The sequence below is a fragment of the Pelobates fuscus genome, chromosome 9 (assembly GCF_036172605.1).
Source record: "Pelobates fuscus isolate aPelFus1 chromosome 9, aPelFus1.pri, whole genome shotgun sequence".
NCBI lineage: Eukaryota > Metazoa > Chordata > Amphibia > Anura > Pelobatidae > Pelobates > Pelobates fuscus.
Window position 1 is genome coordinate 89,251,290 of NC_086325.1, and position 141,120 is coordinate 89,392,409.

Sequence of the window (141,120 nt, forward strand, 5' to 3'; positions counted from 1 at the left end):
TTCTATGTATATATTTATGCAATAATTTTACATAATTAGGTCATTTTATTAATTACAATTTGCAGGTCCTGCCTGACAACTCAGGCCGAAAGTTCAGGGAATTTAATTTGCTAGCACTATATTTAATTCTGTAACTTTTCAAGACACGATAAAACCTGTACATGGGGGGTACTGTTTTACTCGGAAGACTTTGCTGAACAAAAATATTAGTGTTTCAAAACCGTAAAATGTATTACAACGACGATAATTGTTGTGATACGTTTTACTGTTTTGAAACACTAATATTTGTGTTCAGCGAAGTCTCCCGAGTATAACAGTACCCCTCATGTACAGGTTTTATGGTGTTTTCAAAAGTTACAGAGTCAAATATAAGGCTTGCGTTTCAGTTTTTTCACATTAAAATTCGCCAGGTTGGTTATGTTGCCTTTGAGACCGTACGGTAGCCCAGGAATGGAAATTACCCCCATGATGGCATACCATTTGCAATAGTAGACAACCCAGGGTATTGCAAATGGGGTATGTTCAGTCCTTTTTAGCAGCCACTTAGTCACAAACACTGGCCAAAATTGGCGTTCAAATTAGTTTTTTGCATTTTCAAATATTAACACTAACTTTGGCCAGTGTTTGTGACCAAGTGGCTATTAAAAAAGACTGGACATACCCCATTTGCAATACCTTGGGTTGTCTACTTTTGCAAATAGTATGCCATCATGGGGGTAAATTTTTATTCCTGGGCTACCATATGGTCTCAAAGGCAACGTAACCAATCTGGCGAATTTCAATGTGAAAAAAATGAAAAATGTAACATGCTATATTTGACCCTGTAACTTCCCAAAAAAACATAAAAACTGTACATAGGGGGTACTGTTTTACACGTGAGACATTGCTGAATACAAATATGTGTATTCTATTGAAGTAAAAGCAAACAGTATTTTGACATTCACAGTTAAAATGTCACGTAGAACGTAGAAAAAAAATCTTATTTTCTCCCATTTTTTATTTTTTATTCATATTATATTATGTTCCATACCTAAATATTTGATGTTTCCCCTTAATAAAATGATATATAATAAGTGTGGGTGCATTTAATATGAAAGAGGTGAATTACGGTTGGACAGACATATAGCGCAAATGCCAGGTTTTGTTTACGTTTTGTTTTGATCACAACTTGTACATTTGCCTGAGGTCTTAAGGGGTTAATAATATTATCTATGCATAGACTATATTAAATAAAAACATTAAGTATAATTTAATTTAAAAAAATGGAGTACATGGTTATAACTGGATCTAAGAGCATCTTTGTAAATAACAATACAAGTTTAAAAATATACTTCATATAATAACAAATCTAGATGATACAGTCTTTAGCAAATTACATAATGAAAAATAATCAAAGTGTAATTCACATAAAAAAATTATAAAATTAAAAATAAAATAAAATTTACAACACATAAATCATATTAACAATAAGTGTAAAACAGAAGGCAAAATTGAATACAGAGCTATAGGCATTAAAAATTTAAAAATCAATGGAAGAGGAAATGAAATGATGAGGAAAAAAAAAAGTATATTGCTTCAGCAATCTGCCCTGGAAGAAAAAAAAATACCTGTCCTCGTACCAGAGATCCTTGGACGACTTGGACAACTAGGGCAGGAGAAATAACTTAAGGATTAAGGGATTACGAGAACAAGAGAAGGAAGACGTACATAAGGTACTACAAGAACTTTTTCATCTGTTCCTGGGTAGACCTGTCGATTCCCAAATATTTTTAGATAGAGTGCACCGCTCTCTGAAACCAAGAGGGACCCCCTTAGATGACCAAGAGACATAATCTGTTGTTTACTACTCAGACAAGGATGCAATAATACAAGCCACCAGGCAGACATCACCTCCACTTTTGTTTCACAATAACCCTATTCAGATCTACACTAACCTGGTACAGGTAAGAAGAGTGCTAAAACTGGTCACCGACCAACTAAGAGCCAGTAACATCCGGTACAGGTGGGGATTCCCGTTTGAGCTCACTGCCATGTTCCAGGGATCGATACACACAATAGCCTTGATTTAAGATGTTAAGCCATTCCTTCAGGCTCTTAGGCTGCCTGACACACGAGTGGTCAAATAGTATTTCCCCAGAAGCCTTACGCTAATCTGAAACTTCCTTAGAAGCAAAGATAGCAATCTACTGGGGAAAAAAGACTGGAGCTGGCCAATTGATCACCATTCACCATCGGCATCAAGAGATGCCCGCACCTGAAATGTGTATTACAAACTTAGCAGATTAGTTTTTTCTCTGATTTTATTGCTTTTATGTTGGGGCATTAGGGAACAAGTGTTAATAATGGCACGGTCATAAAGGAATATGGCGTTCAATGGCAGGCAACTCGTGGATTTGGACTGTTTAACTATAACTGAACTGACACCACCCTCGTCAGAGATCTCGCACGTCTGTGGTACATAACAACGCTTCACACTATAGACAAGACTCATGTTGATGCCACAAGGATTCGAAAATATACACATAAATAATGGGTTGGCTGTCCAATGTTACTTGTGTACACCATCTAAACTCAGGCCGTATAGTTTAAAATTTATATGTTTTTCCCTGTTGCTCATAATTAGGGTCAGTAGGTCATTTCAATGCTTACTTTATAGAGCTACAAAGAGGTTACTGGTCATTCATGGGTACGATGGATACGCTAGCCAACGTTTACCTACCTAATGGAAAACAAGGAAAGGCATTGCACAAATATCTACAAATGTTAGATAACTTTGTAGAGGGAATACTAATTCTGGCAGGAGACTTCAACATCACTTTATTTACGAAACTGGACACCTCCTCATTGGCACATTCACACCAAGCACCCACTAGGAAGAGGCTCAACCAACTGCTAGATAACTCCCAACTCTATCACAGTCCCCTCACACCGGGGACTACTCGTTCTATTTGCCGGCAGCTAATTCCAATTCTAGAATAGATATGCTATTCATGCCACACAGGTTTCTTCACCTTATCAAAGAATGCTCCTACGGTTCTATAACCTAGTCCGACCATGCTCCCCTGTCTCTTGCCTTTATTATATCATCTCTCCCACCTGGGACTACATTTTGGAAACTAAATGATTTATTGTTTAACAACCGCAAAGTAGTATCTACAGTTAAAGAGGCAATCTCCCACTACTTTTTAGAAAACTCAACAGATACAATCTCACACACCATAATTTGGGAAGCCCATAAATGTGTACTCCGGGGCAATAAAATAACGCTTGCATCTACAAATAAAAACGCTAGGGAAGTCAGAACTCAAGAACTCCTTAAAGAAAAAAGGGAACTGGAAAATGCACATAAAACAAACCTATCACTTAAAAACGGTCAGAACTTCAAACACTGTTAAACACCCAGACTAAACGCAAATTGATATAGGAAAAAATAAAAGGAATCGAGTATGGTATATAATTAAAGTATACCTCAAGTGGAACACTATAAATGTTGAGGAATTGCTTCACAGAATCTTGATTGGATTGTATACGTCGCATAATTTTCAAGAGCCTATATCATTGGCTCTGTAAACTGGACTGGTTTGCTTTTTAGGGCAGCATCCCACCACTATTTCTTGTTGAAATTTCTCACCGGGAAGATAAAAACAATAGAAACAGCCAATGTGTAATATAGTTGATACAAGGATATCTTGGATAAAATGTAAATAGATATTATGCTGACTTCATATCTTCATGTGTTCCCCAAGCAAGGAACTGGAACAAACAAAAGAAAAGCTGGTGCACAAGTGAGTTAAGTGTTCCCCTTAACACTTGTTCCCCTTAACAAACACTTAACTCACTTGTGCACCAGCTTTTCTTTTGTTTGTTCCAGTTACCCGTACTGGTCCACCCGGATCAAGCGGGTTTTATACCAAATAGAGAGGCAAAACATAATACGACAAAACTACTAAGCCTTATGTATTTATCAAAACTCTCCAATAATCAAAACCCCTCACGATAGATGCCGAAAAGGCATTTGACCGGTTGGACTGGTCCGTGCTATTTGGGGTGATGGGCTTCAGACCAAACTGGTTAAAATGGCTCGGAGCAATCTATTCTAGTCCCACCACTAGGCTCAAAATTAACACAACTTTCACAACCTGTTAAAATAATTAACGGCACAACACAGGGGTGCCCCCTCTCGCCCCTACTGTCTGTTCTAATTATGGAACCTTTTCTACAGGGCATCAGAGATAGCACAGCGCACGCCAACCACAAAATTGCAGAGTTTGCTGACAATCTACTCTTTCTAGTCACAGACCCAATTCACATGATGCCGCACTTCCTCCAGGAAATCACCTTAGACAATTCACTATCAAATTTTCTGGTTAATTTCACAAAGAGTGAGAATAAACATAAAAAAAAAGAACTTAATCATTATTTTGTGAAATTGCCTCTTGAAATTGCACTTGAACACTAGAAAATGGTGACAGCAAACTGAATATGCTCCTGCACATATGGCATGTATACATGACAAAACCAGCTACTTTTACCATGTACAGCTCTACATTTTTTTTAAGGAGCACTGTAAGTAGCTAAATTAAGTATAGCCTGAGAGCAAAGAACTAGACACAGAATGGCACATGATTTGTACATTTATTGCAACAAAAATTGCTCTGATTTCGGCAAGAAAAAGAAACATTGAGTCGTTGCACAAATTTACATTCTGAGTTTTGATGCATGGTGTGTTTCTTTAAAGCTCTATAATGACACTTTGAAGTACATTCTGTAGCAGTTTTCTTTATTATTATTTTTTTAAATGCTCTGTTAATTGATTTTGCATAAATAGTGCAAGCAGTGTACAATGCAAATTTTGAATAATGAAAAGCCACATTATTTACATTCAATTATAATGACATAAATTTGTCCAGGTGTGAGTAGATTCCTTCATACAGAGATCACAATACTTTTTCATTTATTAGACAAATGTTAATCATGTAGTTGAGCAGTTTTATTTCTAACTACAAGAAAGATTAAGAAGAATTTAATATGCTATGACTGAGTCTTTGTACTTTCCATATTATCCAGGTAATTATTTCATATACATGAACATGTATAAAATCAGCACAGTCCTCTTATCCTCTTATCTTCTACAATAATTGAGAGTTTGTTTCGTAACAGTAAACAATAAGAGTCCTGGGAAGACATTAGACCAAGTCTGTTTATGTCTCTGTTTTTAAAGACTGCACTGAGTGCAGTGGGCCGGTATTCTTCTCTAAGAAACACAATTTCAAGTTGCATGAATATAATGGACAATAAAATCTTGCATCATTATCATAAACTAATGAACTATTCAGCACGTCAATATATTTTATGAAAGCGTTTGTATTTCCATCAATGCACAATTTACATTCCATGTCTCTTATGTTTCAACAATTAGAAAATGAATACATTCTTTATACAATGTCTGTCAAACCCAAAGCTATATTCCTTTTTATACAATCTGAAAAAAGATGTGTCGAGGAAAAATCTCCATTTCAACACTGTCAGCTGTATTTTGAAGTAACATGGGGAATATCTATGTTAGTAATGTACTCTGGGAAATATAGAAATATGACACAAGTGCCTAATTCACACACTGAGATTGGATAAACAATAGAATCCTCTGCTAACTCTGGCCAGCAATTTTCTGGAGCTCACAAAGGATGCTTATACATGATGGTCTTTGCATTTTCCCATTAATGTTTTTTTCGGGAGACATCTGTACTTTTTTTCTCTTTCCTTTCCTTTTTTTTTTTTTTCAAAATCAATGCAGGAGAAGCAGGTGGATAATGGAAAATTGATGAATACAAGATAGGATGGGTTTATGCAAATGACTGTAAAAGGCTTGGCTGCAAATAGAACAGAATAGAGAGAAAAATATTTTAGTGAATTCTGTGGTCTTTTTCATTCTGAACCAGAACAAACAAAAAATAAATTGTATTTAATGAATAAAAGTGGTAATTTGACATGCTCCAATAATATTATTTATTTGTGAAGTAGCAATTTAGGCTATAACGTTTACTTTTAGTATTATCTACATTAAGGAAGATATAAAAAAAAGTGTTAAGTACATTTTATATATCACCTTTTGAATTAATTTCTCAATTAATTTCTCATACCTTTAGTGTAATCGGTGGATTACCCTATTTTCCTAATATCCAACGAAATGAAATATCCAACCCACATATGTTAGTTGCTCTGCATTAATTAGTGTAACCCGCTACCGTCCCCCGCCCTCTCTCCAACCCAGACAAACTACTACTTTCAATAAAAATATAAAAATTCACAATCCTGCATAGTTACATCACCAATGTCAGCTCATAGTCTGTCTGAGTTTGTTGATGATAACATTAGAGGGCTATCCCTGGTCTGCAGCTCACCCAGTGCTCAATCCAGAGGAGGGGTAGCCAGGTGCAATTTTGACAGGTTAGTCAGTAGTGAGTGACTATCACAGCCACCACATGAGTAATGCTCATGCTATTGGGGTGTCTGGTTCAGTAAATTTTCTGTTTTTATAAAAATTATCAGCTGAATTGAGCCAGCACACCGTCAAACATATGAGGTCCTGAACAAAATTTTACATTTGGAAACTTTTGTTAAGACGAACTGAACAATCTCCATATGAATACACTTATTGCTTGAGTCTGTCAAACACTACTGTATTTAGGTTTTAAAATATAACATGAACATAATGTGCCCTGCATTCTCTGCATAAATCTGCTACAATAATAGAAAATTACCAGATCTAAACTACAAGTGCTCCCATGCTGCTGTTATCCTATTAAACAGACTAGCAGAGTCACCCAGACATCTGGCAATATATTACAACTAGGTGAATTTACGCCCATTTCAACAAACACTTGCGCCTTCTTCACCCAGCTATACATATCCTAATTGTAATTTGAAGTAATAGTCCACTACTTGTGTTCATCGTTTCAAGGAAATTAGACCATATGGGATGTAGTTGAATATCCGCTCCATCATTATAAAACCCATAGCAATAGATTGTAAGCGCGTTTGAGCAGGGTCCTCTTCAACCTACTGTTTTTGTAAGTTTTTGTAATTGTCTAATTTATTGTTAAATCTCCCCCTCCTATAATATTGTAAAGTGCTACAGATTTTCTTTGGTGCTATATAAATACCAATAATAATAATAATAATAATAACATTTTAAAAAAGAAGTCCATCTCATAACTCCATAGCAACAAAAATCACTATAATAGGCAGTTTCTGTAATTGTATCCAATAGATCAACCGTAATGACACTCACTGTAATGTGTAGCATCCATGATTGTACTACAGACCTCTGCAATAACAAAACTATAACCATACAGAACTATACAACTATAAAAGAGCGTACATGAAAAAGTTATATAAAGTGAAAAAGCGTACATGAAAGTGCTCCACACATTTAACACAATATTGTGTATAAATGTCACAACATTCCTCTATAACAGAACTCTCAATCATTTGAGGTGAGTATGTGTGCAACATAGAACTATGTAGAATGGGAGTGGTATTTTGTGTGTTTGAGGAGAGAGGGTAACTGTATCAATACATATCCCAAGAACTGGAAATCCTACTGTCACAAACAACGGTATTTACCTGTCCCAGGGCACAGGTGACGCAAAACTGCTGTTCCTGCCTGAGGACCAAAGAGCAGCGGTGGATGTGGTTGTGAAGCAGAAGGTACAGGGAAGCAACCACGGTGGTGCAGAGTCCCTGGGCTTGATTTATGAACATCACCTGGACCCCCTCATGTGATCCAGAGCCCTCAAGCTCAAATTTAGTATGCAAGGATCTGTTTTCAAGCGACGGTTGTGTATTAAAGCTAAGCCTGAGAGGGAGGGCTTTGGAACACAGAAGAGTGATCCTATTATTTTTTTAATCATTTTTACCTGGATATTCTACACCATATACTCTTTCTTCTGCTCCTATCGATGAAAGCTCCATAACGGATAAGAGTACAGTGGGAGGAAATGAGTCCTCTACACAAGACTCCAAAGCTGAAAAAATTGAGCCATCATTTCTACTCTAGTCTATGTGAGTTGGTATTTTGGAGGCACCTTATATAATGTGTGCTTTTTATTAGATTGTCTGCACTATTATGTGTTTTGCTTTCCTTTGAGGTTTTAAATACCTTTAACCCCTTAAGGACTGAGCCAAATGTACACGTTTTGATCAAAATAAAACATAACAAAACTTGGAATTTGACTTTATGTCTGTTCAACCGTAATTCACCTCTTTCATATTAAGTGCACCCACACTTATATATAATTTTATTCAGGGGAAATATGGCTTTTATTTAACATCAAATATTTATCTATGAAACATAATGTAATATGAATAAAATATAAAAAAATTAAGAAATTAGGACATTATTTTTTATAAAATACTCATATTTGTATTCAGCGATGTCTCACATGTAAAACAGTACCCTCTATGTACAGGTTTTATGGTGTTTTGGGAAGTTACATGGTCAAATATAGCATGTTAAATTCTTCAGTTTTTTCACATTGAAATTCGCCAGATTTGTTACGTTGTATTTGAGACCGTATGGTAGCCCAGGAATGAGAATTACCCTCATGATGGCATACCATTTGCAATAGTAGACAACCCAATGTTTTGCAAATGGGGTATGCCCAGTCTTTTTTAGTAGCCACTTACACCCTGTTCCAAATTATTATGCAAATTATATTTTTCTCATTTACCTAAATAATTGATGTAAATAACAATCAGCATAATTCTCATGTTATCAACTATTAAGAGTACAATTCAAATTTTATTGAACAAACCTCCTAATGATAACAGTATTTTTAAACATAAAAAACTTATAATGCACTGTTCCAAATTATTATGCACAGTAAGTTTCAAAATATGTTATAGGTTGTAAAGAACTGAATATTGTCATTTGTTGTGTTTGCAGCATATTTACTGAAATCAAAAGCTATTTCAATCAAACTTATAACAACATTTTAACATTTTAACAGGTCACGTTACATTTTAACATAGGACCCCTTATTTGATAGCAGCCTCACAAGTCTTGCATCCATTGAACTTGTTTTTGGACAGTTTCTGCATGAATTTGTTTGCAAGATGTCAGAATAGCCTCCCAGAGCTACTGTTTGGATGTAAACTGCCTCCCATCCTCATAGATCTTTTGCTTGACGATGCTCCAAAGGTTCTCAATAGGATTGAGGTCAGGGGAGGATGGAGGCCACACTATGACTTTCTCTCTTTTTATCCCCATAGCAGCCATTGATGCAGAGGTATTCTTTGCAGCATGAGATGGTGCATTGTCATGCATGAAGATGATTTTATTACAGAAAGCATAGTTTTTCCTTCTGTACCAGGGAAGTAAGTCGTCAGTCAGAAACTGCACATACTTTGCAGAGGTTATCTTTACACCTTCGGGGACACTAAAGGGGCCGACAAGCTCTCTTCTCATGATTCCAGCCCAAAACATGACTCCACCACCGCCTTGCTGACGTCGCAGCCTTGATGGAACAGGGTGGCCGTCCACCAACCATCCACTACTCCATCCTTCTGGACCATCCAGGGTTGCACGGCACTCATCAGTGAACAAGACTGTTTGAAAATTAGTCTTCATGTATTTTTCTGCCCAATGCAGCCGTTTCTGCTTGTGAGCATTGGTTAGTGGTGGCCGAATAGAAGGTTTATGCACAGTTGCAAGATTCTGGAGGACTCTACACCTTGATGTTCGTGGGACTCCAGAGGCACCAGAAGCTTTAAATATCTGTTGCTGCTATGTAATGGTATTTTAACAGCTGCTCTCTTGATCCGATGCATGGATCTGGCAGAAATCTTCCTCAATGTGCCTTTATCAGCACGAACCCGTCTGTGCTCTGAATCAGCCACAAATCCCTTAATAGTGCAATGATCACGCTTAAGGTTTCGTGAAATATCTAATGTTTTCATACCACATCAAAGGCATTGAACTATTTCACTCTTTTCGGCAGCAGGGAGATCCTTTTTATTCCCCATATTGCATTAAAATGGTTCTCTGCTTAATAGAGTGGAACATCCTCCTTTAGTAGTTTTTCATAAATTGGGCTCACCTGGCAATCTAATTATCACAGGTGTCCGAGATTGTTTTCAGTGATCAAAAGAGCCCTGAGACACAATGCCATCCATGAGTTAAACTGAAAAACAAAATATTTAATCTTTGTGAAACTTAACCCCTTAAGACCGCAGGACGTACTATGCCGTCCTTAATTGGCCGGCTCTAAACGCCGCAGGACGGCATAGTATGTCCTGTGCGGTCTTACCCCCCACGTGGCCGGCGGCACATGGCCGCTGCAGATCGCGGTCGGGGGGCATGCCTGGCCCCCCAGGCAGCCCCCCTGTGCCTGGGGACCGCGGTCTGCAGCTTCTGATCGCAGTGACAGGCTGTCACTGCGATCGGTATTTACCATGTGTCAGCCCATTTGAAATCGGCTGACACATGGAGCCGGCCGCATTCTCCTGCAGCAGATCGCGGTCGGGGGACATGCCTGGCCCCCCAGGCAGCCTCCCTGGGGTCAGTGACCGCGATCTGCACTGTCCGGCTGCAATCAGATCACACTGACAGGCTGCCATAGCCTGTCAGTGCGATCAGTGTTACTATGTGTCAGCCTATTGGCTGACACATGTAACTGCAGCCATTAGCCCCCTACAGATCGCGGTGGGGGGCATGCCTGTACCTCCCAGGCACTCCCCCTGTGGCCAATTACCGCGATCTGTAGGAGGTGATCACAGTGACAGCCAGTCACTGTGATCACTGTTAGTATGTGTCAGCCAATGATCTCAGATCACTGGCTGACACATTGTCTCTGCCCTTCTCCTCACCTCACTTCGATCTGAGAGAGAGAGGCAGAGAGATCGTGGTTTTTGCAGCTCCTGTGGAAAAAGAAAGTTTAAAAAAAAATTAAGTTTAAAAATTTATATTTTATTTAACCCTTTCAGTGCTGATCACAGCATATTACTGTGATCAACCTGATTAGGGTATTTATTTTATTATTTTTTTGGATCAAAAAAAAAATTATTTCTAATTTTTTTTGATCCTTTGTGTCAGTCGCAGCAACCCAAATCTCCATTACCCTTTCCCCGCTGCCATGATCACTATACTGTACAGTATATCTGCTGTACAGTACTGTATCAGTGATCACTGTGATCAGAGGGCTCTCTGATCAGACTGACCTTTTTAGGGTTATTTTTACAGATCAAAAAATAACCCTTTCAGTTTTAAAAACTTTTTTGGGTCAAAAAAATGATTTCTAATTTTTTTTGACCCTTTGTGTCAGTCGCAGCAACCCAAATCTCCATTACCCTTTCCCCGCTGCCGTGATCACTATACTGTACAGTATATCTGCTGTACAGTACTGTATCAGTGATCACTGTGATCAGAGGGCTCTCTGATCAGACTGACCTTTTTAGGGTTATTTTTACAGATCAAAAAATAACCCTTTCAGTTTTAAAAACTTTTTTGGGTCAAAAAAATTATTTCTAATTTTTTTTGACCCTTTGTGTCAGTCGCAGCAACCCAAATCTCCATTACCCTTTCCCCGCTGCCGTGATCACTATACTGTACAGTATATCTGCTGTACAGTACTGTATCAGTGATCACTGTGATCAGAGGGCTCTCTGATCAGACTGACCTTTTTTAGGGTTATTTTTACAGATCAAAAAATAACCCTTTCAGTTTGAAAAAAATTTTTGGGTCAAAAAAATGATTTCTAATTTTTTTTGACCCTTTGTGTCAGTCGCAGCAACCCAAATCTCCCTTAACCCTTTCCCCGCTGCTGTGATCACTAAACTGTACAGTTTATCTGCTGTACAGTACTGTATCAGTGATCACTGTGATCAGAGGGCTCTCTGATCAGACTGACTTTTTTTTAGGGTTATTTTTATAGATCTGAAAATAACCCTTTCAGTGTACTGATTGCAGCTGCCTATACTGTGATCAGTACATTTATATTATTTTTTGAGGGCGGGTAGTAGGTGTTAGGCAGGTAGATAATTAATTACCCACTTTAGTATATAAATGAATTAATTTGTCCCCCTAGAATGGCACGTCGCTACTCAGCCGAGGAGGCGTATGACATTCTGGCAGGCAGTGATAGTGACACTCTGCAAGACAGTGACACTATCACTGCCTCTGACATTGAGCCTCTGAGTGAGACCTCAAGTGATGGTGCCCCACCACCACTCACAAGAGGACGCTCAGCAAGCCCAATGCCAGGCAGAGACTGGGTGCCTCCAAATATGATGGCCCCAGAAATACCGCCGTTCACTGTTACACCTGGCATCACTGTAACAGTGGACGACTGCGAGCCAATTCGTTTTTTTGAGCTCTTTATGTCAGACGATATATTTGAGCTCATGGCTCAGCAAACGAATTTGTTTGCTATGCAGTATCTCTCTGCACATCCGGGGTCCCATCATGGTCGCAGGAATATGTGGAGACCCACGGATGTCGCAGAGATGAAGCGGTTTTGGGCTTTAACCCTAATGATGGGTATTGTAAAAAAGCCCAGTATCAGGTCCTACTGGAGCAAGCAACGTATCCTGGCTACACCTCTTTTCCCTGAGGTTATGTTGAGGGATCGCTACCTGCAACTGCTGCGATTCCTTCATTTTAATGATAACTCGCTGTGTCCACCTACAAACGACCCACTGTTTGACAGGCTATATAAAATTCGGCCCTTTATTCAACTCCTGTCAGACAAATTTTCTGAAAATTATGTCCCCGATAAAGATATTTCAATTGACTAGTCCCTTATGAAATTTAAAGGTCGACTGCTATTTAAGCAATATATTCCATCGAAGCGGTCCCGATATGGCGTTAAATTTTATAAATTATGTGAATCCTGTACTGGTTACACATGGGCGTTTCGCATTTACCAGGGGAAGGATAGCCATCTTGACCCACCAGGATGCCCTGATTCTGTGGGTACAAGTGGCAAGATTGTTTGGGATCTAATCCTTCCCTTGTTGAATAAGGGATATAGGCTATGGGTTGACAATTATTATACCAGTATAGAATTATTTAAAAATTTATATTGTTTTGAAACCCTAGCCTGTGGCACAGTGAGGAAGAATTGCAGGGGTTTCCCCCAAGCCCTGGCAAGTGGCAGAAGCAGTAGAGGTTCCTCTTCAGCTCTCCGCCAGGATGAGTTGCTTGCTCTTTGTCAGGGTACCTGTTGTCTCTACCTCAGAGGAGGTGAGACACTTAGAATTCCGCCCTCTCAGAGGGGCTGACTCACTCGTTCCTCGCAGTCCTCTCGGCCGTTTACACGCCGGACGCCTCTGATCCGCCTCCTTTTATGACGCGGCTCTAGTAGCCGACGTCATGACGACTATCCGTTCCGACCTGTCAATCAAGTCCTGAGCACGAATCAGGACTCGTCGGGGTTGTGATCATCTATTTAGAACCAGGGTATAAAATAAGGTTTTGTGTATTGGTTCATTGCCCTGTCGTGGTCCTAGCTAGTCTAGTCACTCAGCGCTATTATTTCTATTTGTCTCTTTGGTTCTGACCCGGCTCGTATTATTTCTACCCTGCTTACCTCTATTACCTTTTGACCCGGCTTGTCTCTCGTTTACCTGCTCTCTCGTTCCCTCGACCTCGGCTTGTCTCTAGACCATTCTTTGCTTACTCCTTACGTTAGTCCGGCCATTCTAAGGTCCGGTATACGTAACTTCTACTGTTTGTACTCTGCGTGTTGGATCCCTGTCCCGATCCTGACACTCTTCGCTTCAGAGATAGGAAAGATGTATACATGCTGTCTACGATGCATGACGAAAGTACAGTGCCAGTGTCTGTGAGAGGTAGCACTGAGCATCTGGAAAAGGCGAAGTGCATTGTAGACTACAGCAAGTTTATGGGGGGAGTAGACTTGGCTGACCAATGCATACAGCCCTATCTGGTGAACCGAAAAACTAGGACCTGGTACAAGAAAATTGCAATCTACGTGAGCCAGATTGCAATTTTCAATGCCTATGTCCTCTATACAAAAGAGGTCATAGGTAGGCCCTGCCCTTTCCTCGAATTCACATTAAGCATTTTGTCCCGTATGTTATTTACCCAGCCCCCCAATCCCACTTTGGAATCAGGAGATCTCCAAAGACTTTGTGGCAAACACTTCCCTTCCCGAATCCCATCCACCCCTAGTAAAAAAGCTCCCCAAAGAAAGTGCCGTGTATGCTACAAGAAAGGAGTCCGAAAGGACTCCAGTTTTTATTGTCCAACCTGCCCATCTCTACCCGCCCTCTGCATAACAGACTGTTTCAAAGTCTACCATACAGAGCTGAATTTCTGAATCACTCTGTATGGGACTTTGGCAGTTTGTTTGCTTGATTTACCTGGATTTCTGACCTCGGCTTGTCCTGACTACGCTTTGTTAGCTGCCTGTACCGACCCATTGGCTTGTTTTACCGACTACTCTGAATTCTGGATTCCCCTGACCTTGGCCTGTCCCTGTTTACGCTAGCCATTCTAAAGTGGCTACACCAAACAACTCAAAATACTACATTTGTAGTACTTGAAATGTGACTTCCAAATAAAAAACTGATCACAGGGTTAATGCTGTGATTAGCACTGAAAGGGTTACAAAAAATAGTTTTTTTTTTTTTCTTTTTTTTACTTCTCAAACTTTTCACACAGTGACTCTCTATGTGATATCAAAGATCTATCTGCCTCTCTCTGCCTTCAGATCAAAGTGTATGTGGGGTACTGTTCTATTCATGTGATATAATAAAAACCTGGAAACATGGTACATGTAGGTACTGTTATATTCAAAAGACAGTGTTAAATCAAAATACTAAGTCTCTAGTGCACTAACTAATATCAGGATTATGACATTTCCAGTGAAAATGCTATTTATCTGATTAAAAAGACAAAAATCAAAGTAGAAATCGCTACATGGGCCCAGCATTTCTGTTAAAATGGCTAGACCTAACATCTCAAATTATGCCATTTGTTATACTCTGGGGTGCCTACTTTTGAAAATGGTTTGCCATAACGGTGGGAATGTTATTACCCAGGCTGCCATACTCTCTGAAAAGCTACATAGGCCCAGAAAATAATATTGGCAAACTTACAAGCTGAAAGGGCATCTAATATATTTCGCCCTGTGACTTATCAGTAAAATCTGAAATAATAGTACGTGGGGGTACCGTTATATTCAGAAGACAGTGTTAAATCAAAATACCAAGTCTCTAGTGCACTGACTAATATCTGTATTATGACATTTCCAGTGAAAATGCTATTTATCTGATTAAAAAGACAAAAATCAAAGTAGAAATCGCTACATGGGCCCAGCATTTCTGTTAAAATGGCTAGACCAAACATCTCAAATTATTCCATTTGTTATACTCTGGGTTGCCTTCTTTTGAAAATGGTATGCCATAATAGTGGAAATGTTATTACCCAGGCTGCCATGCTCTCTCAAAGGCGAGATAGACCCAGAAAATCACTTTGTTAAATTGCCAACTTTGAAAAGGACATCTAATATTTTTGTCCCCATGACTTCCCCCCCCAAAACAGAGAATCTAGTACATGGGGGTACTGTTACATTCAGGAGACAATGTTAAATACAAATAGTGAGGCTTTGTTGCAATAACTCATATCAGGAATATGAAATGTCCTGTGAAAATGGAGTTCATGTGTGTGTGAAAAAGCACAAATAAAGCTATAACCGCTATGTGGGCCCTTCATTTCTGATAAAGTGGTTAGACCAAACATCTTGCAATGCACCATTTCTTATACTCTGGGTTGCCTTCTTTTGAAAATGGTATGCCATAATAGTGGAAATGTTATTACCCAGGCTGCCATGCTCTCTCAAAGGCGAGATAGACCCAGAAAATCACTTTGTTAAATTGCCAACTTTGAAAAGGACATCTAATATTTTTGTCCCCATGACTTCCCCCCCAAAACAGAGAATATAGTACATGGGGGTACTGTTACATTCAGGAGACAATGTTAAATACAAATAGTGAGGCTTTGTTGCAATAACTCATATCAGGAATATGAAATGTCCTGTGAAAATGGAGTTCATGTGCGTGAAAAAGCACAAATAAAGCTATAACCCCTATGTGGGCCCTTCATTTCTGATAAAGTGGTTAGACCAAACATCTTGCAATGCACCATTTCTTATACTCTGGGTTGCCTACTTTTGAAAATGGTATGCCATAATAGTGGAAATGTTATTACCCAGGCTGCCATGCTCTCTCAAATGCGATATAGGCCCAGAAAATCACTTTTCCAAATTTCAATGTAATAAAGCTTAATGGATAAGCCGTATATATGACCGTGTAACTTTCCAAAACACCATAAAACCTATACATGGGGGGTACCATGGCGCTCGTGAGACCTCACTGAGCAGAACTAGGAGTGTTTCAGGGCAGTAAACTATATACTAACAATAATATTATCAGTGAAAGTACAGATTTTATGTGAAAAATGCAAAAATAAAAATAAAAACACTAAATTTGGCTAGGGTTTGTGCCCAAGTGGCTACTAGAAAAGACTGGGCATACCCCATTTTGAATACCCTGGGATGTCTACTTTTTCAAATGGTATGCCATGATGGGGGTAATTTTCATTTGTTGGCTGCCATACGGTCTCAAAGGCAGCCTGGACACTGCAAACTAATCTGACAAATTTCAAGGTGAAAAAGCATAAATGGATAAGCCGTATATATGACCCTGAAACTTTCCAAAACCCCATAAAACCTATACATGGGGGGTACCATGGCGCTCGTGAGACCTCACTGAGCAGAACTAGGAGTGTTTCAGGGCCGTAAACTATATACTAACAATAATATTATCAGTGAAAGTACAGATTTTATGTGTAAAATGCAAAAAAAAAAAACAAACACTAAATTTGGCTAGGGTTTGTGCCCAAGTGGCTACTAGAAAAGACTGGGCATACCCCATTTTTTTTTTTGTTTTTTTTTTTTTGTTTTTTTTTTTGAAAGGAAGAAAAGGAGGTATATATTCGTTAACATACGCAAGAATACAACGAGTAACAACTTTGTATATTCCCCCATGAATATCTGCTTCATTTTTTAGGGTAAAGTAAATCGCCTTATCAGAGTAGCTAGGTGAAAACAGTTATTATAGAGGAATATGTATTCTGAATTAGGGAAGCTAAGACTGGAATGTGAATACTACCTAAATTCGAGAGTAAGATGAAGATTAATCAAGCCCACCAGCGCAGTGCACAATACTAGTAGTAATTGTAGGGCATAGATAAGTTTACGGGTATGGAGCGAGACAAACATATATTGAGATTGGGTGTAGGTATAAGCTCCATGCGTCAGTTAGTGAAGCAATTGACATGCTATATTTAGGTATGAGTTGAGTTGCTGGCATTGGGAAACTCTGGTTCTGTAACCATTCAACAATATAATAAGTATGGCAGAGAATTGGTTAACGGTTATGGCCTAAATAGTAAGCTCGAATGAGGCTTTGCAGTGCCTGCTAATCATAGTGCTTGTGCGGTCTATCATTCTCCGTCACCCTCTCTAGTGCTCAGATTTTCAATATTAGCCAACATAGGCTGCGTTAAAGACAATAATTAGAAGCTTAGCATTACATCTATTAAACATTTAGGAATAAAATAAAATGAGGAGAGAGTTAAAGAGTGTAGCATGTCCGCATTCAGCCCCTATTTTCATCCGGGTCGGGAAGGGAAAATATGTTGGAGCAGCAGTTGCGAGGACCCCCTCCAGCCCCAGGCCCATGCAGAGGGAGGCATCGTCAGACCTGCATGGTGGTCGACGCTGCAGGGGCAGTTTCCTCGCAGCCCTTAGCCTGGGCGGGCTGTGTGCTGGTGTGGCTAGCTTGGGGGTGGTTGCATTGCCCGCAGTAGAGCGCCTCTTCCCCCCCCTTTACCAGCTCCGGACTTGCGTTCCGTCTGCCTTTGCGGTGGCGTCTTTCTCCGCTCCTCGTGGGCTCGGTTCAGCTTATTCGTATCCGGTAGGGTTTGCAGGCTAACCTGAGTTGCTTGCAGCCGCTCTGAGCCAGAATCGGGCAAAAGCTGCATCCAGACGCCGCTGAACATCGCTATAGATCTCTGTCTCAGGTATGCATTTTGGCTCGCATGGTGTGCTTGCCGCCCCGCACGAGGATCTTGCCCCGTTGTTGATGTGCAGTATGGAGTGAGTGTCCGGCATAGCGGGCGTAGCAGGCAGAGGGTTCCTCGTTGGAGTCTCCTGGGCTCCCGTTGTGTCGATCCTGCCTCTGAGGGTTGGTGTCAATCGGGGTGTTGAGCTTGATGTTGCCCACATGAGTGTATCCGATGCACTGGGTAGTTGCTCCTGCGGTAGGGCGCACATGTGGCTGGCGTGCGGCGGCCATTTTGGGGAATTCCGCCGGAGATGTTTTCTGTAGCAGGGTAGTGGTTTTCTGCCCCGCGTGTCGTGACTTGACATGAGACTCTGCGTGTGTGTGCAGACCGGGATGACCCCCCCGGTCCAGAGGGGGGGGGGGGCGCCGGACCCCGGCCGGAGACCCGGGAGAGCGGCCGTCTCGTCCCGGCTCAAGCTCCTCACGCCTCGGGCCTTAGTCGGGTTACTGAAGGCAGCTTGAAGGGTATCCCCTCGTACCTCGGGATCTGGGGATCAAGGTGGGTGTTGTTGCGGGTGGTTAGGGAGGTTTTGCTTCCAGTTTGCGCCGTTTTCCCGGCCCCAAAGCGGGAGCTCAGACAGACGCGTCTGATCCCGCCGGCGGTCCGGCTCCGCCCCCCCGGGCATACCCCATTTTGAATACCCTGGGATGTCTACTTTTCAAATGGTATGCCATGATGGGGGTAATTTTCATTTCTTGGCTGCCATGCGGTCTCAAAGGCAGCCTGGACACTGCAAACTAATCTGACAAATTTCAAGGTGAAAAAGCATAAATGGATAAGCCGTATATATGACCCTGAAACTTTCCAAAACCCCATAAAACCTATACATGAGGGGTACCATGGCGCTCGTGAGACCTCACTGAGCAGAACTAGGAGTGTTTCAGGGCAGTAAACTATATACTAACAATAATATTATCAGTGAAAGTACAGATTTTATGTGAAAAATGCAAAAAAAACAAACACACACTAAATTTGGCTAGGGTTTGTGCCCAAGTGGCTACTAGAAAAGACTGTGCATACCCCATTTTGAATACCCTGGGATGTCTACTTTTTCAAATGGTATGCCATGATGGGGGTAATTTTCATTTCTTGGCTGCCATATGGTCTCAAAGGCAGCCTGGACACTGCAAACTAATCTGACAAATTTCAAGGTGAAAAAGCATAAATGGATAAGCCATATATATGACCCTGAAACTTTCCAAAACTCCATAAAACCTATACATGGGGGGTACCATGGCACTCGTGAGACATCACTGAGCAGAACTAGGAGTGTTTCAGGGCAGTAAACTATATACTAACAATAATATTATCAGTGAAAGTACAGATTTTATGTGAAAAATGCAAAAAAAACAAACACACACTAAATTTGGCTAGGGTTTGTGCCCAAGTGGCTACTAGAAAAGACTGTGCATACCCCATTTTGAATACCCTGGGATGTCTACTTTTTCAAATGGTATGCCATGATGGGGGTAATTTTCATTTGTTGGCTGCCATACGGTCTCAAAGGCAGCCTGGACACTGCAAACTAATCTGACAAATTTCAAGGTGAAAAAGCATAAATGAATAAGCCGTATATATGACCCTGAAACTTTCCAAAACCCCATAAAACCTATACACGGGGGGTACCATGGCGCTCGTGAGACCTCACTGAGCAGAACTAGGAATGTTTCAGGGCAGTAGACTATATACTAACAATAATATTATCAGTGTAAGTACAGATTTTATGTGACAAATGCAAAAAAACAAACCAAACACTAAATTTGGCTAGGGTTTGTGCCCAAGTGGCTACTACAAAAGACTGGGCATACCCCATTTTGAATACCCTGGGATGTCTACTTTTTCAAATGGTATGCCATGATGGGGGTAATTTTCATTTCTTGGCTGCCATATGGTCTCAAAGGCAGCCTGGACACTGCAAACTAATCTGACAAATTTCAAGGTGAAAAAGCATAAATGGATAAGCCATATATATGACCCTGAAACTTTCCAAAACTCCATAAAACCTATACATGGGGGGTACCATGGCACTCGTGAGACATCACTGAGCAGAACTAGGAGTGTTTCAGGGCAGTAAACTATATACTAACAATAATATTATCAGTGAAAGTACAGATTTTATGTGAAAAATGCAAAAAAAACAAACACACACTAAATTTGGCTAGGGTTTGTGCCCAAGTGGCTACTAGAAAAGACTGTGCATACCCCATTTTGAATACCCTGGGATGTCTACTTTTTCAAATGGTATGCCATGATGGGGGTAATTTTCATTTGTTGGCTGCCATACGGTCTCAAAGGCAGCCTGGACACTGCAAACTAATCTGACAAATTTCAAGGTGAAAAAGCATAAATGAATAAGCCGTATATATGACCCTGAAACTTTCCAAAACCCCATAAAACCTATACACGGGGGGTACCATGGCGCTCGTGAGACCTCACTGAGCAGAACTAGGAATGTTTCAGGGCAGTAGACTATATACTAACAATAATATTATCAGTGTAAGTACAGATTTTATGTGACAAATGCAAAAAAACAAACCAAACACTAAATTTGGCTAGGGTTTGTGCCCAAGTGGCTACTACAAAAGACTGGGCATACCCCATTTTGAATACCCTGGGATGTCTACTTTTTCAAATGGTATGCCATGATGGGGGTAATTTTCATTTCTTGGCTGCCATATGGTCTCAAAGGCAGCCTGGACACTGCAAACTAATCTGACAAATTTCAAGGTGAAAAAGCATAAATGGATAAGCCATATATATGACCCTGAAACTTTCCAAAACTCCATAAAACCTATACATGGGGGGTACCATGGCACTCGTGAGACATCACTGAGCAGAACTAGGAGTGTTTCAGGGCAGTAAACTATATACTAACAATAATATTATCAGTGAAAGTACAGATTTTATGTAAAAAAAAAAAAAACGCTAACTTTGGCTAGGGTTTGTGCCCAAGTGGCTACTACAAAAGACTGGCCATACCCCATTTTGAATACCCTGGGATGTCTACTTTTTCAAATGGTATGCCATGATGGGGGTAATTTTCATTTCTGGGCTGCCATACGGTCTAAAAGGCAACCTAGGTCACTCAAACCAATCTGTCAAATTTCTATGCAGAAAATAAAATAATGGACAAGTCGTATATTTGACCCTGTAACTTTCCAAAACCCCAGAAAACCTATACATGGGGGGTACTGTTTTACTCGTGAGACATTTCTGAATACAAATATGTATGTTTTATTGCAGGAAAACCGAACAGTATTCTGACATTAACAGTTAAATTGCCATGCTGAAATTGAAAAATAACAAGATTTCATAATTTTTTCAAGTTTTTTAGATTTTATTCATATAAAATGGAGTTCCATATATGTTTGATATTAAATGAAAGCCCTGTTTCCCCTGAACAAAATGATATATAATAAGTGTGGGTGCACTTAGTGTGAAAGAGGTAAATTATTGTTGAACAGACATATAGTAAAATTCTGTGGTTTGTTTACATTTTTTTTGGATCACAACTTGTGCATTTGGCTGCGGTCTTAAGGGGTTAAATAGAATTTGCATAATAATTTGGAACAGGGTGTAGTCACAAACACTGGCCAAAATTTGCGTTAATATTCGTTCGTGTGTGAAAAATGCAAAAAAATAAGTTTTCTTTAGCAACTAGCTCTGTTCCCTTAGTCACTAGCTTTGTTCAGCGACTAGACTAGCTCTGTTCCCTTAGTCACTAGTTGTGTTCAGCGACTAGCTCTGTTCCCTTAGTCACTAATTTTGTTCAGCGACTAGCTGTTCCCTTAGTCACTAATTTTGTTCAGCGACTAGCTGTTCCCTTAGTCACTAATTTTGTTCAGCGACTAGCTCTGTTCCATTAGTCACTAGTTTTGTCCAGCGACTAGCTCTGTTCCCTTAGTCACTAGCTTTGTTCATTGATTAGCTGTTCCCTTAGTCACTAGTTTTGTTCAGCGACTAGCTCTGTTCCCTTAGTCACTAATTTTGTTCAGCGACTAGCTCTGTTCCATTAGTCACTAGTTTTTTCAGCGACTAGTTCCCTTAGTCACTAGTTTTGTCCAGCGACTAGCTCTGTTCCCTTAGTCACTAGCTTTGTTCAGTGATTAGCTGTTCCCTTAGTCACTAGTTTTGTTCAGCGACTAGCTCTGTTCCCTTAGTCACTAATTTTGTTCAGCGACTAGCTCTGTTCCATTAGTCACTAGTTTTTTCAGCGACTAGTTCCCTTGGTCACTAGTTTTGTCCAGCGACTAGCTCTGTTCAGTGATTAGCTGTTCCCTTAGTCACTAGTTTTGTTCAGCGACTAGCTCTGTTCCCTTAGTCACTAGTTTTGTTCAGCGACTAGCTCTGTTCTCTTAGTCACTAGCTTTGTTCAGCGACTAGCTCTGTTCCCTCAGTCACTAGCTTTGTTCAGTAACTAGCTGTTCCCTTAGGCACTAGTTTTGTTCAGTAACTAGCTGTTCCCTTAGTCACTAGTTTTGTTCAGTAACTAGCTGTTCCCTTAGTCATTAGTTTTGTTCAGTGACTAGCTCTATTCCCTTAGTCATTGATTTTGTTCAGTGACTAGCTCTGTTCCCTTAGTCACTAGTTTTGTTCAGTAACTAGCTATTCCCTTAGTCACTAGCTCTGTTCAGTAACTAGCTGTTCCCTTAGTCCCTAGTTTTGTTCAGTAACTCTCCTTAGTGACCAGCTCTGTTTAGTAAACAGTCCTTATTTAGTGAGTATCTCTACTTAGTGACTGGCTCTGTTTGTTGACGTTGTCACAGTATCCCAGCATGGTGTGCTGTCAGCGGAAATAGCAAAGGAAAGGGGGCTGGACGTTTCATTTGGTTAGTGGGTGCAGCCAATCAGCGAGCAGCTCCCCGTTCTCCTGGCGGAAGTGGGTTATTCCGTGTTTTGGTAAGCCATTACTGAGCACTGAGTGGGCGTGCCGCTCGCTGTGATCAGTAGGTCGCCGTGTTACAGAGTGTTTCCCGAATCCCCCGGTCTGGCAATGAAGGAGCCCTCCGCCTCTCCCGCTAACCCCACGGTCCCGGCGTTTCTCGTCAAGCTGTGGACGCTGGTGGAAGACCCAACCAATGCCGACGTCATCGCGTGGAACTGGGTAACGTGCGGCATCTCGCCCAATGTGCACAGCTATCCTGTTACAGAGCTCCATGAGTGTCTTAGTAACTTCGTCACAGGCAGCGGGTAATGGGGTAAACTGGATAACATGCCCTAACCTTGGCAGGACAACATTAATCTCAGTATAATATCAATCAGTATGATCTCACAGAGGGATATAGCTGCTCTCCAGAATAATACTCACTGATTATTATAAGCAGGTCAGGGAAATATCCAGCGGACAGAAATTACATTGTATACAAATATTGTATCTGAAAGAATAGTTACCTTTTTATTGATAAGAGCTTTGCATCCTAAACAGAGTATGGACGTCTGTACATATTTAAAAAATTATTATGTTATATACAATTAGTGCTAAAAAACAAAATAATTGTAATAATCCTTGTTGAAGTTACAGTGCAAATAGCGCAAGGAGTGAATTCTGGTTTTAAAGGACAAAATGCTAAATTCGGTAATATAATAAAATACTCCTCATATATATAGCTTTATCAGATTATTTGTTGATATGACCTTATTTTGCTTTTTGCTCGCTTTCCAGTGGAGCCATGTGTTGACCCTGTTACCATACTGATCAACATCATATTTAATTGTGGGTAAAAAGGATTAAATAACTTAATTTAGTAATTCCATCACTATCTCAAAACAATCACATAATGATATGCCTTATCTATTCTTATGCTGAAGCACTGACAGTGAAGCCAGCATGTCAGTGATGTGGGCCTGCCCTGCCTGGGGAAACATTCACAGGTAAGGCCAATAGCAGAGGTAGGATGTTGCAGTAATGTGAGGAATGTACAAAAAACACACAAGAGAAGACTCAACAAGTGGCTTTTCTGCTGTATAGACTCCCATTTCAGTTTGAATGGTAGTGCCTTGAGAGAGCGAGAGGAATTTACATATTACCTGTGAGGTTGCATCAGAAAGTGTGTCTATTACATGTATTTTGTATCCACACTTCACTTCTGCTTTACTACCCACGTGCAGCTTCTCGGGGCTCTAATAAGAATAGGTGGCTGAAGCAAGTTGCCATGTGGTTCCTTTCGTCCTCTTGCACATCCCAAAATCTGTGCTCATCAGTGCCGTCCAGGAAGGGGCCCACTCAGAGGGTGATCAGCTGAAGAGATAGAATCATGTCCACAGTGTTAACATGTAAAGATCTCACTTTTTTGAACATACCGCTCCCTGATGGTGACCTTGCTAATCTGAAGTGCTTTCTTCTTGAAGGTGAGCCAGTTGACTTTGTGCCATCTTCAGCTCCTGACAGATGGAACTGCTTTGCTGGTGTACGATACGACAGGAGGAGCTATAGTGTAAGGCAGGGGTTCCCAATTAATTCTTCCAGTGGAACCCTTTGATGTAGTGTTTCAAAGTGTGTGCATCTGTGTTTGTAGTGCCGGTATGTGTATATCTGTGTTTGTATGCGCCAGTGTGTGTATCTCTGTGTCAGTATGTCTGTGTGTGTATATCTGACACTCAGATACATGCACATTGACACACACTTGCACCCACAGAAACACACACTTGCACCCACAGAAACACACTTGCACATAAAACACACTGGCACATACGATACACACAGTGACACATATACAAACCTTGACACAAACTGACACAATCAGACACACATACACTCACTGACAAAAACACATACCCTTTTACAGAAACACATACAAACACATATACATTCTCACTGACAAACACACATTCACTCTCACTGACAAACACACACATATACTCTTTGACAGACACACATACAAACTCCCTACCAAACACACATACATTTTTTTTTTTTATTTATTTAAGGACCACTATAGGCACCCAGACCACTTCAGCTTAATGAAGTGGTCTGGGTGCCAGGTCCATCTAGGATTAACCCTTCCTGCTGTAAACATAGCAGTGGTTTATATGAGGGTTAATCCAGCCTCTAGTGGCTGTCTCATTGACAGCTGCTAGAGGCCCTTCTCACTGATTTTCTGTGACTGATTGAGAATGCTTTCCTATGAGACTGGCTGAATGCGCACGTGGCTCTTGCCACACATGCGCATTCAGCGGATGACGGAAAAGGAGGAGGGGATTAACCCCTTCTTCACCCGAGAGCCCGGCAGGAGGGGGGGCCCTGAGGGTGAGGGGGACCCAAGGACCCTATAGAGCCAGGAAAACTAGTATGTTTTCCTGGCACTATAGTGGTCCTTTAACATTTTACTCCACCCAGCCCCTCTACCTTTAGGAGTGCTGGCATGGAGTCCCTGGGGTCCAGTGGGGCTTCTGAGCAGCTGGCATGAGGGTGGTGAGGGAGCAGTGATATTCCTGCTCCGCTCTGCTCGCTCACACGCCTCTTGGTGTTGCCAGAGTGACGTCATATTCTGGCTCCAGCATCATTGCTGTGCACGTGAGGTAGCTCAGCAGGGATGATCACTGCCCACTGCTCCCTTGCCACCATCGGCCATTTTATTTTTTTAAACTTTTGGCGGAACCCCAATTGGGAAACGATGGTGTAAGGAATGTGGATTTGTATTCCTTGCACTATAGAATCCCTTTTAACTCAAGAGTCGGGAAGTTGCCTAGTGCACTTGCCTTGCAAATACATCTCAATGAGCTGCAAGAAAGGGAAGACTTGTAAAGGCTGCAAACAAGATCTCCAGCTTTTCCAAGTTGTTTTTAGATATACCCCCAGTGAAAAGATGCATAATTTAAATGCATTCATGTTTTCATAGTGGTTATATTTACTACATAGTTTTTTTTATTTTATATTTCGGCAGTGCAGTGTCTTTAAAAGCTCTTTGAGTACAACCTTTAGGAGTTAAAATGTCAAGTCCTGATTTTGATTATGCAATGAAAAAAAGTTATGTTTTGCAAATCACATTTGAGTGTATTGTGTCACCAAAATAAAATAAATTGGGCTTTCCATCTGGCAATTAATTGAAAATAATAGGTCAGTTTTGCTAGAGGCATGCACATCTCTGTAAAAATAATTCCATTGGAAATATCTCCCTCATTGAAATGTGCTTGGTCCTAAAACGACTAGGGACAACTGGTTTTAGTTTTTCAAAGACAACAGTTCATATACTGCTGCATGTAATACTTTTGCAGTTTGGGATTTATCATCACTCATATGCTAAGTTATTTGGCAGGTACAGGCATGACAAAATTCTTGTTAAATGTATATTGTCAGAACATTCATGCTCATCGCTACCTCCTCTGGCTAAAACAGAAATAATTATCATAATGGGATTCACAAAACAACAAATTAAAAGTTGAGGATGACACGTAACTGCTGCAATCACCATAAAAAACACACTAGAATATGCACACAACTGTCAGTTATTGCAGAGCTTAAAGTGTTACTCCAACCATTTTTCGTTAATTTTTTTTTTTTAAATTTAGAATACCCCTTTGGCATTAATAGATCTCCCCTATATTTAAAAAAAAAAAAAAAAAAAACTGTTGCAGAAATTACCAGGAATCCAGTGCTGGGCGTAGCAAACTGCGCTGGTTTCCACACCCTTATTGACATCACAGCCTACCTTGCAAGGTCCAATCAAATGCTTCTCGTAGGGAAAGAGTTTGGGGGTGCACAATGGAGGTGGGGGTATATTTAAATAAAAAAAAAAATTTAGATATATTACTCACACATAATAAGTTAATATTGAATGGAGTAATGGGATGACACATTCAAGCTTCCCCTTGCAGGCACTAGCTGCAAGGGTAGAAGGTTGTATCTGTCGCCAGCATGCAGTGTATTCCGACAACAGGCATATGTTTTGCACTGAAATAACATTTGTCAGCACAGAGAAGAGTGCCAGGGATGCAACTAACCCCGTGCATAAAAGTGCAATTATCTCCGTTTGTACAGTATTTCAAGCAGAATATGCAGACTTCTACCACCATGGCCATTTCTAAAAGCAGTTGTCCTGGTGGTTGGAGTAACCCTTTAATAATTTCTCAGTTAAATTTTGTTTCAGTACTCTCTCTCTTTTTCCAATGTGAGACCAGTGAGTTTGTTACAATGTAGAATGGAGCATACAGGGAGCATGGTGTCAAGGTGGACCAGTGCTACTGCTAGTTTGTCCTAAGCTGAAATGTTGCATTGTATCACATTGAGGTGTTGCTCTAATAGGGCTGAACAACCTCTACTAATCATGGTACATCAGTTCTGCACTTTCTGTATATGTCACAATTGATAAAAAAAAAAAAATTCTAATTATTACTTAATGCACGATACACTTGAATATATGTATATTCCTACAGTCCTCCAAATTATATGCTTACCATTTTATTTATTTGTGAACACAGTACATTTGAATGCAAACTGTTCTGGAGAATTTTCAGGGTACCTTTCTTAATAGTTAAAACTTTTAAAAAATGTTATATATATATATATATATATATAATTTTTTTTTTTTCTCAATTTAGTACATCTTTCTCTTTGGCAGAATGTTTATACAGATTAGAACTAGGTTTCTGATTTTATTATTTCTTCTGAAGATGTAATGTTTTTGAATATTTCAAAATGTTTTTTTATTTTTTTTACTTATCAGAATGGGCAGAACTTTTGCATTTTGGATGAACAGCGGTTTTCAAAAGAAATCCTTCCCAAATACTTTAAGCACAACAACTTGTCCAGTTTTATACGGCAGCTTAATATGTGTAAGTACTGATTGTTCTCAGTCGTATACTTTGTCTTTCGATGTACCTGTCATCAGAAATGAGGCAAACTAGTAATATGAATTCACTGTACTTGCTCCTCCAGGTGTTTAGTCTTTTCCACTATGTCTGTTGAGCAGACTTCACACTTCTAAATTACCAATATCCTATAAAATCTGTTTAATGTGACAGCAGCGATAGACTGAGGGCCCTGGGCTAACCCACACTTGTTTTTGTTAAAGACTATAGTCACCAGAACAACTACAACTTATTGTATTTATTCTGGTGAGTAAAATCATTTCCTTCAGGCTTTTTGCTGTAAACACTGTCTTTTCAGAGAAAATACAGTGTTTAAATTAAAGCCTAGGGATACCTCCACTGGCCACTCCAGATGGCTACTAGAGGTGATTCCTGGGCAGTAGATCAACTAATCCACTAACAGTGGAAATACTGTAGCAACAAAGAGACACGCTGTTATACATTTTAAAGGAATTCTATTGTGCCTGGAATACAAATCTTGAATCAATGCTTTCCTATGGGGTTGTCCTAATGAGATCGTAAGGGGGGCACTATAGGGTACTGTAGTGCTTGGAATACAATTGAGTCCCTATCCCATAGTTCCCCTTAAACACAGAAGCCAGACCTGGACATCGGGTAAGCCATCCTCTTGCACCCAAAAGGTATGGGAGCGGGGTAGGCCTATAAATATGAAAATTCTGACTTTGTACATGCTTGCACATGTTCAGGTGAGGACAGGTATGGGAGGCCTACATTACCAATGTAGGAAAAGTCCTCGATGCTTGCAGTAGTGAATTGGGTTTTAAAAGTCCTGCTTATGTGCTTTAAGGATTCCTCCTGCAGTCCAACTTGGGTTAGATTGTTAAACCTCGTAGTCCTCTATTGTCACATCTATCTGGCAATAAAGCTCATGGGAAAGTATGGGATCTAGTGCAATTTTATTAGTCTGCTCCCCTCACACACCACCTTTCCCTGCCTTGGCTCCTTTTCTTATGGATGAATCCATGTTCCTTAGCGTGAGAGTTTTTCCCTCTTTAAATGGACACTGTAAGCATTAATACTACTTCAATGCATTTGATGGGGTTTAACTTTACTAATATGCTGTATTGTTTTGTATGCTTAAATCTTTATAGTTTTTGCACAAAATAAATGTTTTGCAGAATGCTGCACCATAAACCTACCTCTTTAGCCATACCCCATCTCAGTCCATTAAAATACTTCCTTGTGAAAAAGGCATGTACATAGTTCTGCCACTGACAATACTGAGTGATATGAACAAACCAAAGTTTAGGACAGGGCATTCAGGGAGACCTATAGTAAAGATATCACTACCTGTTTGCAGTTTATCTGACTATCTGCTTCCATAATGTGAATTAAAAGCTGCTCACTCAGTGCTGTTGGGGTTGAGACTGCATCTGGCATGAGGGGCATTGGCTAAGGAGGCAGGTTTATGGTGCAACATTCTAATAGCATTTATTTATTTTGTGAAAAAAAAAAAATATTTGAGCATGCAAAAAAAAAAAAAGCAGGGCTTTCGCTAGTGCAGCTTGTGGGAAAGAGGCATCTTATCATGCAAACTGGCCCAATTCGAGTGTTCTGCATTATTTTCTGTAGATCTCAATGTTGTAGTCTCACACATGCTTTCATCATTCAGTTGCATGTGTATATTACACATTAAAGAACCCTCCACACCAAAATTAAACAAATCACTATTTAGTAGATATACCCCAATGAAAACATACATGCCACTTCAGTTAACTCGGTGGAGCTCATGGAACGAGGAAGAGAACCTCCCTAGCTGTTTGACAGCCATAGAGGAGTTTCTGAATTTATAAAACGGTCTATTTCTTAAAGATGGGATGATCTTTACCCATAGGACGTCAGCAGGCTGAACTGCTTTATGGGTGGGGAGTCGTTCTGTAATTTGTATCCACTTAAATTTTCTTATATTAATTTGTCTCAATTAAAGGGAGGGGGGTGAGAGCTGAGTTTGAAAATAACGTGTATATTTAGTACCACTCCTTTAATACATTTTAAGGTGGCTTACTTTCAAGTTTCCCTTCATTTGCAGATGGCTTTAGGAAGGTCATGAATTTGGAAAGCGGACTTGTGAATTCTGATCGTGCAACAGCAATAGAGTTCCAGCATCCTTGTTTTAAGAAAGGAAGGGCGGAGTTGCTTGAATTTATCAAGCGTAAGGTATGTTTATGAATGAGCATTATATTATTACATTAAAAGAACCTATAGTGGTAAGCTGCTGTGATAAAAATTAAACAAACTGGCGGTAATTTATACAGACCAGTATTTTAACTGCAAAAGTTAATAAATACCTTGTACCGCAGACATTAGTGACATGTTTAACTTCAGGAACACTGTTAGAAATACAATCCTGCCTTCCTAAAGTTTAGAGAAATATTAAAATAAACCTTTATTACTTTACTAGCTCCTTGGTATCACTATGCGGCCACTCATTTGCTGTCTGAAATCATCGGTATTGATGGTCTCAGCCAATACAGTGCTTCGATTGGGTGCCTAGTATGCATGTGCCATGCTATGCCTATCAGCATCTCTTCATACAGATGCAGTGACACATTGCATCTTTATGGGGGAGTGTTCCACGTCTGCTTGCGGAGTATTGGACACTGAATGTCTGTAATGCAAAGGTTTACAAGACCACAGCTGGGAGACCCTTTTCTGGAATTTGCTTGTGAAATGTTAGAGGAGAATAACTCCTACCTCTCCCCATTCCATATGTCTGACAGAAATCTAATGGAATGTGGGGTTCTAAGATGTGTTGCATGAAATCTTGCAAAAGCAAGTTGAACAATACATTATGGTACTGATGTCTGACCTAAAATATCAGATTCATTAAATATCACATGCTTTTGGAGCTGCTCTGACAATTGGTACAGGCAGGGGAAACAAGGGCACAATTCTTTAGGTAATACAGACCTGTTTTAACTGTTAAAAAATGTAAGGCTGCAGAATTAGCTTATTGCCATTGCGCAAACAAAAAACACGCTTTAGGTACTGCCACCGCGCACACCACAGGCAAGCCTTATGTGCTGCCAGCGCGCACACTGGCATGATTTTGAATTTAATGAATAGCAATATTAGTGACTAGGTCTAAGCACGATCCCCAAGATTTCTAATTTAAAGGAGCACTATAGTGACGGGAAAACAAACTAGTTTTCCTGGCACTATAGGGTTATTAGGTCCCCCTCCCGCTGGCCTGAAGGGTTAAAACCCCTTCAGCCACTTACTTTAATCCAGCGCTGGGCTCCCTCAGCGCTGGTGACCACCCCTCCCCCTGCCAAAGTCAGCTCCGCATGCGTGGCAAGAGCCGCGCGCGTATTCCAACCACCCACAGGAAAGCATTACTCAATGCTTTCCTATGGATGTCCAGCGTCATCTCTGTGTGATTTTCACACTGAGAATCGCAGAAGCGGTCTCTAGTGGCTATCAGGAAGACTGCCACTAGAGGCTGGATTAATCCTCAATGTAAACATAGCAGTTTTTATGAAACTGCTATGTTTACAGCTGCAGGGTTAAAACTAGGGGGACCTGGCATCCAGACCTCTTCATTGAGCTGAAGTGGTCTGGGTGCCTATAGTGGTCCTTTAACCCCTTGAGGACACATGACGTGTGACATGTCATGATTCCCTTTTATTCCAAGTTTGGTCCTTAAGGGGTTAAGTTACTGTTATTTTAAGTCAGGAGAAGTAGATTGCGCTACCACTAAAAGTCCATTGGGCAAGTAAAGGTGTGTGTGTGTGGTGTGTTTTTTCCCTCCACACTTCTGTGCAGGCTGCCCTGTTGCCATGTTTGCCTCTATTGTTCATCTTATTCAATCACCACTATCAAACATTTGGGCTGGATTTATGTAACTTCTTAGGGCAGATCTTGACAAATTTGCTTGGAATCTAGGAGCTGACAAAAAAAGGTAGGAGCTAGGTTTTCCAATGTCAAAAATAAAATTCTTAAAGGGACGCTTAAGTCACCAGAACCACGACAGCTTAATGTAGTTGTTCTGGTGTCTATAGTCTATCCCTGAACACTTTGCATTGTTGCCTAGTAACACATCTAGTGACAGTCACTCAGGCGGCCTATAGAGGTGCAATCTGGGTCAGTGGTGCAGCAACTATGTTCAGAGTCTCTCTCTCCACACGCTGCATGGAGGCATTGAACGTTCCCCATAGAAATGTACTGATTCAATACATCTCTATGAGGAAATGCTAGTTGGCTTAGCGTGGTGTTTTGCCACACATGCGCAATAGCATGGGATTGGCTGAGATCATCAAAATTGATGATCGCAGTCATGGAGGCTTAGCCAGCTATGGTGAGACCAGCACAGTGTTTCCATGTGATTCGATGGATTCCGGTAACCTAATCAGACACTCGCTGAAACTCACACTCACACACGCGCTCCCTGTCACTGCAACAATAAACAGACACTCGCTGAAACACACTCACATACACACGCTCCCTGTCACTGCTACAATTACACACATTAATGTGTCCACCCAGCCTTCCCTTTGGAAGAGCTGGAGTAGTTTGACTTTCAATGGGGTCCAGTGGGGCTTCTGTCATCTCTCTGCTCTGTTCCCGGTTTACTGATTTCCGAAGGCAGAATGACGTCATATTCCGGCCCCTGCTCTCCTTTTAGCAGGCCGCACGCCCCTGCTCTCCTTTTTGCAGGCCGCCAGCACAAAGCCTACTACCGTCAGGGCTGAATAGGTAGAAAAATCCCAGACGCAAGGGCGCCTGGGATTTGTTACTATTTATTCTATTACTTCAAATCAAAGTGGATAAAAATCAAGATATTTTTTACTTTTACTTAAAAGCAAAAAATCTTCAATATGAAACTCTGCACATACTGAGATGTTTTAAATTGCTGTCAGAGGTTTAACTCCACTTCCAGCTCTGTCAGTTGTACGTCAGCTCACGTGTATTCTAGGCTGGCTAATGTCAGTTCTGTGCATATTTATTGCACAGTGGGTCATTTATTGGCTGAAAGCGCTCAGACATCGAATGATCAGTGGGATATGCATCTGGCTTCTGCAGAAGCAGAATCTGTATCACCCAGCACCAGAGGATGCTAGTCACCCAGGGGTGACCCAGGTTAGAGGGCAAACTATTGCTTGTTCACGTTTTTAAAGATTGTTAAGAACGTCCATTAACAAACATTGATATTTAACCAAACACAATAGTTATAGTTAAATAATAACATTTTAAATTGTCTTTCAAATATGAGTGATTAACCAATTAAACTGGAGATAGTTCACCTTGCAATGATCTCATCATTCTATACCATATGATGTACTTTTATAAGAGACTTATAGACCATGAGTCCTCCTGTGAGAGAGGAGGTAAACGTCTTAATTATTTGACTCCGTAGTTGTTGTGGTGCTTAAAACCATAACCACTACTATATGAGTCTTATACACAGCCCAATATCAAAGTATAAGGTGCGAATGTGTGGTGGGTTTTTATTTACTTTAAATAGTTTGCATTGCATGTCTGGGTGAGGGATATGGGGAGGACCCTGCACGAGCCCACTTCTGTATTAAATCTGTTGTAAACCATTCCACAGTAGAGGCAATGGGGGTGGAAGTAACTAGCAGTATTACTATTGTCTGTTGCTTGTTTTTAACAGTAAATTAGGACAGATCCAAGTTCCCAGATTTTTATTAAAATGTCTAATATTGCATGGAGAAATCCACTTTGTATAGAAGTTATTTTTGTTCAAGTGATTTATTAATTAAACAATTCTCTTAAATTGAAAAATTAATCTGCACATCTAATTAGTTATATTCCCTAATAGTTCGCCAGAGGGAGACATTGCTCTTTTTTTTTTTTCTCTCTTTATACATCAGAGCTAAGAGTCTCTTTATCATTGATGTGTGCCTAGTTGCTTGCTCTGTGTTTATCCTTAAAGGGATTCTATTTGTTAGGAATACAAAGTTGTATTCCTAACACTATTGTATAGAGATGCATGATCAAAAGTTTTCCAAATAAAAGTGTAAACTCCTGTGTGGGGGTTAACCACTTATAATAGAACCAAAATGTAAGTGAACTAAATCAGGAGTTTGTTAGGGAAAGGTAATTTCATCCCTAGTTGTCAGGAGTCCTTATAAAAAAAATATATTGTTAAAACTTTAACCCCTTAAGGACAGCGGGTGTGCTATGCCGTCCTTAGGGACCTGGCTCTAAACGACGGAGGGCGGCATAGCACGTTCCCCACCCCATTTTATGTACTTACCCTGTCGCCGGCAATCACGGTACGGGGACTCACCTGGGAGCTCAGAGAGTTCCCTTCCGTCTGTTTCGGCCCCCCTGGGCCATGTGATCGCGAGGACCTCAGTCCAAGGCAGTGCCAGCAGAGGTAGTTTAAAATTACATTCATATATACTGAGATCATATATATTTAGTGTGTGTGTGTGTGTGTGTGTGTGTGTATATATATATATATATATATATATATATATATATATATATATATATATATATATATAGTAACGCTCCCGCGGGCGGCCGCCTACCTCCATGCGCGCCTGCAATATTCCCTGTGACGGCATATTAGAGAGCTGGCACATCCCAGACGCCAGTGCGAAATCTTTAATCGACGTGGCGCCTGGGATTTGTCGAGCCCTGCTCTACGTGTATTTTGATATTAATATTAAAATACTCTTGGACAGTATATGTGTGTGTGTGTGTGTGTATATATATATACTGTCCAAGAGTATTTTAATATTAATATCAAAATACACGTAGAGCAGGGCTCGACAAATCCCAGGCGCCACGTCGACTAAAGATTTCGCACTGGCGTCTGGGATGTGCCACCTCTCTAATATGCCGTCACAGGGAATATTGCAGGCGCGCATGGAGGTAGGCGGCCGCCCGCGGGAGCATTGTGGACAGCGCGCGAGGGAGCAGTACTCTGTAGCTTCTCTCTGCTCCCTCGCACTGTGTAATGAGCCAGAATATGACGTCATTCCGGCCCCGCTACCCACTGCAGGCAGTACGAGAGCGCAGAGAGGAGCTACAGAGTACTTATCCCTCGCACACAGGATGAGCCTGTCAGTGTGTGTGTGTGAGCCTGTCAGTGTGTGTGTGTGTGTGAGCCTGTCAGTGTGTGTGTGTGTGTGTGAGAGCCTGTCAGTGTGTGTGAGAGCCTGTCAGTGTGTGTGAGAGCCTGTCAGTGTGTGTGAGAGCCTGTCAGTGTGTGTGAGAGCCTGTCAGTGTGTGTGTGTGCCTGTCAGTGTGTGTGTGTGCCTGTCAGTGTGTGTGTGTGCCTGTCAGTGTGTGTGTGTGCGCCTGTCAGTGTGTGTGTGTGCGCGCCTGTCAGTGTGTGTGTGTGCGCGCCTGTCAGTGTGTGTGTGTGCGCGCCTGTCAGTGTGTGTGTGCGCGCCTGTCAGTGTGTGTGTGCGCGCCTGTCAGTGTGTGTGTGCGCGCCTGTCAGTGTGTGTGTGCGCGCCTGTCAGTGTGTGTGTGCGCGCCTGTCAGTGTGTGTGTGCGCGCCTGTCAGTGTGTGTGTGCGCGCCTGTCAGTGTGTGTGTGCGCGCCTGTCAGTGTGTGTGTGCGCGCCTGTCAGTGTGTGTGTGCGCGCCTGTCAGTGTGTGTGTGCGCGCCTGTCAGTGTGTGTGTGCGCGCCTGTCAGTGTGTGTGTGCGCGCCTGTCAGTGTGTGTGTGCGCGCCTGTCAGTGTGTGTGTGCGCGCCTGTCAGTGTGTGTGTGCGCGCCTGTCAGTGTGTGTGTGCGCGCCTGTCAGTGTGTGTGTGCGCGCCTGTCAGTGTGTGTGTGCGCGCCTGTCAGTGTGTGTGTGCGCGCCTGTCAGTGTGTGTGTGCGCGCCTGTCAGTGTGTGTGCGCGCCTGTCAGTGTGTGTGCGCGCGCCTGTCAGTGTGTGTGTGCGCGCCTGTCAGTGTGTGTGTGCGCCTGTCAGTGTGTGTGCGCGCCTGTCAGTGTGTGTGCGCGCCTGTCAGTGTGTGTGCGCGCCTGTCAGTGTGTGTGCGCGCCTGTCAGTGTGTGTGCGCGCCTGTCAGTGTGTGTGCGCGCCTGTCAGTGTGTGTGCGCGCCTGTCAGTGTGTGTGCGCGCCTGTCAGTGTGTGTGCGCGCCTGTCAGTGTGTGTGCGCGCCTGTCAGTGTGTGTGTGCGCGCCTGTCAGTGTGTGTGTGCGCGCCTGTCAGTGTGTGTGTGCGCGCCTGTCAGTGTGTGTGTGCGCGCCTGTCAGTGTGTGTGCGCGCCTGTCAGTGTGTGTGTGCGCGCCTGTCAGTGTGTGTGTGCGCGCCTGTCAGTGTGTGTGTGCGCGCCTGTCAGTGTGTGTGTGCGCGCCTGTCAGTGTGTGTGTGCGCGAGCCTGTCAGTGTGTGTGTGCGCGAGCCTGTCAGTGTGTGTGTGCGCGAGCCTGTCAGTGTGTGTGTGCGCGAGCCTGTCAGTGTGTGTGTGCGCGAGCCTGTCAGTGTGTGTGTGCGCGAGCCTGTCAGTGTGTGTGTGCGCGAGCCTGTCAGTGTGTGTGTGCGCGAGCCTGTCAGTGTGTGTGTGCGCGAGCCTGTCAGTGTGTGTGTGCGCGAGCCTGTCAGTGTGTGTGTGTGCGCGAGCCTGTCAGTGTGTGTGTGTGCGCGAGCCTGTCAGTGTGTGTGTGTGCGCGAGCCTGTCAGTGTGTGTGTGTGTGCGCGAGCCTGTCAGTGTGTGTGTGTGTGCGCGAGCCTGTCAGTGTGTGTGTGTGTGTGTGTGTGAGCCTGTCAGTGTGTGTGTGTGTGTGTGTGAGAGCCTGTCAGTGTGTGTGTGTGTGTGTGTGTGTGTGCGCGAGCCTGTCAGTGTGTGTGTGTGTGTGTGTGTGTGCGCGAGCCTGTCAGTGTGTGTGCGCGAGCCTGTCAGTGTGTGTGCGCGAGCCTGTCAGTGTGTGTGTGTGCGCGAGCCTGTCAGTGTGTGTGTGTGTGCGCGAGCCTGTCAGTGTGTGTGTGTGTGTGCGCGAGCCTGTCAGTGTGTGTGTGTGTGCGCGAGCCTGTCAGTGTGTGTGTGTGCGCGCGAGCCTGTCAGTGTGTGTGTGTGCGCGCGAGCCTGTCAGTGTGTGTGTGTGCGCGCGAGCCTGTCAGTGTGTGTGTGTGCGCGCGAGCCTGTCAGTGTGTGTGTGTGCGCGCGAGCCTGTCAGTGTGTGTGTGTGCGCGCGAGCCTGTCAGTGTGTGTGTGTGCGCGCGAGCCTGTCAGTGTGTGTGTGTGTGCGCGCGAGCCTGTCAGTGTGTGTGTGTGCGCGCGAGCCTGTCAGTGTGTGTGTGTGCGCGCGAGCCTGTCAGTGTGTGTGTGTGCGCGCGAGCCTGTCAGTGTGTGTGTGTGCGCGCGAGCCTGTCAGTGTGTGTGTGCGCGCGCGAGCCTGTCAGTGTGTGTGTGTGCGCGCGCGAGCCTGTCAGTGTGTGTGTGTGTGCGCGCGAGCCTGTCAGTGTGTGTGTGTGCGCGCGAGCCTGTCAGTGTGTGTGTGTGCGCGAGCCTGTCAGTGTGTGTGTGTGCGCGAGCCTGTCAGTGTGTGTGTGTGCGCGCCTGTCAGTGTGTGTGTGCGCGCCTGTCAGTGTGTGTGTGCGCGCCTGTCAGTGTGTGTGTGCGCGCCTGTCAGTGTGTGTGCGCGCCTGTCAGTGTGTGTGCGCGCCTGTCAGTGTGTGTGCGCGCCTGTCAGTGTGTGTGTGCGCGCCTGTCAGTGTGTGTGTGCGCGCCTGTCAGTGTGTGTGCGCGCCTGTCAGTGTGTGTGCGCGCCTGTCAGTGTGTGTGCGCGCCTGTCAGTGTGTGTGCGCGCCTGTCAGTGTGTGTGCGCGCCTGTCAGTGTGTGTGCGCGCCTGTCAGTGTGTGTGCGCGCCTGTCAGTGTGTGTGCGCGCCTGTCAGAGTGTGTGTGCGCGCCTGTCAGTGTGTGTGTGCGCGCCTGTCAGTGTGTGTGTGCGCGCCTGTCGGTGTGTGTGTGCGCGCCTGTCGGTGTGTGTGTGCGCGCCTGTCGGTGTGTGTGTGCGCGCCTGTCAGTGTGTGTGTGCGCGCCTGTCAGTGTGTGTGTGCGCGCCTGTCAGTGTGTGTGTGCGCGCCTGTCAGTGTGTGTGTGCGCGCCTGTCAGTGTGTGTGTGCGCGCCTGTCAGTGTGTGTGCGCGCGAGCCTGTCAGTGTGTGTGCGCGCGAGCCTGTCAGTGTGTGTGTGTGTGCGCGCGAGCCTGTCAGTGTGTGTGTGTGTGTGCGCGAGCCTGTCAGTGTGTGTGTGTGTGTGTGCGCGAGCCTGTCAGTGTGTGTGTGTGTGTGTGCGCGAGCCTGTCAGTGTGTGTGTGTGTGTGTGTGCGCGAGCCTGTCTGTGTGTGTGTGTGTGTGCGCGAGCCTGTCTGTGTGTGTGTGTGTGTGCGCGAGCCTGTCAGTGTGTGTGTGCGCGAGCCTGTCAGTGTGTGTGTGCGCGAGCCTGTCAGTGTGTGTGTGCGCGAGCCTCAGTGTGTGTGTGCGCGAGCCTGTCCGTGTGTGTGTGTGCGAGCCTGTCAGTGTGTGTGCGCGAGCCTGTCAGTGTGTGTGTGCGCGAGCCTGTCAGTGTGTGTGTGCGCGAGCCTGTCAGTGTGTGTGTGTGTGTGCGCGAGCCTGTCAGTGTGTGTGTGTGTGTGTGAGAGCCTGTCAGTGTGTGTGTGTGTGTGTGTGAGAGCCTGTCAGTGTGTGTGTGTGCGCGAGCCTGTCAGTGTGTGTGTGTGTGTGTGTGCGCGAGCCTGTCAGTGTGTGTGCGCGAGCCTGTCAGTGTGTGTGCGCGAGCCTGTCAGTGTGTGTGTGCGCGAGCCTGTCAGTGTGTGTGTGCGCGCCTGTCAGTGTGTGTGTGCGCGCCTGTCAGTGTGTGTGTGCGCGCCTGTCAGTGTGTGTGTGCGCGCCTGTCAGTGTGTGTGTGCGCGCCTGTCAGTGTGTGTGTGCGCGCCTGTCAGTGTGTGTGCGCGCGAGCCTGTCAGTGTGTGTGCGCGCGAGCCTGTCAGTGTGTGTGTGTGTGCGCGCGAGCCTGTCAGTGTGTGTGTGTGTGTGCGCGAGCCTGTCAGTGTGTGTGTGTGTGTGTGCGCGAGCCTGTCAGTGTGTGTGTGTGTGTGTGCGCGAGCCTGTCAGTGTGTGTGTGTGTGTGTGTGCGCGAGCCTGTCTGTGTGTGTGTGTGTGTGCGCGAGCCTGTCTGTGTGTGTGTGTGTGTGCGCGAGCCTGTCAGTGTGTGTGTGCGCGAGCCTGTCAGTGTGTGTGTGCGCGAGCCTGTCAGTGTGTGTGTGCGCGAGCCTCAGTGTGTGTGTGCGCGAGCCTGTCCGTGTGTGTGTGCGCGAGCCTGTCAGTGTGTGTGCGCGAGCCTGTCAGTGTGTGTGTGCGCGAGCCTGTCAGTGTGTGTGTGCGCGAGCCTGTCAGTGTGTGTGTGTGTGTGCGCGAGCCTGTCAGTGTGTGTGTGTGTGTGTGAGAGCCTGTCAGTGTGTGTGTGTGTGTGTGTGAGAGCCTGTCAGTGTGTGTGTGTGTGTGTGTGTGCGCGAGCCTGTCAGTGTGTGTGTGTGTGTGTGTGCGCGAGCCTGTCAGTGTGTGTGCGCGAGCCTGTCAGTGTGTGTGCGCGAGCCTGTCAGTGTGTGTGTGCGCGAGCCTGTCAGTGTGTGTGTGCGCGAGCCTGTCAGTGTGTGTGTGCGCGAGCCTGTCAGTGTGTGTGTGCGCGAGCCTGTCAGTGTGTGTGTGCGCGAGCCTGTCAGTGTGTGTGTGCGCGAGCCTCAGTGTGTGTGTGCGCGAGCCTGTCCGTGTGTGTGTGCGCGAGCCTGTCAGTGTGTGTGCGCGAGCCTGTCAGTGTGTGTGTGCGCGAGCCTGTCAGTGTGTGTGTGCGCGAGCCTGTCAGTGTGTGTGTGTGTGTGCGCGAGCCTGTCAGTGTGTGTGTGTGTGTGTGAGAGCCTGTCAGTGTGTGTGTGTGTGTGTGTGAGAGCCTGTCAGTGTGTGTGTGTGTGTGTGTGCGCGAGCCTGTCAGTGTGTGTGTGTGTGTGTGTGCGCGAGCCTGTCAGTGTGTGTGCGCGAGCCTGTCAGTGTGTGTGCGCGAGCCTGTCAGTGTGTGTGCGCGAGCCTGTCAGTGTGTGTGTGTGCGCGAGCCTGTCAGTGTGTGTGTGTGCGCGAGCCTGTCACTGTGTGTGTGTGTGCGCGAGCCTGTCAGTGTGTGTGTGTGCGCGCGAGCCTGTCAGTGTGTGTGTGTGCGCGCGAGCCTGTCAGTGTGTGTGTGTGCGCGCGAGCCTGTCAGTGTGTGTGTGTGCGCGCGAGCCTGTCAGTGTGTGTGTGTGCGCGCGAGCCTGTCAGTGTGTGTGTGTGCGCGCGAGCCTGTCAGTGTGTGTGTGTGCGCGCGAGCCTGTCAGTGTGTGTGTGTGCGCGCGAGCCTGTCAGTGTGTGTGTGTGCGCGCGAGCCTGTCAGTGTGTGTGTGTGCGCGCGAGCCTGTCAGTGTGTGTGTGTGTGCGCGCGAGCCTGTCAGTGTGTGTGTGTGTGCGCGCGAGCCTGTCAGTGTGTGTGTGTGTGCGCGCGAGCCTGTCAGTGTGTGTGTGTGTGCGCGCGAGCCTGTCAGTGTGTGTGTGTGTGCGCGCGAGCCTGTCAGTGTGTGTGCGCGCGAGCCTGTCAGTGTGTGTGCGCGAGCCTGTCAGTGTGTGTGTGCGCGAGCCTGTCAGTGTGTGTGTGCGCGAGCCTGTCAGTGTGTGTGTGCGCGAGCCTGTCAGTGTGTGTGTGCGCGAGCCTGTCAGTGTGTGTGTGTGTGTGCGCGAGCCTGTCAGTGTGTGTGTGTGTGTGTGAGAGCCTGTCAGTGTGTGTGTGTGTGTGTGTGAGAGCCTGTCAGTGTGTGTGTGTGTGTGTGTGTGCGCGAGCCTGTCAGTGTGTGTGTGTGTGTGTGTGCGCGAGCCTGTCAGTGTGTGTGCGCGAGCCTGTCAGTGTGTGTGCGCGAGCCTGTCAGTGTGTGTGCGCGAGCCTGTCAGTGTGTGTGTGTGCGCGAGCCTGTCAGTGTGTGTGTGTGCGCGAGCCTGTCAGTGTGTGTGTGTGTGCGCGAGCCTGTCAGTGTGTGTGTGTGCGCGCGAGCCTGTCAGTGTGTGTGTGTGCGCGCGAGCCTGTCAGTGTGTGTGTGTGCGCGCGAGCCTGTCAGTGTGTGTGTGTGCGCGCGAGCCTGTCAGTGTGTGTGTGTGCGCGCGAGCCTGTCAGTGTGTGTGTGTGCGCGCGAGCCTGTCAGTGTGTGTGTGTGCGCGCGAGCCTGTCAGTGTGTGTGTGTGCGCGCGAGCCTGTCAGTGTGTGTGTGTGCGCGCGAGCCTGTCAGTGTGTGTGTGTGCGCGCGAGCCTGTCAGTGTGTGTGTGTGTGCGCGCGAGCCTGTCAGTGTGTGTGTGCGCGCGAGCCTGTCAGTGTGTGTGTGTGTGCGCGCGAGCCTGTCAGTGTGTGTGTGTGTGCGCGCGAGCCTGTCAGTGTGTGTGTGTGTGCGCGCGAGCCTGTCAGTGTGTGTGTGTGCGCGAGCCTGTCAGTGTGTGTGTGTGCGCGAGCCTGTCAGTGTGTGTGTGTGCGCGAGCCTGTCAGTGTGTGTGTGTGCGCGAGCCTGTCAGTGTGTGTGTGTGCGCGAGCCTGTCAGTGTGTGTGTGTGCGCGAGCCTGTCAGTGTGTGTGTGTGCGCGAGCCTGTCAGTGTGTGTGTGTGCGCGAGCCTGTCAGTGTGTGTGTGTGCGCGAGCCTGTCAGTGTGTGTGTGTGTATGTGAGAGCCTGTCAGTGTGTGTGTGTGTGCGCGAGCCTGTCAGTGTGTGTGTGTGTGCGCGAGCCTGTCAGTGTGTGTGTGTGTGCGCGAGCCTGTCAGTGTGTGTGTGTGTGCGAGCCTGTCAGTGTGTGTGTGTGCGCGAGCCTGTCAGTGTGTGTGTGTGTGCGAGCCTGTCAGTGTGTGTGTGTGTGCGAGCCTGTCAGTGTGTGTGTGTGTGCGAGCCTGTCAGTGTGTGTGTGTGTGCGAGCCTGTCAGTGTGTGTGTGTGTGCGAGCCTGTCAGTGTGTGTGTGTGTGCGAGCCTGTCAGTGTGTGTGTGTGTGCGAGCCTGTCAGTGTGTGTGTGTGTGCGAGCCTGTCAGTGTGTGTGTGTGTGAGAGCCTGTCAGTGTGTGTGTGTGTGAGAGCCTGTCAGTGTGTGTGTGTGTGTGCGCGAGCCTGTCAGTGTGTGTGTGTGTGTGCGCGAGCCTGTCAGTGTGTGTGTGTGTGTGCGCGAGCCTGTCAGTGTGTGTGTGTGTGCGAGCCTGTCAGTGTGTGTGTGTGTGCGAGCCTGTCAGTGTGTGTGTGTGTGCGAGCCTGTCAGTGTGTGTGTGTGTGCGAGCCTGTCAGTGTGTGTGTGTGTGTGCGAGCCTGTCAGTGTGTGTGTGTGTGTGTGTGCGAGCCTGTCAGTGTGTGTGTGTGTGTGTGCGAGCCTGTCAGTGTGTGTGTGTGTGTGCGAGCCTGTCAGTGTGTGTGTGTGTGCGAGCCTGTCAGTGTGTGTGTGTGTGCGAGCCTGTCAGTGTGTGTGTGTGTGCGAGCCTGTCAGTGTGTGTGTGTGTGCGAGCCTGTCAGTGTGTGTGTGTGTGCGAGCCTGTCAGTGTGTGTGTGTGTGAGAGCCTGTCAGTGTGTGTGTGTGTGTGCGCGAGCCTGTCAGTGTGTGTGTGTGTGTGTGTGTGCGCGAGCCTGTCAGTGTGTGTGTGTGTGCGCGAGCCTGTCAGTGTGTGTGTGTGTGCGAGCCTGTCAGTGTGTGTGTGTGTGCGAGCCTGTCAGTGTGTGTGTGTGTGTGCGAGCCTGTCAGTGTGTGTGTGTGTGCGAGCCTGTCAGTGTGTGTGTGTGTGCGAGCCTGTCAGTGTGTGTGTGTGTGTGTGTGCGAGCCTGTCAGTGTGTGTGTGTGTGTGTGCGAGCCTGTCAGTGTGTGTGTGTGTGTGCGAGCCTGTCAGTGTGTGTGTGTGTGCGAGCCTGTCAGTGTGTGTGTGTGTGCGAGCCTGTCAGTGTGTGTGTGTGTGCGAGCCTGTCAGTGTGTGTGTGTGTGCGAGCCTGTCAGTGTGTGTGTGTGTGCGAGCCTGTCAGTGTGTGTGTGTGTGCGAGCCTGTCAGTGTGTGTGTGTGCGAGCCTGTCAGTGTGTGTGTGTGCGAGCCTGTCAGTGTGTGTGTGTGTGTGTGCGAGCCTGTCAGTGTGTGTGTGTGTGTGTGCGAGCCTGTCAGTGTGTGTGTGTGTGCGAGCCTGTCAGTGTGTGTGTGTGTGCGAGCCTGTCAGTGTGTGTGTGTGTGCGAGCCTGTCAGTGTGTGTGTGTGTGCGAGCCTGTCAGTGTGTGTGTGTGTGCGAGCCTGTCAGTGTGTGTGTGTGTGCGAGCCTGTCAGTGTGTGTGTGTGTGCGAGCCTGTCAGTGTGTGTGTGTGTGCGAGCCTGTCAGTGTGTGTGTGTGTGCGAGCCTGTCAGTGTGTGTGTGTGTGCGAGCCTGTCAGTGTGTGTGTGTGCGAGCCTGTCAGAGTGTGTGTGTGTGTGTGTGTGTGTGTGCGAGCCTGTCAGTGTGTGTGTGTGTGTGTGTGTGTGTGTGCGCGCCTGTCAGTGTGTGTGTGCGCGCCTGTCAGTGTGTGTGTGCGCGCCTGTCAGTGTGTGTGTGTGCGCGCCTGTCAGTGTGTGTGTGTGCGCGCCTGTCAGTGTGTGTGTGCGCGCCTGTCAGTGTGTGTGTGTGTGTGCCTGTCAGTGTGTGTGTGTGTGCGCGCCTGTCAGTGTGTGTGTGTGCGCGCCTGTCAGTGTGTGTGTGTGTGCGCGCCTGTCAGTGTGTGTGTGTGTGTGCGCGCCTGTCAGTGTGTGTGTGCACGCCTGTCAGTGTGTGTGTGCGCGCCTGTCAGTGTGTGTGTGCGCGCCTGTCAGTGTGTGTGTGCGCGCCTGTCAGTGTGTGTGTGCGCGCCTGTCAGTGTGTGTGTGCGCGCCTGTCAGTGTGTGTGTGTGCGCGCCTGTCAGTGTGTGTGTGCGCGCCTGTCAGTGTGTGTGCGCGCCTGTCAGTGTGTGTGCGCGCCTGTCAGTGTGTGTGCGCGCCTGTCAGTGTGTGTGCGCGCCTGTCAGTGTGTGTGCGCGCCTGTCAGTGTGTGTGTGCGCGCCTGTCAGTGTGTGTGTGCGCGCCTGTCAGTGTGTGTGTGCGCGCCTGTCAGTGTGTGTGTGCGCGCCTGTCAGTGTGTGTGTGTGTGTGCGCGCCTGTCAGTGTGTGTGTGCACGCCTGTCAGTGTGTGTGTGCGCGCTGGTCAGTGTGTGTGTGCGCGCCTGTCAGTGTGTGTGCGCGCCTGTCAGTGTGTGTGTGCGCGCCTGTCAGTGTGTGTGTGCGCGCCTGTCAGTGTGTGTGCGCGCCTGTCAGTGTGTGTGCGCGCCTGTCAGTGTGTGTGCGCGCCTGTCAGTGTGTGTGCGCGCCTGTCAGTGTGTGTGCGCGCCTGTCAGTGTGTGTGCGCGCCTGTCAGTGTGTGTGCGCGCCTGTCAGTGTGTGTGCGCGCCTGTCAGTGTGTGTGTGCGCGCCTGTCAGTGTGTGTGTGCGCGCCTGTCAGTGTGTGTGTGCGCGCCTGTCAGTGTGTGTGTGCGCGCCTGTCAGTGTGTGTGTGCGCGCCTGTCAGTGTGTGTGTGCGCGCCTGTCAGTGTGTGTGTGCGCGCCTGTCAGTGTGTGTGTGCGCGCCTGTCAGTGTGTGTGTGCGCGCCTGTCAGTGTGTGTGTGCGCGCCTGTCAGTGTGTGTGTGCGCGCCTGTCAGTGTGTGTGTGCGCGCCTGTCAGTGTGTGTGTGCGCGAGCCTGTCAGTGTGTGTGTGTGCGCGAGCCTGTCAGTGTGTGTGTGTGTGTGCGCGAGCCTGTCAGTGTGTGTGTGCGCGAGCCTGTCAGTGTGTGTGCGCGAGCCTGTCAGTGTGTGTGTGCGCGAGCCTGTCAGTGTGTGTGTGCGCGAGCCTGTCAGTGTGTGTGTGCGCGAGCCTGTCAGTGTGTGTGTGCGCGAGCCTGTCTGTGTGTGTGCGCGAGCCTGTCAGTGTGTGTGTGCGCGAGCCTGTCAGTGTGTGTGTGCGCGAGCCTGTCAGTGTGTGTGTGCGCGAGCCTGTCAGTGTGTGTGTGCGCGAGCCTGTCAGTGTGTGTGTGCGCGAGCCTGTCAGTGTGTGTGTGCGCGAGCCTGTCAGTGTGTGTGTGTGCGCGAGCCTGTCAGTGTGTGTGTGTGCGCGAGCCTGTCAGTGTGTGTGTGTGTGCGCGAGCCTGTCAGTGTGTGTGTGTGTGCGAGAGCCTGTCAGTGTGTGTGTGTGTGTGTGAGAGCCTGTCAGTGTGTGTGTGTGTGTGAGAGCCTGTCAGTGTGTGTGTGTGTGTGTGCGCGAGCCTGTCAGTGTGTGTGTGTGTGTGTGTGTGTGCGCGAGCCTGTCAGTGTGTGTGCGCGAGCCTGTCAGTGTGTGTGTGTGTGCGAGCCTGTCAGTGTGTGTGTGTGTGCGAGCCTGTCAGTGTGTGTGTGTGTGCGAGCCTGTCAGTGTGTGTGTGTGTGCGAGCCTGTCAGTGTGTGTGTGTGTGCGAGCCTGTCAGTGTGTGTGTGTGTGCGAGCCTGTCAGTGTGTGTGTGTGCGAGCCTGTCAGTGTGTGTGTGTGCGAGCCTGTCAGTGTGTGTGTGTGTGCGAGCCTGTCAGTGTGTGTGTGTGTGTGTGTGTGCGCGAGCCTGTCAGTGTGTGTGCGCGAGCCTGTCAGTGTGTGTGTGTGCGCGAGCCTGTCAGTGTGTGTGTGTGTGCGAGCCTGTCAGTGTGTGTGTGTGTGCGAGCCTGTCAGTGTGTGTGTGTGTGCGAGCCTGTCAGTGTGTGTGTGTGCGCGAGCCTGTCAGTGTGTGTGTGTGTGCGCGAGCCTGTCAGTGTGTGTGTGTGTGTGAGAGCCTGTCAGTGTGTGTGTGTGTGTGTGAGAGCCTGTCAGTGTGTGTGTGTGTGCGCGCGAGCCTGTCAGTGTGTGTGTGTGTGCGAGCCTGTCAGTGTGTGTGTGTGTGCGAGCCTGTCAGTGTGTGTGTGTGTGCGAGCCTGTCAGTGTGTGTGTGTGTGTGTGTGCGAGCCTGTCAGTGTGTGTGTGTGTGTGTGCGAGCCTGTCAGTGTGTGTGTGTGTGCGAGCCTGTCAGTGTGTGTGTGTGTGCGAGCCTGTCAGTGTGTGTGTGTGTGCGAGCCTGTCAGTGTGTGTGTGTGTGCGAGCCTGTCAGTGTGTGTGTGTGTGCGAGCCTGTCAGTGTGTGTGTGTGTGCGAGCCTGTCAGTGTGTGTGTGTGTGCGAGCCTGTCAGTGTGTGTGTGTGCGAGCCTGTCAGTGTGTGTGCGAGCCTGTCAGTGTGTGTGTGTGCGAGCCTGCCAGAGTGTGTGTGTGTGTGTGTGTGTGTGTGTGTGCGCGCCTGTCAGTGTGTGTGTGTGTGTGTGTGTGTGTGCGCACCTGTCAGTGTGTGTGTGCGCGCCTGTCAGTGTGTGTGTGCGCGCCTGTCAGTGTGTGTGTGTGCGCGCCTGTCAGTGTGTGTGTGTGCGCGCCTGTCAGTGTGTGTGTGCGCGCCTGTCAGTGTGTGTGTGCGCGCCTGTCAGTGTGTGTGTGTGTGTGCCTGTCAGTGTGTGTGTGTGTGCGCGCCTGTCAGTGTGTGTGTGTGCGCGCCTGTCAGTGTGTGTGTGTGTGCGCGCCTGTCAGTGTGTGTGTGTGTGTGCGCGCCTGTCAGTGTGTGTGTGCACGCCTGTCAGTGTGTGTGTGCGCGCCTGTCAGTGTGTGTGTGTGCGCCTGTCAGTGTGTGTGTGCGCGCCTGTCAGTGTGTGTGTGCGCGCCTGTCAGTGTGTGTGTGTGCGCGCCTGTCAGTGTGTGTGTGCGCGCCTGTCAGTGTGTGTGCGCGCCTGTCAGTGTGTGTGCGCGCCTGTCAGTGTGTGTGCGCGCCTGTCAGTGTGTGTGCGCGCCTGTCAGTGTGTGTGTGCGCGCCTGTCAGTGTGTGTGTGCGCGCCTGTCAGTGTGTGTGTGCGCGCCTGTCAGTGTGTGTGTGCGCGCCTGTCAGTGTGTGTGTGTGTGTGTGTGCGCGAGCCTGTCAGTGTGTGTGCGCGAGCCTGTCAGTGTGTGTGCGCGAGCCTGTCAGTGTGTGTGCGCGAGCCTGTCAGTGTGTGTGTGCGCGAGCCTGTCAGTGTGTGTGTGCGCGAGCCTGTCAGTGTGTGTGTGCGCGAGCCTGTCAGTGTGTGTGTGCGCGAGCCTGTCAGTGTGTGTGTGCGCGAGCCTGTCAGTGTGTGTGTGCGCGAGCCTGTCAGTGTGTGTGTGCGCGAGCCTGTCAGTGTGTGTGTGCGCGAGCCTGTCAGTGTGTGTGTGCGCGAGCCTGTCAGTGTGTGTGTGTGCGCGAGCCTGTCAGTGTGTGTGTGTGCGCGAGCCTGTCAGTGTGTGTGTGTGTGCGCGAGCCTGTCAGTGTGTGTGTGTGTGCGCGAGCCTGTCAGTGTGTGTGTGTGTGCGCGAGCCTGTCAGTGTGTGTGTGTGTGTGTGAGAGCCTGTCAGTGTGTGTGTGTGTGTGTGTGCGCGAGCCTGTCAGTGTGTGTGTGTGTGTGTGTGTGTGCGCGAGCCTGTCAGTGTGTGTGCGCGAGCCTGTCAGTGTGTGTGCGCGAGCCTGTCAGTGTGTGTGTGTGCGCGAGCCTGTCAGTGTGTGTGTGTGTGCGCGAGCCTGTCAGTGTGTGTGTGTGTGTGCGCGAGCCTGTCAGTGTGTGTGTGTGCGCGCGAGCCTGTCAGTGTGTGTGTGTGCGCGCGAGCCTGTCAGTGTGTGTGTGTGCGCGCGAGCCTGTCAGTGTGTGTGTGTGCGCGCGAGCCTGTCAGTGTGTGTGTGTGCGCGCGAGCCTGTCAGTGTGTGTGTGTGCGCGCGAGCCTGTCAGTGTGTGTGTGTGCGCGCGAGCCTGTCAGTGTGTGTGTGTGCGCGCGAGCCTGTCAGTGTGTGTGTGTGTGCGCGCGAGCCTGTCAGTGTGTGTGTGTGCGCGCGAGCCTGTCAGTGTGTGTGTGTGCGCGCGAGCCTGTCAGTGTGTGTGTGTGCGCGCGAGCCTGTCAGTGTGTGTGTGTGCGCGCGAGCCTGTCAGTGTGTGTGTGTGCGCGCGAGCCTGTCAGTGTGTGTGTGTGCGCGCGAGCCTGTCAGTGTGTGTGTGTGCGCGCGCGAGCCTGTCAGTGTGTGTGTGTGTGCGCGCGAGCCTGTCAGTGTGTGTGTGTGCGCGCGAGCCTGTCAGTGTGTGTGTGTGCGCGAGCCTGTCAGTGTGTGTGTGTGCGCGAGCCTGTCAGTGTGTGTGTGTGCGCGCCTGTCAGTGTGTGTGTGCGCGCCTGTCAGTGTGTGTGTGCGCGCCTGTCAGTGTGTGTGCGCGCCTGTCAGTGTGTGTGCGCGCCTGTCAGTGTGTGTGCGCGCCTGTCAGTGTGTGTGTGCGCGCCTGTCAGTGTGTGTGTGCGCGCCTGTCAGTGTGTGTGCGCGCCTGTCAGTGTGTGTGCGCGCCTGTCAGTGTGTGTGCGCGCCTGTCAGTGTGTGTGCGCGCCTGTCAGTGTGTGTGCGCGCCTGTCAGTGTGTGTGCGCGCCTGTCAGTGTGTGTGCGCGCCTGTCAGAGTGTGTGTGCGCGCCTGTCAGTGTGTGTGTGCGCGCCTGTCAGTGTGTGTGTGCGCGCCTGTCAGTGTGTGTGTGCGCGCCTGTCGGTGTGTGTGTGCGCGCCTGTCGGTGTGTGTGTGCGCGCCTGTCGGTGTGTGTGTGCGCGCCTGTCAGTGTGTGTGTGCGCGCCTGTCAGTGTGTGTGTGCGCGCCTGTCAGTGTGTGTGTGCGCGCCTGTCAGTGTGTGTGCGCGCGAGCCTGTCAGTGTGTGTGCGCGCGAGCCTGTCAGTGTGTGTGTGTGTGCGCGCGAGCCTGTCAGTGTGTGTGTGTGTGCGCGCGAGCCTGTCAGTGTGTGTGTGTGTGTGTGCGCGAGCCTGTCAGTGTGTGTGTGTGTGTGTGTGTGCGCGAGCCTGTCAGTGTGTGTGTGTGTGTGTGTGCGCGAGCCTGTCAGTGTGTGTGTGTGTGTGTGCGCGAGCCTGTCTGTGTGTGTGTGTGTGTGCGCGAGCCTGTCTGTGTGTGTGTGTGTGTGCGCGAGCCTGTCAGTGTGTGTGTGCGCGAGCCTGTCAGTGTGTGTGTGCGCGAGCCTGTCAGTGTGTGTGTGCGCGAGCCTGTCAGTGTGTGTGTGCGCGAGCCTGTCAGTGTGTGTGTGCGCGAGCCTGTCAGTGTGTGTGTGCGCGAGCCTGTCAGTGTGTGTGTGCGCGAGCCTGTCAGTGTGTGTGTGCGCGAGCCTGTCAGTGTGTGTGTGCGCGAGCCTCAGTGTGTGTGTGCGCGAGCCTGTCCGTGTGTGTGTGCGCGAGCCTGTCAGTGTGTGTGCGCGAGCCTGTCAGTGTGTGTGTGCGCGAGCCTGTCAGTGTGTGTGTGCGCGAGCCTGTCAGTGTGTGTGTGTGTGTGCGCGAGCCTGTCAGTGTGTGTGTGTGTGTGTGAGAGCCTGTCAGTGTGTGTGTGTGTGTGTGTGAGAGCCTGTCAGTGTGTGTGTGTGTGTGTGTGTGCGCGAGCCTGTCAGTGTGTGTGTGTGTGTGTGTGCGCGAGCCTGTCAGTGTGTGTGCGCGAGCCTGTCAGTGTGTGTGCGCGAGCCTGTCAGTGTGTGTGCGCGAGCCTGTCAGTGTGTGTGTGTGCGCGAGCCTGTCAGTGTGTGTGTGTGCGCGAGCCTGTCAGTGTGTGTGTGTGCGCGCGAGCCTGTCAGTGTGTGTGTGTGCGCGCGAGCCTGTCAGTGTGTGTGTGTGCGCGCGAGCCTGTCAGTGTGTGTGTGTGCGCGCGAGCCTGTCAGTGTGTGTGTGTGCGCGCGAGCCTGTCAGTGTGTGTGTGTGCGCGCGAGCCTGTCAGTGTGTGTGTGTGCGCGCGAGCCTGTCAGTGTGTGTGTGTGCGCGCGAGCCTGTCAGTGTGTGTGTGTGCGCGCGAGCCTGTCAGTGTGTGTGTGTGCGCGCGAGCCTGTCAGTGTGTGTGTGTGTGCGCGCGAGCCTGTCAGTGTGTGTGTGTGTGCGCGCGAGCCTGTCAGTGTGTGTGTGTGTGCGCGCGAGCCTGTCAGTGTGTGTGTGTGTGCGCGCGAGCCTGTCAGTGTGTGTGTGTGTGCGCGCGAGCCTGTCAGTGTGTGTGTGCGCGAGCCTGTCAGTGTGTGTGCGCGAGCCTGTCAGTGTGTGTGTGCGCGAGCCTGTCAGTGTGTGTGTGCGCGAGCCTGTCAGTGTGTGTGTGCGCGAGCCTGTCAGTGTGTGTGTGTGTGTGCGCGAGCCTGTCAGTGTGTGTGTGTGTGTGTGAGAGCCTGTCAGTGTGTGTGTGTGTGTGTGTGAGAGCCTGTCAGTGTGTGTGTGTGTGTGTGTGTGCGCGAGCCTGTCAGTGTGTGTGTGTGTGTGTGTGCGCGAGCCTGTCAGTGTGTGTGCGCGAGCCTGTCAGTGTGTGTGCGCGAGCCTGTCAGTGTGTGTGCGCGAGCCTGTCAGTGTGTGTGTGTGCGCGAGCCTGTCAGTGTGTGTGTGTGCGCGAGCCTGTCAGTGTGTGTGTGTGCGCGCGAGCCTGTCAGTGTGTGTGTGTGCGCGCGAGCCTGTCAGTGTGTGTGTGTGCGCGCGAGCCTGTCAGTGTGTGTGTGTGCGCGCGAGCCTGTCAGTGTGTGTGTGTGCGCGCGAGCCTGTCAGTGTGTGTGTGTGCGCGCGAGCCTGTCAGTGTGTGTGTGTGCGCGCGAGCCTGTCAGTGTGTGTGTGTGCGCGCGAGCCTGTCAGTGTGTGTGTGTGCGCGCGAGCCTGTCAGTGTGTGTGTGTGTGCGCGCGAGCCTGTCAGTGTGTGTGTGTGTGCGCGCGAGCCTGTCAGTGTGTGTGTGTGTGCGCGCGAGCCTGTCAGTGTGTGTGTGTGTGCGCGCGAGCCTGTCAGTGTGTGTGTGTGCGCGAGCCTGTCAGTGTGTGTGTGTGCGCGAGCCTGTCAGTGTGTGTGTGTGCGCGAGCCTGTCAGTGTGTGTGTGTGCGCGAGCCTGTCAGTGTGTGTGTGTGCGCGAGCCTGTCAGTGTGTGTGTGTGCGCGAGCCTGTCAGTGTGTGTGTGTGCGCGAGCCTGTCAGTGTGTGTGTGTGCGCGAGCCTGTCAGTGTGTGTGTGTGCGCGAGCCTGTCAGTGTGTGTGTGTGCGCGCGAGCCTGTCAGTGTGTGTGTGTGTATGTGAGAGCCTGTCAGTGTGTGTGTGTGTGCGCGAGCCTGTCAGTGTGTGTGTGTGTGCGCGCGAGCCTGTCAGTGTGTGTGTGTGCGCGCGAGCCTGTCAGTGTGTGTGTGTGCGCGAGCCTGTCAGTGTGTGTGTGTGCGCGAGCCTGTCAGTGTGTGTGTGTGCGCGCCTGTCAGTGTGTGTGTGCGCGCCTGTCAGTGTGTGTGTGCGCGCCTGTCAGTGTGTGTGCGCGCCTGTCAGTGTGTGTGTGTGTGCGAGCCTGTCAGTGTGTGTGTGTGTGCGAGCCTGTCAGTGTGTGTGTGTGTGCGAGCCTGTCAGTGTGTGTGTGTGTGCGAGCCTGTCAGTGTGTGTGTGTGTGAGAGCCTGTCAGTGTGTGTGTGTGTGTGCGCGAGCCTGTCAGTGTGTGTGTGTGTGTGTGTGTGTGCGCGAGCCTGTCAGTGTGTGTGTGTGTGTGCGCGAGCCTGTCAGTGTGTGTGTGTGTGCGAGCCTGTCAGTGTGTGTGTGTGTGCGAGCCTGTCAGTGTGTGTGTGTGTGCGAGCCTGTCAGTGTGTGTGTGTGCGAGCCTGTCAGTGTGTGTGTGTGTGTGCGAGCCTGTCAGTGTGTGTGTGTGTGTGTGTGCGAGCCTGTCAGTGTGTGTGTGTGTGTGTGCGAGCCTGTCAGTGTGTGTGTGTGTGTGCGAGCCTGTCAGTGTGTGTGTGTGTGCGAGCCTGTCAGTGTGTGTGTGTGTGCGAGCCTGTCAGTGTGTGTGTGTGTGCGAGCCTGTCAGTGTGTGTGTGTGTGCGAGCCTGTCAGTGTGTGTGTGTGTGTGCGAGCCTGTCAGTGTGTGTGTGTGCGAGCCTGTCAGTGTGTGTGTGTGCGAGCCTGTCAGTGTGTGTGTGTGTGCGAGCCTGTCAGTGTGTGTGTGTGTGCGAGCCTGTCAGTGTGTGTGTGTGCGAGCCTGTCAGTGTGTGTGCGAGCCTGTCAGTGTGTGTGTGTGCGAGCCTGCCAGAGTGTGTGTGTGTGTGTGCGAGCCTGTCAGTGTGTGTGTGTGTGTGTGTGTGTGTGTGTGTGCGCGCCTGTCAGTGTGTGTGTGCGCGCCTGTCAGTGTGTGTGTGCGCGCCTGTCAGTGTGTGTGTGTGCGCGCCTGTCAGTGTGTGTGTGTGCGCGCCTGTCAGTGTGTGTGTGCGCGCCTGTCAGTGTGTGTGTGTGTGTGCCTGTCAGTGTGTGTGTGTGTGCGCGCCTGTCAGTGTGTGTGTGTGTGCGCGCCTGTCAGTGTGTGTGTGTGTGCGCGCCTGTCAGTGTGTGTGTGTGTGTGCGCGCCTGTCAGTGTGTGTGTGCACGCCTGTCAGTGTGTGTGTGCGCGCCTGTCAGTGTGTGTGTGCGCGCCTGTCAGTGTGTGTGTGCGCGCCTGTCAGTGTGTGTGTGCGCGCCTGTCAGTGTGTGTGTGCGCGCCTGTCAGTGTGTGTGTGTGCGCGCCTGTCAGTGTGTGTGTGCGCGCCTGTCAGTGTGTGTGCGCGCCTGTCAGTGTGTGTGCGCGCCTGTCAGTGTGTGTGCGCGCCTGTCAGTGTGTGTGCGCGCCTGTCAGTGTGTGTGCGCGCCTGTCAGTGTGTGTGCGCGCCTGTCAGTGTGTGTGCGCGCCTGTCAGTGTGTGTGTGCGCGCCTGTCAGTGTGTGTGTGCGCGCCTGTCAGTGTGTGTGTGCGCGCCTGTCAGTGTGTGTGTGCGCGCCTGTCAGTGTGTGTGTGCGCGCCTGTCAGTGTGTGTGTGTGTGCGCGCCTGTCAGTGTGTGTGTGTGTGTGCGCGCCTGTCAGTGTGTGTGTGCACGCCTGTCAGTGTGTGTGTGCGCGCTGGTCAGTGTGTGTGTGCGCGCCTGTCAGTGTGTGTGTGCGCGCCTGTCAGTGTGTGTGTGCGCGCGCCTGTCAGTGTGTGTGTGCGCGCGCCTGTCAGTGTGTGTGTGCGCGCCTGTCAGTGTGTGTGCGCGCCTGTCAGTGTGTGTGCGCGCCTGTCAGTGTGTGTGCGCGCCTGTCAGTGTGTGTGCGCGCCTGTCAGTGTGTGTGCGCGCCTGTCAGTGTGTGTGCGCGCCTGTCAGTGTGTGTGCGCGCCTGTCAGTGTGTGTGCGCGCCTGTCAGTGTGTGTGTGCGCGCCTGTCAGTGTGTGTGCGCGCCTGTCAGTGTGTGTGTGCGCGCCTGTCAGTGTGTGTGTGCGCGCCTGTCAGTGTGTGTGTGCGCGCCTGTCAGTGTGTGTGTGCGCGCCTGTCAGTGTGTGTGTGCGCGCCTGTCAGTGTGTGTGTGCGCGCCTGTCAGTGTGTGTGTGCGCGCCTGTCAGTGTGTGTGTGCGCGCCTGTCAGTGTGTGTGTGCGCGCCTGTCAGTGTGTGTGTGCGCGCCTGTCAGTGTGTGTGTGCGCGCCTGTCAGTGTGTGTGTGCGCGAGCCTGTCAGTGTGTGTGTGTGCGCGAGCCTGTCAGTGTGTGTGTGCGCGAGCCTGTCAGTGTGTGTGTGCGCGAGCCTGTCAGTGTGTGTGTGCGCGAGCCTGTCAGTGTGTGTGTGCGCGAGCCTGTCAGTGTGTGTGTGCGCGAGCCTGTCAGTGTGTGTGTGCGCGAGCCTGTCAGTGTGTGTGTGCGCGAGCCTGTCTGTGTGTGTGCGCGAGCCTGTCAGTGTGTGTGTGCGCGAGCCTGTCAGTGTGTGTGTGCGCGAGCCTGTCAGTGTGTGTGTGCGCGAGCCTGTCAGTGTGTGTGTGCGCGAGCCTGTCAGTGTGTGTGTGCGCGAGCCTGTCAGTGTGTGTGTGCGCGAGCCTGTCAGTGTGTGTGTGCGCGAGCCTGTCAGTGTGTGTGTGCGCGAGCCTGTCAGTGTGTGTGTGTGCGCGAGCCTGTCAGTGTGTGTGTGTGCGCGAGCCTGTCAGTGTGTGTGTGTGCGCGAGCCTGTCAGTGTGTGTGTGTGCGCGAGCCTGTCAGTGTGTGTGTGTGTGCGAGCCTGTCAGTGTGTGTGTGTGTGTGAGAGCCTGTCAGTGTGTGTGTGTGTGCGAGCCTGTCAGTGTGTGTGTGTGTGTGTGTGTGTGTGCGCGAGCCTGTCAGTGTGTGTGTGTGTGTGCGCGAGCCTGTCAGTGTGTGTGCGCGAGCCTGTCAGTGTGTGTGTGTGTGCGAGCCTGTCAGTGTGTGTGTGTGTGCGAGCCTGTCAGTGTGTGTGTGTGTGCGAGCCTGTCAGTGTGTGTGTGTGTGCGAGCCTGTCAGTGTGTGTGTGTGCGAGCCTGTCAGTGTGTGTGTGTGCGAGCCTGTCAGTGTGTGTGTGTGCGAGCCTGTCAGTGTGTGTGTGTGTGCGAGCCTGTCAGTGTGTGTGTGTGTGTGTGTGTGCGCAGCCTGTGAGTGTGTGTGCGCGAGCCTGTCAGTGTGTGTGTGTGCGCGAGCCTGTCAGTGTGTGTGTGTGTGCGAGCCTGTCAGTGTGTGTGTGTGTGCGAGCCTGTCAGTGTGTGTGTGTGTGCGAGCCTGTCAGTGTGTGTGTGTGTGCGAGCCTGTCAGTGTGTGTGTGTGTGCGAGCCTGTCAGTGTGTGTGTGTGTGTGCGAGCCTGTCAGTGTGTGTGTGTGTGCGAGCCTGTCAGTGTGTGTGTGTGTGCGAGCCTGTCAGTGTGTGTGTGTGTGCGAGCCTGTCAGTGTGTGTGTGTGTGCGAGCCTGTCAGTGTGTGTGTGTGTGCGAGCCTGTCAGTGTGTGTGTGTGTGTGTGTGCGAGCCTGTCAGTGTGTGTGTGTGTGTGTGCGAGCCTGTCAGTGTGTGTGTGTGTGCGAGCCTGTCAGTGTGTGTTGTGTGCGAGCCTGTCAGTGTGTGTGTGTGCGAGCCTGTCAGTGTGTGTGTGTGTGCGAGCCTGTCAGTGTGTGTGTGTGTGCGCGCCTGTCAGTGTGTGTGTGTGCGCGCCTGTCAGTGTGTGTGTGCGAGCCTGTCAGTGTGTGTGTGTGCGCGCCTGTCAGTGTGTGTGTGCGCGCCTGTCAGTGTGTGTGTGTGTGTGCGCGCCTGTCAGTGTGTGTGGTGTGTGTGTGTGCGCGCCTGTCAGTGTGTGTGTGCGCGCCTGTCAGTGTGTGTGTGCGCGCCTGTCAGTGTGTGTGTGTGCGCGCCTGTCAGTGTGTGTGTGTGCGCGCCTGTCAGTGTGTGTGTGCGCGCCTGTCAGTGTGTGTGTGCGCGCCTGTCAGTGTGTGTGTGTGTGTGCCTGTCAGTGTGTGTGTGTGTGCGCGCCTGTCAGTGTGTGTGTGTGCGCGCCTGTCAGTGTGTGTGTGTGTGCGCGCCTGTCAGTGTGTGTGTGTGTGTGCGCGCCTGTCAGTGTGTGTGTGCACGCCTGTCAGTGTGTGTGTGCGCGCCTGTCAGTGTGTGTGTGCGCGCCTGTCAGTGTGTGTGTGCGCGCCTGTCAGTGTGTGTGTGCGCGCCTGTCAGTGTGTGTGTGTGCGCGCCTGTCAGTGTGTGTGTGCGCGCCTGTCAGTGTGTGTGCGCGCCTGTCAGTGTGTGTGCGCGCCTGTCAGTGTGTGTGCGCGCCTGTCAGTGTGTGTGCGCGCCTGTCAGTGTGTGTGTGCGCGCCTGTCAGTGTGTGTGTGCGCGCCTGTCAGTGTGTGTGCGCGCCTGTCAGTGTGTGTGCGCGCCTGTCAGTGTGTGTGTGTGTGCGCGCCTGTCAGTGTGTGTGTGTGTGTGTGCGCGCCTGTCAGTGTGTTGTGTGCGCGCCTGTCAGTGTGTGTGTGCGCGCCTGTCAGTGTGTGTGTGCGCGCCTGTCAGTGTGTGTGTGCGCGCCTGTCAGTGTGTGTGTGCGCGCCTGTCAGTGTGTGTGTGCGCGCGCCTGTCAGTGTGTGTGTGCGCGCCTGTCAGTGTGTGTGTGCGCCTGTCAGTGTGTGTGTGCGCCTGTCAGTGTGTGTGCGCGCCTGTCAGTGTGTGTGCGCGCCTGTCAGTGTGTGTGCGCGCCTGTCAGTGTGTGTGCGCGCCTGTCAGTGTGTGTGTGCGCGCCTGTCAGTGTGTGTGCGCGCCTGTCAGTGTGTGTGCGCGCCTGTCAGTGTGTGTGCGCGCCTGTCAGTGTGTGTGTGCGCGCCTGTCAGTGTGTGTGTGCGCGCCTGTCAGTGTGTGTGTGCGCGCCTGTCAGTGTGTGTGTGCGCGCCTGTCAGTGTGTGTGTGCGCGCCTGTCAGTGTGTGTGTGCGCGCCTGTCAGTGTGTGTGTGCGCGCCTGTCAGTGTGTGTGTGCGCGCCTGTCAGTGTGTGTGTGCGCGCCTGTCAGTGTGTGTGTGCGCGCCTGTCAGTGTGTGTGTGCGCGCCTGTCAGTGTGTGTGTGCGCGCCTGTCAGTGTGTGTGTGCGCGCCTGTCAGTGTGTGTGTGCGCGCCTGTCAGTGTGTGTGTGCGCGCCTGTCAGTGTGTGTGTCGCGAGCCTGTCAGTGTGTGTGTGCGCGAGCCTGTCAGTGTGTGTGTGCGCGAGCCTGTCAGTGTGTGTGTGCGCGAGCCTGTCAGTGTGTGTGTGCGCGAGCCTGTCAGTGTGTGTGTGTGCGCGAGCCTGTCAGTGTGTGTGTGTGTGCGAGCCTGTCAGTGTGTGTGTGCGCGAGCCTGTCAGTGTGTGTGTGCGCGAGCCTGTCAGTGTGTGTGTGCGCGAGCCTGTCAGTGTGTGTGTGCGCGAGCCTGTCAGTGTGTGTGTGCGCGAGCCTGTCAGTGTGTGTGTGCGCGAGCCTGTCAGTGTGTGTGTGCGCGAGCCTGTCAGTGTGTGTGTGCGCGAGCCTGTCAGTGTGTGTGTGCGCGAGCCTGTCAGTGTGTGTGTGCGCGAGCCTGTCAGTGTGTGTGTGCGCGAGCCTGTCAGTGTGTGTGTGCGCGAGCCTGTCAGTGTGTGTGCGCGAGCCTGTCAGTGTGTGTGTGCGCGAGCCTGTCAGTGTGTGTGTGCGCGAGCCTGTCAGTGTGTGTGTGCGCGAGCCTGTCAGTGTGTGTGTGTGCGCGAGCCTGTCAGTGTGTGTGTGTGCGCGAGCCTGTCAGTGTGTGTGTGTGCGCGAGCCTGTCAGTGTGTGTGTGTGTGTGTGCGCGAGCCTGTCAGTGTGTGTGTGTGTGTGAGAGCCTGTCAGTGTGTGTGTGTGTGTGTGAGAGCCTGTCAGTGTGTGTGTGTGTGTGTGTGTGTGTGTGTGCGCGAGCCTGTCAGTGTGTGTGTGTGTGTGTGTGTGCGCGAGCCTGTCAGTGTGTGTGCGCGAGCCTGTCAGTGTGTGTGTGTGCGCGAGCCTGTCAGTGTGTGTGTGCGCGAGCCTGTCAGTGTGTGTGTGTGCGCGAGCCTGTCAGTGTGTGTGTGTGTGCGCGAGCCTGTCAGTGTGTGTGTGTGTGCGCGAGCCTGTCAGTGTGTGTGTGTGCGCGCGAGCCTGTCAGTGTGTGTGTGTGCGCGCGAGCCTGTCAGTGTGTGTGTGTGCGCGCGAGCCTGTCAGTGTGTGTGTGTGCGCGCGAGCCTGTCAGTGTGTGTGTGTGCGCGCGAGCCTGTCAGTGTGTGTGTGTGCGCGCGAGCCTGTCAGTGTGTGTGTGTGCGCGCGAGCCTGTCAGTGTGTGTGTGTGCGCGCGAGCCTGTCAGTGTGTGTGTGTGTGCGCGCGCCTGTCAGTGTGTGTGTGTGCGCGAGCCTGTCAGTGTGTGTGTGTGCGCGAGCCTGTCAGTGTGTGTGTGTGCGCGCCTGTCAGTGTGTGTGTGCGCGCCTGTCAGTGTGTGTGTGCGCGCCTGTCAGTGTGTGTGTGCGCGCCTGTCAGTGTGTGTGCGCGCCTGTCAGTGTGTGTGCGCGCCTGTCAGTGTGTGTGCGCGCCTGTCAGTGTGTGTGCGCGCCTGTCAGTGTGTGTGTGCGCGCCTGTCAGTGTGTGTGTGCGCGCCTGTCAGTGTGTGTGCGCGCCTGTCAGTGTGTGTGCGCGCCTGTCAGTGTGTGTGCGCGCCTGTCAGTGTGTGTGCGCGCCTGTCAGTGTGTGTGCGCGCCTGTCAGTGTGTGTGCGCGCCTGTCAGAGTGTGTGTGCGCGCCTGTCAGTGTGTGTGTGCGCGCCTGTCAGTGTGTGTGTGCGCGCCTGTCAGTGTGTGTGTGCGCGCCTGTCAGTGTGTGTGTGCGCGCCTGTCAGTGTGTGTGTGCGCGCCTGTCAGTGTGTGTGTGCGCGCCTGTCAGTGTGTGTGTGCGCGCCTGTCAGTGTGTGTGTGCGCGCCTGTCAGTGTGTGTGTGCGCGCCTGTCAGTGTGTGTGTGCGCGCCTGTCAGTGTGTGTGTGCGCGCCTGTCAGTGTGTGTGTGCGCGCCTGTCAGTGTGTGTGTGCGAGCCTGTCAGTGTGTGTGTGTGTGTGCGCGAGCCTGTCAGTGTGTGTGTGTGTGTGTGCGCGAGCCTGTCAGTGTGTGTGTGTGTGTGTGTGCGCGAGCCTGTCAGTGTGTGTGTGTGTGTGTGTGCGCGAGCCTGTCAGTGTGTGTGTGTGTGTGCGCGAGCCTGTCTGTGTGTGTGTGTGTGTGTGCGCGAGCCTGTCAGTGTGTGTGTGCGCGAGCCTGTCAGTGTGTGTGTGCGCGAGCCTGTCAGTGTGTGTGTGCGCGAGCCTGTCAGTGTGTGTGTGCGCGAGCCTGTCAGTGTGTGTGTGCGCGAGCCTGTCAGTGTGTGTGTGCGCGAGCCTGTCAGTGTGTGTGTGCGCGAGACTGTCAGTGTGTGTGTGCGCGAGCCTGTCAGTGTGTGTGTGCGCGAGCCTGTCAGTGTGTGTGTGTGTGTGCGCGAGCCTGTCAGTGTGTGTGTGTGTGTGTGAGAGCCTGTCAGTGTGTGTGTGTGTGTGTGAGAGCCTGTCAGTGTGTGTGTGTGTGTGTGTGTGTGTGTGTGCGCGCGAGCCTGTCAGTGTGTGTGTGTGTGTGTGTGCGCGAGCCTGTCAGTGTGTGTGCGCGAGCCTGTCAGTGTGTGTGCGCGAGCCTGTCAGTGTGTGTGCGCGAGCCTGTCAGTGTGTGTGCGCGAGCCTGTCAGTGTGTGTGTGTGCGCGAGCCTGTCAGTGTGTGTGTGTGCGCGAGCCTGTCAGTGTGTGTGTGTGTGCGTGAGCCTGTCAGTGTGTGTGTGTGTGCGCGAGCCTGTCAGTGTGTGTGTGTGCGCGCGAGCCTGTCAGTGTGTGTGTGTGCGCGCGAGCCTGTCAGTGTGTGTGTGTGCGCGCGAGCCTGTCAGTGTGTGTGTGTGCGCGCGAGCCTGTCAGTGTGTGTGTGTGCGCGCGAGCCTGTCAGTGTGTGTGTGTGCGCGCGAGCCTGTCAGTGTGTGTGTGCGCGAGCCTGTCAGTGTGTGTGTGCGCGAGCCTGTCAGTGTGTGTGTGCGCGAGCCTGTCAGTGTGTGTGTGCGCGCCTGTCAGTGTGTGTGTGCGCGCCTGTCAGTGTGTGTGTGCGCGCCTGTCAGTGTGTGTGTGCGCGCCTGTCAGTGTGTGTGTGCGCGCCTGTCAGTGTGTGTGTGCGCGCCTGTCAGTGTGTGTGTGCGCGCCTGTCAGTGTGTGTGTGCGCGCCTGTCAGTGTGTGTGTGCGCGCCTGTCAGTGTGTGTGTGCGCGCCTGTCAGTGTGTGTGTGCGCGCCTGTCAGTGTGTGTGTGCGAGCCTGTCAGTGTGTGTGTGTGTGTGCGCGAGCCTGTCAGTGTGTGTGTGTGTGTGTGCGCGAGCCTGTCAGTGTGTGTGTGTGTGTGTGTGCGCGAGCCTGTCAGTGTGTGTGTGTGTGTGTGTGCGCGAGCCTGTCAGTGTGTGTGTGTGTGTGCGCGAGCCTGTCTGTGTGTGTGTGTGTGTGTGCGCGAGCCTGTCAGTGTGTGTGTGCGCGAGCCTGTCAGTGTGTGTGTGCGCGAGCCTGTCAGTGTGTGTGTGCGCGAGCCTGTCAGTGTGTGTGTGCGCGAGCCTGTCAGTGTGTGTGTGCGCGAGCCTGTCAGTGTGTGTGTGCGCGAGCCTGTCAGTGTGTGTGTGCGCGAGCCTGTCAGTGTGTGTGTGCGCGAGACTGTCAGTGTGTGTGTGCGCGAGCCTGTCAGTGTGTGTGTGCGCGAGCCTGTCAGTGTGTGTGTGTGTGTGCGCGAGCCTGTCAGTGTGTGTGTGTGTGTGTGAGAGCCTGTCAGTGTGTGTGTGTGTGTGTGAGAGCCTGTCAGTGTGTGTGTGTGTGTGTGTGTGTGTGCGCGCGAGCCTGTCAGTGTGTGTGTGTGTGTGTGTGCGCGAGCCTGTCAGTGTGTGTGCGCGAGCCTGTCAGTGTGTGTGCGCGAGCCTGTCAGTGTGTGTGCGCGAGCCTGTCAGTGTGTGTGCGCGAGCCTGTCAGTGTGTGTGTGTGCGCGAGCCTGTCAGTGTGTGTGTGTGCGCGAGCCTGTCAGTGTGTGTGTGTGTGCGTGAGCCTGTCAGTGTGTGTGTGTGTGCGCGAGCCTGTCAGTGTGTGTGTGTGCGCGCGAGCCTGTCAGTGTGTGTGTGTGCGCGCGAGCCTGTCAGTGTGTGTGTGTGCGCGCGAGCCTGTCAGTGTGTGTGTGTGCGCGCGAGCCTGTCAGTGTGTGTGTGTGCGCGCGAGCCTGTCAGTGTGTGTGTGTGCGCGCGAGCCTGTCAGTGTGTGTGTGTGCGCGCGAGCCTGTCAGTGTGTGTGTGTGTGCGCGCGAGCCTGTCAGTGTGTGTGTGTGTGCGCGCGAGCCTGTCAGTGTGTGTGTGTGTGCGCGCGAGCCTGTCAGTGTGTGTGTGTGTGCGCGCGAGCCTGTCAGTGTGTGTGTGTGTGCGCGCGAGCCTGTCAGTGTGTGTGTGTGCGCGAGCCTGTCAGTGTGTGTGTGTGCGCGAGCCTGTCAGTGTGTGTGTGTGCGCGAGCCTGTCAGTGTGTGTGTGTGCGCGAGCCTGTCAGTGTGTGTGTGTGCGCGAGCCTGTCAGTGTGTGTGTGCGCGAGCCTGTCAGTGTGTGTGTGTGCGCGAGCCTGTCAGTGTGTGTGTGTGCGCGAGCCTGTCAGTGTGTGTGTGTGCGCGAGCCTGTCAGTGTGTGTGTGTGCGCGAGCCTGTCAGTGTGTGTGTGTGTATGTGAGAGAGCCTGTCAGTGTGTGTGTGTGTGCGCGAGCCTGTCAGTGTGTGTGTGTGTGCGCGAGCCTGTCAGTGTGTGTGTGTGTGCGCGAGCCTGTCAGTGTGTGTGTGTGCGCGAGCCTGTCAGTGTGTGTGTGTGCGCGAGCCTGTCAGTGTGTGTGTGTGCGCGAGCCTGTCAGTGTGTGTGTGTGCGCGAGCCTGTCAGTGTGTGTGTGTGCGCGAGCCTGTCAGAGTGTGTGTGTGCGCGAGCCTGTCAGTGTGTGTGTGTGCGCGAGCCTGTCAGTGTGTGTGTGTGTGTGTGTGTGTGTGAGCCTTTCAGTGTGTGTGTGTGTGTGCGAGCATGTCAGTGTGTGTGTGTGTGTGTGTGTGCGCGAGCCTGTCAGTGTGTGTGTGTGTGTGTGTGCGCGAGCCTGTCAGTGTGTGTGCGCGAGCCTGTCAGTGTGTGTGTGCGCGAGCCTGTCAGTGTGTGTGTGCGCGAGCCTGTCAGTGTGTGTGTGCGCGAGCCTGTCAGTGTGTGTGTGCGCGAGCCTGTCAGTGTGTGTGTGCGCGAGCCTGTCAGTGTGTGTGTGCGCGAGCCTGTCAGTGTGTGTGTGCGCGAGCCTGTCAGTGTGTGTGTGCGCGAGCCTGTCAGTGTGTGTGTGTGCGCGAGCCTGTCAGTGTGTGTGTGTGCGCGAGCCTGTCAGTGTGTGTGTGTGCGCGAGCCTGTCAGTGTGTGTGTGTGTGCGCGAGCCTGTCAGAGTGTGTGTGTGTGCGAGAGCCTGTCAGTGTGTGTGTGTGTGCGAGAGCCTGTCAGTGTGTGTGTGTGTGCGAGAGCCTGTCAGTGTGTGTGTGTGTGCGAGAGCCTGTCAGTGTGTGTGTGTGTGCGAGAGCCTGTCAGTGTGTGTGTGTGTGCGAGAGCCTGTCAGTGTGTGTGTGTGTGTGCGAGAGCCTGTCAGTGTGTGTGTGTGTGTGTGAGAGCCTGTCAGTGTGTGTGTGTGTGCGTGTGCGCGAGCCTGTCAGTGTGTGTGTGTGTGTGTGTGTGCGCGAGCCTGTCAGTGTGTGTGCGCGAGCCTGTCAGTGTGTGTGTGTGTGCGCGAGCCTGTCAGTGTGTGTGTGTGCGCGAGCCTGTCAGTGTGTGTGTGTGCGCGAGCCTGTCAGTGTGTGTGTGTGCGCGAGCCTGTCAGTGTGTGTGTGTGCGCGAGCCTGTCAGTGTGTGTGTGTGCGCGAGCCTGTCAGTGTGTGTGTGTGCGCGAGCCTGTCAGTGTGTGTGTGTGCGCGAGCCTGTCAGTGTGTGTGTGTGCGCGAGCCTGTCAGTGTGTGTGTGTGCGCGAGCCTGTCAGTGTGTGTGTGTGCGCGAGCCTGTCAGTGTGTGTGTGTGCGCGAGCCTGTCAGTGTGTGTGTGTGCGCGCGAGCCTGTCAGTGTGTGTGCGCGCGAGCCTGTCAGTGTGTGTGTGTGCGCGAGCCTGTCAGTGTGTGTGTGTGCGCGAGCCTGTCAGTGTGTGTGTGTGCGCGAGCCTGTCAGTGTGTGTGTGTGTGTGCGCGAGCCTGTCAGTGTGTGTGTGTGCGCGAGCCTGTCAGTGTGTGTGCGCGCGAGCCTGTCAGTGTGTGTGTGTGCGCGCGAGCCTGTCAGTGTGTGTGTGTGTGCGCGAGCCTGTCAGTGTGTGTGTGTGTGTGTGTGTGTGCGCGAGCCTGTCAGTGTGTGTGTGTGTGTGCTCGAGCCTGTCAGTGTGTGTGTGTGCGCGAGCCTGTCAGTGTGTGTGTGTGCGCGAGCCTGTCAGTGTGTGTGTGTGCGCGAGCCTGTCAGTGTGTGTGTGTGCGCGAGCCTGTCAGTGTGTGTGTGCGCGAGCCTGTCAGTGTGTGTGTGTGCGCGAGCCTGTCAGTGTGTGTGTGTGCGCGAGCCTGTCAGTGTGTGTGTGTGTATGTGAGAGAGCCTGTCAGTGTGTGTGTGTGTGCGCGAGCCTGTCAGTGTGTGTGTGTGTGCGCGAGCCTGTCAGTGTGTGTGTGTGCGCGAGCCTGTCAGTGTGTGTGTGTGCGCGAGCCTGTCAGTGTGTGTGTGTGCGCGAGCCTGTCAGTGTGTGTGTGTGCGCGAGCCTGTCAGTGTGTGTGTGTGCGCGAGCCTGTCAGTGTGTGTGTGTGCGCGAGCCTGTCAGTGTGTGTGTGTGCGCGAGCCTGTCAGTGTGTGTGTGTGCGCGAGCCTGTCAGTGTGTGTGTGTGCGCGAGCCTGTCAGTGTGTGTGTGTGCGCGAGCCTGTCAGTGTGTGTGCGCGAGCCTGTCAGTGTGTGTGTGTGTGTGTGTGTGTGTGAGCCTTTCAGTGTGTGTGTGTGTGTGCGAGCATGTCAGTGTGTGTGTGTGCGCGAGCCTGTCAGTGTGTGTGTGTGTGTGTGTGCGCGAGCCTGTCAGTGTGTGTGTGCGCGAGCCTGTCAGTGTGTGTGTGCGCGAGCCTGTCAGTGTGTGTGTGCGCGAGCCTGTCAGTGTGTGAGTGCGCGAGCCTGTCAGTGTGTGTGTGCGCGAGCCTGTCAGTGTGTGTGTGTGCGCGAGCCTGTCAGTGTGTGTGTGTGCGCGAGCCTGTCAGTGTGTGTGTGTGCGCGAGCCTGTCAGTGTGTGTGTGTGTGCGCGAGCCTGTCAGTGTGTGTGTGTGTGCGAGAGCCTGTCAGTGTGTGTGTGTGTGCGAGAGCCTGTCAGTGTGTGTGTGTGTGTGCGAGAGCCTGTCAGTGTGTGTGTGTGTGCGAGAGCCTGTCAGTGTGTGTGTGTGTGCGAGAGCCTGTCAGTGTGTGTGTGTGTGCGAGAGCCTGTCAGTGTGTGTGTGTGTGCGAGAGCCTGTCAGTGTGTGTGTGTGTGCGAGAGCCTGTCAGTGTGTGTGTGTGTGCGAGAGCCTGTCAGTGTGTGTGTGTGTGTGTGAGAGCCTGTCAGTGTGTGTGTGTGTGCGTGTGCGCGAGCCTGTCAGTGTGTGTGTGTGTGTGTGTGTGCGCGAGCCTGTCAGTGTGTGTGCGCGAGCCTGTCAGTGTGTGTGCGCGAGCCTGTCAGTGTGTGTGCGCGAGCCTGTCAGTGTGTGTGTGTGCGCGAGCCTGTCAGTGTGTGTGTGTGCGCGAGCCTGTCAGTGTGTGTGTGTGCGCGAGCCTGTCAGTGTGTGTGTGTGCGCGAGCCTGTCAGTGTGTGTGTGTGCGCGAGCCTGTCAGTGTGTGTGTGTGCGCGAGCCTGTCAGTGTGTGTGTGTGCGCGAGCCTGTCAGTGTGTGTGTGTGCGCGAGCCTGTCTGTGTGTGTGTGTGCGCGCGAGCCTGTCAGTGTGTGTGCGCGCGAGCCTGTCAGTGTGTGTGCGCGCGAGCCTGTCAGTGTGTGTGTGTGCGCGAGCCTGTCAGTGTGTGTGTGTGCGCGAGCCTGTCAGTGTGTGTGTGTGTGTGCGCGAGCCTGTCAGTGTGTGTGTGTGCGCGAGCCTGTCAGTGTGTGTGCGCGCGAGCCTGTCAGTGTGTGTGTGTGCGCGCGAGCCTGTCAGTGTGTGTGTGTGTGCGCGAGCCTGTCAGTGTGTGTGTGTGTGTGTGTGTGCGCGAGCCTGTCAGTGTGTGTGTGTGTGTGCTCGAGCCTGTCAGTGTGTGTGTGTGCGCGAGCCTGTCAGTGTGTGTGTGCGCGAGCCTGTCAGTGTGTGTGTGCGCGAGCCTGTCAGTGTGTGTGTGCGCCTGTCAGTGTGTGTGCGCGCCTGTAAGTGTGTGTGCGCGCCTGTCAGTGTGTGTGCGCGCCTGTCAGTGTGTGTGCGCGCCTGTCAGTGTGTGTGCGCGCCTGTCAGTGTGTGTGTGCGCGCCTGTCAGTGTGTGTGTGCGCGCCTGTCAGTGTGTGTGTGCGCGCCTGTCAGTGTGTGTGTGCGCGCCTGTCAGTGTGTGTGTGCGCGCCTGTCAGTGTGTGTGTGCGCGCCTGTCAGTGTGTGTGTGCGCGCCTGTCAGTGTGTGTGTGCGCGCCTGTCAGTGTGTGTGTGCGCGCCTGTCAGTGTGTGTGTGCGCGCCTGTCAGTGTGTGTGTGCGCGAGCCTGTCAGTGTGTGTGTGTGTGTGCGCGAGCCTGTCAGTGTGTGTGTGTGTGTGTGCGCGAGCCTGTCAGTGTGTGTGTGTGTGTGTGTGCGCGAGCCTGTCAGTGTGTGTGTGTGTGTGCGCGAGCCTGTCTGTGTGTGTGTGTGTGTGCGCGAGCCTGTCTGTGTGTGTGTGTGTGTGCGCGAGCCTGTCAGTGTGTGTGTGCGCGAGCCTGTCAGTGTGTGTGTGCGCGAGCCTGTCAGTGTGTGTGTGCGCGAGCCTGTCAGTGTGTGTGTGCGCGAGCCTGTCAGTGTGTGTGTGCGCGAGCCTGTCAGTGTGTGTGTGCGCGAGCCTGTCAGTGTGTGTGTGCGCGAGCCTGTCAGTGTGTGTGTGCGCGAGCCTGTCAGTGTGTGTGTGCGCGAGCCTGTCAGTGTGTGTGTGCGCGAGCCTGTCAGTGTGTGTGTGTGTGTGTGAGAGCCTGTCAGTGTGTGTGTGTGTGTGTGAGAGCCTGTCAGTGTGTGTGTGTGTGTGTGTGTGTGTGCGCGAGCCTGTCAGTGTGTGTGTGTGTGTGTGTGCGCGAGCCTGTCAGTGTGTGTGCGCGAGCCTGTCAGTGTGTGTGCGCGAGCCTGTCAGTGTGTGTGTGTGCGCGAGCCTGTCAGTGTGTGTGTGTGCGCGCGAGCCTGTCAGTGTGTGTGTGTGCGCGCGAGCCTGTCAGTGTGTGTGTGTGCGCGCGAGCCTGTCAGTGTGTGTGTGTGTGCGCGAGCCTGTCAGTGTGTGTGTGTGCGCGAGCCTGTCAGTGTGTGTGTGTGCGCGAGCCTGTCAGTGTGTGTGTGTGCGCGAGCCTGTCAGTGTGTGTGTGTGCGCGAGCCTGTCAGTGTGTGTGTGTGCGCGAGCCTGTCAGTGTGTGTGTGTGCGCGAGCCTGTCAGTGTGTGTGTGTGTGTATGTGAGAGAGCCTGTCAGTGTGTGTGTGTGTGCGCGAGCCTGTCAGTGTGTGTGTGTGTGCGCGAGCCTGTCAGTGTGTGTGTGTGTGCGCGAGCCTGTCAGTGTGTGTGTGTGCGCGAGCCTGTCAGTGTGTGTGTGTGCGCGAGCCTGTCAGTGTGTGTGTGTGCGCGAGCCTGTCAGTGTGTGTGTGTGCGCGAGCCTGTCAGTGTGTGTGTGTGCGCGAGCCTGTCAGTGTGTGTGTGTGCGCGAGCCTGTCAGTGTGTGTGTGTGCGCGAGCCTGTCAGTGTGTGTGTGTGCGCGAGCCTGTCAGTGTGTGTGTGTGCGCGAGCCTGTCAGTGTGTGTGTGTGCGCGAGCCTGTCAGTGTGTGTGTGTGCGCGAGCCTGTCAGTGTGTGTGCGCGAGCCTGTCAGTGTGTGTGTGTGTGTGTGTGAGCCTTTCAGTGTGTGTGTGTGTGTGCGAGCATGTCAGTGTGTGTGTGTGTGTGTGTGCGCGCGAGCCTGTCAGTGTGTGTGTGTGTGTGCGCGAGCCTGTCAGTGTGTGTGTGCGCGAGCCTGTCAGTGTGTGTGTGCGCGAGCCTGTCAGTGTGTGTGTGCGCGAGCCTGTCAGTGTGTGTGTGCGCGAGCCTGTCAGTGTGTGTGTGCGCGAGCCTGTCAGTGTGTGTGTGCGCGAGCCTGTCAGTGTGTGTGTGCGCGAGCCTGTCAGTGTGTGTGTGCGCGAGCCTGTCAGTGTGTGTGTGTGCGCGAGCCTGTCAGTGTGTGTGTGTGCGCGAGCCTGTCAGTGTGTGTGTGTGTGCGCGAGCCTGTCAGAGTGTGTGTGTGTGCGAGAGCCTGTCAGTGTGTGTGTGTGTGCGAGAGCCTGTCAGTGTGTGTGTGTGTGCGAGAGCCTGTCAGTGTGTGTGTGTGTGCGAGAGCCTGTCAGTGTGTGTGTGTGTGTGCGAGAGCCTGTCAGTGTGTGTGTGTGTGCGCGAGCCTGTCAGTGTGTGTGTGTGTGCGCGAGCCTGTCAGTGTGTGTGTGTGTGTGTGTGTGCGCGAGCCTGTCAGTTTGTGTGTGTGTGTGCGCGAGCCTGTCAGTGTGTGTGTGTGTGCGAGCCTGTCAGTGTGTGTGTGTGTGCGAGCCTGTCAGTGTGTGTGTGTGTGCGAGCCTGTCAGTGTGTGTGTGTGTGCGAGCCTGTCAGTGTGTGTGTGTGTGCGAGCCTGTCAGTGTGTGTGTGTGTGCGAGCCTGTCAGTGTGTGTGTGTGTGCGAGCCTGTCAGTGTGTGTGTGTGTGCGAGCCTGTCAGTGTGTGTGTGTGTGCGAGCCTGTCAGTGTGTGTGTGTGTGTGCGAGCCTGTCAGTGTGTGTGTGCGAGCCTGTCAGTGTGTGTGTGTGTGTGTGTGTGAGAGCCTGTCAGTGTGTGTGTGTGTGTGTGCGCGAGCCTGTCAGTGTGTGTGTGTGTGCGCGAGCCTGTCAGTGTGTGTGTGTGTGTGTGTGTGTGTGCGCGAGCCTGTCAGTTTGTGTGTGTGTGCGCGAGCCTGTCAGTGTGTGTGTGTGTGCGAGCCTGTCAGTGTGTGTGTGTGTGCGAGCCTGTCAGTGTGTGTGTGTGTGTGTGTGCGAGAGCCTGTCAGTGTGTGTGTGTGTGTGTGCGCGAGCCTGTCAGTGTGTGTGTGTGTGCGCGAGCCTGTCAGTGTGTGTGTGTGTGTGTGTGTGCGCGAGCCTGTCAGTGTGTGTGTGTGTGCGCGAGCCTGTCAGTGTGTGTGTGTGTGTGCGAGCCTGTCAGTGTGTGTGTGTGTGCGAGCCTGTCAGTGTGTGTGTGTGTGCGAGCCTGTCAGTGTGTGTGTGTGTGCGAGCCTGTCAGTGTGTGTGTGTGCGAGCCTGTCAGTGTGTGTGTGTGTGTGCGAGCCTGTCAGTGTGTGTGTGTGTGCGAGCCTGTCAGTGTGTGTGTGTGCGAGCCTGTCAGTGTGTGTGTGTGTGTGCGAGCCTGTCAGTGTGTGTGTGTGTGCGAGCCTGTCAGTGTGTGTGTGTGTGCGAGCCTGTCAGTGTGTGTGTGTGTGCGAGCCTGTCAGTGTGTGTGTGTGTGAGAGCCTGTCAGTGTGTGTGTGTGTGTGTGCGCGAGCCTGTCAGTGTGTGTGTGTGTGCGCGAGCCTGTCAGTGTGTGTGTGTGTGTGTGTGTGTGCGCGAGCCTGTCAGTGTGTGTGTGTGTGTGCGCGAGCCTGTCAGTGTGTGTGTGTGTGCGAGCCTGTCAGTGTGTGTGTGTGTGCGAGCCTGTCAGTGTGTGTGTGTGTGCGAGCCTGTCAGTGTGTGTGTGTGTGTGCGAGCCTGTCAGTGTGTGTGTGTGTGTGTGTGCGAGCCTGTCAGTGTGTGTGTGTGTGCGAGCCTGTCAGTGTGTGTGTGTGCGAGCCTGTCAGTGTGTGTGTGTGTGCGAGCCTGTCAGTGTGTGTGTGTGTGCGAGCCTGTCAGTGTGTGTGTGTGTGCGAGCCTGTCAGTGTGTGTGTGTGTGTGCGAGCCTGTCAGTGTGTGTGTGTGCGAGCCTGTCAGTGTGTGTGTGTGTGCGAGCCTGTCAGTGTGTGTGTGTGTGTGCGAGCCTGTCAGTGTGTGTGTGTGTGCGAGCCTGTCAGTGTGTGTGTGTGTGTGTGCGAGCCTGTCAGTGTGTGTGTGTGTGCGAGCCTGTCAGTGTGTGTGTGTGTGCGAGCCTGTCAGTGTGTGTGTGTGCGAGCCTGTCAGTGTGTGTGTGTGTGCGAGCCTGTCAGTGTGTGTGTGTGCGAGCCTGTCAGTGTGTGTGTGTGCGAGCCTGTCAGTGTGTGTGTGTGCGAGCCTGTCAGTGTGTGTGTGTGCGAGCCTGCCAGAGTGTGTGTGTGTGTGTGTGTGTGTGTGAGCCTGCCAGAGTGTGTGTGTGTGTGTGTGTGCGCGCCTGTCAGTGTGTGTGTGTGTGTGCGCGCGCCTGTCAGTGTGTGTGTGCGCGCCTGTCAGTGTGTGTGTGCGCGCCTGTCAGTGTGTGTGTGTGCGCGCCTGTCAGTGTGTGTGTGTGCGCGCCTGTCAGTGTGTGTGTGCGCGCCTGTCAGTGTGTGTGTGTGTGCCTGTCAGTGTGTGTGTGTGTGCGCGCCTGTCAGTGTGTGTGTGTGTGCGCGCCTGTCAGTGTGTGTGTGTGTGCGCGCCTGTCAGTGTGTGTGTGTGTGTGCGCGCCTGTCAGTGTGTGTGTGCACGCCTGTCAGTGTGTGTGTGCGCGCCTGTCAGTGTGTGTGTGCGCGCCTGTCAGTGTGTGTGTGCGCGCCTGTCAGTGTGTGTGTGTGCGCGCCTGTCAGTGTGTGTGTGCGCGCCTGTCAGTGTGTGTGCGCGCCTGTCAGTGTGTGTGCGCGCCTGTCAGTGTGTGTGTGCGCGCCTGTCAGTGTGTGTGTGCGCGCCTGTCAGTGTGTGTGTGCGCGCCTGTCAGTGTGTGTGTGCGCGCCTGTCAGTGTGTGTGCGCGCCTGTCAGTGTGTGTGTGTGTGCGCGCCTGTCAGTGTGTGTGTGTGTGTGCGCGCCTGTCAGTGTGTGTGTGCACGCCTGTCAGTGTGTGTGTGCGCGCCTGTCAGTGTGTGTGTGCGCGCCTGTCAGTGTGTGTGTGCGCGCCTGTCAGTGTGTGTGTGTGTGCGCGCCTGTCAGTGTGTGTGTGTGCGCGCCTGTCAGTGTGTGTGCGCGCCTGTCAGTGTGTGTGCGCGCCTGTCAGTGTGTGTGTGCGCGCCTGTCAGTGTGTGTGTGCGCGCCTGTCAGTGTGTGTGTGCGCGCCTGTCAGTGTGTGTGCGCGCCTGTCAGTGTGTGTGCGCGCCTGTCAGTGTGTGTGCGCGCCTGTCAGTGTGTGTGTGCGCGCCTGTCAGTGTGTGTGTGCGCGCCTGTCAGTGTGTGTGTGCGCGCCTGTCAGTGTGTGTGTGTGTGTGTGCGCGAGCCTGTCAGTGTGTGTGTGTGTGTGCGCGAGCCTGTCAGTGTGTGTGTGTGTGTGTGCGCGAGCCTGTCAGTGTGTGTGTGTGTGTGTGCGCGAGCCTGTCAGTGTGTGTGTGTGTGTGTGTGCGCGAGCCTGTCAGTGTGTGTGTGTGTGCGCGAGCCTGTCAGTGTGTGTGTGCGCGAGCCTGTCAGTGTGTGTGTGCGCGAGCCTGTCAGTGTGTGTGTGCGCGAGCCTGTCAGTGTGTGTGTGCGCGCGAGCCTGTCAGTGTGTGTGTGCGCGCGAGCCTGTCAGTGTGTGTGTGCGCGCGAGCCTGTCAGTGTGTGTGTGCGCGCGAGCCTGTCAGTGTGTGTGTGCGCGCGAGCCTGTCAGTGTGTGTGTGCGCGCGAGCCTGTCAGTGTGTGTGTGCGCGCGAGCCTGTCAGTGTGTGTGTGCGCGCGAGCCTGTCAGTGTGTGTGTGCGCGCGAGCCTGTCAGTGTGTGTGTGCGCGAGCCTGTCAGTGTGTGTGTGCGCGAGCCTGTCAGTGTGTGTGTGCGCGAGCCTGTCAGTGTGTGTGTGTGTGTGTGAGAGCCTGTCAGTGTGTGTGTGTGTGTGTGAGAGCCTGTCAGTGTGTGTGTGTGTGTGCGCGAGCCTGTCAGTGTGTGTGTGTGTGTGTGCGCGAGCCTGTCAGTGTGTGTGTGTGTGCGCGAGCCTGTCAGTGTGTGTGCGCGAGCCTGTCAGTGTGTGTGTGTGTGTGCGAGCATGTCAGTGTGTGTGTGCGCGAGCCTGTCAGTGTGTGTGTGTGTGCGCGAGCCTGTCAGTGTGTGTGTGCGTGTGCGCGAGCCTGTCAGTGTGTGTGTGTGTGTGTGTGTGTGCGCGAGCCTGTCAGTGTGTGTGCGCGAGCCTGTCAGTGTGTGTGTGTGCGCGAGCCTGTCAGTGTGTGTGTGTGCGCGAGCCTGTCAGTGTGTGTGTGTGCGCGAGCCTGTCAGTGTGTGTGTGTGCGCGAGCCTGTCAGTGTGTGTGTGTGCGCGAGCCTGTCAGTGTGTGTGTGTGCGCGAGCCTGTCAGTGTGTGTGTGTGCGCGAGCCTGTCAGTGTGTGTGTGTGCGCGAGCCTGTCAGTGTGTGTGTGTGCGCGAGCCTGTCAGTGTGTGTGTGTGCGCGAGCCTGTCAGTGTGTGTGTGTGCGCGAGCCTGTCAGTGTGTGTGTGTGCGCGAGCCTGTCAGTGTGTGTGTGTGCGCGAGCCTGTCAGTGTGTGTGTGTGCGCGAGCCTGTCAGTGGGTGTGTGTGCGCGAGCCTGTCAGTGGGTGTGTGTGCGCGAGCCTGTCAGTGTGTGTGTGTGCGCGAGCCTGTCAGTGTGTGTGTGTGCGCGCGAGCCTGTCAGTGTGTGTGTGCGCGAGCCTGTCAGTGTGTGTGTGTGCGCGAGCCTGTCAGTGTGTGTGTGTGCGCGAGCCTGTCAGTGTGTGTGTGTGTGTGCGCGAGCCTGTCAGTGTGTGTGTGTGTGCGAGCCTGTCAGTGTGTGTGTGTGTGCGCGAGCCTGTCAGTGTGTGTGTGTGTGTGTGTGTGCGCGAGCCTGTCAGTGTGTGTGTGTGTGTGCTCGAGCCTGTCAGTGTGTGTGTGTGTGCGCGAGCCTGTCAGTGTGTGTGTGTGCGCGAGCCTGTCAGTGTGTGTGTGTGCGCGAGCCTGTCAGTGTGTGTGTGTGCGCGAGCCTGTCAGTGTGTGTGTGCGCGAGCCTGTCAGTGTGTGTGTGTGCGCGAGCCTGTCAGTGTGTGTGTGTGTGTGCGCGAGCCTGTCAGTGTGTGTGCGCGAGCCTGTCAGTGTGTGTGCGCGAGCCTGTCAGTGTGTGTGCGCGAGCCTGTCAGTGTGTGTGCGCGAGCCTGTCAGTGTGTGTGCGCGAGCCTGTCAGTGTGTGTGCGCGAGCCTGTCAGTGTGTGTGCGCGAGCCTGTCAGTGTGTGTGTGTGTGTGCGAGCCTGTCAGTGTGTGTGTGTGTGCAAGCCTGTCAGTGTGTGTGTGTGTGCGAGCCTGTCAGTGTGTGTGTGTGCGAGCCTGTCAGTGTGTGTGTGTGCGAGCCTGTCAGTGTGTGTGTGTGTGCGAGCCTGTCAGTGTGTGTGTGTGTGCGAGCCTGTCAGTGTGTGTGTGTGTGCGAGCCTGTCAGTGTGTGTGTGTGTGCGAGCCTGTCAGTGTGTGTGTGTGCGAGCCTGTCAGTGTGTGTGTGCGAGCCTGTCAGTGTGTCAGTGTGTGTGTGTGCGCGAGCCTGTCAGTGTGTGTGTGTGTGCGAGCCTGTCAGTGTGTGTGTGTGTGCGAGCCTGTCAGTGTGTGTGTGCGAGAGCCTGTCAGTGTGTGTGTGTGTGTGTGTGCGCGAGCCTGTCAGTGTGTGTGTGTGTGCGCGAGCCTGTCAGTGTGTGTGTGTGTGTGCTCGAGCCTGTCAGTGTGTGTGTGTGTGTGCTCGAGCCTGTCAGTGTGTGTGTGTGCGCGAGCCTGTCAGTGTGTGTGTGTGTGTGCGAGCCTGTCAGTGTGTGTGCGCGAGCCTGTCAGTGTGTGTGCGCGAGCCTGTCAGTGTGTGTGCGCGAGCCTGTCAGTGTGTGTGCGCGAGCCTGTCAGTGTGTGTGCGCGAGCCTGTCAGTGTGTGTGCGCGAGCCTGTCAGTGTGTGTGCGCGAGCCTGTCAGTGTGTGTGCGCGAGCCTGTCAGTGTGTGTGCGCGAGCCTGTCAGTGTGTGTGCGCGAGCCTGTCAGTGTGTGTGCGCGAGCCTGTCAGTGTGTGTGTGCGCGAGCCTGTCAGTGTGTGTGTGCGCGAGCCTGTCAGTGTGTGTGTGCGCGAGCCTGTCAGTGTGTGTGTGCGCGAGCCTGTCAGTGTGTGTGTGCGCGAGCCTGTCAGTGTGTGTGTGCGCGAGCCTGTCAGTGTGTGTGTGCGCGAGCCTGTCAGTGTGTGTGTGCGCGAGCCTGTCAGTGTGTGTGTGCGCGAGCCTGTCAGTGTGTGTGTGCGCGAGCCTGTCAGTGTGTGTGTGCGCGAGCCTGTCAGTGTGTGTGTGCGCGAGCCTGTCAGTGTGTGTGTGCGCGAGCCTGTCAGTGTGTGTGTGCGCGAGCCTGTCAGTGTGTGTGTGCGCGAGCCTGTCAGTGTGTGTGTGCGCGAGCCTGTCAGTGTGTGTGTGCGCGAGCCTGTCAGTGTGTGTGCGCGAGCCTGTCAGTGTGTGTGCGCGAGCCTGTCAGTGTGTGTGCGCGAGCCTGTCAGTGTGTGTGCGCGAGCCTGTCAGTGTGTGTGCGCGAGCCTGTCAGTGTGTGTGCGCGAGCCTGTCAGTGTGTGTGCGCGAGCCTGTCAGTGTGTGTGTGTGTGTGTGCGAGCCTGTCAGTGTGTGTGTGTGTGCGAGCCTGTCAGTGTGTGTGTGTGTGCGAGCCTGTCAGTGTGTGTGTGTGTGCGAGCCTGTCAGTGTGTGTGTGTGTGCGAGCCTGTCAGTGTGTGTGTGTGAGCCTGTCAGTGTGTGTGTGTGTGCGAGCCTGTCAGTGTGTGTGTGTGAGCCTGTCAGTGTGTGTGTGTGCGAGCCTGCCAGAGTGTGTGTGTGTGTGTGTGTGTGTGAGCCTGCCAGAGTGTGTGTGTGTGTGTGTGTGTGTGTGCGCGCCTGTCAGTGTGTGTGTGTGTGTGTGTGCGCGCCTGTCAGTGTGTGTGTGTGCGCGCCTGTCAGTGTGTGTGTGTGCGCGCCTGTCAGTGTGTGTGTGTGCGCGCCTGTCAGTGTGTGTGTGCGCGCCTGTCAGTGTGTGTGTGTGCGCGCCTGTCAGTGTGTGTGTGTGTGTGCCTGTCATTGTGTGTGTGTGTGCGCGCCTGTCAGTGTGTGTGTGTGTGCGCGCCTGTCAGTGTGTGTGTGTGTGCGCGCCTGTCAGTGTGTGCGCGCCTGTCAGTGTGTGTGTGCACGCCTGTCAGTGTGTGTGTGCGCGCCTGTCAGTGTGTGTGTGTGCGCGCCTGTCAGTGTGTGTGTGTGCGCGCCTGTCAGTGTGTGCGCGCCTGTCAGTGTGTGTGTGCACGCCTGTCAGTGTGTGTGTGCGCGCCTGTCAGTGTGTGTGTGTGCGCGCCTGTCAGTGTGTGTGTGTGCGCGCCTGTCAGTGTGTGTGCGCGCCTGTCAGTGTGTGTGCGCGCCTGTCAGTGTGTGTGTGCGCGCCTGTCAGTGTGTGTGTGCGCCTGTCAGTGTGTGTGTGCGCCTGTCAGTGTGTGTGTGCGCCTGTCAGTGTGTGTGCGCGCCTGTCAGTGTGTGTGCGCGCCTGTCAGTGTGTGTGCGCGCCTGTCAGTGTGTGTGCGCGCCTGTCAGTGTGTGTGTGCGCGCCTGTCAGTGTGTGTGTGCGCGCCTGTCAGTGTGTGTGTGCGCGCCTGTCAGTGTGTGTGTGCGCGCCTGTCAGTGTGTGTGTGCGCGCCTGTCAGTGTGTGTGTGTGCGCGAGCCTGTCAGTGTGTGTGTGTGTGTGCGCGAGCCTGTCAGTGTGTGTGTGTGTGTGTGTGCGCGAGCCTGTCAGTGTGTGTGTGTGTGTGTGCGCGAGCCTGTCAGTGTGTGTGTGTGTGTGTGTGTGTGCGCGAGCCTGTCAGTGTGTGTGTGTGCGCGAGCCTGTCAGTGTGTGTGTGCGCGAGCCTGTCAGTGTGTGTGTGCGCGAGCCTGTCAGTGTGTGTGTGCGCGAGCCTGTCAGTGTGTGTGTGCGCGAGCCTGTCAGTGTGTGTGTGCGCGAGCCTGTCAGTGTGTGTGTGCGCGAGCCTGTCAGTGTGTGTGTGCGCGAGCCTGTCAGTGTGTGTGCGCGCGAGCCTGTCAGTGTGTGTGCGCGCGAGCCTGTCAGTGTGTGTGTGCGCGAGCCTGTCTGTGTGTGCGCGAGCCTGTCAGTGTGTGTGTGCGCGAGCCTGTCTGTGTGTGCGCGAGCCTGTCTGTGTGTGCGCGAGCCTGTCAGTGTGTGTGTGCGCGAGCCTGTCAGTGTGTGTGTGCGCGAGCCTGTCAGTGTGTGTGTGCGCGAGCCTGTCAGTGTGTGTGTGCGCGAGCCTGTCAGTGTGTGTGTGCGCGAGCCTGTCAGTGTGTGTGTGCGCGAGCCTGTCAGTGTGTGTGTGCGCGAGCCTGTCAGTGTGTGTGTGCGCGAGCCTGTCAGTGTGTGTGTGTGTGTGTGAGAGCCTGTCAGTGTGTGTGTGTGTGTGAGAGCCTGTCAGTGTGTGTGTGTGTGTGAGAGCCTGTCAGTGTGTGTGTGTGTGTGAGAGCCTGTCAGTGTGTGTGTGTGTGTGTGAGAGCCTGTCAGTGTGTGTGTGTGTGTGTGTGTGCGCGCGAGCCTGTCAGTGTGTGTGTGTGTGTGCGCGAGCCTGTCAGTGTGTGTGTGTGTGTGTGTGTGTGCGCGAGCCTGTCAGTGTGTGTGCGCGAGCCTGTCAGTGTGTGTGCGCGAGCCTGTCAGTGTGTGCGCGAGCCTGTCAGTGTGTGTGTGTGCGCGCGAGCCTGTCAGTGTGTGTGTGTGCGCGAGCCTGTCAGTGTGTGTGTGTGCGCGCGAGCCTGTCAGTGTGTGTGTGTGCGCGAGCCTGTCAGTGTGTGTGTGTGCGCGAGCCTGTCAGTGTGTGTGTGTGCGCGCGAGCCTGTCAGTGTGTGTGTGTGTGCGCGAGCCTGTCAGTGTGTGTGTGCGCGCGAGCCTGTCAGTGTGTGTGTGCGCGAGCCTGTCAGTGTGTGTGTGTGCGCGAGCCTGTCAGTGTGTGTGTGTGCGCGAGCCTGTCAGTGTGTGTGTGTGTGCGCGAGCCTGTCAGTGTGTGTGTGTGCGCGAGCCTGTCAGTGTGTGTGTGTGCGCGAGCCTGTCAGTGTGTGTGTGTGCGCGAGCCTGTCAGTGTGTGTGTGTGCGCGAGCCTGTCAGTGTGTGTGTGTGCGCGAGCCTGTCAGTGTGTGTGTGTGCGCGAGCCTGTCAGTGTGTGTGTGTGCGCGAGCCTGTCAGTGTGTGTGTGTGCGCGAGCCTGTCAGTGTGTGTGTGTGTATGTGAGAGAGCCTGTCAGTGTGTGTGTGTGTGTGTGCGCGAGCCTGTCAGTGTGTGTGTGTGTGCGCGAGCCTGTCAGTGTGTGTGTGTGTGCGCGAGCCTGTCAGTGTGTGTGTGTGCGCGAGCCTGTCAGTGTGTGTGTGTGCGCGAGCCTGTCAGTGTGTGTGTGTGCACGAGCCTGTCAGTGTGTGTGCACGAGCCTGTCAGTGTGTGTGCGCGAGCCTGTCAGTGTGTGTGTGTGTGTGTGTGTGTGTGTGAGACTTTCAGTGTGTGTGTGTGTGCGAGCATGTCAGTGTGTGTGTGTGTGTGTGTGTGCGCGAGCCTGTCAGTGTGTGTGTGTGTGTGTGCGCGAGCCTGTCAGTGTGTGTGTGTGTGTGCGCGAGCCTGTCAGTGTGTGTGTGTGTGTGTGCGCGAGCCTGTCAGTGTGTGTGTGCGCGAGCCTGTCAGTGTGTGTGTGCGCGAGCCTGTCAGTGTGTGTGTGCGCGAGCCTGTCAGTGTGTGTGTGCGCGAGCCTGTCAGTGTGTGTGTGCGCGAGCCTGTCAGTGTGTGTGTGCGCGAGCCTGTCAGTGTGTGTGTGCGCGAGCCTGTCAGTGTGTGTGTGCGCGAGCCTGTCAGTGTGTGTGTGCGCGAGCCTGTCAGTGTGTGTGTGCGCGAGCCTGTCAGTGTGTGTGTGCGCGGGCCTGTCAGTGTGTGTGTGCGCGAGCCTGTCAGTGTGTGTGTGCGCGAGCCTGTCAGTGTGTGTGTGCGCGAGCCTGTCAGTGTGTGTGTGCGCGAGCCTGTCAGTGTGTGTGTGTGCGCGAGCCTGTCAGTGTGTGTGTGTGCGAGAGCCTGTCAGTGTGTGTGTGTGTGTGTGCGAGAGCCTGTCAGTGTGTGTGTGTGTGCGAGAGCCTGTCAGTGTGTGTGTGTGTGTGTGTGAGAGCCTGTCAGTGTGTGTGTGTGTGTGCGTGTGTGCGAGCCTGTCAGTGTGTGTGTGTGTGTGTGTGCGCGAGCCTGTCAGTGTGTGTGTGCGCGCGAGCCTGTCAGTGTGTGTGTGTGCGCGAGCCTGTCAGTGTGTGTGTGTGCGCGAGCCTGTCAGTGTGTGTGTGTGCGCGAGCCTGTCAGTGTGTGTGTGTGCGCGAGCCTGTCAGTGTGTGTGTGTGCGCGAGCCTGTCAGTGTGTTTGTGTGCGCGAGCCTGTCAGTGTGTGTGTGTGCGCGAGCCTGTCAGTGTGTGTGTGTGCGCGAGCCTGTCAGTGTGTGTGTGTGCGCGAACCTGTCAGTGTGTGTGTGTGCGCGAGCCTGTCAGTGTGTGTGTGTGCGCGAGCCTGTCAGTGTGTGTGTGTGCGCGAGCCTGTCAGTGTGTGTGTGTGCGCGAGCCTGTCAGTGTGTGTGTGTGCGCGAGCCTGTCAGTGTGTGTGTGTGCGCGAGCCTGTCAGTGTGTGTGTGCGCGAGCCTGTCAGTGTGTGTGTGTGCGCGAGCCTGTCAGTGTGTGTGTGTGCGCGAGCCTGTCAGTGTGTGTGTGTGTGTGCGCGAGCCTGTCAGTGTGTGTGTGTGTGTGCGCGAGCCTGTCAGTGTGTGTGTGTGTGCGAGCCTGTCAGTGTGTGTGTGTGTGTGCGCGAGCCTGTCAGTGTGTGTGTGTGTGTGCGCGAGCCTGTCAGTGTGTGTGTGCGCGCCTGTCAGTGTGTGTGTGCGCGCCTGTCAGTGTGTGTGTGCGCGCCTGTCAGTGTGTGTGTGTGCGCGAGCCTGTCAGTGTGTGTGTGTGTGTGCGCGAGCCTGTCAGTGTGTGTGTGTGTGTGTGTGCGCGAGCCTGTCAGTGTGTGTGTGTGTGTGTGCGCGAGCCTGTCAGTGTGTGTGTGTGTGTGTGTGTGTGCGCGAGCCTGTCAGTGTGTGTGTGTGCGCGAGCCTGTCAGTGTGTGTGTGCGCGAGCCTGTCAGTGTGTGTGTGCGCGAGCCTGTCAGTGTGTGTGTGCGCGAGCCTGTCAGTGTGTGTGTGCGCGAGCCTGTCAGTGTGTGTGTGCGCGAGCCTGTCAGTGTGTGTGTGCGCGAGCCTGTCAGTGTGTGTGTGCGCGAGCCTGTCAGTGTGTGTGCGCGCGAGCCTGTCAGTGTGTGTGCGCGCGAGCCTGTCAGTGTGTGTGTGCGCGAGCCTGTCTGTGTGTGCGCGAGCCTGTCAGTGTGTGTGTGCGCGAGCCTGTCTGTGTGTGCGCGAGCCTGTCTGTGTGTGCGCGAGCCTGTCAGTGTGTGTGTGCGCGAGCCTGTCAGTGTGTGTGTGCGCGAGCCTGTCAGTGTGTGTGTGCGCGAGCCTGTCAGTGTGTGTGTGCGCGAGCCTGTCAGTGTGTGTGTGCGCGAGCCTGTCAGTGTGTGTGTGCGCGAGCCTGTCAGTGTGTGTGTGCGCGAGCCTGTCAGTGTGTGTGTGTGTGTGTGAGAGCCTGTCAGTGTGTGTGTGTGTGTGAGAGCCTGTCAGTGTGTGTGTGTGTGTGAGAGCCTGTCAGTGTGTGTGTGTGTGTGAGAGCCTGTCAGTGTGTGTGTGTGTGTGTGAGAGCCTGTCAGTGTGTGTGTGTGTGTGTGTGTGCGCGCGAGCCTGTCAGTGTGTGTGTGTGTGTGCGCGAGCCTGTCAGTGTGTGTGTGTGTGTGTGTGTGTGCGCGAGCCTGTCAGTGTGTGTGCGCGAGCCTGTCAGTGTGTGTGCGCGAGCCTGTCAGTGTGTGCGCGAGCCTGTCAGTGTGTGTGTGTGCGCGCGAGCCTGTCAGTGTGTGTGTGTGCGCGAGCCTGTCAGTGTGTGTGTGTGCGCGCGAGCCTGTCAGTGTGTGTGTGTGCGCGAGCCTGTCAGTGTGTGTGTGTGCGCGAGCCTGTCAGTGTGTGTGTGTGCGCGCGAGCCTGTCAGTGTGTGTGTGTGTGCGCGAGCCTGTCAGTGTGTGTGTGCGCGCGAGCCTGTCAGTGTGTGTGTGCGCGAGCCTGTCAGTGTGTGTGTGTGCGCGAGCCTGTCAGTGTGTGTGTGTGCGCGAGCCTGTCAGTGTGTGTGTGTGTGCGCGAGCCTGTCAGTGTGTGTGTGTGCGCGAGCCTGTCAGTGTGTGTGTGTGCGCGAGCCTGTCAGTGTGTGTGTGTGCGCGAGCCTGTCAGTGTGTGTGTGTGCGCGAGCCTGTCAGTGTGTGTGTGTGCGCGAGCCTGTCAGTGTGTGTGTGTGCGCGAGCCTGTCAGTGTGTGTGTGTGCGCGAGCCTGTCAGTGTGTGTGTGTGCGCGAGCCTGTCAGTGTGTGTGTGTGTATGTGAGAGAGCCTGTCAGTGTGTGTGTGTGTGTGTGCGCGAGCCTGTCAGTGTGTGTGTGTGTGCGCGAGCCTGTCAGTGTGTGTGTGTGTGCGCGAGCCTGTCAGTGTGTGTGTGTGCGCGAGCCTGTCAGTGTGTGTGTGTGCGCGAGCCTGTCAGTGTGTGTGTGTGCACGAGCCTGTCAGTGTGTGTGCACGAGCCTGTCAGTGTGTGTGCGCGAGCCTGTCAGTGTGTGTGTGTGTGTGTGTGTGTGTGTGAGACTTTCAGTGTGTGTGTGTGTGCGAGCATGTCAGTGTGTGTGTGTGTGTGTGTGTGCGCGAGCCTGTCAGTGTGTGTGTGTGTGTGTGCGCGAGCCTGTCAGTGTGTGTGTGTGTGTGCGCGAGCCTGTCAGTGTGTGTGTGTGTGTGTGCGCGAGCCTGTCAGTGTGTGTGTGCGCGAGCCTGTCAGTGTGTGTGTGCGCGAGCCTGTCAGTGTGTGTGTGCGCGAGCCTGTCAGTGTGTGTGTGCGCGAGCCTGTCAGTGTGTGTGTGCGCGAGCCTGTCAGTGTGTGTGTGCGCGAGCCTGTCAGTGTGTGTGTGCGCGAGCCTGTCAGTGTGTGTGTGCGCGAGCCTGTCAGTGTGTGTGTGCGCGAGCCTGTCAGTGTGTGTGTGCGCGAGCCTGTCAGTGTGTGTGTGCGCGGGCCTGTCAGTGTGTGTGTGCGCGAGCCTGTCAGTGTGTGTGTGCGCGAGCCTGTCAGTGTGTGTGTGCGCGAGCCTGTCAGTGTGTGTGTGCGCGAGCCTGTCAGTGTGTGTGTGTGCGCGAGCCTGTCAGTGTGTGTGTGTGCGAGAGCCTGTCAGTGTGTGTGTGTGTGCGAGAGCCTGTCAGTGTGTGTGTGTGTGCGAGAGCCTGTCAGTGTGTGTGTGTGTGTGTGTGAGAGCCTGTCAGTGTGTGTGTGTGTGTGCGTGTGTGCGAGCCTGTCAGTGTGTGTGTGTGTGTGTGTGCGCGAGCCTGTCAGTGTGTGTGTGCGCGCGAGCCTGTCAGTGTGTGTGTGTGCGCGAGCCTGTCAGTGTGTGTGTGTGCGCGAGCCTGTCAGTGTGTGTGTGTGCGCGAGCCTGTCAGTGTGTGTGTGTGCGCGAGCCTGTCAGTGTGTGTGTGTGCGCGAGCCTGTCAGTGTGTTTGTGTGCGCGAGCCTGTCAGTGTGTGTGTGTGCGCGAGCCTGTCAGTGTGTGTGTGTGCGCGAGCCTGTCAGTGTGTGTGTGTGCGCGAGCCTGTCAGTGTGTGTGTGTGCGCGAGCCTGTCAGTGTGTGTGTGTGCGCGAGCCTGTCAGTGTGTGTGTGTGCGCGAGCCTGTCAGTGTGTGTGTGTGCGCGAGCCTGTCAGTGTGTGTGTGTGCGCGAGCCTGTCAGTGTGTGTGTGTGCGCGAGCCTGTCAGTGTGTGTGTGCGCGAGCCTGTCAGTGTGTGTGTGTGCGCGAGCCTGTCAGTGTGTGTGTGTGCGCGAGCCTGTCAGTGTGTGTGTGTGTGTGCGCGAGCCTGTCAGTGTGTGTGTGTGTGTGCGCGAGCCTGTCAGTGTGTGTGTGTGTGCGAGCCTGTCAGTGTGTGTGTGTGTGTGCGCGAGCCTGTCAGTGTGTGTGTGTGTGTGCGCGAGCCTGTCAGTGTGTGTGTGTGTGTGCGCGAGCCTGTCAGTGTGTGTGTGTGTGTGTGCGCGAGCCTGTCAGTGTGTGTGTGTGTGTGCGCGAGCCTGTCAGTGTGTGTGTGTGTGTGTGCGCGAGCCTGTCAGTGTGTGTGTGCGCGAGCCTGTCAGTGTGTGTGTGCGCGAGCCTGTCAGTGTGTGTGTGCGCGAGCCTGTCAGTGTGTGTGTGCGCGAGCCTGTCAGTGTGTGTGTGCGCGAGCCTGTCAGTGTGTGTGTGCGCGAGCCTGTCAGTGTGTGTGTGCGCGAGCCTGTCAGTGTGTGTGTGCGCGAGCCTGTCAGTGTGTGTGTGCGCGAGCCTGTCAGTGTGTGTGTGCGCGGGCCTGTCAGTGTGTGTGTGCGCGAGCCTGTCAGTGTGTGTGTGCGCGAGCCTGTCAGTGTGTGTGTGCGCGAGCCTGTCAGTGTGTGTGTGCGCGAGCCTGTCAGTGTGTGTGTGTGTGCGCGAGCCTGTCAGTGTGTGTGTGTGCGAGAGCCTGTCAGTGTGTGTGTGTGTGCGAGAGCCTGTCAGTGTGTGTGTGTGTGCGAGAGCCTGTCAGTGTGTGTGTGTGTGTGTGTGAGAGCCTGTCAGTGTGTGTGTGTGTGTGCGTGTGTGCGAGCCTGTCAGTGTGTGTGTGTGTGTGTGTGCGCGAGCCTGTCAGTGTGTGTGTGCGCGCGAGCCTGTCAGTGTGTGTGTGTGCGCGAGCCTGTCAGTGTGTGTGTGTGCGCGAGCCTGTCAGTGTGTGTGTGTGCGCGAGCCTGTCAGTGTGTGTGTGTGCGCGAGCCTGTCAGTGTGTGTGTGTGCGCGAGCCTGTCAGTGTGTTTGTGTGCGCGAGCCTGTCAGTGTGTGTGTGTGCGCGAGCCTGTCAGTGTGTGTGTGTGCGCGAGCCTGTCAGTGTGTGTGTGTGCGCGAGCCTGTCAGTGTGTGTGTGTGCGCGAGCCTGTCAGTGTGTGTGTGTGCGCGAGCCTGTCAGTGTGTGTGTGTGCGCGAGCCTGTCAGTGTGTGTGTGTGCGCGAGCCTGTCAGTGTGTGTGTGTGCGCGAGCCTGTCAGTGTGTGTGTGCGCGAGCCTGTCAGTGTGTGTGTGTGCGCGAGCCTGTCAGTGTGTGTGTGTGCGCGAGCCTGTCAGTGTGTGTGTGTGTGTGCGCGAGCCTGTCAGTGTGTGTGTGTGTGTGCGCGAGCCTGTCAGTGTGTGTGTGTGTGCGAGCCTGTCAGTGTGTGTGTGTGTGTGCGCGAGCCTGTCAGTGTGTGTGTGTGTGTGCGCGAGCCTGTCAGTGTGTGTGTGTGTGTGTGTGTGTGTGCGCGAGCCTGTCAGTGTGTGTGTGCGCGAGCCTGTCAGTGTGTGTGTGCGCGAGCCTGTCAGTGTGTGTGTGTGCGCGAGCCTGTCAGTGTGTGTGTGTGTGCGCGAGCCTGTCAGTGTGTGTGCGCGAGCCTGTCAGTGTGTGTGCGCGAGCCTGTCAGTGTGTGTGCGCGAGCCTGTCAGTGTGTGTGCGCGAGCCTGTCAGTGTGTGTGCGCGAGCCTGTCAGTGTGTGTGCGCGAGCCTGTCAGTGTGTGTGCGCGAGCCTGTCAGTGTGTGTGCGCGAGCCTGTCAGTGTGTGTGCGCGAGCCTGTCAGTGTGTGTGCGCGAGCCTGTCAGTGTGTGTGCGCGAGCCTGTCAGTGTGTGTGTGTGCGAGCCTGTCAGTGTGTGTGTGTGTGTGCGAGCCTGTCAGTGTGTGTGTGTGTGTGCGAGCCTGTCAGTGTGTGTGTGTGTGCGTGCGAGCCTGTCAGTGTGTGTGTGTGTGCGAGCCTGTCAGTGTGTGTGTGTGTGCGAGCCTGTCAGTGTGTGTGTGTGCGAGCCTGTCAGTGTGTGTGTGTGTGCGAGCCTGTCAGTGTGTGTGTGTGTGCGAGCCTGTCAGTGTGTGTGTGTGTGCGAGCCTGTCAGTGTGTGTGTGTGCGAGCCTGTCAGTGTGTGTGTGTGCGAGCCTGTCAGTGTGTGTGTGTGCGCGAGCCTGTCAGTGTGTGTGTGTGTGCGAGCCTGTCAGTGTGTGTGTGTGTGCGAGCCTGTCAGTGTGTGTGTGTGTGCGAGCCTCAGTGTGTGTGTGTGTGTGTGCGAGAGCCTGTCAGTGTGTGTGTGTGTGTGCGCGAGCCTGTCAGTGTGTGTGTGTGTGTGTGCGCGAGCCTGTCAGTGTGTGTGTGTGTGTGCGCGCGAGCCTGTCAGTGTGTGTGTGTGTGTGTGCTCGAGCCTGTCAGTGTGTGTGTGTGCGCGAGCCTGTCAGTGTGTGTGTGTGTGTGTGCGAGCCTGTCAGTGTGTGTGTGCGAGCCTGTCAGTGTGTGTGCGCGAGCCTGTCAGTGTGTGTGCGCGAGCCTGTCAGTGTGTGTGCGCGAGCCTGTCAGTGTGTGTGCGCGAGCCTGTCAGTGTGTGTGCGCGAGCCTGTCAGTGTGTGTGCGCGAGCCTGTCAGTGTGTGTGCGCGAGCCTGTCAGTGTGTGTGCGCGAGCCTGTCAGTGTGTGTGCGCGAGCCTGTCAGTGTGTGTGCGCGAGCCTGTCAGTGTGTGTGCGCGAGCCTGTCAGTGTGTGTGCGCGAGCCTGTCAGTGTGTGTGCGCGAGCCTGTCAGTGTGTGTGCGCGAGCCTGTCAGTGTGTGTGCGCGAGCCTGTCAGTGTGTGTGCGCGAGCCTGTCAGTGTGTGTGCGCGAGCCTGTCAGTGTGTGTGCGCGAGCCTGTCAGTGTGTGTGCGCGAGCCTGTCAGTGTGTGTGCGCGAGCCTGTCAGTGTGTGTGTGCGCGAGCCTGTCAGTGTGTGTGTGCGCGAGCCTGTCAGTGTGTGTGCGCGAGCCTGTCAGTGTGTGTGCGCGAGCCTGTCAGTGTGTGTGCGCGAGCCTGTCAGTGTGTGTGCGCGAGCCTGTCAGTGTGTGTGCGCGAGCCTGTCAGTGTGTGTGCGCGAGCCTGTCAGTGTGTGTGCGCGAGCCTGTCAGTGTGTGTGCGCGAGCCTGTCAGTGTGTGTGTGTGTGTGTGTGTGTGTGTGTGTGTGCGAGCCTGTCAGTGTGTGTGTGTGTGTGTGCGAGCCTGTCAGTGTGTGTGTGTGTGCGAGCCTGTCAGTGTGTGTGTGTGTGCGAGCCTGTCAGTGTGTGTGTGTGTGCGAGCCTGTCAGTGTGTGTGTGTGTGCGAGCCTGTCAGTGTGTGTGTGTGTGCGAGCCTGTCAGTGTGTGTGTGTGTGTGCGAGCCTGTCAGTGTGTGTGTGTGTGCGAGCCTGTCAGTGTGTGTGTGTGTGCGAGCCTGTCAGTGTGTGTGTGTGCGAGCCTGTCAGTGTGTGTGTGTGTGTGCGAGCCTGTCAGTGTGTGTGTGTGTGTGTGTGCGAGCCTGTCAGTGTGTGTGTGTGTGTGTGTGCGAGCCTGTCAGTGTGTGTGTGTGTGTGTGCGAGCCTGTCAGTGTGTGTGTGTGTGTGCGAGCCTGTCAGTGTGTGTGTGTGCGAGCCTGTCAGTGTGTGTGTGTGTGTGCGAGCCTGTCAGTGTGTGTGTGTGTGCGAGCCTGTCAGTGTGTGTGTGTGTGCGAGCCTGTCAGTGTGTGTGTGTGTGCGAGCCTGTCAGTGTGTGTGTGTGCGAGCCTGTCAGTGTGTGTGTGTGCGAGCCTGTCAGTGTGTGTGTGTGTGCGAGCCTGTCAGTGTGTGTGTGTGTGCGAGCCTGTCAGTGTGTGTGTGCGAGCCTGTCAGTGTGTGTGTGTGTGCGAGCCTGTCAGTGTGTGTGTGTGTGCGAGCCTGTCAGTGTGTGTGTGTGTGCGAGCCTGTCAGTGTGTGTGTGTGTGCGAGCCTGTCAGTGTGTGTGTGTGTGCGAGCCTGTCAGTGTGTGTGTGTGTGCGAGCCTGTCAGTGTGTGTGTGTGTGCGAGCCTGTCAGTGTGTGTGTGTGTGCGAGCCTGTCAGTGTGTGTGTGTGTGCGAGCCTGTCAGTGTGTGTGTGTGCGAGCCTGTCAGTGTGTGTGTGTGCGAGCCTGTCAGTGTGTGTGTGTGCGAGCCTGTCAGTGTGTGTGTGTGTGTGAGCCTGCCAGAGTGTGTGTGTGTGTGTGTGTGTGTGTGTGTGTCTGCCAGAGTGTGTGTGTGTGTGTGTGTGTGTGTGTGTGTGTGTGTGTGTGTGCCTGCCAGAGTGTGTGTGTGTGCCTGCCAGAGTGTGTGTGTGTGTGTGTGTGTGTGTGTGTGTGTGTGAGCCTGCCAGAGTGTGTGTGTGTGTGTGTGTGTGTGTGTGTGAAACAAAAAGGAGGAAGAGTCTGCGCTAATTCAATTAAGCAGCAACCCTAAAAGGGAGATCCCTCGGGAAACCCTTTATTGAAAACAAGAAAATGCAAGAATGGGGGTCAAGGGCTGCGCTTGAACAAAATAAGTAAAAAGTGTATAAAAATATATATAGATAAAATAAGCAATAATAATAAAATCAAGTAAAGTTCATCCGGATGTATAGAAAAATAAATATAAATGAAATTGAAACAGTCTCACTGGTGTGTAATGATACGGTAATAATCCTCAAGTGTTGCTCCGTCCGTATGGTAGGTAGTCCATATATGTGAAAATAAAAGAGAAAAGAAAAAGCTGCCAATGGTGAAATATTGTATGTCCAGATGTGGTATATATTCAAAGGAAATGTATTTCACTCACATTTGTTGGAGCTTTAGCCAGCTCTAGGAGAAAAGACACTTAGTGGTTTGATCCCCACTATCGGATGTACTTAGATGGTTGGTCCGTCTATCCGGCTTGGGATTCCTGTAGTGTAGGCTAGGACCTACTCAGATATGCGTTGTTCTTTAATGCTGGGGAGATAGGTCCGCCTTTCCGGTATTGGATGGTAGATGTCCACGGAATATATATAAAACAGCAAATAGTGCTCTCAGTGTGAACAACAAGGTAATATATTTAAAAGAGTTATACTTACAAGAATAGAGCAGACAGGTACTGCTCTATTGCCACAGCGCTGGTGGAATTATCCCCACCTAAGGATTTCTTTTGACGGGATACACTCCGAATAAAAAATAAAAAATAGAAGGATAAAAAGTAATAATAAAACTATAGTATGATAATATAAAAGTATATATAAAAAATATATAAAAAATATATAAAAAATGCCAGGAGTAGAAAAAGTGTATAAAATACAATAAAAATAAGTATACAATTGGTCCTAGTATAAAAGGTAACCAAAAATAACTTTTATTGATTAAAATACACTTATTAAAACCATTTACGCGTTTCTCCTTTGGGGTTTTCTCAAAATGGTAAAAGAACAGTACACCTGGCAAGGAACTGAATATATAAGTTTACAGAGATTGAATATGGCGCCAAAATTTGAGTGCACCAATCACAAACGAGTATTAAAAACGAAACTTTCAATACATTTTAAAATAACATTAAAACCATATAGGTACATTTATATGAGCCTAATTAGGCTTAAGAGATTGAAATATTGCTAAAACTAAGCTTTAAAAAAGGTATTAAAAGGATTTTAAAAGGATCTCATTACTTTTGGACCCGATCATGTGATACATCTCAAAACCACATTAAAACCATATAGGTACATTTGTATAAGCCTAATTAGGCTTAAGGAATTTAAATTTAATTAAAACGAAGCTTTTGAAGGGATTTAATTACATTTAAACCCGATCACATGATCGGGACACAGTGCACATGCTCAGATCGTCTAATGGGCGAAAATACTTCCTGGTATAGGCGGAGTGCTCAGTGGTCGGCCAGGAACACAATGCTCTATGGGAAATGAAGTCCTGCCGGTCACTGGGCGCTCCTATAGTAAAATACATGCTGGGAATCTAGTTTTACATTTTAAAGGAGACATAACTAGAATATAAAACCATATGTTGAAATACAGGCTATTTATACATAAGGGTTTTTATAGAAACAAAGGATGTCAGGATATTTTATGAATAAGAACATTGATATAATTATGTGATTTAAAATACTCTACAGAGAAAATAAAAATAAAAATCAAAAATTGACAAGTGGTATAATTTTACAAAATAAAAAGTTTGTTATGTGATGAGGGTTATTAATTAAGCATATCATAAAAAATTGTGCAGGTCAAAATCTGCATTAAGTCCATTTGGTGTTAGGGTCTGTAATTTATAGACCCATTCCATCTCAGTTTTACCTAATATGTTTTTTATATCTCCTCCTCTCCAAGGTAAGGAGCATTTTTTTATTCCCATATAGTTTAGCATTTTGGGATCTTTATTATGAATTAAAAAATGTTTAGATAAAGAATGATTTAAATAACCGTTTTTTATATTCCTACAATGCTCACCAAGTCTGATTTTTAAACATCTAGTGGTCATCCCAACGTATTGGAAGCCACACGGGCATTCCAATAAGTAGATGACATTCTTGGTATTACATGTAATGAATTCTTTTATTTTGAAAGTGGTTTTGGTTTTGTTTGAGGTAAATTCTATTATTTTTGGTGGCATTGTAGGATCAGCTGTTTTACATACAATACAGTTCTTACATTTGTGAAAGCCTAGAGATTGGGGAAAAAAGATACAAGATTATTTGATTTGGTTTCTTTGGTGAAATTGGTGGTTAAAATAGATTTAACGTTAGGAGCCCCTCTAAAAATTATGCTCGGCTTTTCTGGAATAATTTTAGAGAGTTTTTCATCTTGTTCTAAAATATGCCAGTGTTTTTGGATAATCTTTTTTATTTCTTTACTTTTGTTGGTATAGTTGAGAATAATGGGAAGAGATATTGAGTCATTTTTAATTTTGGGTTTATACTTTAAAAGCTCATCTCTGTTTTTATTTTTTATCTCATTGATATTTTCAAGTAGGTCTTTTTCTGGGTAATTTTTCTCTATAAATCTATTTTTGAGGGCATTGGCTTGTTCTTCAAAGTTTTCTAGTTCTGTGCAATTTCTGCGTAATCTAAGGAATTGGCTTTTCGGAGCGCTGTCGAGCCACGGTTTGTAGTGGCAACTATTTTTATTGATTACTGTATTGACACAGACTTCTTTAAAAAAGGTTTTTGTATTTATTTCACCATTTTTAATAAATATATTGAGGTCTAGGAAATTTATTTGTGTGTGTGTGTGAGCCTGCCAGAGGGTGTGTGTGGGTGAGCCTGCCAGAGGGTGTGTGTGGGTGAGCCTGCCAGAGGGTGTGTGTGGGTGAGCCTGCCAGAGGGTGTGTGTGGGTGAGCCTGCCAGAGGGTGTGTGTGGGTGAGCCTGCCAGTGTGTGTGTGTGGGTGTGTCTGGGTGAGCCTGTCAGGGTGTTCGGGTAACCTTGTGCCTTACATCTTTGTGAACTTTATTTTGCTTCTTTTCTTTGTCCTCTAAGGTATTGGCCATATGGAATTCATGCTCTTAGATGAAAAGGGTGATGTCTCTGCCAGGGTAGTAAGTTGTTGGTGGCAGTAATTTTACGGAAGAGTTCCGTGGTGACTTGGCCATCCATCGTTAGATTTTGAGGTCCAAGAATTCCAATTCACTCTCATCTATCACGGAGGTCAATTGTAACCCTATATCGTTCTTAGTTAGAGTAATTACTAGTTTGTTAAATTTGGCAATTCAGCTGGTCCAAAAGAGAAGCACATCATCAATGTAATATACCACTGGAGTATGTATTTGTGGTATTCATCCTTGATGGTTTCAGATAGAATTGTTTCCTCCCACCAACCCAAGCATAGCTAGGCTCACAAACCGTGCCCATAGCTGTGCCTTTCAACTGCAGATAACAATTACCATTGAATACAAAGTAATTATGAGTTCAAATAAAACACAGTAGGTCAATAAATCCCCTTAATTTGGGGAACTGAATATTTGGATTATTTCTCCAAGAAGTATGATGTTGCTTATAGCCCTTTCTCGTGTGGAATGTTGCACAGTGCAACCACGTCCATGCTTGCTAATGGAGTGTAAGGAGGTACCACTAGGGTCAGCAGGGTTTGTTTGGTATCCTATAAATATGAAGTTAGATTCGTTACGAAGGGATGTAGTATATTTTCTAAGAACTTGCTGGCATTTTCTGTTAGAGAATGTTTGCCTGAAACTATCGGTCTTCCAGATGGGTTGGTTAAGTTTTTGTGTACTTTAGGCAAACAATAGAAGGTGGCGATAGTAGGTATATTTTTCGGCATGATGAATTTTAATTCATTGATTGGCTGCTGAGGTAAGTAGTTGCTTTAGGAGAGCTAGGTAACCAGATGTCGGGTCCCCAGACAATTTGGTATAACAATTATTAATTTGGATGCATTCTTAAAGAAGAGTATAGTCTCAGTGTGGCTTCAGCCTTTATTTAGCTATTCAGATTCTAATTTGCACAGTGTGGAGTAAAATCAAAGTTAAACTTCCTTTTTCATATGATTTTTATTTGATATAGCCCTACCAGTGTGTTTGTCTGTAATATAAATTGGAACATGTACATCGTACAATTATGTTTTAAAAATTATCACTGTTTGTTGTAGATCTCATCTGTAAAATCAGGAGACATGCATTTGTCACAGGAAGAGTTGCAAAAAGTTTTTTATGAGTTGCAAGAACTAAAAGAAGCTCAGGGCGATGTGGACACACAGCTGGATAACATGAGACGGTTGGTGCTGGATCAGTATTCTGTCTATAACCCATTATGATTGTTTCGCTATGTTGCCTATGAGGAATTTAATAATATCTGTTTTTGTTTTCTTTCTTTCTTCTTCTCAGAAGGGCAGAGGTTGCAGCAATTTCTAATTGCTGCCCTTTATTTATTAACACAAAAACAGAATATGAGAACAGACAGAAGCTTAGATTTACTTACTTGCAAAGCTTGCCATTTACTAAATCTCTGCTCAGGTCTCAAAATAGTTTTTGCTCACTTGTGCCATTACAGAGTGACCATTTGCATATAACACTGATCCCGTCCACAAGGGCAGTGCAGATACGAAATGCCTATGTGCCCATTGAGTGAGAGATGCCGTTCTTAGCGTTCACTCCAACCATCATCACTACCCTTCATTTTTATCTAGATTTCTTTAGCTAACAGGACGCCCTCTTTCACCTTGACATAATCTGAAGAATCACACCACCTTCATTCAGCCATTCAAGTACTTGTATGGCATGATTAGGCATTACCAGTCATTCCTGTAAGGGCTATACATTTAGGATTTTGCCCATACAGCTTCCTTTTTGAGAATTTAAAGTCAAAGTAACAGCTTCATAACATAAGTGACTAGTTCATTTGAAGTAGTTATAGAGTGCTTGGACTGCCCATTTAAATTGCAGATTATAAAAGGTTATGTCTCTTCATATGTTTGTTTGCAGAGAAAATGAAGCTTTATGGAAGGAAGTATCTTCCCTGAGAAGAAAGCACAGCCAGCAGCAAAAGCTGCTTGCAAAGGTGAGATGTGTATATCGGGTACTGCTTGGTCTTTTTAGCCTTACTATAATATATGAAAGATATCTTATATTTAGCTGTATAGTTCTCTCCTCTGCCTTCTCAGACTTTTTGTGAGAAAACCCAAGAATTTTTTTTTTCTCCTTAACTTCAGATATGTGTTCTGTCATTTTTTTGTTTTTAATTTTTTTTCAAAATATGTACTTTCAGCAATCGGCAGAAACTAATATCATCTGTTTACAAAATTTATTTTTTTACTGTTTAGTCTCACCTCTTTAGGGGTTATCTTTCTCTCCTAATACTAAAAACCTTAACTGTATTTGTACTTCTAAAATCATTAAGCATTATCTACAAACCTTTGTATTTAAATATTGTGAGACAAACATTTACAGGGTGCGATTTATAGTAAACTGCTTACCGTAGTTCTGAATTGGAACTTTAATAGTATCTCTTAATTGTAATATATACTATAATCAGTTAACCACAACTTTCATACCATACATTCAAATTGGACATACATGTGAAACATATAGACAAGACATAACTTCAGTAAGAGCATATTTTTAATATTCTTAAGAATCCTATTTAGATATGACAGAAGGAGAGAGTTTAAGGAGCCGAGTGTATGATAAAATAAATTCAATGTTCAGGAGCACTGTCTATATCCAATTTGCATTCTGCTTCATTTTTACTAAACTTTAAATATTACATTTCTTTATGTAAGGATATATATCCTGCTAACTTGTTCATGAAATATCAATGCTATTTCAAGGGTAGATTTTATTCCAGTTTGTCCAAATGGCTCTATATGAAGGAATCTTATCTGCTAGAACCCTTTTTCCATTATGCCCTGGTATGCTATCTGACAGAATATATCTGGACACTTGGGCGAGGAGGGTAATTTCCAATTTCTGGCTATTGTGAGCTTAGCTGTGTTAAAGGGACTCTCCAGTGCCAGGAAAACAACCCCCCCGCCCCCACCCCCCGTCCCATGTTGCTGAAGGGGTTAAAACTTCAGTGACGTGCCTGTATCCAGCGACATCATCCGGCGGGGAAGACCCTTTGCATATGCGCGGTCGCCGGCGGGGGAGACCTAATGCGCAACAATGCCGCGCACGTGCATTAGGCCTCCCCATAGGAAAGCATTGAAAAATGATTTCAATGCTTTCCTATGGGGATTTCCGCGACGCTGGAGTTCCTCACATAGCGTGAGGACGTCCAGCAACGCTATAGCACACTTTTTGTGTGCTATAAAAAAGGAAGTGCCCTCTAGTGGCTGTCTAGAAGACAGCCACTAGAGGTGGAGTTAACCCTGCAAGGTAAATATTGCAGTTTATGAAAACTGCAATAATTACACTTGCAGGGTTAAGGGTAGTGGGAGTTGGCACCAAGACCACTCCAATGGGCAGAAGTTGTCTGGGTGCCTGGAGTGTCCCTTTAATAGTGCTCAGTGTTCAAAACTACATCTAGGGAAATCGAAGTGAAATAAATATGTTTGAGGAGATAGTTCTTCCTGTATTCTAAAAGCTTTGAAAATGTATTCAATATTTTTCTTAATCTCAGCTAAACCATTACGTTCCCACCACTCTTAAACATCTCCAGCACGTATCTGAGTGATCATGTATAAATTTCTTAATTCTCTGCGGGGTAATTCCTGTGAGTAATTTTGAAGAATGTTTCGTGTAGACGCAAGCTATGGGTAATTTTCTTAACTTGTGGGAAAACTTTATTTAAGTATTTTTCCAATTTTTTTTAATTTTTTTTATCGATCAGGGTTTATCTGTGTCTACAACAAAATAGAGGTACTTGCCTACTGGTATCAGTTTAATTGAAACATAACGTTTATTATATTGATTAAAAGTATTACTGTTGGTAAATCATCAGGTAACTAGAAAATATTTATTGATTAGAAGACTATCAATAATATCCCAAAAAATATAAAGAAAAATATAACTAAAACTTGTATCAAATTATCCAAAGTTTTATAAGGTGAAAAATACATGTAAGATTAGTTAATAGTCTGTGTATTCTTGGAATTGCAGGGTGAGCCCAAGTATTAAAGAACTTGTAGTGTTTCTTAAAGCGGCACTGTCATGCCGAACTTACCTTTCCTCAATCTCTTCCTCTTCTCCCCCTCTCTCAGGATCTGTTATTCATTTCTTCCATTCTTCTTTAGTGTTCTTTAAAATCATAAGACAAAGTAGGGACTCTTTGCCTTATGGAGGATTCCTCCGCTTGACCAGCTCTGACCAGCGGAGGAGCAAAGTGTGCTTCATTTCCGCTGGTCAGAGCAATTTTCCCATGATCCCTAGCTTTCCTCCCTGTTCCCACAATGCTTCCTGTCAGTATTGCCGAACGTCCTGTCACTTAGACAGAACACCGGCAAAACTGCCGAATTGCATCCTAACAGAATGAGCACTGTTTCTCCATTGGTGTTAGGATGCAATTCGGTACTTTGTTCGGATCGGAATTTCATTCTAATGAATGAAACTCCGATCCTATTCATTGCTGTGGCTGCATCTTGCAGCCGCTTAGTAGATAACTCCCTAATTCCCACGGTATCAGGGAGCTATCTACTAAAAGGCTGAAAGACCTGAATTGGTCTTGAAGCCAAATGTACTAATACTAAGTAAAGATTACTTAGTATTAGTAAATAATATGCCCCTACTCGCTATACCGCGAGTAGGGGCATGTCTAGTAAGCAGTGAGCAGTGTGCACTGTAAAAAAAAACAAAAAAACACCTAATAACACACCCCCCCCCCCGCGCGGGGGTTAAAGATGGGGGGGACCTACTGTCCTCCCCCCTGGCCCCCACCCCTGCGCAGTGGGTGGGGGCCCTAATAAAATAATAAGGGGGGGACCTACTGTCCTCCCCCCCTGGCCCCCACCCCTGCGCTGTGGGTGGGGGCCCTAATAAAATAATAAGGGGGGGGGACCTACTGTCCTCCCCCCCTGGCCCCCACCCCTGCGCTGTGGGTGGGGGCCCTAATAAAATAATAATGGGGGGGGGACCTACTGTCCTCCCCCCCTGGCCCCCACCCCTGCGCTGTGGGTGGGGGCCCTAATAAAATAATAAGGGGGGGGACCTACTGTCCTCCCCCCCTGGCCCCCACCCCTGCGCTGTGGGTGGGGGCCCTAATAAAATAATAAGGGGGGGGGACCTACTGTCCTCCCCCCCTGGCCCCCACCCCTGCGCGGTGGGTGGGGGCCCTAATAAAATAATAAGGGGGGGGACCTACTGTCCTCCCCCCCTGGCCCCCACCCCTGCGCGGTGGGTGGGGGCCCTAGTAAAATAATAAGGGGGGGGACCTACTGTCCTCCCCCCTGGCCCCCACCCCTGCGCTGTGGGTGGGGGCCCTAATAAAATAATAGGGGGGGGGACCTACTGTCCTCCCCCCCTGGCCCCCACCCCTGCGCTGTGGGTGGGGGCCTTAATAAAATAATAAGGGGGGACACCTACTGTCCTCCCCCCCTGGCCCCCACCCCTGAGCGGTGGGTGGGGGCCCTAAATGAACCCCCCCCCATCAAGGTGACTAGGGGTCCCAAGCCCCTAGTCACCCCCCCCACCCAAAACATTCTATCCCCTACCTACCCCCCTCACCCTAAAAATAGTGAGGGGGGAATAAAATAACTAACCTGTAAAAAAAAAAAAAAAAAACTTACCATTTGACGTCTTCTTTTTTCTAAATTCTTCTTTCTTCAGCCCCCAAAAAAGCCAAATAAAAATCCATCATACCCGTCGCACTTTAAAAAATAAACAAAAAAAAACCGAGCGCAAAAAAAAATTAATCCATGTTCACCCATGGAGGGCACGCCGCGTACTGAGCTCCGCAGGGCGGATCAAGGCTTATATAGCCTTGCCCCGCCCTGCAATTAGGCTTAGAACACACTGATTGGTTGGTTTAAGCCAATCAGAGTGCTCTGTGTCATTTTACACAGCGTGGGAAAATTCAAAAGAACTTTCCCACCTGTGTAAAATGACAGATCACTGTGATTGGATGGTTTTCAAGCCATCCAATCACAGTGCTCTGTGTCATTTTACAAGCGTGGGAAAATTCCAAAGAACTTTCCCACGCTTGTAAAATGACACAGAGCACTGTGATAGGATGGATTTCAAGCCATCCAATCACAGTGCTCTGTGTCATTTTACAAGCGTGGGAAAATTCCAAAGAACTTTCCCACGCTTGTAAAATGACACAGAGCACTGTGATAGGATGGATTTCAAGCCATCCAATCACAGTGCTCTGTGTCATTTTACAAGCGTGGGAAAATTCCAAAGAACTTTACCAAGCTTGTAAAATTACACAGAGCACTGTGATTGGATGGCTTGAAATCCATCCTATCACAGTGCTCTGTGTCATTTTACAAGCGTGGGAAAGTTCTTTGGAATTTTCCCACGCTTGTAAAATGACACAGAGCACTCTGATTGGCTTAAACCAACCAATCAGTGTGTTCTAAGCCTAATTGCAGGGCGGGGCAAGGCTATATAAGCCTTGACCCGCCCTGCGGAGCTCAGTACGCGGCGTGCCCTCCATAGGTGAACATGGATTAATTTTTTTTTTGCGCTCGTTTTTTTTTTTTGTTTTTTTTTAAAGTGCGACGGGTATGATGGATTTTTATTTGGCCTTTTTGGGGGCTGAAGAAAGAAGAATTTAGAAAAAAGAAGACGTCAAATGGTAAGTTTATTTTTTTTTTTTTTTACAGGTTAGTTATTTTATTCCCCCCTCACTATTTTTAGGGTAAGGGGGGTAGGTAGGGGATAGAATGTTTTGGGTGGGGGGGGTGACTAGGGGCTTGGGACCCCTAGTCACCTTGATGGGGGGGGGGTTCATTTAGGGCCCCCACCCACCGCTCAGGGGTGGGGGCCAGGGGGGAGGACAGTAGGTCCCCCCCCTTACTGTTTTATTAGGGCCCCCACCCACCGCGCAGGGGTGGGGGCCAGGGGGGAGGACAGTAGGTCCCCCCCCCTATCTTTATTTAGGGCCCCCACCCACCGCTCAGGGGTGGGGGCCAGGGGGGAGGACAGTAGGTCCCCCCCCTTATTTTATTAGGGCCCCCACCCACCGCGCAGGGGTGGGGGCCAGGGGGGAGGACAGTAGGTCCCCCCCCATATCTTTATTTAGGGCCCCCACCCACAGCGCAGGGGTGGGGGCCAGGGGGGGAGGACAGTAGGTCCCCCCCCTTATTGTTTTATTAGGGCCCCCACCCACCGCGCAGGGGTGGGGGCTGGGGGGGAGGACAGTAGGTCCCCCCCCCTTATTATTTTATTAGGGCCCCCACCCACCGCGCAGGAGTGGGGGCCGGGGGGAGGACAGTAGGTCCCCCCCCTTATTATTTTATTAGGGCCCCCACCCACCGCGCAGGGGTGGGGGCCGGGGGGGAGGACAGTAGGTCCCCCCCCTTATTATTTTATTAGTGCCCCCACCCACCGCGCAGGGGTGGGGGCCAGGGGGGAGGACAGTAGGTCCCCCCCCCTTATTACCATTTATGTTTTTACAGTGAGCAGCCACAGGCTGCTCACTGTTTAGTGGACATGCCCCTACTCGCGGTATAGCGAGTAGGGGCATTGGGGAGATTTTAATCTCCCTTGTGCTATTATGGGGGTCATATTGACCCCCATAGAGTGAGGGGGGACCTGGGGGGCTTATGAAGTGGTGGGGAGCACAGCTCCCCACCGCTTCTGTCTTTACATATTACAAGGAGGGAGCTGCACGTCGGTAGCTCCCTCCTTGTAATAAACTGATCGAACAAACGAACACTGATACTCAGTGATACTCAGTGTCAGTTTGTTCGTCTGATTTTTTCTATTCATTCATTCGTCTGTCTGATGAATGAACGAATAGGTGAAATTCCCGTTCGCATGTCCAGGTGTTTCACTGGGCATGTGCGGGAATCTCACAGTCTGTGTAGTGTGGGTAGATGACGTGTCCCATAGGGACTTCACCTACCCACACAAAGATGGCGGCGCCCTGAATAAAGATCGGGGCAGAAGATACAGATTTAAAAATAGGTAATCTGGGGGGCTTAGGGGCATTTGGGGGTGACTAGGGGGGCAATTGGATGTAGTGGAGGCGGGAGGGGGGGGTTAAAAAAAAAACGGGATTCGGCATGACAGTGCCGCTTTAAGAGATGCCAGTAAAGCTGAAACTGGCAATCCCAGAAGACACAAGATATCGAATAGAGTGAATATAACAATTTGATCAAAACTATAGTATACAATTGTTGCAGTTTTCCTTGAAGGGAACTATTAATATCGCTATGCTAAGGTTATAGACCCTAAGAGAAGGAATTCAGCCTGATTGTGACTAAAATGATTGCAAGCTTCTAATCCTCTATGGTGTGGAATGTTGCTATAGAGTGATACCACGTCTAGACTTGCTTAGAAGTGTATAGGGAGGAGTCTGTGTGATTTCTAATGCTATTAGGGTCTCTTTGGTATCTTGAAGATATGGAGGAAGTTTTTACCATGGGATGTTAAATATTTTAAATTAATTTACTCTGTCTTTCTGTAAGGCTATTGTTCCCTGAAACGATGGGTCTTTCTGGGGGATCATTAATGTTTTTGTGAACTTTGGGCAGACAGTAAAATGTCGCTATTGTTGGATTATAATGGGGTAACATATATTGTAATTCTTGATGTGAAATGATTTTCTGATTGCTGGCATTTATGAGATGGTGTTTTCATTCCATCAGAAACTTAGATGTAGGATCTGAGTTGATGAGTTGGTAGCAGTCAAATCTTTTAAGTGCTCCATGCACATTTTTACATAATTTTAATGTTTCATAAGGACTATATTACCACCCTTGTCAGCAGGTTCTATAATTGTGTCTTCAGCTGATGTAAGTTCTCTTAGAGCCATCCTTTCGTGGATTGAAGGGTTGTCGTCTTGTGTAGATGAGTTAATTTGTTCTAATTCCTGAGTTTTAAATTGAACAAATAAATCTATTTGTGGAACTTTGGAAAAGTTGTGAGTATACCAACTCCTATGTTTTAAATTACTCATTGGTCTTGGTGAATCATTTTCATCTAATAAATCTGTGAGGGTTTGTAAATTAGTTTTATATTCCACGTTAGCCCAAGGTCTTTTGTTAGTGTTTTTTTTTTTTTTGGTTTTTTTTTAATGCAAAACCTCTAGAGCCAATTTTCTGCCAAATCTTTAGTCCATTCGAATTTGTCCCAAGAAACACTAAAAGTTCTTTAATACTTGGGCTCACCCTGCAATTCCAGCAATACACAAATAGACTATTAACTAATCTTACTTGTATATTTCACCTTATGTTTTTGGATAATTTTATGTAAGTTTTTTATTCTTTATATTTTTTTTAATTTGTATTATTGATTAGTCTTATCAATAAATATTTTCTAGTTTACCTGTTGATTTACCAACAGTAATACTTTATATACCGTAAATATATTAAATGTTCAATCTGATACCAGTAGGCAAGTACCTCTCTATTCTGTTACTTTCTACTTAGGGTTACCCCTTTATCTTGCCTCAGCATCTTTGACATTCCTAGTTCCTACCAATTTACCCATTACAATATGTGTCTATAGAACATTTTAACACTTGAGAGGTTTTAGAAATACTTTTATTTGTATGTTTATTAATGAGATTCTCAAAGTTAGAATACTCTTTAATCTGTAAATGCTTAATTAGGTGATGAATTCTTATATAATTTTACAATTGGTTTTCTATTAATCCAAATTGTTTTTTTAACTCGGCAAACTATTTAAATTTCGCCAATGGGGCAATTTTAAGAGAGGTTATGAATTCCTCAACTTCTCCACTTTGATAGATCAATATCTTTTATATAGAATTGTATTGCTTCAATAGGTGTAGATAGGAGTGTATTGAAAATCCCATATATCTGCTTGAAATTTTTTAGGGCTAGAATGATATAGTTTACGATTTCATTTGAAAATTTAAAAAAAATATGTAATAATTATGGTCAGTCCATATTAGATTTAACAGATATTTTAAACCTGGATCATCTTCCATTGACTAACAACTTGCATTAACAGAAATCTGATAATCCCACTTTACACAGTGGGTAAACATAGTGATATTGTCTTTCTATTATGTCTAGGAGATTTATTCCACGTTTATCTGCTTTTTTTAGTTCAAGTATAAGCGATTCTAGGTGTTTCTTCCGCCAAATAAGTCATAAATTGTTTTTTAAATTGAGATAGACCATGTCTTGGGACTTTTAGAAGTATTGATCTGAACAGATATATAAGTTTTGGTAAAATATATGCAGTAATTGTGTTCAGTTGACCAAGCCATGAAACGTCAAGGTTTTTCCATTTTTGGAGATCAGTTTTGTATGATAATAAGATATTTATACCATTGATCAGGTCGCTAAGTCTGATCGCTTCTGCCAGTGGTTCAATAGATAAGCTATATAAGAGAGGCGCCAAAGGGCATCCTTGCCTTGTTCCGTTCTTAATGGAAAATCAGTCAGATATCATACCAGGGCCTAGGAATCAAGCTTGAGGAGTAATATATAGAGCCATAGTGCAATCCTTAAAGATGGCCAGGCCAACGTTCTCAATCACCATGTCCACGAAGTTCCAGTTCACCCTGTTGAATGCTCTTTCTGCGTCCAAAGCTATAAAGGCTTGTTGGTACTTTATGTACAGTTGAATGATTTATCATATTTTAAAAAAAATTCGAGTATTGTCAATCATATCTCTTCTAGGTACAAATCCAGTTTGGTCTTTATGTATTAGTTCTTGTATTACTATTTTTTGTCTTTCAGTCAGTATCTTAGAGAATATCTTGATATCCAAGTTAATTAGAGAAATAGGGCGGTAATTCGATGGGGTTTCTGGATCCTTCCCAGGCTTAGGAATCGGTAGAACGTTGGCCTGTAATAATTCCTGTGGAATAATCTTACGAACTGTAAATTCATAAAAGGTTTGCTGTAATATTGGAGTTGTGGAAAAGCCATCTAGACCTGGAGCTTTTCCTGTTTTTAACCATTTGATTGTGTTTTGGATTTCAGTAATAGAAAAAGGTTTATTTAAGGCTAATTTTCAAGGATTCAATTTTGGAAGATTACATTTTTCATGAATTTTTTATCATCATTTTAGTATCTTCATTAGTATTGTTATTTTCGAGATTATAAAGAGATTGATAATATTTCCCGAAAGCTTCTCCAATTTTCTTAGGAGAGAGTCATGTTTTGTCACACACTTTTTCTAATATGTTTGTTCCTCCTTTTAAATTTTAATTTATTGGTGTGGAGATTATCGGTTCTATTATTATTAAGATACCATTTTTGTTTTAACGCCAACAAACTTATCTCCATTTTTTTTTTTTTTTAATAGAATCTTGAATATCTGTAATACCATTAGAAGTTATTCAATTTGGAGTAGCTTTGTTTATTTTATCTAGTTTAGACAGAGAAATATATAGATCTGACAGGGATTTCTCATTCCTTTTTTTCCAAATAGGATCAGAGTTTAATAAAAAGGCTCACATAAAACATTTGAATGAACACCATATTGATGAAATTGCAGTTTCCCCATTTTCATTAATTTCCATAAATTGCTTTGCCTGTTTGATTAGATTGTCAGTATTTAATCCTGGCGAGCAAAGCAGTTTATTCAACCGCCATCCTGTTTACGGTATATACTTTTTGTTGTTTTTGACCTTTTGGCCCATAGTCCGACCATGTTATTGAGCTTATCTTTGAGGAAATGAAGTTGTCTAAAGACTGCACCTTAGTAACAAAAACATAGATCCTAGAATATGAACCTTTGAATAGAAATTTAAAATCTTTACTACTGGGATTATGCATTCTCCATATATCATACAGTGATTTTTTTTTTGGGGGGGGTCAAATAATCCTGGAATACATTGGCAGTATGTTTCACCTGCAGGTCCGCAGACTTGCTAGTTTTAGATCAGGCACGCAGTTAAAATCTCCACCTAGGATTAATATTCCCTGCAATACAGTGGGACCTCGGTTTACGAATTTAATTCGTTCTCCGGGACGTTTCGTATTGCGAAAAATTCGTAAACCGAAACACGGTTTCCCATAGGAATGCATTGAAAACCAATTAATGCGTTCCGGAGGTGAGAAAAAAGTCAAATAAAGTATTTTATCTGTTCAAAACTCTTTATAAAGTGCACTTTAAAGGCATAAATACTGTACAGGGACATGGTTAATCAAGAAATAACATTTCAAACATCCAACTTTGTTTTAAAACATCACACATCAACTTTTAAAACATGGCAAAGTTTTGATAACATGGTACAGTACACTTTAACTGTACATAAATCACACGTCAACAGGGAAAACATGGAAAATAGCAAAACAATTTCAACACTGTTTGGAAGATGAGGAGGACGAGGGCAATTGGGCAGCACTAACACAAGCCGGTTCTTCTTCATGTCTAGGCTGTTTTTGTAGGAACCTTTCCATTGTCTGCTGCCTCTGGCGCCTTTTAAGCATCCCTCGGAAAGGGGACATGATGTCTGTGTCAAAACTGCTCACAAGTCTGTGGGCTAGAGTCTTATCTGGGTGGTGCTGCTGTACAAAAGTCTGTAGGTTTACCCACATTTGGCATGCCTCCTTGAGTTCCGTGGAAGAGAGCTGTTCCTCACTCATTTCCTCCTCCTCCTCAAATGCGATCTGCTCCTCCATCGACTCCTTCTGCAATTCCACCAGCTCCTCGGTGGTTAGGTCACGGTTGTGTTCCTCCACCAGCTCGTAGACATCCTCCTCAGTCACCTCCAGGCCCATGGTCCTCCCCAAGGAAACAATTTCCTCCAAGACTGTTGACTCTGGTGCAGGTGCAGAAGCACTGGAGGCAGGTTTTACAACACAGTCTGGCCAAAGGTTGCGCCAAGCAGAATTTAGGTTTGTCTGGCTGACCCCGGCCCAGGCAATGGTGATAATCTGCAGACAGCTCACAATGTCAAAATGCTCTCTCCAAAATTCATGGAGGGTGAGGCTTGAGCGATCTGTCATCTCAAAGCATCGCCGGAAAAGCTCCCTTGTGTAGAGTTTTTTAAAATTGGAGATGACCTGCTGGTCCATTGGCTGGAGTAGTGGGGTGGTGTTAGGCGGAAGGAACATGACCTTGATGAAATTAAAGTCCTCCAGCAAGTCTTCCTCGAGGCCTGGAGGATGGGCAGGAGCATTGTCCATGAGCAGCATGGCCTTGAGTGGCAGGTTATTGTCCAGAAGGTACTTCTTCACAGCAGGACCAAAAACCGCATTGACCCACTTCACAAACAAGAGGCGTGTGACCCAAGCCTTTGCGTTAGACTGCCACAAAACGCTCAACTGCTCCTTGTTCACCTTGTGTTTCTTGAAGGCCCGTGGGTTCTCTGAATGGTAGACAAGCAGAGGCTTGATCTTAAGGTCCCCACTGGCGTTGGCGCAGAACAGGAGGGTAAGACGGTCCTTCATCGGCTTGTGGCCAGGCAATGAGGTCTCCTCTTCTGTGATGAAGGTACGCTTTGGCATCCTCTTCCAGAAGAGTCCAGTCTCGTCGCAGTTGAAGACCTGCTGAGGAAGGTAGCCCTCTGAAACTATGACCTCCAGGAACTCCGTAGCAAATTCTTCAGCTGCAGCAACATCAGAACTTGCAGCCTCTCCATGCCTGACCACACTGTGGATGCCAGATCTGTTCTTGAACCTTTCGAACCACCCCCTGCTGGCCTTGAAGCCTTCTGCATCTGCTGACGTTCCTGGCTGTTGTTTGAGGAGGTCAGCGTGCAAGGCCTTGGCTTTTTCGCAGATGATCGCCTTGGTCACTGAGTCCCCTGCACGCTGCTTCTGTTCAATCCAGAGCAGGAGCAACTTCTCGACCTCGTCCAGAACAGGTGGGCGTTGCTTGGAGACCCTGGTGACTCCCTTGGCTGCATCTCTCCCAGTAATCTTCTCTTTCATTTTTAGGATTGTACCGATTGTGGATGCACTCCTTCCATACTCTTTGGCAAGGTCGGTCAATCGCATTCCTCCTTCATGCTTCCTGATGATTTCCTTCTTGTCCTCAAGCAGAATCATCACCTTCTTCCTCTTCCCAGCTTCCACTGCTTTCTTGGGTGCCATGACACCACCGTCCCTATGTATGCAAAAAAAAAAATGAAAGATGCTTTACACCCATATGAGCTGGCATGGAAAACAACCCCACAATGCAAAACACACAGTAAAAGGCATGCACAGCACATGAGCTGGCATGGAAACCACAGTAAAAGCCATGCACAGCACATGAGCTGTAACAGGCATGCACAGCACATGAGCTGTAACAGGCATGCACAGCACATGAGCTGTAACAGGCATGCACAGCACATGAGCTGTAACAGGCATGCACAGCACATGAGCTGTAACAGGCATGCACAGCACATGAGCTGTAACAGGCATGCACAGCACATGAGCTGTAACAGGCATGCACAGCACATGAGCTGTAACAGGCATGCACAGCACATGAGCTGTAACAGGCATGCACAGCACATGAGCTGTAACAGGCATGCACAGCACATGAGCTGTAACAGGCATGCACAGCACATGAGCTGTAACAGGCATGCACAGCACATGAGCTGTAACAGGCATGCACAGCACATGAGCTGTAACAGGCATGCACAGCACATGAGCTGTAACAGGCATGCACAGCACATGAGCTGTAACAGGCATGCACAGCACATGAGCTGTAACAGGCATGCACAGCACATGAGCTGTAACAGGCATGCACAGCACATGAGCTGTAACAGGCATGCACAGCACATGAGCTGTAACAGGCATGCACAGCACATGAGCTGTAACAGGCATGCACAGCACATGAGCTGTAACAGGCATGCACAGCACATGAGCTGTAACAGGCATGCACAGCACATGAGCTGTAACAGGCATGCACAGCACATGAGCTGTAACAGGCATGCACAGCACATGAGCTGTAACAGGCATGCACAGCACATGAGCTGTAACAGGCATGCACAGCACATGAGCTGTAACAGGCATGCACAGCACATGAGCTGTAACAGGCATGCACAGCACATGAGCTGTAACAGGCATGCACAGCACATGAGCTGTAACAGGCATGCACAGCACATGAGCTGTAACAGGCATGCACAGCACATGAGCTGTAACAGGCATGCACAGCACATGAGCTGTAACAGGCATGCACAGCACATGAGCTGTAACAGGCATGCACAGCACATGAGCTGTAACAGGCATGCACAGCACATGAGCTGTAACAGGCATGCACAGCACATGAGCTGGCATGGAAAACAACCCCACATTGCAAAACACACAGTACAGTACAGTTGTAACAGGCATGCACAGCACATGAGATGGCATGGAAAACAACCCCACATTGCAAAACACACAGTAACAGGCATGCACAGCACATGAGCTGGCATGGAAATCACCCCCAGAATGCAGAACACACAGTAAAAGGCATGCAAACAACCAAGCTCAGCTCCCTACCTTTCCACTTCTTTAGATGCACCAAAAAGGCTCCAAACCCTGCTGCAAATGGCTCCAAAAGGCTCCACAACTTGCTGCAAATGGCTCCAAAAGGCTCCACAACTTGCTGCAAATGGCTCCAAAAGGCTCAACAACTTGCTGCAAATGGCTCCAAAAGGCTCAACAACTTGCTGCAAATGGCTCCAAAACCTCTCCAACACCTCCACACTACACACTCACGTGCTACCCACACTTCAGTATGCAGGGGGCGGAGCTATAAACCGGGACACTTGTTTCGTATTGCGAAAAAAAATCGTAAACCGAGGCAATTTTTTTTACGAATTTTCATTCGTAAACCGAATTTTCCGTTAACCGAGGCGTTCGTTAACCGAGGTTCCACTGTATTTGGTCTATTCTATTTTATTATTTTTTGAAAAAATAGAATTTGAGATTGGTTAGGACTATAAATGTTTACCAACGTATAAACAAGATCATTTCAAGATCAGAATGATATATCTGCCTTTATCGTCATTCTCCTCAAAGATAGGCTTAAATTTTACCTTATTCGAAATTAATATTGCCACCCCTTTTCTTTTTATTTGTGAAATTTGATTGGTAAATAAGTGGAAAGCGGAATCAGTCCAATGAGTTTCTTGGAGGTAAGCTATATCAATAATCATTTGACAAAGAGAATTATACAGATTGCCTCTTTTCTGGGGAATATTCAGACCCTGGGCATTGATTTAAAAAATTTGCCGTCATACCCGTATAGACAGAGTACAGTAAACACTGGTTGCAGCATTGATGTAATGTGTAGGCACAGTCAGTCCACACTGGCTTATGCATTGATGTTATGTACATTACACACTGATGGTTTTTGCATTGATGGAATGTACAGTACACACAGATGGTTTCTGCGTTTTTATGTAATGTACTGGTCGCTGTGTTGTAGTAGACAGTGCCCACTGGTTCGTGTTTTGATGTACAGTGCATACTGATAGTTACTATATTTCATATTTGCAGGCTGTGCAGGGAGGGTGTAGAGCTGGGATTTGGGAGGAGGAAGCAGTCGGAGCCAGGGAAGTTACTAGTTATGATTTGTAGAGGCAAGGTTAAGATGTATGGGAAAGGGTTCTAATGCAAGGGGCAGATATTGTGGGCATGGTCTGACAGAACACCAGCAGTGCAGATAAAATACTGGCTGGTATAGCAAGAATTTTTGCAAAATGATCAATAGTAATTATTGTGTTGGCGCTCTACTACAGGGTGGTGCAGGTATTAGAGGTAACCCCCATAAGGACTTCAATAATGTATACAAATAAATAACTATTAATACCGCACTCAATGGCATATAATATGCATTAAAAAGAATCAATATGATGAAATGCAAAAATGAATTATACACTTGATTACAAAAAGCTGAAGAAAATAAACAAAAATGAAGACCACTATTGCCAAATATACAGAATGATGCACACTCTGTTAATTAATCTACAGTAGTTAAGACAAACTTCCATAATTTATACATACAAAATATATATACAACTATATACACCCTATAAATATAATTTTGATGAAACTAGTAGATTCAAACGATCTGTGGTGAGATCCACCGATTTTTTTTTTTTTTTTTTTTTCATTCATAAAGCTGCTTATTTTTTCTAGTTTTCATTTTTTACTTTTTCACTCTTAATTTTTTCACTTTCTTCATTTTTTCAAAAATTTGCTGTCTGAGTAAACTATCAATTGCTATTATTGGTGGATCCACCAGACTGTATATGAACTACCAGTTTCATAAAAATTATATTTATAGAGTGTGTGTATAGGTGTATATATTATGGAATTTTGTTTTAACTACTGTAGATGAATTAACAGTGTGCATCATTCTGTATATTTGGCAATAGTGGTCTAAATTTTTTGTTGATGATCTTCCTTTTTTTCAGCTTTGTCATTAAGTGTATAAAAAAGAATTTTTGCATTTCAACATATTGAATCGTTTTGATGCATATTATATGCCATTGAGTGCAGTATTAAGTTTTTTATTTGGCAAGAATTTTTGTCCCAGCCTGGTCGTTATCCTGGTTCCTGGGCCATTACAACATCCATATACTGAACTGGAATAAAGTTACTATACTGTTATGTCTTGCAGTATCCTGTGCCATATACCATGTTCCTTAACTTTTTTTGCATGTCTAAAGGAACACACTTATTCGGGGTCTCTTTTCAAAATTCGTAATTGAAGTATTTGAATAAACTATAACATTGGCTACATCTGTATCTATATAAGTTTCGAAGTGTCCCACATGGCTAATTCCTAAAAACACAAAAAAAGTGAACAAAAGGTGATGAGATTGAATACTATAAATCAAATAAACACTTCTAAATAATAACAAATACAAAAATGGTGCACTGCATCTTAAAAGACGATAAAAGTAAAAGTGCAAAATATATTGTCAAAGTGCAATATTTTATAAAGTCCAATTAAATGCATTTGCAGAATCATTCAGTGATGACATTACATCAAAAGAAAAAGCAATATAGAGTAACACAGTTTTGAATAGAACATTGATCTAAAAAAATTTTTCTTTTATGTCATGTCATCACTGAATGATTCTGGCAATTTACTGTATGTCATTTTCATAAGATGCATTTGTTTCACACACACATTTTGTTATACAGCAGGCATTGTCTGTATTTTTGACTAATATAATGTTTTCTTCTTCATAGATACTTCAGTTCATCATTGGTCTAATGAGAGGAAATATAGTAATGGGAAATAATCGAAAAAGGTATTTACAGTTTACATGTGTTTATTTGTGATGTCTTTGCCTATTTGTGCACCGTATTGACCAAAGCATGTTTTAGGACAGTGGTCAGCAACCCATGGCACGTTTGCCATGCATGGCACGAGATGGCTTTGCACAGCACTCAAAGCTACCAGAGACAAACTGTGGGACTTCAGATATCTGCTAGTGCAAGTTAGAGCCGGACTGCGTAAAAAATTAGGCCCGGGCATTTTTTAATCGGAGCGGCCCCCTAAGAAGGGGGCGGGGCCAGAGAGGGTGTGTTTTGTCATCACTAATGACAAGCACACCCCCTCTCAAAGTGAGCATCTTAGTTCAATGTGCAGAGCCCCGCTGAAGAGCTCTGGCATTAGAAAAAGGCCCTGAATTTGTTCTGCGCAGCGCAAGCAAATTTAATAACATGCTTGCGCTGTGTTTGCTTTTAAATTGTCTCTGGTGTCTCCACAAGTGGGATACCAGAGGACAAAAGGGCCAGGAAAGTGCATGGTGCATATGTTTAGAGCCTGCTTGTGGGATTGCGTGTGTGTAGAGTGTGGTGTGGTATTGTGTAAATAGGTCAATTTAATTTGTGTTTGTGGTTGTGGTGTAATATGTGTGGCTAGGGGCTGTAGAATGTGTGTGTATAGGGGGCCTAGTGTTATAGGGGATGTAGCGAGTGTGTGCATACGGGCTGTAGTGTGTGTATAGATGATGTAGTGTGTAGAGAGGGTGTGTTTAGAGAATGTTGTATGTGTTTGCTGACAAGGAATGTAGTGTGTGTAGGTGGTGCAGTGTGTGTGTGTGTGTGTGTGTATGTATGTGTATGTATGTGTGTAGAGGATTAAGAGTGCATATAGGGTAAGGGGTCTAGCGTGTATCTGGAGCGTAATGTGTGTAGTGGTGCAGTGTGTGTGTGTGTGTGTGTGTGTGTGTGTATGTATATGTGTATATATATATATATATATATATATATATATATATATATATTTGGACGTATTGTATGTGTGAGGGGCGCAGTGTGTGTATGTAAGAGGGGTGCTGTGTGTGAGGGTGTTTTTATCTGCACAATCTAGGTTTCTAATTTTCTGTCTGTTAACTCACTGAGGGTTATTTTTATATAATATATATATATATATATATATATATATATATATATATCTCTGGGGGTGCGCTGTGTGTGAGTGAGGGTGCTGTGTCTGTCTGGGGGTGCGCTGTGTGTGTGTGTGAATGTATTTTTAATTTAAATTTAAATATATATTTTTTATTAATAAAAAAAAAAAAGTTATATCCCATCCCTCCTCTTAGCCGTTCTGCCTAGGGGGGCGCCATGCTTCCTTCCCTGGTGGTCCAGTGGTGAGAGTGAACTCTACCCTGCATGCTAGAGTTCACCCTCGCGAGATCTTAGCGTTGCCGCGGCTAAGAATCCCGCAAGAGGACCCGGCGGAGCTGCTGGCCTGAGCTCCGCCTCTCTCCTGCCTCCTTCCCTCACACTCCAGCCGGCGGCCGCCTGTAACTGTCTCTGGGCCGGTGAGGGAGATCTTTGATCTCCCCACCGGCCCATGGAGGCACACAGCGGGGTCGGCGCTTGGGTAGCGCTGGCCCTGCAGGGGCGATCCTGTGATCTCCCCTGCCGGCCACGGCCATCGCAGCCCACCGGGCATTTGCCCGGTATGCCCGATGGCCAGTACGGGCCTGGTGTCAAGTATATATTTGATTGCAGGTCATGATGGATACATTTCAATCTCCCCACCGGCCCATGGAGGCACACAGCGGGGTCGGCGCTTGGGTAGCGCTGGCCCTGCAGGGGCTGGCAGGGGAGATCCTGTGATCTCCCCTGCCGGCCACGGCCATCGCAGCCCACCGGGCATTTGCCCGGTATGCCCGATGGCCAGTACGGGCCTGGTGCAAGTATATATTTGATTGCAGGTCATGATGGATACATTTCAATGTATGCATTGCAGCCCTTACAGGAAGTGGTCTGAGATCACTTCCTCCTTGCACATATGAATAGGAATCCACACTTGCGTAGTGCAGCCTACAGCAGCTATTGACACTCCTGCTCTTGACCTGTACCTGACCGGCCCAATCTCCACAACCAAGACACCAGGGAAGCCACCCACACTCCCTATTTCACACAGAGCTACAAAAGAAGCATCCCCCTCATACACAGTGTCACTTGCACACTCTCACTAACACACACACTCACTCAGTCACCTACACACTCACTAACACACACACACTCTCACTGACATTCACAGTGTCCTTTACACACTCTCCATAACACACACACACACTCTCTCTGGTTTAACACGGTTATATCATTCTCGAACCTTGCACATATTATGTCAGAGGCGCCGTAGCTCCACCAGCCAAGAGCATCTCATTGTATTCTATTATCTGAACACAAAAACACTTTCAAGCAAGGGTCACATCACATAGTATGAGTGGAACATCTGAATAACATTATTGCAGCCTACTATCTGTTTGTACTTGGCCTTGGACTCTCTAAAAGTAGTAGAGAGATCCTTCCTATTTCTTGTCTTTAAAGGATCACTATAGTGTCAGGAAGACAAACTAGTGCGCTGAAGTGGTCTCCTCATTATTATGCAAGGAACTGCATAGGGTAAAACCCCTTCAATTAGTTACTTTAATCCAGCGCCATGCTCCCTCGGCGCTGGTGACCTCTCCTCCTCCTCCAACGTCAGCTCCATGCGCATTCAAACAGTCCATAGGAAAGCATTTCTCAATGCTGTCCTATGGACGTTCTGCACGCTGAATGCGATTTTCACATACAGGGACGCAGAAGCGCCTTTAGCGGCTGTCAGGAAGACAGCCACTAGAGGCTGGATTAACCCTGCAATGTAAACATAGCGGTTTCTCTGAAACCGCTATGTTTACATCTGAAGGGTAAACCTGGGAGACCTGGCACCCAGACCACTTCATTGAGCTTAAGTGGTCTGGGTGACTATAGTGTCCTTTTAAAGATCTGGGAGAAGGCAAATCTTAACAGTAGTTTAATTTATTTTCGACATAGAAATATTTTGTTGCTGTATTTTTTGAGAATCTTCCAGTTCAGTGATTTATTTTTTTTATTTTTTTTTCAGAACCTTAACAATTGAAGCATCACAACCACCCTCAAAGTACGCACGTCATGTTTTACACCTTCCTGAGGACACTGGGAAGCAGGTTTGTTTGAAGTTAATTATGTTTGTGCTTCAATATAATTACCAATATGGATACCAAACTCTCCTAGATCCCAGGGTGCAAACGGGCCTGAGGTTGGCCAATCCTCACAATGTGATTTGCAAAAAAGTAATGTTGGTCCTGGCACTTAAGTTCAATCCAGTGGGCAGATTTATTGGAGCCGAATCAACTTCTTTTTGCAAATTCTGTTTGTGCTGTCTCTTCAAATTTTGTAAGTTTTTTTATTTTATTATTATTATGTTTGCCCAGCCCTCTTGCAAGAGCATGTATGACTTGTTGAGCAATATTAATTTCCTTGTACAGGGTGTCTTCTCTTTTACCCTATGCAGTTCCTTGCATAATGAGGAAGTGTGTAAGTGCGTTACTTCTGACACAATGGAAAATGGTTTCTGGAATCTCCTTGGTAAATAAAAATAAGCAGTATCTTAACTCCTTAAAGACACAGCTTCAGAAGTATATCTTGCACTTAAGAACACAAGCAATTTTTGCATATTTTGCTGTTAAACTGCTATTTGCATCTTTCTTATCTTATTTATTGTACCATCATATATTATATACAGTTTGTTAAAGGACAAAAAGAGCTTTAAAGAGCTTTAATTTGATGAGCATATAAATCTATAATTACGCAGACATGTTAGTGATGCAGCACACTTCATGTGTCCTCTATTAATTGTTAAGAAGTGTATAGTGGAAGGAAAAATACCCCTTTAGCTAAAAGCAGCAAGGTGAATTGTTAGTTTCAAACTCACCAAAAGATTTTGCATTTACGTGGCAGTGAGCTTACACTTTATTGGCCATATGTGTGCTACTAAAGAAACCTCCAGCAATTTAAATGTGAATGGATTAGGGAAACTGCCAAGTAATGTTTTTTTTGCTTTTTATTGTATGTATTGGGACTAATGTGTTCTACAGTCATGGCTGCCGCCCAGGAATTTTGGCAGTTTCAGCACAGAGCTTAAATTTGTATGTTTGTATTTGCATTAATTTTAATACATGATGGACATTTTCTGTCTAGCGTCCTTAAGGGTAGGACTCACATGGCGGGAAATTTCCATCCTGGGTCGTGAAGTGTTTAAGGTGTCAATTCATGGAAGATATGTATGAAACCTTTTTTAAAAGTTTGTTTGTATGATTTTCTGATGCCATTCTAATCCAACAATTCAAACATACTTCTTCTTCTAAATACCGAACCCGAGATACAATCTGACGTGTGGTTAAGTCCTGCACAGTTATGTAATTTCATGTCACCTATCCTACAGATGAACCGATCTTCACAACATCCTGGAAACTCTGCAGATGATGGTCTTGTTATCCATGAAGTCTTAAGTCCAGGAGAGGGAACATCAAGTGATCAGCCTACCAGTTCAGAACAATTGCTACAGTGTGAAATTCAGCATGCAACACAAGCAAACACAGAAACACATTTGTAAGTTCAAGACGCCCCTTTTCTTATATAAATGCAAAACTCTAACATAGAAAGCCTTAAATCTTGGGTAGCTTTCATAGAAAATGTTATACTTTTTTTTTTTTTTTGGGGGGGGGGGGGGGGGGCGAGAATGTTGGCTTCTTAAAAGTCAAATTGTATAATTGGCTTAATATCACAGGAGATTGTACAAACAGGGAATTATCACATATCAAAACTATGTTGCTGACCAACACTGCTTCAGAGTAGCTCATACTTAAAAATGGCACTTAAAAATTATCTTATACTATTAATTATATAGCCAGAACTTGTGGTTTATGGCAAATGCAGATGAGCACTTTGCAGCAATTCTATTAATAATATTATTGTCTTAGCTATCAATTTGTTAATTGTAAGTGGAGCTGTTGGGTTAAACTGCAGTTTTGGTCTCTTTGCAGTTAGCTGTTAGGGGAGGTGGAGATTTAAAATCCCATATCAGGCCACATCCAAAATTTACATTTAGTAAACAAGAATTTCCTTAACATAAGGTTAGAGCTCAGACAAAATATTCCCAGGAGTGTGCATGCTAATAGTATCTCCACACGTTTGAAAAAGCCGCTTGATATAGCTCTTTGAAAAGTGTAGAGACACACAACATTTTAGGCTGCTATTGCCCGTGTTATTGTGATGCAAATAAACATTGTTTTTTAAACTTTTGCAGTGCTAAGCTCTTACTATCCAGAGGTACTCTTGGCACCCACACTATTGTGAATATTAAGGTGGAAATTTTGTAATCGCTCTACACAAATATAGCTTCTTACTTGGATAATGTGTACAAAAGGGGGAGGCATGTAGCCAGCACTGATTTCCCTCCACCCTCAATTACAGTGGTTATAAGAAACTGTATGCAAGTAGACATGTGTGGGGGGGGCCTTCTCTGACCATTACCTGTAAAAAAAGAAAAGCAACATTGTTTGATTTTGTTTTGTATTTTATTGGCCTATGATCATATTAAAGGGTTACTCCAACCACTGTAATGGTTATAACTGTAGGGGTACCATGGCACCATTCCCAGGTAATTGGGCAAACCATCTTACGATTTACCTTTTCTGGTCGTGCCAGTCACTCAGTCTCTCCTGTAGGCAGGTTTATGACTCCAGATTCTGCAGAAGCCGATTCTGTTCTTGATCCTCATTTCTCTGCCTAAAGCAGTCTTCTGATGCTGTCAGCCAATGCATTGGTGTCTGTGCATTGAAATTTGCAGAGAACTGACATTAGCCTGGGCTGGCTAACGTAGGTGTACTTTCACCTTAAGTAGCAAATGAATTAAACTTGGTATGCTTAGCATTTAACAGCAAAACACTGCACATATATACTCCAGGCACCATGACCTCTCCAAATCATTGGTAATGATGGTAACCCTTTAATTTGATAAACTTACAGAAACATAAGACTAGATATAAATGCACCCAAGAGTGTTTGCCCTACTTCAGAATAAACATTACTGCATACACCAATCAAGCTTAGAACAAATTAATGTTTTATTTATGCCATTTCGGTATGGAGAGAAGAAACTCCTTTTAACTGCATTAAGAGCTTAGGGATGGAGGTTATTTCAGCTGCTCTGTACACTACATTTAAGACCTTATTCAAATCATTGTTTAATATATCTTAAATGGAGATGTTGCTTACAGCTTAGATTGGGTAATGACCTTGGCATATAGCAAGGCATGAGGAATTTTATGAAGTAAAGCACATACAAAAAAAGTATGTGGTAGTCCTTTCTTGCAGTCTGTGATATGCAGAATTTTTGAGTCTTACTCCTCCCTACACCTTCCTTTTCCTCTCCTTCCATTTTCCCCTTTTTAGTGATAAAGCTGAGACAAATCTGTTAGAGGAGCCAGTCCTTAATGCTCAATTGTTAGAAGAAAATCAGGCTGTTGTCCCCAGCATCTATACAAATGAAGATTGGTTGGCGTTGGACGTGTTTCAAGCAAACTCTTCTGAGGATACAGACAGTGTCATTAACTCCATCATCAACGAAAACAATAGTGTGAGCAGTGCAGACATGCTGGATTGGTAAGCGGTTTCTGCACTACTGTTATTGAAGAGTGGGAATTTTAAAGTGGAATTGTCACTTCCCAAGGCTTTTGTTTTTTTTAAATTGTTTACTTCCGGTTTAAAGTGACACTATAGTCACAAAAACAACTTTAGCTTAATGATACAGTTTTGGTATATAGGTCACGCCTCTCGCTGCCATCTCGCTGATCAATTATCTGCCATTTAGGAAGTGTGTGTGTGTGTGTGTCCCTAGTCACCCCTACCTGCATGTAACGTGCATAGCCTTCCTAAACACTTTCTGTAAATTGAGTTGTGGTGTTTATACTTCCTTTATTGCATACTTTAATCTCGAATTTATTATCTCTTGCAACTGTTAATAGCTTGCTAGACCTTGCAGAAGCCTTCTGTGTATGATTAAAGTTCAATTTACAGAGGAGGAGATATAAACTTCTAAAGCAAGTTAACATTTGATTGAAATGGAAAACCTTTTTATTTCCTTCTTGCATGCATGCTGTGTGAGTCACAGCCAATGAAGGTGTAGGTTGGACTGCATGGTCCGAAACAAAAGTGATTTAACTCCCAAATGGCAGAGAATTTAGCAGTGAGACTGAAGGGGCATGATCTATACACCAAATTTGCTTCATTAAACTAAAGTGGTTTTGGTAAACTTTTAAGGTGTGAAAAATAAAATGTCAAATGTTGGAAGCTCCACTTCTTTATCCTGCATTTGCACTCCTCCTGTTTAGTTCCCTGTCACACATTATAATCTCTGCCTTTACACCTGGCAAGCTGTACAGAGAATGCACGCAGTAGAGAACAAACAATGCTTCTATTTATTTTTATTTGAAATATATGGCCTGCTTTGTCATGTCATTTTCTAATTATTCCATATACATTTAAAACAGTCTATGGTCTCATGGGGAAAAAAAAGTTAAAACTAATTTTGAAATGTAGGTTGGAAGTTTAAAAGTGTGAAATAGCTGTTTGCTAATTTGACTGATTTGCCTTGACATGGTAGAGATATGAAAATAACATCAAGGAAACATCATTGTTGACTCCAAATCTCAGAAATAAATAGAACAGTACTACCTTCTTCAATAAAATAAGTAATAACTTTTTTTATTCACATCTTAAGGCATTAAAAATAAACAAATATTCCCCACGGTCCCAACACGGAGTGTCCTCCATATAGCAGCCACAGATCTTTGTGTTTCGTATTAAAGAGGTATACTTTGTGAAGATTAAATAATGCTGCCTAGACACCATGAATAAATAAGGAAAATGGATGTGTTCTTTAAAAAAAAAAAAAAAAAAAAATGGGAATAAAATTAACCTGTAAGGAGAAGACCTTTTTCCAGTAAAAGAGGGGAAAATGAGTTCAGAATTTAAAGAGACCATTCCCTTAAAATTTTAATGTGTAAAACCCATGTATTCACTTAGTAAGAGCAATTTATATAAATATCCTAAAGAATAAGTGCATACATATTGCTAATGAGCTTTAGTCTTTTATTCGATTACTTTTTTTATTACATAATAGTTTAAATGGTCATTCTTCCTTTATATATTTTTTCATGGTATCCTTTCATTTGACAATGCATTATATATTTTATAATCTTGTCCCTAAGATATTCTTGTTTTAAATGTATTTCTCAAAGATAATGTGTCATTTTTTTTTTCTTGCTTTTAATTCAATAGTAAGCGTACGTGTGTGTTGGTTTTTATTTTTCCTCTTGCCTAGGAGGAGATGAAATAGCTTGGCTCTCCTGTTTAATGTCAAGCTCTTATTGATTCTATTCACATTGCTTTTATGGAAATGTCATCTTTATGGTTGATTTTTCATGTATCAAATTTTCCAACTATTGTTTGCACACCATAAAAAAATGGAAAACAAGGAGAAAATGGCAAACACTGTGGGATGCTTATTATATCGCCATGCAAGCCACTCAAATTATAATCCCCCTCAAACAAACTTTGTTTTTGGCAGCATTAAATGATTCTTTCCAAATCTTATTGAACACTGTAGTTGTGAGCATGTTATGACAGCAAATGGTATATCTTTAACAATAGAAACAATCCATAAATAACTGTCCTTTTATCTGCAGCGAGGATATTCAGGACTTCTTGAGTTGTATTGATGCCAGTCTGGAGGACCTGCAAAGCATGCTCTCCAAGAAGATCAATGTGGAAGCAGATATTATTGAAGGGGTATGTAAAAAAGATTCTCATTTGACCTGGAAAAAACAATGAAAATCTGACTTAAGTCCGTATGATTCAGTTATGCAGACATTAAAGAGTTGCTTTAACAAAAAAAAAAGTTTTTGGTCTGAGTAACCATTCCTATACTGATTTCCCCCTCCCCCAAAAAGATGAAAAAGAAAATGGCAAAAACTTATCACCTTTCCAGCACCAAGGTCAAGTTCTCCCTGCACCTAGATTCTCTGCGGCTGTCATCATTGCCCTTTTGCAAGGAAGAGAGGGATGTCAAGAAGGACTGGGTGAGGGGCATCAGATGCCACATTTGTAAAGAATCTACGTAAGCCTGCCCAAAACTGGCTAATGATGCCACAGTAACGCTACAGGAGATGGAATTAAACCCCTGGCAGCAGAAGAGTTAAACACTGTTTCATGGTGAAACTCTGGACATAAATATTTCAGGAACATGACCACCTCAAATCAGTGAAGTGATCATGGTGTTTGGAGTAACCCTTTAAAGTAACAATATGAAAATGTATATTTCTAACAGATATTGGGTAGATTTAGGGCCCTTTATATTGCTTAGAGAAGCACTGGGGGAGCTATGTCACATGTGCAACAATCGCTGTGTAGCACCATGAAATGCTTCCCAAAGACAAATGCTTGTTTCTCTGTGAGAAGCTCTCGCAGCCACTTGAAATGCTCATTCAAAGTTAAGGAGCAGGAAACTTTTTTTGTCTGATGGCTGGGAGGGTAAAACTAATATTTATAAAAGTGCCAATTTCTCTTGAAAAATCAGCATTTTATAAAAGAAGACAAAGGAGACGGACAAATTTAAGGGCTTTAGGGTACTAGAGTGTTCATTTAACACAGGCTTCCCTAAACTCCGGCCCTCCAGATGTTGCTGAACTACAACTCCCATGATTCTCAGCCTATCTATTTCATTCATAGAATCATGAGGTTAGCAACATCTTCAGGGCCGGAGTTTGGGAAGGCCTGATTTAACAACTCTGTGCATAGGGTACTTTAAGAATAAATACTGAACTCCTCTGGAATACAAATTTTGTCAATCAAAATAAGTAGCATGTTCCTGAACAATTGATCGGCTTCATATTACTACTTCATAGTCAATACAATATTACTATCTTTGAGAAAACCTGGTGGATTGAAGTAGAAAGGCAAATAACAGGGTGGGAAAAGGAATAGAACTGATATTTTCATTATTTCCTGAGTTGTTTTATAACTTGGCTCTTAGACAGGTCAACACACAAAAATAAAGATGCCTTCACCTAGGCACCTGCACAGATATGAATAATCATCGCCAAGAGCACTCCTCTTGAATAGGAAATTGTTAATATAAACTACATATAATATATATGCAACATAGAAGGATAACTGTAAACTCCCAGTCATATGTTTTCAAAGCCATCAATTTCATGTATTTCCGCTCATTTGAGCAGTAAAAACACTTCAAAGTCACTCTTTATCTTTTTAACTTACTTTTTGCAGCAATTTAAACCTGACTTGTTATCCTCAGATATTAAAGTAACTGAAACCAACGCCAGTTTATCCAGAGTAAGTATAATTTTACCTTTTTTTGCCAGTGTATGTGGATTTATTTTTGTTTATCTTTTCTTTATATAAAAAATTAGCCATCCACTAAATTTTCAGTATGATTTTTTTCTTATCACAGGATTCAATGGCCAATGACAAGAGGGTTGTAGAGCCTGACCTTGATGACCTACTCAAAAAAGGTATGAAAGTGTTCCTATAATTTTTATTTTGCTAACCTACAGGAACTATACTTTTATCTTTCATTTGAACCTGGAGACGTACATCACTGTTGAGAAAAATATGTTCAAAATTGCCTTTTATATATTTTTATTTTCTTCCTCTCTGTAAATTGGGTTAACTTAGACTGATTGGTCCATGTTGATTTCTTTAGAACTCCTCTTGCTCACCAGTGAACACGGTTAAGGACACATGACATGTGTGACATGTCATGATTCCCTTTTATTCCAGAAGTTTGGTCCTTAAGGGGTTAAAGGAGTCTGGTGTTTTCTTGATAGTTTCTAAAAGTGTTGATTTCGATAGAGATTGACATTTTTATAGTTGGGTGCGGAAACCCCTCCCTGGTTTTCTTTCACTTCCATTAGTTCCACAGTGCTAATGGAAGCGGCAGGTGCGCTGTTCTGGTGTGTGCCTGCCTTTCACTCTTCTCAATGATGTGTGTGTGATTGTGAGCTGTGTTCTGCATCCGTCTCACTGCTGGATTAGAGGCAAGTTAACTGCTTACAGGCTTTTGAGGGAGGAGAAGGGGCCCAGGAGATTTCCTAACATCCTGTATGCACTAATTTAGAATGCTGGGCTGTTCAATTGATTCAAATATATCTTTAATTTAAAGTGAACCTTATTCAAATACAATTAGTAAAAGGTACTTTAAATGCAAAATGTGAAAATTCTCTTGTCATATGTAACATTTCATCTTTGAAGATTAACATTTCTACCTCTGCGCAAATTATTGAAGTGGGTTGGTGGATAATACCGTAGATGTGCTGTGGATACGTTCCCCTGTCTTCTGTTGAGAGAAGAAAATGCATTTTTATGGGGCTTACAATCATGAGCTTGAGGAATTCCCAGTTATGCTTCATTTTCACTGTTAAACAGTATTGCTGTCCTGCATTCAAGCCTACTTGTTGCGCAAAATGTGATTTTTTTTTTTTTTTTTTTTCCCAGACAAGCAGCTGATGCACTACACAGGAAATCCTTTGCTCTCTCTATTTGATGAGTTAGAGTCAAACAGCGGTTTTTCGTCAGCCCCAACTGCTCTGTTGACAGGAAAAGATGATAACCTTCTTACTGGCAGCTCCGAAGAACTAAGGATCAATTCTCTGACTGTGGACACAAGCAAGGAAGCAGACTTGCTAGTAGAGGATACCAGTGGAGCACATGAACTGATGCCTATTTTTGTCCTCAGCCCAGTTAACAAATTATTAGATGAAGTCACAGAATCTGATACAAATGTATGAATGAGGTATTATTTAACATTTGTAAGTCTTGCCAGCAGGTAGTGCAGGAAAAAGAGCTTTCTACCAAGCAGTGCCTATACAACTTCAAATTCTGCTAGATGATTTTGCAATAGTTCCACAGTATTTTACCAACATTTTATTACCATTTATTTTTATTACCACTCTATTTTGTGTTCTTTCACGGCTGGATTATAATACTTCTAAAGTTTTAAGCCAGACGATGGGCACTTTGCTCGCTGGGCTCAAAAGATGCACCTTGTAAATTACTGACCTATCTAAAGTTGAAACAACTTAATGTGTTTGTGGTTTCTCTTGAGCAAAAGACTTGACTATTATTTTATGTTTATAGACTGCCTCCACCGATGTGATCAATGTCATGTGTATTGACCTAATTGAGCTTCAGGTTGAGGTGCTTCCAAGTGGACTCTACCTACAGCTATGCTTTTAAATATTAAATTCTAATGGTGTGATAGGTGCTTTTTTCTTAAAGTGTGTAAAACGAATCCGCTGCATACACAAATGTGGAATACCAAAAAGTGTGGTGCACTCCATATGAAAATGTATATGTTATCAAATATACTATGCAATTCTTACTGTAATAGAAAAAAAACTTTAGGTATTAAAAACACCTGCAACAAAAAAGTGTACACAATAATGCAGAAACACCATTAAATAGCCCCTTGTGTGGAATACACATTTAAGAATAGCTAACTTACATTTGAGAGAAAGTAGGGAGAATCCGATGGTGTAGATTACCAACGCTTCAAGTATACTATTAACAAACTTAGTTTGTATCCTGTTAATGTTTACTTTGTTTATATGAAATGGCTTGTGTTCATTGATTTGCTTGTGGCTCTGTCCTCCATACCATCCACAAATGTATGAGTAACTGGGTCAGCTTCAGGTTAAGTATTAAACTCTGAGTTGGGAAAATTTAGAAGAGACTGCATAGTTTGTCTTTATCCAAGATGACTGCCATAGTTGTTACGATCTTAGAATTCAGCAGGCCCAACTACTGAGTGTGGCATACCACAATCCTTTGTGGATTTTTTTTTTATTTTAGTTCTGTCAGCATCTTAGAGGTACAATTGAAATAATTATCTGCAATTTCCTAAAAACTTGGCAAGTAAAATGTTCAGATGATATTATCGCCATTTATATAGCGCCAACAGATTCCGTAGCGCTTTAAAATATTATGAGAGGGGGAATTTAACTATAAGACAATTATAAGAAAACTTACAGGAATGATAGGTTGAAGAGGGCCCTGCTCAAACAAGCTTACAGTCTATAGGATGTTCTCTATAATGTTCGGCCCATCTAGTCTGCCCAATGTGTTTTTTTTTTGTTTGTTTTTTAAATACTTTCATTAGTCCCTGGCTTTATCGTATAGTTATGATAGCCTTATGCATATCCCCTGCATGCTTAAACTCCTTCACTGTGTTAACCTCTACCACTTCAGCTGGAAGGCTATTCCATGCATCCTGTCTCGTCTTTCCTGGGGTATCCTGAGAGACATGGGGCACAAAGAGACTAGGGGAGACATGAGGATCCTGGGAGACACCGAGACTTGGGTACACAGACATATGGGGACACTGGGAAACATTGAGACACTAAGGGAGAAATTAAGACACTGTGCTGGGAGACAGGGCAGAATCAAACTAAGTAAGTAGTTTTTTTGGTGATGTTAGAGAATGTTCTGTTATGTCACTCCTTGTGATTTACATTGTGTGATGTCATGCATGCATAAGTAATTATGCAAATAAGTGTGGTCTGTATTTTTTTTCCAAGATTTTCTAATTCCTAATGAGACCAATTATATTTGTGGAATTCTTAATCATAAGCTAGGAGTGATCCCAGTAATGCCAAAGGCAAAACCATACTGACATGACCAATGTGGTATGTTTACACATCAGATACATGGATTACAATTGCTTCTATGAACATTGATAACGGCTCCCCTTATGTGAGCAACATACAGAATCCCAAGATGGTTCATGGCAATTGGGGCATCTACTACTTTCTGAATACTTTCCTGTGCTTCTATGTCATGTAAATGTTGTAAACAGCTTGGATGTAAAGGCCCTTTTTTCAGTTTTTGTTTTTTTTTTTTTTATCATGGTTTATGGTACTCGTGACTTTAGGATGCAGAAGAAAGTCTCTTTACTATTCAGTCTGTGAGTCCCTAAAACCTTCGATACTTTCTTGACAAATTCATTCAATTCATCGTGTCTAAATCATTGCTTGTTAACGCAGACTCGACTGAGCTCTAAAGATCATTCTACCAATTATAATTATGAAGGACAAGAGGATCTCCTTTTTTGGTTCTCTTTTATCAAGCGTTCTAAACTAGAAGGCGTCTCTATTATTTAATTGTGGTTTCCTCTAAACCAATTCAGGCATGATGCATAGCTTTCTGTTTAGACTAGGGGTGCCCAAAAGGTAGATCCCCAGATGTTGTAGAACAAAACTCCCATGATGCTTTGCATGCCTTTAGAATGACAAAGTATTAAGGAAGCTGTAGTTTTAAAACATCTGCGTATCTACCTTTTGGGACCCCCGGTTTAGACTATGCTAAAGTCTCCTTTGAAAACAGTATTTCTTTTTGCAACCATAAAGGACACCTTTGTCAGAGATTGACTCTTTCTGTCTTTTCCATTTTTTCTAGCGATGCAGGTCTATACATCTGCAATATATTTAATATTTTTTTATTCATAAAATGTTAATATATGAAGCCTTTTAAGCAAAATTAAAAAAAAAACGATTTTTTTCATCTTAAGATTTCCCACTGTATGGGGGAAATGGAGAGGCAAAGAAACACTCCAGATGTCATCTTTTTTTCCACAGTAGTTAGTAGTTGCACCTCAGATGGACATGTAAAACAAAAGCAGAAAAAAGTCCAATGTTGCAGCATATTTGGATACTTGAATAAAATGAATGTGGAAAGCCACTTACATTTAATAGAGCTACAGGCCAGCTCTAGGGATTCAAGCTTGGGTGGAATAATGCCTGCCTTGGGAGATGTAGGTGCTTTTCATTTACCAGTATATGTACCCAATGAAATATTGGTATGGAATGTTAATCAAGACAGGAGTAGTATATAGTGTAATAAGTACTAGGAAAGTTGATATTTATACATGTACAACTTTGAACAGCTTTCCCTCCCCTCACCCTGATTCCTCTCCTGAAACTGTCATCAAAACAAAACACTAAGCCCTACATGAATGCTATCATAGCAACCTACTTTTCTACCCTACCCTTACCTTTTATGTGACTATACCCCACTACGTTTGTAAGCTCATTGATCAGGCCCCTCAATTCCCTCTGTTACTGTGCGTCAAACTTGTCTAGTTATAAATACTTGTTTGTTAGTCCACCCATTGTACATCGCTACGTAACTTGTTGGCGCTTTATAAATAATTCCACAAATAAATAAACTCCACAAATTCCACATGACAAAGGATGAGAAAAAGTTTAGAAACTGGGCTTTTATCTACAGGAATACCAATACCTTCAGGACTTGGTATCCTTGCTTGAAAATAATGAAAACATCGCACCCAAACCCTATACTGATCTTTGACCCAGGAGTAAATTTATTTCAAATATCCGGGACTTTAGGAATATTGACTTATTTGTTGAGTGAATTTGCAATAGCATTTCAAAAATCTCTATAGGTGCACTAGCCTTAAGACCACAGGGTAATCTTACAAGAAGTGAGTGGAGGGGTCTCCAGGACCTGCTTGACAATGAGGGCGTCATCATAAAACCTGCAGACAAGGGGGGCAATCTTGTTGAATAGGGAACACTACGTTCAGATTGCCAATTTTACAGGATAGACAAACCTACAATATATTTACAGGAGATTCTACAACAAGGTTCCTATGGTCCACAAACAATATGCCAACCTGACGGGAAGACCTATAGTCTCAGGTAGACATGTGCAATTTGTTTCTTTCCGAATGTAAATTCATCCGAATTTTGGCAATTCCGACATTCGGATGCTTCCGAATTACTGAATTTCGGAAGTGCTAAATTGCTTCGGATTTCTGAAAGGTGGCAAAACAAGAGAGGGAGGGAAAATTACCTGAATAATGACAGGAATCTAACCCTAACTATGTCCCTAACCCCAACCCTAACTTTAACACTAACTTTACCCCAAACCCTAACCTTAGATGTGTAAGTGGTTGTGGTGGTTAGGGGTTTGGGTAGGGTTAGGGGTAGAGATGAGGTGGGAGTAGGGTTAGAGGTAGGGTTTGGGGTTGGGGATAGAGTTGAGGGTAGGGCTAGAGGTAGAAGTAGGGAATTGCCAAAGTCTTGAAATTCGGAAGAACCGAACCGAAGAGCAGAAGTTCCAAAGACTTGAATTTTGGAAGTGCCAAACCAAATTGCCGAAATCTTGAAATATCGAATTTCGGAAGAGCTGAACCGAACCAAATTTTTTGCCCATGCACAACCCTAGTCTCAGGCTCGAATAATCTGACCAATAGAGGCAGTATATACGTGGACAAGATATTACGTGTTTTTGTAGAGAACCTACTATCATATCTGAGAGACACAAAAGACACTCTCAAATGCTTGTCAGAACTTAAAGTACCCTACAATGCTATCCTCTACAGCCTGGACGTGGAGGTCCTATATTCTTCTATCCCACACTCTATAGGTATTGAGAATACTAAATTATTTTTAGAGACAAGGGACCCTTAAAATCAGAGACACACGTACTTTGTCCTAGCCCTCCTGCCTTTCATTTTGACACATCATTTCTTTCTCTTTCATAATCAATTCTACCACCAGGTGTGGGGAACTGCGATGGGGACATCTTGTGCACCATCATATGCCAACCTGCACCTGGGATGGTGGGAAAGAAACGTGGTATTTTTTGGAGGCTTCAAAAGCCATATCTGGACCATGTGCTTCTATGAAGAGGTATATTGATGACATCCTCGTTGTCTGGACGGGGACTGGGGAGCTCTTTACTCACCTCGTTGAACATCTGAACACCAATAATCTAAACCTGAAATTCACTATGGGAATAGGGACCCCCTCCCTTAACTTCTTAGACTGCACGTTGACTATTACTGAGACGCATGAGATCAGCCCAACTCTTTTTCAGAATCGTCTTCAACCAATTACTAGACTAGTAATTATGTGGACGCTATTGGAGGGAACTCTGCTGGTTGGCTGGGGGATTTAGGGAGTATCCAAAATCCCCCAGTATCCATATGGGTGTCAGGCAGAATTTAGCCTTCTATTTTGCCTCGATTTTTCTAGAAAAAACGACCATGAAGTCGATCTTCAACTTAGCTTGTTTATAGAAGGCTTTTGCATTTTCATTTTTGCTGCCATTTACAACCCAGGCTTTTTAACATTTATTTAAATAACAGTGTGTGTGGATACACTGTCATACTGGTTACATTTGATGCACACAGTTTACCTATAATAGTAGGATGGACATATAGGGCTTCTTATTGCCCTTGTATCATAGCCACAAGTGGTGTATTGGAGGTGATATACATATATCCCTCTTTTGGTGACAAACTTCCAGTTGACAGTTGGTGTTGCTAAACTGTTATATTGGTTACACTTTAGTTCTATGCAGTTTTTCCACATAATAGTGGTGTGGAATCACAGGGCTTTATATTGCCTTCTGTTATAGCCACAAGTGGTTTACTGCAATGGGCATTTAAACCTTTTTAGGTTTTTCAACTTCCATCCCTATCATCCTCAGCCAGCATCCCATCCAGTCCCACAAAGAGTTTCCCCCTATCTATTTGTATATAGAGCCTTTATTTGATTGTGGCTCTTTTCAATGACTTTATGTAGCATGTCTTTTCTCCTTTGAATTAGAGCAAATTTATTGTTTTAAACATTATATTAGCTTTATATTTCAAGGAACCTTTTGTGCCCATTGGATTTTTATCCTATGAATATGTGTGTACTTTCTTTAATTGTCCAATTTAAGGTTACCCTCTTTTCAGGTTCACTTGTACAAACTTTGGGACACTCTATTTTCTCTAATTTATGTATATATATATGCACTCCACTAACACCTATTATAGGTTACCGGTAGTGGGTTGCCACTCAGGCAAAATGCGTCAGGACATGTTGAAGTGTCTGTACATTATTAAAGTGTTGTTAAAATGCGAAGAGGTCGATTTGGTGGGGTTGGGTATATATCACCTCTGTGAGTCGGATGTGGGTGTATTAAGCTGGTTAGCTATGTAGGGGTCCCACAGACTCCATTTCTCTGAGAAACATTGATACCTATTTGTGGAGAAGCTCCTCCATTTTTCTAATATCGGTCACCCTGTTTATCCATTCTGTTATTGTGGAAATGTGAGGTGATCTCCAATGTAGAGGGATTTGTGATTTTGCTGCTATCAGTAGAAGCGGGAGATAAGATTTCTTGACCTTAGTGGTATATCAGTATGTAAGAGAAGGATTTCAGCTGGATTTGGTGAGATAGGCACTAATCGTGTGTATGATTGGAATCACGTCTGTCCAATATTTCTTTATTGGGGCGCAATGCCACCAAACATGAAGTATGTTACCTTTGTCTTCTCCACATCTCCTGCACAAGTCTGAAATTGCCAGATTCCATTTATGAGGTTTATCCAGGGTATGCTACCACCTAGTGAGCATTTGGATGTAGTGTGCCAGTTGGTGATGTTTAAACCTGTCGGTGAAAGTATGAGGTCTGGAGGTGAGGTATGAGTCCAGTGTGGGAAGAGCAATGGATTTGCAGATATCTTGCAATTGTATATTACATTTCTCAGGAAAGCAAGAGGCCAACCAGGGAGAGAGGTCTTTCGATGTGGTTGGGTTGTGTGACAGAGAGAGGAGAGGGGAGCATGGAGGGGACAAGGCATATATGGTCATAATCTGTTGCCAAACTGATATTGTAGGTTGAATAGTTGGATGATGTTGTGGGCAGAGAACTGAGGGATTAGCTATCTGCCATGAGAGTGTGTCTATAGGTATTTCAAGGATTTCTCATGGTTTGCCATTATCCTTGTTGGCCCAATCCTGAATCCTAACTAAAACATTGGCTAGGTAGTATCTGTATGCATTAGGATAGCCAAATCTGCCCCTAATGCGGTGTCTAGAAGCGGTGGTGCTATTAAATCAAGGTCTCTTCCCCATCCATTTGTAATTTGAGCTTGCAGCATTAAGGTTACAGAAAAACCTTTTAGGTACTTGAATAGGGAGGGCGGTGATGAGATATAGAACTCTGGGCAATATGTTCATCTTTTGAACATTAAGACACCCTGTCCATGATATTGAGAGTTTGTTACATTTACAGAGGTCCTTTTGTATAGTGCTCGGGAAGGGAATATAGTTCGTTCTGTACAAATCTGAGTGCTTTTCTATTCGCACAGAATGGAAAAGAGTTTGCTAGGGTTTGATTCATTCTGTCTGGGAGACATATAGAGAGGTGTTTTGACTTGTTATAATTAATGGAGAAGAGTGAAAGATGGCTATATTGTTTCATTTCTTTTACTAATTCTGTTAAGGTTACTAATGGGTTGGTTAGTGAGAAGAGAAGATCATCTGCGTATGCTGTGATCGTGTAATTTCCGCCTCCTGTAGGGAAACCTGTTATACCCCTATTGGCATTAATAGCATTCAACAAAGGTTCTAAATTGAGTGCAATTAACATCGGTGTTAGGGGACAACCTGGATGAGTGCCATTTCTAATGTGTATCGCTTCAGAGGGAAGACTGTTGATGCAAATGTGTGCAGTAGAATGGGAGTATATAGCGTCCAGTTTCTCCAACAAAGACTGAACCCAAGTTGTTGTTGGACCACCCCCAAGAAGGTCCAGTCCACCCAAAAATTAAATGCCTCTTCTGCATCAGTTGAGAAACTTTTAAGTGTATGGATATTTTGCTGTAATGCAAAATTGGGAAAGACTGTAAGCTTTACTCCTACTAATTGCATTAGTGTCTATTTGGAAAGACTGGCTGCTTTATTTCCACAAAGTCCTCCAGTGTGAACCTCCACACAAATTGTGTTAGTGCAAATCTGAAATGTCTGTGGCTTTGTCTAACAGTTACAGGTTGCCTGTGTTAATTTTGTTCAAGTTTTGTATCTACACAGACTGTGCTTACTCCACTCCCTGGAGTGGCAGCTATCCATTTACCGAGCATTTCCTCTCACCCCATCTACGAGATGAGTGGAACTGGTCTTAGGAACAAACCATTTTCAACTCCATTACATATACCTTATTGTACAGCGCTGCAGAATCTTTTGGCGCTTTATAAATACCAGTAATAAATAAAAAAATACCATAAATTAATGCAGGGCGAGTAGTCCCTTCGCAATAAGGGAAGGATATGACTGCAGCTACCCGCAGACCTAAAACAATGCAAACTCTGAAAAGTAATCCTGCACGCTATCACAAAAAAACATGCATATTTAAATAACAGAGATGCTGGGTAGCTCAGCAATGGCCATTAAAGTGTCAGCCAAGCCGCCAAAACCAAGACAAACCTCCCAGGTGAATTCTACACCAACAATCAACTGAAAGGTTCAAATCATTACATTTAAAATAAACAATATCAAAAGAAAAAAATAGCACACAAAAGGGAAAACAATATTAACTGACCATTTGTCAGGTACCTCAAGATTCCCCTACTCATGTTTGAAGCATTTTCATGAGCAAATCTTGCAAATCTTAGTCCTAAAGAGATCAACATGCACAAAACAAAACCATGCTTGACATTATTAAATCTTCCGCCAGTATGAAGTCTCTGAAAACCTATGCATACAACTCCCATCAATAAAAAAAATATTGATAACTGTATTATACACGTGTAACAATGAATTTGCAATTGTTTAACAAATGTCTTCTATTTCATATGTACCATTGTATTTGTATGTGGTCCCAGGATTTACTTAAAAATCTGAGAAATCTCAATGTATTGTTACTGGCTAAATATTTAATAAACACATAGCAATATAAGATACAGCAATTATATTTAAGACTGGAAAACTAAACTCACAATTGGTCCCAAGTGTCCTTCCAACAACAGGGGCCAGGATCAGTACGGGTAGATTTTTAAGCCAGCTCTGTTTTCAGTTTGGCTATTTTGGCTTGGCATTTTCTTTGACTACTCAACAACACACACTCTAATGATAAACCCAGAGAGACCGTTCTACTGTGAGCTGTAGTGGTTTAAAATACTTGGAGTATTCCTTTAACAAGGAAGCTATATAGAGTCTGGTGACAATACTTAATTAAAGATGAGTCCTGTATTAATAGAACTAGGCTTTATTTTTTAAGATCCAGGGTATGACTCATTCCTTAGTGGCTGAGCATGGCATACTGATGATTCCAATAGAATCTAGAACCATGTATAGGACACGCGCACGCGCACAAACGTAACATTTTATAATACACCAAGACAGCATTGAGGAAATTTATAAACATATTATTAATGAAATGAGCATATGATGTGATTTCCACAGTGATTGTCCACTTTTACAACTCTGTACTATAGTCCTTTCTCATACACTGCTTTTCAGTAGCACTAGATATAGAAAACTCTAAAAAGGTTATTTGGTAAACTGGTATTAGGGCAAGAAGAGTGAAATTGTAATCAAGTTACAAGGATTGATAGAATTGTCACAGTGCTCCATGGACAGTTAACAGTAGCTGGATTGGGAGCCAACAACAATTGCAGTTTACAGAGGGTAAGATGATTTTTTTTTTCTATTTGGATTCAAAGTTATGTAACAAGACAGTATAGTTCTGTAAATTGCTTATAGAGCAAACAAAAGTTTCAACTTTCCCATCTAGAAAAAGGAAGAAGTTAGAGCTGTGGCAATTGAGAATGTATCAAATATGGAAAGCACATGACTATGATTATGTATATTGGTGTTAAATGTTATGAAGGTTAAATGCTACTGTTTGGAGCAATGGTGCAAGAACAATCAGATCCATGCAGAGCTTAGGGGCTCAATGATATTTAACAACCTGCTGTCTCCCAGCGTCATTATAATTTGTGACAGTGGTATATCATGCTCACAAAGGAAGATTGTGTAAGAATAATTGAATGTTGGAAACAATTGTGGCTACTGTACGACTCCTTAATATTTTAATGCTCTTAATGCCAGTATGTTCCATTTAGCTATGGATGTCAAGCATACAGTAAGTAATGTTTTGCCACTCAAAGGGAACATTATTTGAGGAAAGAGGGGAGGTTGAGTTGAGTTGAGGACCTTTGATTGTGTCCTCTGGCCTTCAAATTGCATTTACATGTCAAGCATTAGATAACAAAAGTTACGTAATAAATATCGCAAAGGGACATTTTAGGAAATAGTCATCAACTTTTTTTTTTTTTAAAGTAAATAATTGCCTTAAGATATTTTTAATAAAAATGTAAGGCACATTTTGGTGATTGTGTAATTTAGTAAAGTAGACTCTACATATGTCAATTTATTTGTCTAAATTCATCTTTGTTCGTGATCTTAGTGATCTGATGTAACTGCGATGATTTAATTTTTGGTGCCTCATTGCACCAATTGGCTAAATGCAATTACAATTTAATCTATTGGCTGAATGCACTAAGCTCCCCTAAAATGTTCCATCCCCATCACATGAATGAGGACACATCCAAACAAATTGCACAAATTATTACATTTGTATGGCAAATGTAATACCTACTCTGTTTCCTTGTCTAACCGTAATATGTAGGAAGCAATTATCTTGCACACAATGGTATGTAATCATAGCTGCTTCTTGAAGCCTGGTAAGTTCACGATCACCATAGTTGTCCTAATGTACCTCTTGGAATTTGATTGCTGTACCATTGTTTGGCATGTTGGGTTGTTATTCACTGAGGCTTGGCTGAACCAGCATGAAACTTATATTGTCACTATGTCCCCTAGTTCTAGCTAACAGTACAGAGACTCGCCTTTTATAGAGCCAGTACCTATAATGTTGTGGAGTTAATGCACAAGTCTGTGTTTTGTCATTGTCTGGCAATGATATTTTGTTTGTGTATTTATGACCCTGGTTTTGGAATTTGGAATCAGCTTGTTTTGCCCTTCATTTGTTGTAACTTTTGGTTTCATTTACTGGATTCCATATTATCCCTGTTAGCCCTGACTACTTAGAAAACATACAAAAGTATAACCACTAAAAGCAGATGTTAAGCAAACCTACTAAATTGTGTGCCCTCTAAAACACCAAAAAATGGTGCAACATACAGATCTCTACTCTCCGATAAAGGTTGTATTAGCACTTTTACTTTGTGCCTTGGGAGGTGTTACTCCTATTCTCTGCATTCCTACTTATCTCTATGTTTCAGCCCTGACTATTTGTTTACACTCTGGACTTCTCCTTTAAACTGAAACCCTTGAAATGTAGCAGTGTCTGGGCTTTGACATAGCAGGTCACACCTGTCTCCTGTTTGGTTCCTGGTAGTTCTATCTTATCTTGCATCCTTGTAGAATGTTGTTTTTCTTCATTCTCTGGAAAATTCTGTGACCCCAATACACTGCCCCAGGAGATGTCTGTCACGATTCAGTTTACTCTCAGTCTTGTGCAGTACCTCACAGTGCCACTGTCTGGCTGCTGGCCTGCTATTGTGATATTGAGATCTATCTCTGTACTCTGCTGGCCTTATTTGATAATTATTTTCTCCCTATTCAGTTGAGCCTCACCATTTCTTGTTTTCAAGTTCATTAATGTTAATAAAACTGGTGGTCTGGTCCTTTTTGTCCTGTATATCTGAGCTAGCTGCTGCCCTGTGTTCCTGAGCTATCTGTTTCCCTGAGTCTCTTTAGGGTTTCCACCTTTCTTGGAATAAAATACTGCACATGCTAATTTGCATAGTTAATTATGTATGCGTGATGTCACTGGAGACAACGTCATGGGATGTTGTGTAACATTTGGAAGAGGAAAGTTCCCTAAATTGATACAAATTACGATGTCTGACTGTGTGTGTAGCATTTTGTATGCGTAGCAGTGAGTTTAAGCATGTATACTGTGTTAGAGTGTGGGAGTAGCACTGTGTGTATACCAAATCCAATTGTGTATGCTGTGTGTGTTTATGGCAGTGTGTCATTATGTGTATACCGTGTCTGATTGTGGATGTAGTCAGGGCCAGTGTAAGGATTTTTGACTACACAGGCTAAGATGCTTTTTGCTGCCTACTCCCCCCAAAAATGTGTCTTGCAACCCCCTCTTTGAATCTCTTACCTTCTTTAGCCACTTTTGTATTTCTTTTCCCATCTTTTTTTCTTTTCCCATCTTTGTATGTCTTCTACAACCCCCCTTGTGTATCTCTTACTTCCCCAGCCCCTTTTTGTGTTTTTACTAACTATTGATTTCCCTTTCTTTGGAGACACACTTTATTCATCCTTCTTAAAGGAACACTATAAGGTCAGGAACACAAACATGTATTCCAGACCCTATAGAGTTAAAACCACCATCTAGCCCCCCTGGGCCCCTCATGCCTCCCTAAATATAGTAAAATCTTACTTGTATTCAAGCCTGAAGCTGTAGCTCTGAATGCTGTTTGCCTCAGAATAGCAAGCTGTCTGCTGACATCATCAGAACTGGTGGCCTGATCCAATCACAGTGCTTCTCCATAGGATTGGCTGAGACTGAAAAGGAGGCAGATCAGGGGCAGAGCCAGCACAATTCAAACACAGACGTGGCCAATCAGCATCTCATCATAGAGATGAATTGAATCAATGAATCTCTATGAGGAAAGTTCAGTGTCTGCATGCAGAGGGAGGAGATACTGAATGTTTGGATGCATTTTTAGGATTTGCAAGACTTTTAATTCATCTAGTTCATGCTATATGTTTACATCAAATCCGGGAAAATTGTTCTCCAAGCAGAGCAAACCTCTTCCATGATGGTTACATGCTGTCTTTGTTGCCAGTATACTGTTATCTGAACGCATTGACAGCAGTTACTAAGTTAATATACAGCATAGACAGCACTAGCAGCATCGGCTTTGGAGTTACCATAGCAACCCCTGTGCATGTATTGTGGTTGCTATGGATGGAGAGCAGAAAGACCACTTGTGGGTGGTCTCTTCTGCTCTCCTTTATCAGTTAATTCCCAACATAGAGTCTATGCCAAAGTATTCTCCAGTCTTTCATGTATGGATGATTTGATGCTCTTAAAAAGAGTAGAAGAGGTGCCCTTTAATATACTGCAGTACAAGGCTAGGGCGCCTGATAGGAGGGGGCGCCCAGCCCTTCTAATGCTGCAGCCGCCTGAGCGCTCTATAGAGAGCCTCAGGCGGCTGCAGCACTGCCTCTCTCCTCATCTCCCCTTCCCTGTAGCGTGGGAGGCCGAGCTGCGGTCCGTGGTACAGGAACATCTGTTTCCTGTACCCGGCCGGACTGATAGGAAGTCAGTCCGGCCGGGTACAGGAAAGCACTTCCTGTCAACAGAAACTCCTGTACCGCGGACCAGAGAGGAGCTCGGCTATGCATGAGGAGAACACAGGGAGGGAGGGAGGGGAGGGGGAGGAAGAAGAAGAACTGGGAAGGAGGGAGTAAGAAGAAGAGGGGAGGGGGGAAGTCAGAAGCAGAAGAGGGGGGGGATTAAGAAGAACATAGGGAGGGGGTGAGGAGAAGGGGAGATGAGGAGGACACAGGGAGGGGGGAGATGAGGAGGACACAGGGAGGGGGGAGATGAGGAGGACACAGGGAGGGGGGAGATGAGGAGGACACAGGGAGGGGGGAGATGAGGAGGACACAGGGAGGGGGAGATGAGGAGGACACGGGGAGGGGGGAGATGAGGAGGACACGGGGAGGGGGGAGGTGAGGAGGACACGGGGAGGGGGGAGGTGAGGAGGACACGGGGAGGGGGGAGGTGAGGAGGACACGGGGAGGGGGGAGGTGAGGAGGACACGGGGAGGGGGGAGGTGAGGAGGACACGGGGAGGGGGGAGGTGAGGAGGACACGGGGAGGGGGGAGGTGAGGAGGACACGGGGAGGGGGGAGGTGAGGAGGACACGGGGAGGGGGGAGGTGAGGAGGACACGGGAGGGGGGAGGTGAGGAGGACACGGGGAGGGGGAGGTGAGGGGGAGGGGGGAGGTGAGGAGGACACGGGGAGGGGGGAGGTGAGGAGGACACGGGGAGGGGGGAGGTGAGGAGGACACGGGGAGGGGGGAGGTGAGGAGGACACGGGGAGGGGGGAGGTGAGGAGGACACAGGGAGGGGGGAGGTGAGGAGGACACAGGGAGGGGGGAGGTGAGGAGGACACAGGGAGGGGGGAGGTGAGGAGGACACAGGGAGGGGGGAGGTGAGGAGGACACAGGGAGGGGGGAGGTGAGGAGGACACAGGGAGGGGTAGGTGAGGAGGACACAGGGAGGGGGGAGTGATAAAAAACGGGGGGAATGAGAAGAACACGGGAGTGAGAAGAACATGGGAGAGGGGGTGAGGAGAACACAGAGAGGGTAGGGGGTGAGAAGAACACAGGGAGGGAGGGTGGTTGTGAGAAGAACACAGGGAGGGAGGGTGGGTGTGAGAAGAACACAGGGTGGGTGGGAGAGGAGAGACCGCTAGGGGAGGTTGGGGGGAGAGGAGAGACCACTAAGGGGCAGGGGAAAGCTTTAAAGGACAGAAGGGAGAGCTCTATAGGACAGGGGGCAGGACAGGGAGCTCTTTCACACTATGCGCACACACACACACACACACACACACACACACCTACACACACAAAAACACAACATGCTTCCCTTACACACAGAGAAACACACAATACATCCATTACACACACACACAATGCAACCCTTACACACAAAGACAATGTATCCTTTGCACACATACACAGAAACACAATGCATCCCTTACACACACATGCAAACATACACACTGCTTCTCTTACATACACACAGAAACACAATGCATCCCTTACACACACTCAATGCACACACTTACAGACACACACCTTGCATTCCTTATGCATACAAACACAGATTCACACAATGCATCCCTTTCACACAATACATCCCTTATATACAAACACACATTGCTTCTACTACACACAAACACACTTTCCTTATACACTACATTATACACTACATTCCATAAGCACACACATTAGATCCTCTACAATAGCACATAACATCCCCTACACTCTCCACTCCCTGTGAGCAAACTCATGGGTAGAACATATAGGTGAACTTATGGGTGGGCCTTATGGGCATACTCACTGTCAGACTCTGGGGCCCAGACCATGAGCTGTGTAAGGGGCCCCAAAAATTGGAGCTGCGTCCTGGCAGCCAGAGCCCATCACCATCCTCATCTGGTTGTAAGTAGGCAATCTAGTATATTATTAGTGACACTAATCTCTAATTTACCCCACATTAAAGGGACACTATAGTCCCCAGAACCACTGCAGCTTAATGAAGTTGTTCCGGTGTCTATAGCCTGTCCATGCAGGCTTTTTAATATAAACGTACACTGTGTGCAGCACTGGCGTTAGTTCATATGGCAGATCATATGGGTGGGACACTGTGATGTAAAATGGGAAGGGGAGGTGAGGGGGAGACGGCAAAATTTTATTTTGCCTAGGGCGGCAAAAATCCTTGCAACGGCACTGCTGCAGTACTTAATAAGTTTTAATAACTAGCTTGTTATCGCTAAATCAGTTTTTTCTGCAATGTCCACACATATTACATTGGATCACAAAGTTTCAAGCATAACGGATTTGATTGTTCCCCAACCTGTTCTAAATATGACATCCTAATGTCTTAAAAAGAAACAAAAACGCACTTTCTAAGAGTATATATGGTGCCTTGTGTAAATTATAGTACATAAGTAAGTTTACATGACAAAAAAAAGCTAATTATGATTTGTTCCTCTTTATCTTCTTTGTAAGTTATAGGGTGGTGTAATCCATCACACTTGACTTTTCATATGTCTTTTTGGGGTCAAAATGAAAGGAAAAAGAACACACAGTGATAGGAAACAATTCTTTGCAAAGTGTTTATCAGATTTATCCTTGGATTAAGAAGCTGTAAATAAAATTGTAATTAATATTCATAGTAACTATTACAGACTCCTCCCCAAAGAATACATAAGGATAATCACTAAATGCTGGATTTTTTTAGGATGGGCACAATCTGGTGAAAATTATGGAATTCTAAATACAATGGAAATTCTCAAATTTACTAAAGCCAAATGTGGTCAGAATTTAGTCCAGCCGAGCAAATCTGCAGCAAATGCCCAGATGCATTTGGTGTCTGGGTTAAAATTAGTACTTATGCATCATAAAATATAGGATTCAGAAAATTCACAAAGCACTGATATTAATAACCATTTGCATAAATTTTAACTCCGTTATATTAAGTCCCACCATGCAACATATTCGATTCAAAAGTGATACCGACCTCTGACGAGTCAAAGTTGGTAGCCAAATTGATCCATGTTCCAATTCTTACCATGCATTGCATTAATTGCATTAATATTTAAGCACATCTGAGTCAAAATGTGACCACTAACAGCCCTAAGTCATCACAATGCTGATGTACATGCACTTTTTCGGCACACAGGAGTGACGTGCAACTGTAACCTTAATTCTAAAAAAAGGCCCAACCTTAACCCTAACTCACATCCAAATGCCTTATGCATCCAAGATCCTTGAAAGACTTGTGTATGTGAGATTGACAGACTTCCTCAAGTCCAACTCTCTGCTCAACCCACTTCAGTATGGTTTCCGCGCTCAGCACTCTGTGGAAATGGCTCTGACCAAAGTATCAAACGATCTACTCGCTGCAAAATCTCATGGTCACTATTCTATCCTAATTCTCCTTAACCTTTCCGCTGCTCTTGACACTGTTGATCATCAACAGCTTCTTCTCATCCTCTGTAAACTCGGTCTACAAGATATTGCTCTCTTCTGGTGTTCCTCCTACCTATCCCAGCACTCTTTTAGTGTTTCTTTTTCTGGCCCTGCCTCTTCCCCTACAACCCCTCTTTGTTGGTGTCCCCCAAAGTTCTTGGTCCCCTACTGTTCTCGATCTATACTGCCTCCCTTGGTAAACTCATCAGCTCCTTTGGCTTCCAATGTCATATATGTGAATGACACGCAAATCTATCTGTCCTCCCCTGATCTCTCCCCGCCCCTCTTGACTACTGTCTCTGACTGCCTCTCTGCTATTTCTCACTGGATGGTTGCCCACTTCATTAAGCTTAACTTGTCCAAAACAGAACTTCTGGTCTTTCCTCCTTCAAGTGTTGCTACTCCCGTTTCGGTCTCCCTCCACGTTAATGGTAGAGCTCTACCTCGCAGGCTTGCTGCCTAGGTGTTCTCTTTAACTCCAACCTCACCTTTACTCATCATGTCTAGCCAATCGCCAAATCTTGCCGCTTCCATCTAACATTGCGCGCATCCTTAACGCCAGATGCGGCTAAGGTGCCGGTCCATGCCACTGCCCTCTCTCGCCCTGACTTGTGCAATCTGCTTTTTAGAGGTCTTACATGCTCCCAACTTCCCCATTGCAGTCTATGATGAATGCGGCGGCCATGCTCATCTTCCAGTCCACCCACACCTCCCACGCCTCACCCCTCTGTCAGTCCCTGTATTGGCTTGCTGTAAGATATAGGGCTCAATATAAAATTCTGGTTTCTTGCTTTCAAATCTCTTAATAATGCTACTCTGACCTATCTATTCTCCCTATTACACAAGTATGTCCTGTCTAGACCCCTACGCTCTGCCGAAGACCTACGTCTATCCTCTGTTTGTACTCCCACCACTGATGCTCATCTTCAAGACTTCTATAGGGCTGCACCATTCCTGTGGAACTCCCTTACCTTTTCCATTAGACACTCACCCAGTGTCACAATTACTGTGTGACCCAACACACGAAACTAAATTAACACAAACTATGTATACCGGACCTTAGAATGTCCGGACTTAACATAAAAGAGTGGTCAAATAACAAACCAACGTCAGGGATACAGAATGAGACCATACAAAAAAACTAGCCATAACCACTTCGGTTCTCTAAGATCACAGTTATTGCAGTGCCCACTGAACACGGTCCTTGGGTGAGCCCCATTCACACTATTGCTTTGGCCATGGAAGAGTCTCAGACTCGGGTTGATCTTCAGGTCATGATTGCTGCGGCAGTGGCCACCTCAATGAAGAAGGCGCTCTCTGAAGCGTTTCCCTCAGGCCAGGGCCCTGCTAGGATAGCCTCCATATGGTCCCGTCATGGGGCAGATTCTGAGGATTTAGACTCCTCCAGTGAACGTTCCTTCCAACCTAAAAGCCACTGGAAGGGCGAAAGCTCTAACTCTAAGAAGGGCAAAGGCAAAGCTCCTCTCAAGTGTGGAAGAGCCACGGCGCTACCGGTCCATAGACCTACAAAAATTCCCTCCTAGGATGAGAAGTAAGACCTCCCAAGTACGCTCTTGGTTCTAGATGAGTGGCAGGCAGAATCTTCCGACTTGGGTAAGGGTCTGTGGGGTTCTACATCCAATTCTGATTCTGCCTTTATTACTGAAACGTTTCTGGGTGAGCCCCAGAAGGATGACACTGTGATCGGCGGTGATTCTGGCTCCCATGATGACGCAGACGTTTTTCTGGACACTTGCGGTCAACAAATGCTCAACCCACGAAACATCCGCCATCCCCACTCCTTAGAACACCTAGCTAATTTCATGCACATTTGGCTTCGTAAGCCCCTTAATAAGGAGGTCAGGAAACGCATGCGGTCGGAATGCCCTACCCCTACACTGGCCGACAAAGTGGCCTATGCCCTGGAATTTGATCAGCTCATGCTGACATTTATGGCCCGTGAAGGTAGGGATCCTCATCAAGGGGTCGAACATGGCTTCAAAAGGGCACAAGACAAGCTTCTCAACACCATCGGGCCACTGGCTCGGGTGATGTATTTGGCTGATGATGCCTAATACTGTGTGGGTACTTTTGACTCAGATATGGTGCATGAGTGGGCACGTGATATAAGGGAGTGGGCACAAAGGTGATTTTGCAATACTAACGTGGCCCTCTTTTCGGAGAGACGCCGAGCAGCAAAGTTCAACATCGACGATAAACTAAGAACCAAGGAACTCGGACCCCTGGCACAAGGTAAATTATTCGGAGAAGCCTTTCTGAAGAAACTCTACAAGCATGTGAACATATTTACTTGCTTACCCTGAATAAGGCTCAGTCATCAATTCGAAAAGTCTTCTGCACTAGCACACCGTAGGGTATTTTTGACAGGGCTGGTCAGCAACGGGGCCGTGCCGCCAGCTGCTTCTGGCCATTAGGCCCCTGTACACACCAGACTCAGCCTTTCTAGCCAGAGGTGGGGAACCGCCAGTGTTTCCATTATTCCACGTGGCCATGGAGGAAGAGGTTGTTCCCATGCAAGATTCACCTTTTGTAAGTCACCACTTTGTTTCCTTTGCATACCACCCAGGTTGCAGGCCGTGTTTCTAATTTTTTTCCAGAACTGAGCAGATCTTTCTTCAGACAATTCGATCCTGCAAACTGTACGGATAGATTTCGAGGAAGTTCCGGTTCAGCTACAACCCCCTCATCCACTCTGATTCAGCTTCGCAGACGTTCAACTTATAGACCGGGAACTAAAAGATCTGCGTTCGAAGGGCGCTATCCAACCAGCCACGGGTCCAGGTGGATTCCTTAGCAACATTTTTCTGGTCAAGAAGAAGTCTGGGGAATTTCGCCCGGTTATCAACCTATGAGAACTAAACAATCCCGTATTATACCATCACTTCAAAATATACACCTTCTTCCGGACCTACTCCGGGAAGGTGACTGGTTATCCCAGCTTACGATCCCCATACATGAACTGATTTGACCCTTCCTACTATTCCTCTGGCACGGGACCCCATGGCAGTTCACGTGCCTGCCTTTCTGACTCAGTTAGGCCCCCTGGTGTTTCACAAAGATGCTAAAACCTGTAGTAGCACACCTTCGGGCTTGGAGGATACATTGCATAATATATTTGGACGATATCCTGCTCTTCGAGAGCAGGGAAACGCTACTGGATTACACTACCTACACTGTCCAGTTGGAGTAATTTGGGCTTCGTCATCAATCAGACCAAATTGGCGCTGAACCCCTCACAGACGGTACAGTTCCTTGCCTTCGAAGTAGATTCCAAGTCATGTAACCTGCACCTAGCGGTTATGAAGGTGGCCGCCATTTGCAAGGAGATCTGCAAAGTGCTTCAGATGCCATCTATCTCTCTGCGGTTATTCGCATTGATAGTAGGTCTACTGTCCTCCTCCATCCAAGCGATTTTCCCAGGCCCTTTACACTATCGGGTCATGCAGCGTCTTAAGGTACAAGGCACAGTTTTGTCGAAACCCCACAAACGACCAACCAGTCCCGGTATCGGTCAAGGTTTGTACAGAACTTCAATGGTGGTTGGACTGCATGCAGGCTTGGAACAGTCAACCCATATTTGGCAATCGACCAGGTTTAATCTTGGAATCAGACGCCAGCCTCTTAGGCTTGGGGGCCACAGACAGCATAACTGCCACGAGAGACGTGTGGACTTCTCAAGAACTTTCCATGCACATCAACTGCCCGGGAACTTTTAGCAGGTTCGTTTGCAATATGCAGCCTAACAAAAGGGAAATTCGATTGTTGCATCCTACTGCGGATGGACAATGTCTCAGCACTACGATCCATCAACCGCCTCGGAGGCACCCGCTCACGGGCACTGATGGATCTCACGAAAGAGATCTTCTACTACTGTCACAGATTAAGGAATTAAGGAAGTCTAAACATTAGATCTCTCTTTACAGGAAATATTTAGGAAGACTGTGTGTGTTAAATGCAGGGAGGACTAGACATTCATAGTGTCTAGAATAAGCCATTTCAGTTTCTAAGTGCTCGGAAGCTGAGCTAGATATGGTCTACTAAGATAGAGGAATTATGAACGCAATTGATCTAATAGCTCAGGACCCCCGAGTGCCCCTGACGCGCGCGTTTCGCCCACTACTCGTCAGGGGCACTCGGGGGTCCTGAGCTATTAGATCAATTGCGTTCATAATTCCTCTATCTTAGTAGACCATATATAGCTCGGCTCCCGAGCACTTAGAAACTGAAATGGCTTATTCTAGACACTATGGGTGGTATTTACGATTTGTAGCGATTTGTGTTCTTTCGACATGTTGAACAATCAGCAAGCTCATAACTGTCCCCATAGCCATTATCGGTTCTTTTTCTACACAGAGATTACTTTGCAGCACTTAACTGTTTATTAATGTTATACAGCGCACTTTAGATACTTTTTATGAGGGTAGTCAGTGTGTATTTTGTTGCTATAAAACTGTTGCACTGTTTTTGAACGGACATTTCACAATGCAACATTGAGACTTTTTCGATATGACTGATACATTAGCAGCTATTGAATTGTAACCACTGTGGATTACAAAAATTTGGTTTTGCAAACTCATCTGGGAATAGGTTTCTGAAAACTTTAGAACAGAACCTCCCATGTTTGAAATACAGTTATTCTTTCTAAATCCTTATTATGGCTACTTAACCTTTGAACTCTAGCATTCATAGTACTATATTTAAAAACTTTTTGGACTTATTTAATTTTTTAAGTCCTTATTTATGGATATTTAACCACTCAGGATTCTAGCATTCATAGTACTGTATTTAAAACGTTTTGGACTTATTCAACCTTTTAAGTCCTTACTTATGGTCATTTAACCACTTAATACTTAGACTATGACTGCATAATTCATCTTTTTTTTTTTTTTTTGCATTTTCAATAGAAAAAATGTCAAGAACATTTGGTACATAATGATATACACATTGTAGTGAACATGGTTGTTACAAACGTGAAGTTAACAGTAGTCATTTCGATGAGGTTGAAGACTTTCATATAAAGAGCAAAGTAACATTACATAACATCATACATATATTAAAACTTAGTGCGATTGTCTCAATAATAACGGTTGTCGTCCTGTCATTATTCCTCCTGTGTTGTTGTGAATGTGTTTGTGTGAGAGTACGAGTACACAGTAATGGGAGGAGCTATCACTTTAGCTATGGTTTACAAGTTGTTATTTAAAAGGTAAGTGTCCCACGGTTCCCACAATGATTTACATCGCTGCGTTTTACCTAGGGTAGACATCCTTAATTCTTCCATTCTATGGATACTATCTACCTTCATGACCCATTCTCTCCTTGATGGTCTAATATTTTTCCAGAGCCCTGTAATTACTAACTTGGCTGCTGTAAGAAGATAAAGCATTGGAGTGCTTCTGAATTTGTGCATAGATATAGGTATGCAATAAAACAGGAGTGATTCGGGAGTAACGGGAATTGATGTGCCACAGATCGTTCCCGTAACTCTCTCCACCTCTCTCCAGAACCCAGATACTCTACTGCAAGATAGTGATGTACCGAACTGTTCGCCCGCGAATAGTTCCCGGTGAACATAGCATGTTCGCGTCCGCCACCGCGGGCGAACACATGCAATGTTCGGTCCGCCCCCTATTCGTCATCATTGAGTAAACTTTGACCCTGTACCTCACAGTCAGCAGACACATTACAGCCAATCAGCAGCACACCCTCCCTAGCAGACCCTCCCACCTACTGGACAGCATCCATTTTAGATTAATTCGGAAGCTGCAACCATTTTTTTTTATTTTTTTCAATTTTTTTTTTTTAGTGCATATAAATGTTACAAGCAGATACTCCCCCCCCCAGACACTCTGTATTACTGCAGATACTCCCTCCAGACACCCTGTGTTACTGCAGATACTCCCTCCAGACACCCTGTGTTACTGCAGATACTCCCCCCAGACACTCTGTGTTACTGCAGATACTCCCTCCAGACACTGACACAGAGCAGAATAGGGACTGTTCCCCCTACATAGGGTCACTGGGCTTGGGGACCCCTAGTCACCTTTGATGGGGGAGGGGTGGATTTTCATTTAGGGCCCCCACCCGCCACTATACACACTCTACAGACACTGCATACACTCTACACAAACTGCAAACACTGCACACACACTATGCACACACTCTACACACACTGTATACACTATACACACACTGTACACACTATGCATACACTATACACACACTGCATACACACTATATACACACTAT

At 47.9% G+C, this 141,120-nt stretch overlaps 1 protein-coding gene across 1 annotated transcript; it reads left to right on the plus strand.

Moving 5' to 3' along the window:
* The first annotated feature begins 23,044 nt into the window (after positions 1-23,044).
* LOC134572878 (heat shock factor protein 3-like) lies at positions 23,045-119,336 on the plus strand. Its single transcript, XM_063432157.1, has 13 exons — positions 23,045-23,258; positions 27,817-27,925; positions 30,012-30,139; positions 89,034-89,158; positions 89,866-89,941; positions 106,089-106,150; positions 109,249-109,330; positions 110,608-110,774; positions 112,620-112,829; positions 114,914-115,016; positions 116,514-116,579; positions 116,698-116,758; positions 117,741-119,336. Exons 1-13 carry the CDS (start codon positions 23,148-23,150, stop codon positions 118,031-118,033), a joined length of 1,593 nt encoding a protein of 530 aa, XP_063288227.1. The 5' UTR covers positions 23,045-23,147; the 3' UTR covers positions 118,034-119,336.
* Positions 119,337-141,120: the final 21,784 nt, after the last annotated feature.

What these genes read in the sequence shown, in the direction of transcription:
- LOC134572878 (XM_063432157.1), top strand. Translation starts at nt 23,148, where the DNA reads ATGAAGGAGCCCTCCGCCTCTCCCGCTAACCCCACGGTCCCGGCGTTT. An exon ending in TTGAATTTATCAAGCGTAAG is followed by an intron (nt 30,140 to 89,033) that starts GTATGTTTATGA and finishes TGTTTGTTGTAG; the next exon opens with ATCTCATCTGTAAAATCAGG. An exon ending in CAGCTGGATAACATGAGACG is followed by an intron (nt 89,159 to 89,865) that starts GTTGGTGCTGGA and finishes GTTTGTTTGCAG; the next exon opens with AGAAAATGAAGCTTTATGGA.